At 37.5% G+C, this 144179-nt stretch overlaps 1 protein-coding gene across 1 annotated transcript; it reads left to right on the forward strand.

Moving 5' to 3' along the window:
* Positions 1–5357: 5357 nt before the first annotated feature.
* LOC131052818 (protein JINGUBANG-like) lies at positions 5358–104382 on the forward strand. The gene is made up of 3 exons (XM_059222119.1): positions 5358–5700; positions 102881–102936; positions 103057–104382. The coding sequence occupies exons 1-3, from the start codon at positions 5358–5360 to the stop codon at positions 104380–104382; spliced, it is 1725 nt and encodes a 574-aa protein (XP_059078102.1).
* The last annotated feature ends 39797 nt before the right edge of the window (positions 104383–144179 follow it).

The raw sequence follows: 144179 nt of genomic DNA on the forward strand, positions 1-144179 counted from the left end.
ATCGATTTCCTTGTGGATAATGTTATAACTAGATTTGGAGTCCCTGCAAAGTTAGTAATGGATAATGGTATGAGTTTTAGGTCTAAAGAGTTTGTTACATTCTGCACTAGTCATGGGATAATTATGTCCTACTCTTCACCTTATCATCCTCAAGGGAATGGACAAGCTGAATCTAGTAATAAAAGCCTCTTGAACATTATTAAGAAAATCTTAGAAGAGAACAAGAGGTCATGGGATCAAAAGTTGAAGTTAGCTTTATGGGCTCATAGAATTACTATCAAGAAGGCCATTGGAATGTCACCTTTTGAACTAGTTTATGGTACACAAGCTAGAGTGCCAGTAAACAATCTTCTTCCAGTGTATAAATTCTTGCAAGCTAAAGACATGGAGTTGTTTGAGCCTATGGAGGACTGAATGATTCAGATGGTGGAAGTGGAAGAAATCAGAACTTTAGCCCAACAGAGAAACTTGAAGATCCAATTGCAGTCTAAGTATCTATTTGATAAAAGGACATCATTGAGAAAGTTTCAAATCGGTGATGTTGTTCTTCAGTGGAATGCAAAAGGACGGGACAAGGGAAAGAATAAGAAGTTTGAGTCATTATGGATTGGCCCCTCTATGGTTTGTGATGTGAATGGAAAAGATTCATACTTTCTGAAGAATATAAATGATGAAGTACAAGAATTTCCAGTGCATGGACAATTCCTGAAGCATTACTTTTCTTGAAGTCCATGCACAATAGGTCCTTGTTTGTATATATTTGGGTCTATTTTAGTTGTTGTTTTTGGGCTTGTTTTTGGTCTATTTCTCCATAGTTTTTGAGTTCTTGTGTTGATCTTGTGATCAACCATCCCTAGTTAGAGCCGCTATTATCACTGTTTTAAAAATGGATTTTTTCAGTCCATAGATGGCTAAGTTTTTGAATTTTTTGTGTCTAGTATGCCCATGTTCTTTCAAGTTGTTTTGAATCCTAAGGGGTTCAGGGTTTAGGTTTCCATCATTTTAATATCTGGTTAAAACCCCTTCTAGTTGCAAATTTGGCGTTACTTTATTCACTTAAGTGATGGGTCCATTTATCATAAACATGTTCCCCCCTTGTCATTTACCTAGGCGGTCCCTTTTAAATATTTAATTTTTGTTCCCTTTTAATATGCCTTTTCTAATGTCCATTGGGCCTTATAAGCATCATGCAACTTTCTGTTGATCTGATGGCCCGTTTTGATTCATGACCAAAAAGTTCTCGAAAGTTAGCTTCCGCGAAGTAGTGAAAGGCAAAAGTAGACCCAACATATACATTTGGACTGAAGCTAAACACTGATCAAGTTTCATCTGATCGGACAAACAGTGTGGTTTCGTGAGATCAAGATGAATGTTTTTAACCTTCATGAAATGGGGAAAGGTTTTGGTGGGTCCCTGAGACAAGCGATCTTCTTTGGTTAAAGAATGATCGGGTTGGAAAGAGATCAATGGCTCACATTGATTCACGGTCGGGAGATGCATGAGTTATACCTTCAGTGAAATGGCAAAAAGGTGGCGGGTCCTACTAAAGGTGGCAGTGAATGTGGTAGGTCCAGCTGGCAATGACAAAGCAATGACGAGGTGCTTAGTTGGCAGTCTACAGTGGGCTCAAGAAAGGTTTCCGTAGAAAGGATTAAATAACGAGAAAGTTTTTGAGATCTAACAGCTAGCATGAATTTGTGAAGATAAGATTCTATCAGATTAACCTTCGTGAAGTGGCAAAAAGGCTGGTGGGCCTAGGAGATAGGTAGAGCATGAAGCTAAAGGCAGATCAGGTCTGTTTTGATCTAACAATTATCATAGTTTCGTGGCTACAAACCAAATGAAGAATAATGTTCATGCAGTCACGAAAGACAGGTGGAAATCACACGGAGGCATGACGTGGCATAACAGCTGCTGCTTTTTGTAGAGGTCAATAGTGATGTGTCAAGTGACAAGTGGTTTTAAAAGTAGGTGAGGGCCCGCCTAGGTGTAACCGATAGTTATGTGGGAATAATAAAGATAACACGTGGCAGATCAATGGTGGAACCCAATGTAGTTTCCAGGGCTAATGACCGACTACCGTGTGACATTTTTCAATAAGAGAAAAAGTAGGGTAAGTGATTCTTGGATAAAGGGCACACTTAAAAGGCATTCATCTCAAGATTGATCCAACGCTTCTCATTGTTTCGTGGCCCAAAGATGCCCACAGATTAACTTCTATGAAATGGCGAAAACTGTTAGCTATCAAGATGATGTGCGGTTAGTTAAAAGGATTGACGGTCCTGGTTAGAGCTAAAGACTGGGTGATTTTAGCATGATCTAATGGCTTGCACGGCTTCATGAAAGAAAAGTGTTCGAGGGTTAAACCCCGCGAAGTGGTGAAAAGGAGGTAGGGCCCAACACTAATGCAGTGAGATTAAGGAGAGAATAAAGACCAATCAAATTCCATCCAATCAGATGGGTAGCATGGCTTTGCTGGGTTAAAATGCATGTTGGTTACAGCCTGTGAAATAGTGAAAGGATATTTAGCTCGTCGCCAGATGAGGAAAGGTAAAAGGGTAAAGGCAGTGCAAGTTTTGTTTGATCTAGCAGTTGGCATGACTTTGCTAGATGAACATGCAAGGGTGTTATGCTCTGCAAAATGGTGAAGGAGTGAAGAGAAAAATACACAGACATGTTATGACCTGTTGGAGCAAAATTTTTGAATTCTTCTATGAATTCAATTCTGAAGGGACAACTGAAGCATGCGGTATTAATGTCATAGTTAAGAGCCTGATTAATATATATGGTCTCACATCAATTGAATGTAGGCATTATTTCGAACAGCTGATGTGAAAAGCCGAGTGTAGAGCAGATTTCTTCAAGCCAAGCACAGGTTTTCTTGTATTTTTGCCTATCAATTACTTGACAGTTTGTTTGAATTGGGGTTTTGTTCTGATATAGAATTGCTGTGGTTAGTAAGTAAGCTACTTTCATAGTGTTAATTGAGATGGCACCTAAAAGGGAGTTCTCAGGGAAATTTAATTACCATGAGAGGGAAATCTATGATGATTTCTTGGAGCAGTTAACCATGTCAACTAACGTGGCAGCTAAGGTTAAAGAGTTGGTGCCAAAAGCTCATCGCCTGAGAATAGGAGAAGGATTGTATGACAAAGGCAATTGGCTGAGAGACCCATAGATAGGATTGTCTGGGTTGGGTTTATTCAAGGTCGGATTCAGTATGAGACACTCCCTAGCCCCAATGAATAGTATTTGGGAGTTGGATGTAGGCAAATTGGTGGTCTCTAGAGTCTTCATGGATGTGGATCTCCTAACTCAGATTGCACACAACTATGACCCCATTACAAAGAGTGCTAGGGATATAAATGGAAAAAACCTCATTGAAATAAATGATGAGATGTTCAGAGATGTATTTGGGCTCAGTGAAGTGTCCAATTACTTGGAACCCATCAATTTTAAATCATTGGCTCGGGTTTACAATGCACAAAGGAATCATCTTAGGAATGGGCCTCTTAAAGAGTTCTTTGTTAAAGTAGGCAAATTAACTGTTGTGGGACCTAATACCATGTAGCCTTTCTCTTGAAATCTATTCACTCTTAGAGCCAAAGGATTATACTGGTCACTCTGCTAGATTTTGGGAGAGCATGCTGAAGCAAACATGCCAACTCATTACATGTTAATGATTGCTCAAATTTTAAATCCTTCTCTAGCAGTGACATTTGATTATGCCCCCTATATTACTGATGCCATCCATGAAGGCTTGATAGGGATTAAGAATGGAAAAGTGGAGAGGCCTTTTGGATGGTACTCCCTCCTCATGCACTTGTTTCTATTCAAGGGTGGTGATTACTTTGCAAATGGAATGGACCTAGTGAAAGAAAAGGATGGAGAGAAGATGCCAATTCAGTTATGGAGCATAGTGCTTTCATGGGATAGAGAAGATGCTAGCTACTTGAGGATTGATAAGTTCTTTGCATCCAAGATCATGACTCTTTTATGCTCAAAGAATCAAAGAGTCCCTAAAGCTCTTTTGGAGTTCCTTAGGCCAAAGGAATTTGCTGAAGGTATCAAAATTGTCCACAATTGGGGTGATATGTACTTATACCCTATTTCCATAGTTTTCAAAGTGTTTGGTTTCAGAGGTAATGCATTTTTGTTGCCATATTAAGTCCCACTAAAAGTAGGAATTGCAGAAGTCCTCAGGCAGACTGGAAGTGTGCAAGAGACAGAGCTAATAGGTAGAGGTAAAGGGACCATTTTCCCTACAATAACTATAGCACATCAGTTTGTAATAACTAAAGGGGTTTGGAAGTACTTTGAAGATTTCCTTCAACCCTACCATTTATCAACTGTAGTATCAAGGTGTTCCAACCCTGAAGGTTTCTTCAACGAAATGTTTAGAAAGACGGGAGTATGCAGAGGCAGACCTCAACAATTCCAATTCCTTGAAGACTTCATCAGGAATGAGTTCGATTTGGATGGGAAAGAGCTAAGAAAGGAAAAGTGGGTGGCCTACAATAAGGCCCTAGATTTTTTGCACCTAATTGACACCAGTTGTGACCCTTTGTCCAGTTTCCACCCCTTTGAAGAAAAGGCAAAATTCTTAATTCTTTGTTTTGAAGATGTAATGTAGACATTAAAAGAGAAGAGGGAGGCAGTGATTAAAAATAACTCTGAGAAGGCAAGATTAGTTTTAACTAGGTCTACATCTGCCAAAGCAATCCCTCCAGGTGAATATGTGCTACATAAAAGGTCCAAATACAATGTGCTAGTACCAACAACAGGGGAGCATTCTACTTCAAGACTCCCCAAAGTAGCAAAGGGTGGGAAAGGAAGTGCAATCTAATGAGCCCTTGTATTTCCCATCTCAATCCCCTTTTCATATAGGAGATGAACAGGCAGTAACTGAGCAATTGTTACAATTAGGTAGTCTTGGGGAGATAGCCTACACCTATGATGAAGTAGAAGAGGGAATGCCGGAAGAGCCCCTTAATGCTGAGATGAACATAACCACTAATGAGTTCAAAGGCCAAGAGCTGGATCCTGATATTAAACAAGCCAGTGAAGATTTCTTGGCTGATAGCAACTTTGTCACATCAAGAGATTTCATACAATTTGTGTGGAAGCAAAATATTGATCAGTTTAATGCTAGATGTGAGAAGAGGAAGAGTGAGCATTCCCACAAGGATCCAACTGTGGTGGAGGAAGAAATAAAGAAAGAAATGGTCACTGAGTTCAAGACCATCACTCTTGAGCAAGGAAGAGACATGGTAGCAAAGGCTGGTGTACTCATTCCCCCTAAATGGGATATAGCAGATGCCTTGGTTTTGGAGGCAGTAAGGAAGGACACCAAGCCTATGGAAGGAGTCACCTTGAGCAAGGATAACCCTGCCCTGGTCCTGTGGTCTCTTAAAAGAGATGAAAATAGAAACAAAAAGGACACCCGAAGGTCAAGCTACCTTGGAGGTATGATAGTGAAAAGAGTGCAAAGCACTGGGGTGGTGGAGGTTGCTAGCATAGTCTTAGAGACTGCAAAGTTCAGTGTTGCAGTGGCAAAGAAAGAAGCAAGGGAAAGGGCAGAGCTCCAAGCTAAGTTGGAGATAGTTTTAAAAGCTTACAACAATGCTAAGGAGGAAGTAATGAGTAAAGATAGCATCATTGCCAAGTTGAAAAGCCAGTTAGCAGGACAATACGATCAAGGTGATTCCTCAACCTTGATGATCACTTCTTTTCCTGCACGGCCTCCACCTACTAGCCCTATCATTGAATTCCCACCATCTCCAGCACCTTCTAGTTCTCAATTAGTAGAGATCACTTCCCATGAGTTGGAGAAGCTAAAACAAGCCCAAACCCTATTTGCAAAGAAATATGAAGAGAGAGTGAGGGCTACAATTTTGAGTTTTGCTGACACCATAGGGTCCTCATTAATATAGAACAACATGAGCAAAATTTTGGACATGTGGAATGAGCTAAATGGAGACAAGGCTATTCTAACTACTATTTTTGACAAGTGGAAACCTAGAGAGTAGGATCTAGAACTTATTTGTGTATCTTATGATGATGCAGGGACTGACCCCATTGTTAAATCCACTTGTGACATAACAAATGATCTAGCAAAGTTAGTAGAAGGAGTAGATAATGCAGATAGAAAGATCAACTTGTACAAGAAAGAATATACTGATCAATTATTTAGATTACTCCCAAGGGGTTTTGCCAGTCCAACTTAATTGAAGGAAAAACAAATATGGCTTAATGAATTAGAAGCTAACCTATCATTAAGAATAAAAGGAATGATTAATATAGATTATACTTTCTTATTTGTCAAAACAATTGAGGAGATAGAGAAAATCAAATCACATTATGGTTTTCTAAATTCAGAGGTCAACAAAATGAGAAACTCTTGGAAAAGATTAGCCAAGATGAAGGGAAAAGTGATAAACTTATTGTGGCCTGCTGATGATGTCTACCAGGAGTGGATAAGAAAGTAAATGGTGCTAGATGTAGAGCAGTTAGAAGAGGTTGCAACAAAACAACAAGCTGAGGAAGTCACGGATGCTAAAAAGGACTTATAACCGCTTCTTGGAAAAGGTTGTTGTTTGTAACAAACTTTCTTCTGAAAGGTCTGAAGCTTGTATGCATCCATGATATTATAAATGGATACCAGGACTTCTTTAAAATCGATTGCAAGAATTTGTAAGAAAACTCTGCAGAAATATATCTGGGATTTTCTAGTCTTATAGAGAATACTCTGAGTTTTCTAATACTATCTCAAAATTAATATCAATATACACAGACTATCAACTTTCAAGCCTAGATTTTGTGTTGTCTTCTGGTCTACTTGCAAATATTTACTTTTTTCAATATGAGTAATCTAGGGTTATTCATTTGAGTATGGATTGTAAGGCAATCTTAAATAAAGGCGTTTCTTATCTTTTTCTCCCTAGGAGAGAAATTAAATACGCATGAAGCATTTCTATCATTAAATTCCTTCTGGGAGATTTTGAATTTGATGAATGCATTTTAGTTTGATTAGGGTAAATTCTTATGTATGTCAGGCATATGTGGGGTTTTATAGAAGCCAAGGTGATGGGATGTGTGGAGATATTTGATTGTGGAAGTATTGTTTAAACTTATATGACTTTGTGGCCTGGATAAGGCACTGGTATCAATTGTGGTTACCTTTTACATATCTTGTAGGTAAATACTGAACATGAGTATAAGCTTTCTTTCTTTGTTTCAGTTAGTTTTGAGGTGATAAGATTCATTGGTTTTCGGACTGGTTTACTATGGATCTATCTTTTAAAAGTGTGAAGTCAATTCACATAAGGTATACCTACCTGAACTTTGGATAAGTTCGAAGTGTAGAAGGTTGTAAAACCCTACCATATGTTTCTCTGAAGTTTCCTTCTCTTTGATCTCTCTTTTGCAGACAAAGTTTATCATTTTATTATAAGGGTTTTTAAGGGGAATCAGATTTTTAGAGCAACAGTCCTATTTTCACATTTGCGCCTTCATTACGCCCATCTAGAGATCGTAAAATTTGCCAATTTTTGGGGGATAGCTTTAAAATCAATGTAATATCCATCCCTGAAAATTTTTTAAAAAGTTGGTTAGACCATGTGGGTTCCCACCACGGTCCTCAACTTTTTTCTCTAAATTTTGGGAGATTGATATGACTGTATTTAATAGCTTAAAACTAGATGATTGGCTGATTTTATTGGTTTTTTATCCCTCTAGAATTGGAAATACCTTCAAAATTCAACATTTCAAATTTTAAGATTTTTTTCAAAATTAAGAGGTATTTCCTTGGCCCTAATTTTGAAATTCCAATTTCCTATCATTTTTTGAAATTGTGTCATCCTCTTCCTCCAACAAAGTTCAAATTGTGTAATCATTATTTTCCTAAATTTTTAATTAACCAATTTTGTAATCTTTGTTCCATAATTCAAAATTCAAATTTTCCCTTGAGTGGATGAGTTTTACCACTATTAGTCATACCTATCCTATCCCCGTTAGTTGAAGCATTAGAATTAAGGCTTCCCAAGATTTAATTACCGAGGAGATGGAGCCTAATTTGGGTTTCTTTAATGAGGATCATGCTAATGTTTCCGGTTCTAATCATGTGCCTATTCACCCCATGGATGGATCCCATGATGAAGAAGAAGCTTTAAGTAGGATTTCTTTATATTAACTTTCTACATTGGACAATCAATTTGACAGCTTTCAACAATGGATGTCCATTAATTCAAGGTCTTAAGTGCATGCTTCAAAGTGATAAGAGTAGAATTGATATATTGTGTGGCATTGCACATATTGTTGATTATAACGTCATGCCTATCAAGAGTTGTGCTGAAACCCTAGGTTGATCACAACCTTCAACACAAGTCAATTATTTTATTCCTTTGACTAATCCTATGACTATTATTCCTAATTTCACATCTAACATCATGGCTACTTCAACTCAAAATTTCAGCCCGAAGTGGCAGAGGAGTGGGAGAATATAGCATCGAATCCTTCAAGGGAAGTAATATCGTGACAACCCACGAAGGTCAATATCTGGGAGGTCATTTGTTGCCCTCAAGAAGAAGCAGAGCCGGTGTGATGGGAGGATGATATTTCAACGTTCAATGCCCCCAAAAATCAAATCCTGTGTGATTCAGCTATGGAAGAGTAAAAAGATATCTCTGGTTCTCTATTTTTTGTTGCCTAGAATATGACCCAGTATCGATATATAAGGAAATCTGTTGGGAGCCGATATGGCTCATAAATTTTGACTATTTTTGAATAATTTTGTTATGTTGATATATAATATCAAATTATACATATCATAAAGATGTATATTTTGATATAAGAATTTGTTTTCTCAAATTTCTTTTCATGTACCGAATAATGATATTCAAAGAATTTTAATTTCTAATTTACAAAAAGATATCAAGGAAAAAGCTTCTTTTGTCTAATTTTACTTCCTTTCTGCAGTTGTACACAACACTCCACAATTATCAACTAGTTGTGAGTCAAATGGAGAAATCCACTCCTATGTCTTCGAGTGATAAGGGGAGAGTGTTCAAAAACCATTTACAAAGTTCAAACCAACAAAAATATTCATCAAGTTCAGTGATCCAATCAACAACAACCATATGAATGCTACAACAGGTTGCCTTCTATTTCTACTTTTTTCCAAAGAGAAGACAATTTACTTCCTGGAATGAATCTCTACATAGTATTATGTCTAAGTTATTGCATAGAAATGTTATCAAACTTCCTCCTATAAAACAAATTGATCCTTCTAAAATTTCATCTCCTTATTTTGATAACAATTCCTTTTGTCAATATCATAGTCAACCTGGTCATGATATTGAGAAATGTTTTTCATTGAAGAATAAGATTCAAGACTTGATTGATAATAATACTATATTTGTGTCAGGTGTGAATGATAAAGGGAATGAATCAGTAGCTCTTCCTACTCAAAATCTTAATATTTTCACTAATCCCTTGCCATCTTATACCTCTAATGTTATTTAGATTGTAACTAATTCTCTCTCCTCTGGAGAATTCACCTCTATGGCTCCAAACTTGGTTAATATGGTAGAAACACAAGATACACCTAAGGAACCTTGTATTATATTTTACCCTAGTGAGATCATTAGAGAACCTGATAACCCTTTATACATAGTTGCAAAGGTTAAGGATATCCCTTGTCGTAGGGACCTGATTTATCCCTCTTGCATGGTTAATGTCATAACTGAAGAGTATCTTTTCACTTTCTGATTGCACAAACCACTATATAATGTTTATAATATGATTGTAAAGTTATTTTATGGCTTCTCTTATCCTACCATTGGCTCTATCACCCTTCCTATTGAAGTTCATGCTAAATCCATGGATGTTGACTTTGTTATCATACCTTATTTTGGGCAATGTTGTGTGAAGTTGGGCTATCCTTGTCTATCTTCCATAAAGGCTATTGCTTCTCCAATCCACAAGTGTCTTAAATTTCCTCACAATGGAGAAATAAAAACCATGAACCATATCTTATTTTGTCCATCCGAAAGAAGCCCTGGTGTTCCTATTGATCTCTTTTGGGCTAAAAAATTTCAATGTCTTTAATCAAGGAGCGATGCTCTTTCTCAATCTTATAGAAAATGAAAGAACGATATTATCTTATCCTTAAGTAAACCTAGATCGCCAACACTTGAAATACCTATTATTCTTCAAGATGAGATTCTTCCCCTCACAGATAGAACTAATCTCCCTCCTATAGAAGATTGTCCACCTATCCCTATGGATGTGACTTTACCTTCTCTTAAGGATAACAAAAATATTCTTCCTAAGGTCAGACATATACCTCCTCCTCATGATAGTCCTGGTCTCCTTCCTACACCTAATATTCCTCCTTTCTATGGCACAGTTCCACCTCCTTCCTCTTATCGCGAGAAGAGGCCTGTTTCTCCTATTGTTCAACCAAAAAGACCTCAACCTAAACCTTCCACTATCGAGGATTGAAACGTTCCTACATTTTCAAGTAGTCCTCCTCCTTCTCAGCCTTCCACTAAGACTCGATGAATTCATTGTGCGAGAGAAAACCAATGAAGACGCCATGTTCAAGCTCGTGAAGCTATCCCTCAAAATACTCAATCTCCTCAGACTTTCACAATTGACATGATTCCCTTTTCTCCTAAGAAATATTTTCAACCTACATCTCCAAATCATAAGTTGCACAAAACATGTGATGGTTTTACTTATATTTGTGTTCTTGCTCCTCTTTCTCTAAACTTTGATGAAGAAATGGGTGAAAATGTTATTCATAATGGTAATACAACTCCTAATGCTTGTGACAATGAGTATGAGTATGTTGACATAAACAAGCATTTATCAGATGATTTTTCACAAACCCTAATCCTAGCTCCTAGAATAGAACAAAGTGACTTACAACATGAGCATATTCCTTGTTTGGATCTTGTGATAGATCCATCTATTGTGCTCAATGTTGCTCCTCTAGCATGTTTCTCGCCTTCCTGAAATAGCGATCAACAAGATCAGGAGGCTGATATCATGCTAGATTCATAATATTAGCACTATAGCTCTTTCTCTCTCCCCTTTCTTTCTCTTTTGTGACCATTCTTCTATGCATATCCTTGTTCTTCTATTGTTCCCTTAATGTCTACTTGGGAACAATGCAAAGCATTGAGATCTTTTCTTGGTCTCTTCCATGTGCACTCAAAAGACATCATCTCTTCCCTTTCTTCTAAGGTAGTGTCCTTTGGGGAATGAAGATTATTATATGCATATACATACATGATATACATGAGTTATCATATATAATATTGACCCCAAGGAAAGTGACACTACCTCATGTTTTGTGTTCATTATCCTTGGGTTTATTTCTTGATTGGGGGCTAAATCCTTGTGATAGTGTGCTCCCTTTCATCTCTCTCTCTTGGGTGTATCCTACCCTAAAGAAATCTCTCCTAATAAGGTGCAGGTGATCACTTTAATGTGGCGGCATATAATCCGCTCATACTTTCCTTCTTGTGATACTTAGAATTACTTAGTGAACTTTATTTTTCTTTGTAATCTTTTGTATCCTTGCTTTCATGACTCATAGTGAAGGGAACATTTCTACTTGCAATCATGGTTCTCCCCTTATTTATCTTCCCTTTTACTTTTTCAATCGAAGTTGTAAGATCCTAAGTCCACTGGGGGCTTGGCGCATCTTGTCTCCTTGATGTGGTAAAAGTATTTCAATATTGTTTCCTTTAACATTATCGGTAGTATTGGTGTGTGCTTATACTCCTGCTAAAGTGGGGGCTAAATGTAGTGTTATTAAATTATGATCCTAGAAATTTTTTATTGCATTAGGGTCCTCATGCATGCGAGTTTGAATACTCTATCCTAATCAGAGATTGAAGATTGCTCGGCTTGCAAAAACAACTTCTTCCTTGGCCTCTACATCACCTTGTCTACACTCTACCCAGGAGAAAGGGGACATCACACCATTGTCCCCCCTTGGACAGGGGCGTGGCACCCCTGTCCTTGCCCTATTTTGGGCCAAGACCATTCCTAGGGTTGCATTCTTGGCTGTGCATTGGGCGGGAAACTCCCCCGATGTCGATCCATGATGAAAATCAAATCCACTAACATGTATTTAAGGGGGGCATTCATCCTCTCATTTTCACAAAATTGGATAAGTTAAGGTTGGATAAGATTGTAGTAATCAAGCATTCAATTATTCTTTTCCAGTATTGAGCATTATCAAGTCTCTCTTCAAGGCTCGGTATTGCAATCAAGTCAAGGATTCAATTTACAATTCAGTCTTTCATTTAAATCTACTTGCAAGTACCTTCTTTCATTACTTGGTTAATTCCAAAACTGGGGTTTGACTGAAAGGAAAACCCCCAATCCCAACCCATTTTCCTCTCTTTTTGTGTGTAGGGTGCAGATGCATAACTTTACTTTTGGATTCGGGGTTCATTTGCAGAGGTGGAAAAACCCTTTTCATTTCACAGTTTTTTCAGAGAACCGTGTTCATTCCCACCATGGTCCTAGCAAATTTTCCTCAAATTCATAGGGAGACTTCGTCTCGACATTTTACTACTAGATCCGGGTCCACAACTTCATCCCACATTTTGATCTCAAGCTATAATCAGTTCTTTGTCACTTTTGCACTACATAATTTGTCAATTCCTTTCCATTTCAAAAAAGGAAGAGGGGATCAACTTAACATTCCCAATTCATTCAGAATTAAATCTACCATATTCATGTGGAGAGATTGAATGTAGTGAATTATCCTCTTCTCTTCCTAATGTAAGATGGTAAAACTTTCTTGAATTGTAATCAATAGAGAAACTCTCATCTCTCTTTGAGGGAAAGGGTAGTTTCCTTCTTGATCTATCATTCACCATTTTCCCATCATTACAAATATATTGGGTGACATCGAAGGGGAATGTGTTTTTGCATGGATTATTGTCAAGACCTCATAGGGAAGAAACCTCCCCTTGCACTCTATAATATCAAAAATATTGTCCCTTGTAATTAATGTGTGACAAATGGCACTTTTCCTCCATGTCATCAGAGGTCAAGATCCGCCATCTTGTCCTTTTGTCCACTTAGTTCATCCATGTCAGCATTGCCTGAAGCATTGTCAACTCTACTTACTTACCACCTTCGAGGATAGAGGTGGGGCACAGAGATGTCTGCATGGTGCTCTAGCATCCCATGAATCTGATAGAACATGGGTGGTCATTTGAGCATTATGCTTGTTCCCGGAAGGAAACATAATGCCTCTGCATGTGCCCACCAATGGCCGAATTCCTTCCTAGGCCTTTATCTTTCACTTTGGAGGCATTTTAGAGGGGTTCTTTGGAAATTTTGACAATATTATTTTAGGTTGAGCTTTTGGAGATGACTTTGCATAACATACTATAAACCCCACCATTGTTGCAACATTACCAAGCATTTCCAAGTATTTCAATATCTATTCATGATAGGGGAGTTATCTTAATCCTTTCTCTTGCATATTTATCACTTTTATTTCCAATTTCACATAGCATTGCTATTCTCTTTATCATTTATCTTTTAGTGGCTTTCTTGGGTTGTTCGTGGAGGTGGAAACACCAAAATGGGGGTTTGACTTTGGTAGGCTCCAAAACATAACCCCCAACATTTTCTCTCTTGCATGTGTATAGGCACAACTTCATGAAGAGAAGATTATCTTGTGAGAGGCTTCATAGCATGGACCGGTTGTGATATTTTCTTACTCTTTAGTATTTTCTTTGTTTTGTTTCATAATCTATGTTTTTCTTAAGTCTTAATATTATTTAATAAGTTCTATTAGCACGGCTAGAGCTTTCTGCTTCGACTTTACACTTTTTCCGTATAGGATGATAGCGCACCACGCTAGAGTCCTAGTTTCATGCACTTGTCCCAAGGATTGAGGCTTTGCAGAGCCATCCAGAGATGCCTCTCGAGTGTCTAACCCTTCCTGCCTAATTTTGTTATCCCATGGCTCATCTTAGCACCAATTCGTAGAGGTAATTGTAAGGACAATTTGTCCTTGAGGATTCGTCATCCTTGAGGTGAAAAATTCCCTCTATTACATTTTGGTGAACCTGACGTGAAACATGGTTATATTTACATTAATGTCTTTCTATTTCATTTAAGTTCTCTTAGTCTTTTAAATTTTCAAAAGTTCAAAAAAATTTTAAAAATAAAAAACAACAAAATTTTCATTTGCATTTAGTTTAAATTTCTACACTTTTATGTTTATCATTTAAAACCAACTTTATCATTTGGTGTCCCTATAGTGTCATCCTAAACATCATGTGCCTTGTCTATTAGATTTATGACTTAGACTGCAATAGGAGCCATAGTCAGGAGATCGTCTATGCAGATTTTCCCCCCTGATCATTACAATACTCCTCTACCCGGCACCATGCAGGGTGGGTAGTCATCCAATCCCAATGAGTTCTTGACCTCTCAGAGTCTGAAATATATTCAAACTAGGGGGCTTTCTCCTTCTAATTCTCAACCTAACTCTCCTGGGGGTTATACCCCATCCTGTCCTCTTGTGATCGATCATGATTTTGTGGTCACTGTGGACTTTGAAAAGATCACTATGTTGGAGCACAATTTGAGAGATTTTGAGGGTTTCTTGAATAGAGAGAATGTCCTCCCCCAAGTCAAGAATGTTGTAGGTACCTTGAGAGACATTCTAATCTTCGATAGGAGAGGCCTGGAGATATTGAGGGCTTTGTCCATGATTGTTAAAAACCATGTGCCCCTTGTAGATGCACCCCATGCAGACAATCAATATGATCCTTTTAGTTCCTAGGTTAGTGTTAGCATTTCGGGCCTAGGCATGCACATGGTGGACTCCACCATACCTAGTGTTAGTGTTTCACTTACTCTTTTGGGACACACATGCATGGCTATTAGCTTGACCTCCATCAATGCTCAGGTATCAATAATCATCACTAGCACTACATCTATCGGTAGCACTGGTCCTTGTGAAGGTTCTGGTGGTGGTGGTGGCAAATTTGGTCCACCTCCACCTCCTCCACCTTCTAATTCCATCTTGAATACAATCTTACAGAATATGGGGCAGTTGGAGTTGCAACTAACGAACTTAGCCTCTACCTCTAGTCAGCCATTTGTGCATGCATATTACAAGAAGAGTCCCCTTGACATTACCTTCCTGAATACTATCCTTCCAACTACTTCTAAGTTCTTGAAGTTTGATAGATTTAATGGTGATGGGGACCTGAATGTGCATATAGATTCCTTCATGACTATGTGTAGTGACTACCATAATCTAGATTTCTTCTTACTAAAATTATTCTTGCATTCCTTCAAGGGGAGAGCATTAGAATGGTACAACTTCTTTCCTAACCACTCTATTTGTACCTTTGATCATCTTATGGATCTTTTCCTTAAACACTTTTAGGAAAATATTGGTAGCCGAGTCACTATCGTTGACATTGTTCATTGTAAACAAAAGCCCAATGAAAAGATCACTGATTTTATTTTGAGATATCACGCTATCTCGACCAAGATCCCCTTTGCCCTGCTAGATAGCAGTCTACAGAGGATGTTTATCAACAATCTGTAGCTATTATTGAGGGAGAAACTATTCCTTAACCGATATCAGAACTTTGCTAACATTTTCTCTACTCTCACCGATTACTAGTACATTGTGTTACAGTTCAGAGATACTTCTTCCAAAACCGTCATAGTGGGTCCTTTACAGGTTTGACCATATATGGGTTCTAGAAGAATAAGGTCATTGCTAATATTGTAGCTATTCCTCTGATGGTTGCTATGCAATCCCTGCAACAAAATAGAGTTTTCACTAATCTAAATGACTCCTACTTGAGCATCATGCAACAATTGTTGAAAGACAAAGGTTATTACCCTTTCAAAAATGAACTATTGTCTGATAGTTGGCCTTATCTGCATTGGTATAATGGTTCAAATTTTTTTTATTATCATCATGTGCTTGGTCACAACATTGAGTGATGTTATCATCTTTGACATGTTGTCTAAGACCACATCGATAGTGGTGCAATAAAGGTAGATGCATAGAAACATAAATCAAACAATTTTGTTGATAAAACTAATAGTGGCTTGCAAATTTATATTGATCCATTCCCTCCACATTCAATAAACATCATTTTTTCATCAGATCCTTCTTAGGATGATGGTCCATATGTGAACATGGTTACCATGACCCCCATTAGCTCACTTTTGGTCCAGAAGGAGAAAGTATCTAATTTTTCCTTGTCATTTACCCCTCTAGATGCTCCATATTGTGGAGAGCATGCTCCTCTTTACATCCCTACCAAGTTGAATGGTCAAACTATCATAGGTGTGATGGTTGACCCATCTAGCAGAGTCGATGTTATTAGAGATGAGACTCTCTTTGTGAATGGTTGGCATAGACCAATGTATGATGAGTGTCATGCAACTTTGAGGAAATGTGATGGGGTCTCTATTCGCCCCTTGGGAAGATCACCTTGATGGTCCTTGTAGGACCTAAGGTGGTGTCCTCTGTGTTCATTATCATTCCCAAATCAAACCTCTTCTAAGTTAAGCTTGGAACTTGTAGGTTGATTACTATAGAAGAAGTCCCCTTAGTTGTGCACAAATGTCTCAAATTTCCCCATGAGGACACAATGCATGTCATCCAAGACACTAAATACCAACCCGTGGTTTCCATGGGGATTTTTCGTTGGACCACTTTCGGCCTGCTCCGATGGGACCCATGCCACCCTGTGGTGATTTAATGTACCATGCTTATTATCAGTATAGAATGAGGGACTCAACCCCTACATCGATGCAACCTAGTGTTTCATTGCCACTTTCTGAATCGACCTCTCCTCCATCATTCTAATCTTGGAGTGGGTAGTGGCTCATGTCCCCTCACCATTAGGGGTTTAGGCTAAGCCCTCTCCCTCAAATAGACCTCCGCATCCACCTGAGAGCACACATTCTCCAATGGTGTCTACTGTTCTGGCAACTGCACCCAACATACCCAAGGGAAAGGCACTCGTGTTGTCAAAGTGAGTAGCCCTCCCTCCCTTCGAGCTCTTGATCATGGCCAATATTCCTCGGCCCTCTCCTTATGTGAAAGGGAAGCGCTCCTCTCATATCCCTTCATCATAGCCTATGTTGGTGCCCTCTGCTTGTCTGGTTGTTCCTTAATAAAAATTAGGCCGAGCGCCCCTTGCTATAGATGTGGTACCTCTCCAAGATGCACCTCCTGTTTCCTCAGTTAGACTTCTCCCATCCTTGAAACAATTCTAGAGGCCTCTCCTATGGAACACAATGTTCTTGAATCCTTTCCGACTTCGGTTGGTGGTCCTTGCCTCTATCAAATTCAATGTGCATGTGAGTGTAAATGCTCTCGATGGGTCTGAGCTCGAGAGTGTGATGCTACCTTATAGTCTACTAGGATCGGTCCAACACCTAGCATTGTTGTTTTGGAGCCTATTTCCTTAATTTCTCCCATCTCTACACCTGTTTTAGTCTCACTTCCTACTACTTCAGAGAATTTTGATCAACCTCCCTCTTAATAGGTGCAGGTTTTCATTGGTCCTTCTTTTGAGCAGCCTCTTATCACTTCTTTTCCAAACTGACCGGCATGTAAAGCATTGAGAGGCGGGGTGAATCAGTGACACCAAAAACAATACTACTTTAAACACTAATCGATAGATATACTTAGCGAGATTGTTAAACACTATGCACGCTATCCAAAATGATATAAAAGCATCAACAATAAGTAAAACATCCACCATAACACAAGTGTTTATACATGGAAAACCCAAATGGGAAAAACCATGGTGAGGTGGGATTCACAAGTTAACTATCTGCAGTAATAGGTAACTGACCAGTTAAGGTCTACAATAATGCTCTGCTAGGAGCGAATCTTGTTAAACATCCCAAATCTTAGTTAAAAGTTATACCCTGTTAAAGGTAGTACCCTGTTAGGAGTAACCTCGGTAGAGGATTTCTGAATCCAAACTAATGGATTACCTTGTTAGAGGATTTGTACAATGAAGCTTGTTAGAGCTTACCTAGTTAGGGGAATTGATTGTTGCAGTGATTCAAAAACAACAGGTGGTGTGATCTAGTAATAGCACAACTTGCTTGAATAGATCCTCTTCTCTGCATTCAAAACTTCATTACCAACATACTCTGCAACTTAACACTTTTTCCTTTGCATCAAATCATCTCATATCATATCTACTTTTCTCATCATCATCATACAAAATAATTCATTGTGATGTCAATATATAGACATTTAGATATTTAGACATTTCATGTTGGCCTTGGAAATCATATCACAATTTCCTAGGTGTGGTGTATCTGGTCAAACAAACATAACTCATCACATAAATACCACCAAAATTTGTCAGTTAGCATAACTCATCATGACCTGTGATAACTCATCATACAATCAATGAATATCGGTTGGAGTTAACCATATCAACATATAAATTGTTTGTCCTTCCATGCTCTTGTGATAATCTCTACTATATCTTCAAGTTGATGTCAAGTCATTCTTGTATATATATATATATATATATATATATCAATTGTCTCCATGTATATACGGATTGCCACCATGTACCGGTTTGGTATAAACTTCTAGTATACTGGTTGCAATATAAATAACTTTGAAGTCACCAATAGACAATGTGATCATATGTGTGTGTATGTGTTTCATCAATGAAAACATATGAAGCTATTCATTACAATCATCATCAAGACAACAATCTCCTACTTTGGTATTGATGGCAACACTTAGAAAATTTTATAGCTATACAACTAAGTGTTCTTACAAAAATTTATATATATATATTACACATATATTTCTACTCCTACTCCCCCTTGCTTCATACAACACTACATACAAAATTTTCACAACACACATACATATTTCTACTCCCCCTTTGACAACAATGCCAAATTGAAAATAAAAATACATATATATATATATATATATATAGAGAGAGAGAGAGAGAGAGAGAGAAAAGTTTGTATCAAAATGTTTTACATACAAAAAAACTTGAAAATTTGAATCAAGATGTATACATTGAAATCCTTAGAAAAAAGTCACTAGAGTTATGCTTCAATTGAGGAAAATCATGTTCCCATGTCTCTAGCAAGTTCTCAATGATCTCAGTTGTGGTCATAATCTAAGTACAGAACTCTTCCATTGAATCAAGTGTAGATGTCTTTGGAGTAGCCAAAATTGCTTCTACATTGTTGTAGGCTCTTTGCAATATGTCCACTTGGGGTCTGAGCAGATTCTTCAACTCCTTCAGGGATGAGAGTCTTTTTTCCTTTTTAAAATTATATGTATCTAATATGTTTTGGAAATCATCCACAGATTTGCCAAAAGAAAAAATAGAATCTTGTAATGGAACATATGCATTGCATATCTTCTCTAGTTCTTTCTCTATTTTAGCTCACCTATTATTGATATCAGAATAAAAGAATGAAACATTAGAAGTAGATGCAATAATTTTGCCTCCAATTTCAATAGCTTTTCTTAATAAATCTTTATTGAGAGATAGAGAAATTCTTCCTATATCAATTTCTTTCATAAGCTTCTCTCCATGCTTCTTCATGTAGCTCTTCTCAGCATAAGTTTACGCTTCTTCTTCTAGGCACTTAAGTTGCTCGGATGCATTAGCAACCAGCTGAAAGCTTGCCAATAGGAGTTGACAAATGCCATGTAGTAGTTTCTGGTAGCAGACTTATTAGAATATCCACTGCATTTTGCATGGTTTCTGCTTCCATTCTCTCTTCTTTAAGTCTTTTCTTTTGTGCCCTAGATTGCATGAAAGTTGCAATCTTCATCAATTTTGATGCACTCATGTTATCAACAATTATAGGCCCTGTGATGCCTAATGAGTCATCATCATCTTCATCAGTCTGTTGTATGACTAATGAACTTACTAGTTTAGCAGATGTCTCCTTATTAATATTTTCTTGTTCCTTCTCCTTCTCTTGTTCAAAATTTTGTTTATTAACTTTGTCATCAGGTTCCTTATGACTGGCCTGTGAAACTAGTGGGAGTTGGGGTTTCATTGATTGTTCTTTGACTGGTGAAATATTCACTCTTTGTTGAGTTGTCGGTATCTCAACTATAGTAACCTGTGAATCTGTAAATGTCGGTGGTTGCATATCTAGTGTAGCAACATTTCTGGATAGATCAATTGCATCTTGAATATCATCAATTATGACTCATTGGGAGATAGTTACATCCTTCTTCTTGACAGGATAGAGAACATCATCTTGCACTGTTTCTTCCTCATCCATTTTTGGTAGGTCAACAGTATCTTGCTCATCCTTAGATGACTATATAATATTTTGCATTCATTGAATATTACGAGCAATCTGATGAGTCTCAATTTTAACATGTTGCACCTTTCCACTAAGTAGCTTTAGTCTTCTTGACTTGAAAGAAAATTGGGCTTTGTATTTATCAAGCAATACAATTAACTCATCCTTTGATAAATTAGAAACATATTGCACAAATATATCATCAAAAATTTCTTTTTCTTTCTTTATAGCTTCCTCCCATTTATTCAAAATAATAGTATATAAAGAATCACAAATATATTTTTCAAGATCATGTGGTAATTTATTGTAATGGTACAAATAACTGATTACCTTTTGAACAATTTGTTCCTTCTGATTTTCATCAAATGAATCAAAAGATCTTTGACATTATCAAATTTGTTTCTCCCTAATGTCTTTACCATTCTCTCAAAATTAGTCTTAGGCTTGTAAGTTAAGACATTAATAAGCACAATTGCCTTTGTCACTTCTTTCACTGGTTTAGCTGCTTTACCAGTTTCTTTCATTTTCTTTGTTTCCTCCTTAGTATTAGTGTCTTCAAATTCTGCTTGGAGAATCATTTTTCAACCTCTCTTCTTCGATTCAGGTTTCTTCTTTACATATACTTTAGGTTCCAATTCCTTTTTAGTTTGGACACTTTGTGTCACTCTAGTACTTTTTGTTACCAGGGGTGCTTGCTCAGCCTTCTTCCTCTTACCTTTACCAGTAATGGTTGGAACATTACTGGTCTCAGTTTTTGCAATTTTTTCTTCAACAGTACCCAGTCTTACCTTCTTTTTGTCCCCTAGAGATGCCAACAGGTTATTGGCATAACTGATCAATAAGTCATAATTGACTTCATAGCTCATGTCTTCCATTTCATCTTCTCTAGGCTCAATAGCTTCCATCAGACATAAATCAACGGTGACTGAAAATGATGTCCTTAGAAAAAGATTTCACCACATCCTTAGGTAGCCTTACCCTCATACTCATCTTCTTCTGAAATTCATTGAAATATTTATTCATTGCAACAGAGAAGGTGTTCCTCATAGCCTTAATGTTATTCTTAAACTTGGTAGTTACCGATAGTTCTTTAGACCATTCAAGATCACCAATTCCTGGTAGGAAATTCTGGAAATAAAAGAATAAACCAATCAACAACTGACAAAATTTAAACGTTTGACTGCTATCCTTCTTGATAGAATGAAGATTCAATATTAATTGGATCCTTATTGCCTCACATAGGTCATAATTAGCATTTTCACCTATTATTTTATAAACAGTATGCACTACTGCAGATGCTACACTTCTCATTCTACTAGAATAGAATATCCGGTAGCCTATAGCTATAGTTGCCAGTTTAACCACTGGGTCCTTAATGTTATTGATAGAAAAAGAATGCCCATCAGAGGTTGATGAGGTTAAAGTGTTTATTGTCTCTTTTGAAATTCGCCTCAGTTAGGTACTTCACCAGTTGAGAAAAAACCAATTACTACTTGAATAGCCTCCTTGGTTATAGTGTGTGTTCTTTCCAAATACATATTCTCCCCATGAACATGACTCAGAATAATTTGGATATATTCCTTTTCAAAATCTTCAAGAAAATAAGCTGCATTATGAAAACCTTTCTCATAAACCCTAATATACTTGGGTTGAATCTTTCCATTTTCATCGCAAAGGGATTTCAACTAAGAATAAATTGACAATGATCTTGTCTTCAATTTTATAGTCAATGTAGCTAGACAGATCTCCTTTCACTATGACTTCGTTAGGAACTTGAGATAAAGCATTATAAGACACAATTTATTATGATTTCACAACTTCCATAGGTTCTAGTGTGATCATCAATTTTTCTACTTGCTTAGACGATGATGCCATTTCAGATAAATTGGATTCGAAGTAGGATTTTCAAAGAAATACCTCAATTACATGCACTTCCTTGGTTACCAGTTGATTACTCAAGTGCACACCAGTTCAACCTTCACTAACCTTCATGTTATCACTGATTTAAAATGGGCTTTTCTTTTCCCATAATTGGCTATGGTTTTTTGAAATTTTGAGTAAGGCACATTTTCAAATGCTTTAGCTCTATTTTAGGCCTTAAGAGTTTAGGGTTTTTTGATTTTTAAATCACCCGATGTCTATTTAAAACCCTCTGGTTTCTATTCTTTTGTTACTTTATCCACTTAAGTAATGGGTCATGGGATCATAGGAAGTGTCCCCCCTTGTCGTTTGCCTAGGCGGTCATGTTAATTAATCGCAAAAAAATTCTGCCTTATGTGTATTCCTCCTAAAGTTGTCGGGCCCAGTAAGTAGTGTGCATCTCGCGGATGGATCTACGGCTTTTTCTATTTTGCTAGGCGAAGTTGCGCATAGTTTAAAACTAGCAAAGTTGCAAAAATGACATGGCATGCCAACTAGGTGGTCTAGCTGGTCAATGAGGGCGAGTAAAAGGGTGGCAAGCGACATAAGCTACAACAGTCAGCAAGTCAGGATTAAAGCTTAAAAGGTGGGTCCTAGAGGTGAGTCATGTTGCAGGTTAGGAGATAAAATGGTAGATACAGGTGTCAAAAATTAATTAGAGCCCAGTGCTTTCTCTTGGCAAATAAAAAAGCGACATGCTAGCTCTGAAGATGACTGTATGCTAGGTGTTCAAAGTGAGTTAGAGGGCCCACCCTTCCCAAAGCCTATTCAGATGGTTAATAGCCAATCAACTAAAAAATGATTTGACGACCCGTGCTATTTTGCAAGGGTAAGATGCTCATGCTTTATACCCTGCAAAATAGAAAAAGTGAATGAGGACCGTCCATGTGTCTTGATGGATGGTAATGTGTCCAAGGACACGTGGTCTTAGAAGAAAGCCATGGGCCCACCAAGGTGGAACCGGTAGTATAAGAGAAAGACACGTGGCCAGCGTTGAGTCGAATGCAAAAGGCATTTCAAGGCTAGTGGTTGAGTGCCATGTGGTAGCATGTAGCCAATAGAGAAGCGGGACTCTGCGTGGAGCCAAAGTTGTTAGTTAGTGTAACGGTCGATCAAGTTTCTTTTGATCGGATGGTCAACGCTATTTCGCAGGACCAAGCTGCCCGATAGTTATGCTTCGTGAAGTTGTGAAAGAGAAAAAAGAAAGACTTGTAGGAACGTTGTGACTCGTTGCAGTGAAAAATATGAATTCTCCTATGAATTCAATTTTGGAGGGACAACCGAAGTATGCAAAATCAATGTTGTAGTTAAGACCCTGGGTACAATATATGATTTCCCATCAACTAGATGAAGATATTCTTTTAAAGAATTATTGTAGAGGAGCAGATGCAGAGCTATCTTCTTTAGGTATAGTGCAAGTCAATTCAGCTGCAAAGCAGATTCCTTCGAGTTAAGAACAGGTTTTCTCGTACTCTTGTGTAGCAATTTCTGTGTGGTGTGTTTCAGATAAGATATTGACTCGTCATAGAAGTATCTAGGGGCGGTATTCATTTCTTACATTTTTTTTAAATGGCTCCTAAAAGAGAATTTTCTAGCAAAGTCAATTATTCAGAAAGAAGTATCTATGATGATTTTCTTGAACAATTGATGTTGTCAACTAATCAGGCATCGAAGGCAAAAGAATTAGTACCTAGAGCTCCCCGTTTGAAAATAGGAGAAGGACTGTATGACAAGGGTAACTAGTTGAGAGACCCATAGGTTGGATTGTCTAGGTTGGGGTTATTTAAGATTGGATTTGGAATGAGAAATTCTCCGGCCCCACAAAACAGTATTTGGGAATTAGATGTTGGGAAATTGGTAGTCCCAGGGGTATTTATGGACATAGATTTGTTGACCCAAATTGCACTCAACTATGATCCAGTCACAAGAAGCATTCTGGATATAAATGGAAAAACCCTTATTGAGATTAATGCTGAAGAATTCAGAAATGCTTTTGGGCTTGATGAGTTTACCAATTTTCTAGAGCCCATAAATTTCAAGTCATTAGCTCAAATTTATAGTGCACAGAGGAATCATCTCAAGAATGGGCCACTCAAGGAATTTTTTGTAAAGATAGGTGGGTTGATAGTTGTAGGACCCAACATAGAAGAGCCCTTTTCATTGAGTATGTTCACCCTTAGGGCCAAGGGAATGTATTGGGAACTTTGCCAAGTTTTGGGAGAAGATGCTGAAGCAAATATACCCAATCACTGCCTGTTAATGATTGCTCAGATTTTGAATCCTTCTCTTGCAATTACATTTGATTATGCCTCTTTCATTGCTAACGCTATCCATGGAGGGTTAACAAGAATAAAGAATGGAAAGGTGGATAGGCCTTTCAGATGGTACTCATTCCTGATGCATCTATTTCTTTTCAAAGGTGGTGATTACTTTGCTAGTGGATTGGACCTTGTCAAGGAGAAAGAAGGAGAAAAGATGTCAGTACAACTATGGAGTACTGTGTTGTCATGGGATAGGGAGGATGCCAGTTTCTTGAAGTTTGACAAATACTTTGAATTAAAGATCAGGACTCTCCTCTGCTCAGAGAACCCAAGAATCCCCAAGGTTCTTTTGGAATTCATAAGACCAAAAGAATTCATAGAAAACATTAAAATTGTTCACAATTGGGGTGACATTTATTTGTATCCAGTCTCGACAGTTTTCAGAGTGTTTGGTTTTAGAGGCACCCCATTCTTGCTACCTTACCAGGTCCCTCTCAAAGTGGGAATTGCAGAGATCCTTAGACAAATTGGTGGTGTGCAAGAGGCAGAACTGACAGGTAGGGGTAAAGGGACTATTTTCCCTACAGTTACCATAGCCCACCAATTTGTAATAACAAAAGGGGGTTGGAATTGCTTTGAGGATTTTCTCAAACCTTATCATTTGTCTACTGTAGTATCCAGCTGTGCTGATCTAGAAGACTTCTTCAATGACATGTTTAGAAAGAGAGCAGCATGCAGAGGTAGGCCCCATCAAATTCAGTTTCCTGAAGACCTCATCAAAAATGAGTTTGATCTAGATGAGTAGGAGCTGAGGAAAGAGAAATGGGTGGCTTATAAGAAAGCCTTGGATTTCGTGCATTAGTTTGATGGCAGCTATGACCCATTGTCTAGCTTTTTCCCTCTAGAGGAGAAAATAAAGTTTTTAATTATTTTCTTTGAGGATGTGATGCAGACCCTGAAGGAGAAGAGGGAAGTTGTAATCAAAGGCAACCATGAAAAGGCAAGAGTGGTCCTAAGTAGGTCAGCTTCCAGCAAAGCAATCCCTCCTGGTGATTATACACTACACAAGAAATCTACTTACAGTGTGTTGATGCCTACAATAGGGGAGCCCTCTTCCTCTAAAGGAAAGAGGAAGATACAAGATGTCATTGACATCCAAGAGAGCCCAAAGAAGCAAAGTGTAGGGAAAGAAGTACAATCAGATACAACTTTGTATTCTCCATCCCAATCCCCTATCCACATAGGAGATGAGCAAGTAGCAGCTGAACAACTCCTACAGTTAGGCAGTCTAGGGGAAATTGCCTACACTTATGATGAAGTGGAAGAAGGAATGCCAGAAGAACCCCTTGCTACTAAAATGGACATTACCACCACTGAACTCAAAGGCCAGGAGTGGGATCCTGAGATAAAGTAGCTAAGTAATGCCTTCTTGGCTGACAACAATTTTGTCACATCAAAAGCATTTATGCAGTTTATATGGAAATAGAACATAGATAAATACAATGCTAGATGTGAAAAGAGAAAGGGTGAGCAGCCTAATAAAGATCTAGCCCTGGTAGAAGAGGAAATAAAGCAAGAGATGATGGGAGAATTCAAAACCATCACCCCTGAGCAAGGGAGAGATATGGTGGCACAAGCTAGAGTGCTTATTTTACCCGAGTGGGATATAGCAGATGCCTTGGTACTAGACGTAGTGAGGAAGGAGACTAAACCCATGGAGGGAATTACTTTCAGTAAGGATAATTCTACACTCGTCATGTGGTCTCTCAAGAGAAATGAGAGTAAGAAAAGAAAAGATACCCTAGGGTCAAGTTACCTTGGTGGGATGATGGTGAAGAGAGTGCAAAGTATAGGGGTAGTGGAAGCTGCTAGCACTGTGCTAGAGTTTGCAAAATTTAGTGTTGTAGTAGCAGAAAAGGAAGCCAAAGAAAAAGAGATCCTCCAAGTCAAGTTGGAAACAATTTTGAAGGCCTATAATAGTGCTAAGGAGGAGGTAAGAGGTAAGGATAGCATCATTGCTAAGCTACAGAGCATGTTGACTAGACAATACCATCAAGGTGAGTCTTCAACACTGATGATCTCCTCTTCTCCTACAAGACCTCCACCTACTAGCCCTATCATTGAGTTTCCACCATCTGCAGCACCCACCAGCTCTCAAATGGTTGAGATTACTCCTCAAGAATTTTAAAATTTAAAACAGGCTCAGGCCTTATATGCAAAGAAGTATGAGGAGAGAGTAAAGGCTACAATTTCAAGTTTTGTAGATACAATGAATGCCTCATTGATATATAATAATGTAGGTAAAATTTTGGATATATGGAATGAGCTTAGGGGAGATAAGGCCATTTTGACACATATTTTTGACAAGTGGAGGCCTAGGGAGCAAGATTTAGAGTTTATATGTGCATCTTATGATGAAGTAGGGGCCAATCCTATCATTAAATCCACTTATGACATCACTAAAGATTTAGTACAATTAGCAGCAAAGGTGGATAATGTTGATAGGAAAGTTAATTTGTGCAAGAAGGAATATACTGATCAAGTTTTTTGAGTTGCTCCCAGGAGTTTTTGCTAGCCCGGATCAACTGAAGGATAAACAAATGTGGCTTAAGGAGATAGAAGCCAAACTGTCAGCAAGAATTAAAGGAATTATTGATCTAGATGATGCTTCTTTCTTTGTTATAACAATACAGGAGATAGAGAAAATTAGGGCACATTATAGTTTTCTCAATTCAGAAGTCAACAAAATGAGAAACTCCTGGAAAAGGTTGACCAAAGATAAGGCTAAAGTGATTAATTTCTTATGGCGGACCGATGATGTGTATAATGAGTGGACAACTAAATATGCCACCCATGATCTAGAACAGTTGGAGAGTGCCCCTGAAAAGGTAGAAGAAGTTACAACCGAATAGCCTGTTGAAGAAACTACAGAGGCCGAAAAGAGCTTGTAACTATTTTTGTGAAAAGCTTGTAACCTCTTTGTTTTGAAAGAAATGATTGTAACAAACTCTCCTCGAGAAGTCCGAAGCTTTGTGCATCCATGTTGTTATAAATGGATACTAGGACTAGAGGAAAAGGGGATCGTAAAGAATTGTAAGAAAATGCTACTGAAATTCATAGCTGAGCTTTTCTAAGTGTAATGGAGAAAATTCCAAAGTTTTTGTAATACTTCTTTGAAGAATAATATCAATATCCAGACCATTGGCTTTTGAGTAAACTTTGTGTTGTCTTCGAGTATTCCTGCAATTTGTTTACTGCTTTCATTCTGAATAATCTAGAGTTACTTTGTTTGAATGGGGTTGCAAGGCAATTTTTAGTAGATGTTATCACTAGCTTTTCTCTTTAGGAGGGAAATTAAAGATGCGGGGATCATTCCTACTGGTGAACTCTTTGTAGGGAACTTTGAATCTTGATGATCATGGTTTAATTTGACATGCATAAATTCTTATAAGTGTTAGGCACATATAAGGATTAATAGAAGTCAAGCCAATGGGATGTGTGAAGATATTTTGTTTTGGGGAGTATTGTCTGAATTTTAGATGACTCTGTGGCCTTGGATATGGCATTGGTATTGATTGAAGTTGTCTATTACATGTTTTGTTGGTCACAATACTGAATATGAGTATAATTTGCATTCTTCTGTTTCAGTTGGTTTCAAAGTGATTAAATCCACTGGTTTTCTGGACTGGTTTGCTGTAGGTTTATGTTTGAAAGTGTGAATTTAGTTCACAAAGGTATACCCACCTGGACTCTGAGCAAGTCCGAAGTGTAGAAGGTTTATTTAAACCTTGTCATATGTTGTCTTGAGAATTTCCTTATCTTTGATATCTCTTCTGCACCGAGTTTAATCATATTATATTAAGGATGATTAAAGAGAATCAGATTTTGAAGACAACAAAAGTGGCGACTCTATTGGGGATAGTCATAATAAAGATATAAATGCAGATCTACGTTGAGGCTTATAAAGAAAATTGTTGTGTGTTTGTGGATTAGACTGCTTGTTTTCATAATTCCCATAGTTTTGTGGGTGGCAACTCTGTTACTTTTGAACCAGTCCTTGTGAGATACAAATATTTCTAAAAAGGAAGACAAGAGAGATGCAAGGAGCAAAAAACATGAGATCATTCATGAAGAAAAATCGTCGTGAAACCATGCAAGAAGGTCTGCTATAATAGTCATGGAGAGGCCAGAAGAGATTTGTGTTGCATGAGCCATCAAATGCTGCTTGGGTGCAGAAAAAAAATAATACTGGTAAGATGCCTGATCGATCTGTTTATTCAAAGTCTAATTCATCTTCTAGAGATTTAGAACATGATATATTAGGTTTCCATTCGTGATTGTTTGGAAATATTGAGAATGCACCTATTTTAAATCAAGATTTATCTCATGTTAGTGTTTTTGCAAGAGATAGAACCAGTTCAAATGCAATTAGACACTCTGTTCCTAGGACAATTGATGGTAACATTAGTTTGATTGACATAGATCAAGTTAATGCATTAGACTCTAAATAAAACTTCCCTGATGAGGATAAAGTGTCTCAAGAGATTGAAGACTTAAATAGAAGGGTCCATCACTTAATCTCCCTAAGAGCCCAAAAGGAAGAAAATAAGGAGAAGGAAGTCAAAGCCAAATTGATGGAAAGTGATAGGCTCCTTAGACAGATAGCTGATCTTGAAGTACTTGATAAGGAGAAAGAAAAAAGTGAGGAGGAAGGCCCTGTGATTAGAGAGATTCTAATCCCCAAAACTAAACAAGCTTGTAAGTCAGTAGTCTTGCCAACTAGGGAAGTATTTAATGACTCCTAGCTTCCTAAAGCTAGTATGGATAAAGGAAAATAGAAATGGGCAAATGATGGAATAGAATCTAAAATTGTAGAAGAGATCTCTCATAAGCTCTTAGCACATGAGAGAGAAATGGAAAGGATGAGGAAAGAAAAGGAAGATCTCCAAATGGAATTAGAAAATGCTGAGTTAGAAGTAGTGAATCAAGAAGTAAATAGAAAGATTAATTACTTAAAGGCTCCCCCCATTACATTCCCATTAGAAGATCTTAGCAAGCCTAATTCTCAACATATTTCCCTTCCTCAGGCTAATACTCAACCTGCAGTACAAGCTAATATTGCCTCAGTAAGTCAAATCCCTTTGAATAAACAGCACACCCAAATACCTCAATCTCCAATCCCAAAAGTTAAAATTACCATGTGAAATAATAATGCTATTACCCCTTTTCAAAGAAGACCAATCAATTTAGAACAATATAGACAATTGTTCTTTGATGGGATCCCGGGATATCCAAATCATGTTCCCACTAAGTTAAGAGATAGACTCCATAAATTTGCTAGGAATAATGCAATTAGTGCTGAGGAACATCTGAAATATTTTAGGGATCTAATAAATGATTATGAGATAGTAGATGAAGATGTTATTATGAAATTGTTTGTTCAATCCCTAGTTGATGATGCAAGAGATTGGTACAAAGGTCTCTAGGTTAATAGCATAGGGTCCTGGGAAGATTTTAAAAATTGTTTTCAAGAGTAGTATGGTGACAAGACTAATGTGAGTTTCATGCTAAATGAATTCAACAATATTAGAAAATCTGAAAATGAAATGGTCACTGATTTCAATGCCAGATTCTAGAAGGCCATACATAGATTGTATCAAGTGATGAGGCTAGATTATAACATGTGTCTTAATACATATTACAATGCATTTGATTCCAAGATGGCCTATATTTTGAGGGATAATAACCCACATAACTTGAGAGATGCTTTTAGAATTGCCATAAATGTAGAAAGTAATAGAAAAGCATCTGGGAAGTTAGGAAGAAGGACAAATGGTAGATTATGGCAAGAAACCAAACAACAACCTAATAAAGTTGCTGAGGATGATAAGATAGAGAAATTGGTTACTGCTATGAAAGATTTGACTGCCAAGGTTAACAAAAATGATAAACCTCATTAGAACTGGCAAGATAGACCCCCTACATTGCATGATATGCCATATAATACCAATTAGAAAGATGGCAAGCCCCAAATTGAGAAGCCTAAAATTGCCCAAAGTCAAGACACTCTAGATCCCTTGAAAGGGAAAACTATTCACAATATAGAAAATACTCCTTGGTGTATTTCTTATGATGGACCACATTCTCCTCATCAGTGTGCAGTGGCTCGGGCTCTAGAAGAATCTATGAGACCAGAAGTAGAGCCTGACATTAATATGTTTGAAACCATCATAGAAAGTGATGAGGAATCTGTGCAAAGTGGATATAGTGATGTGCTGGATAATGAAAGGTTAGTGCAAGGATAGTTAACCTTAGATTGGCATCCTACATTGAATGTGGTAACAATTGAGGATGAAGAGGTTCATCTTAGGAGGCCTAGTGAGGAAGAAGTTAGAAACCTCACTAAAGCTGCAATTGCCAAAGCAAAACACAATTATAACTTGAGAAGCATTAAGAGAGATACTGATTAGGGTGAGTCGGGTTCTATGTTCGTAAAGGAGGTCACTAAGAAGGGGGCATCAAGTAGTGCTACCATTGTTCCCAAGGTTGGTCAAGAGAAAGAGGAACAAGTCTAAAGATGTACCCAAAGGCAAAAATGATAAAAATGTTGATGATGTACAAGGAGCAGCAACAGTGAAAAAGGCAAGCCAGTTCAAGACAGAAAGGGTTAGAACTAACACTAAAACATACAATAGTTCTACATTTGACATGGCCCAAGCTTTTACTCAAATGAAGGTCACTGTTCCCTTAGTAGAGTTACTAAAGATTAAAAAACATAAGGATGCAACTTTGTCTCTATTCTCTAGTATATCTGACAGTGACACAGTCTTACCCACTGGTTCAGCTAGAGTTAGAAAGGATCAAGAGTTCCAAACCCCTGAGGTTTATGTTGGAACCACTATTACTCAAGAGCCCTCATAGGTAGATCCCTTCTATGTTACCCTGTTAGTCAATAACCAGCTGATTAAAAACTGCATGATAGATTTAGGGGCTGCTCCTAATGTAATGCCTTATGGTGTTATGAAAGAATTAGGATTATCAGTAACCACTATGTATGGGAAGTGCTATGCCATGGATAACAGAGAAGTGCATGTGATAGGCACAATGAAAGATGTGGAAGTAAAAATAGCAACATTCCCTGAAGCCACTTACAAAATGGATATTATTGTTACTAACACTAAACCCCACTATGGTATGTTACTTTCCAGGCAATGGGCAACAAAACTAGGGGGAAATGTCCAACTAGACTTATCTTATGCCACTATTCCTATTAATGGTAATCAGGTCAAATTATACAAAGAGCCACGAGCTCCTAGGGTAATAGAAAATGTAGACCCTAGTATGCCTAGTTGTATGATTGATGTAGACCTAGATAACTTTAGACTTCAACTAGTTTTACCTCAATTGAAGAATACTGACCCTATTGTGATGGAGTTACAAGCACAACAGTATGGATTGTGGCAAATGTGTTTTGATGGAGCTTGCTCCAAGGAAGGATCAAGAGCAAGGGTTCTTTTTGTGTCTCCATCAGGTATAACTTTTAAGTATTCATTTTTATTGGCATTCCAGTGCACAAATAATACTACAGAATATGAAGCCTTGTTACTGGGACTTGAGGTTGCAAAAAGGCATGGAATCCAACTATTGAAAGTAATGGGGGATTCAGAATTGGTTGTCTCTCAAGTTAGATCTAAATATGCATCCAAGAATGATAGATTAAAGCAGTATAAGCATGTTGTTTGGGATGTTATTGAACATTTTGATGCATTTTCTATTAATTGGATAGAGTGAGCAAAGAATATTATGGCAGACTTCCTAGCTAATGTCGCTTTGAAAAATGATGATGCAACCCTAACTAGTATCTCCACTATGGAAATAAAATCTAGGCCTGCTATTCCTGACAATGTGTGCAATTGGCAAGTTTTTGCTGATGATAAAGACATTATTAGGTTTATTCAATGTGTTGACGATTATGATGGACAAAAGATTGATTGTAATGCATTGGTGGAAGTGGTAGACAATAGAGAGACAGTGTTTGGAAATGATGTGGTCCAGTTGGAAACTAATGAAATACCTAAAGGGTTGGTAGAGCTGGAGAGCATGTTCAGTTACAATGATAGTCACTTACGTCAACAATCTACCACCAAATTAGAAGAGTTGGAGGAGGTAAATTTGGGGACTGAGTCATCCCCTAAGTTAGTATATATTGGCAAAAAATTTCCTCCTCACATTAGGACTAACCTTATTAATTTATTGAAAAGGTATAAACATGTTTTTGCTTGGTCTTATGAAGACCTAAAGGCGTATAGACAAGATCTTTTTCAGCATGAAGTTCCTTTACTTCCAGATGCTTAGTCTTTTGGGGAAAAATAGAGACCTATTAACCCCTTATTAGAAGCTAAGATGCAGCAGGAGCTAACTAAATTAAGGGAAGCGGGGATTATCAAACCTATAAGGCATTCTTCATGGGTCTCCAATTTGGTCCCAGTAAGGAAGAAGAATGGGGACATCAGATTGTGTGTAGATTTTAGGAATTTAAATGTTGCTTCCTTGAAGGATAACTATTCATCCCCAAATATGGAAGCCATGCTACAGAGAGTGACAGGATGTGATCTTTTATCCATGATGGACAGTTTCTAAGGATATAATCAAGTGTTAGTAAAGAAGTCTAAACATTTTAAAACAGCCTTCACTACTCCATGGGGAACTTATGTTTATGTGAGAATGTCATTCAGATTAAAAAATGTTGGAGCTACATTTCAGAGAGCTATGGATGTAGCTTTTAAAGAATTCATTAACATCATCATGGTGGTTTATCAAGATGACCTAACTTGTTTCTCTAAGAAGGTGGATGATCATTGTGGACATCTGGAGAAGGTGTTCAATAAAGCCTTGGAATTTGGTGTATCAATAAATCCCAAGAAATGTCATTTTGGGGTCACTGAAGGAAAGCTATTGGGACACATAGTTTCCAATGAAGGGGTAAGGATAGACCTTGAAAGAATTGAAGCCATCAATAAGGTGTTTGAACCTAGAAATGTGAAAGCTATTCAATCTTTTTTAGGCAAAGTAAATTTTGTTAGGAGATGCATTGCAAACTTCGCAGAGATAGTGAAGCCTATTGTCAAGCTCCTCAAGAAGGATACCAAATTTTATTGGGATCAAGAAGCCTCAAAAGATTTTGCTGAGATTAAGAAGGCAATCCAGGAGGCACCAGTGTTGAAATCTCCTAATTATAGTAAGCCTTTTTCTCTATTTTCTTTTTCTTCATCTCATATGGTGGCTGCAGTATTACTACAAAAGAACAATGAGGGATATGAACATCCCATAGCCTTCTACAGTAAGTCTTTGTAGGTGGCAGAACTAAAATATGAGACCATGGAGAAACAAGCTTATGCTCTAGTTAAAGTCATTAAGGTTTTTAGGCCGTACTTAGTGAATGCAAATATCATTGCCTATGTCCCGCATGCGGCAGTTAAGGATATTTTGTCTCAGTCTAAGGTTACTGGGAAGAGATGTAGATGGATCAACAGAACTCAAGAATTCAACTTGGAGATAAAGATCACCAAATTGGTGAGAGGTTTAGGTTTGGCTAAGCTCATGACTGAGTCTAATCTCATGAATGTAGAAATACATAATGTTGAGGTTAGAGATGCTTCAGTCACTAGTATTGAGAGGCAACCCTGGTACATAGAGATAGTCCAAATTTTGAGAGGTGCTACATTCCCAGAAGAAATGACACATAATCATAAAAGAACTCTGAAACTCAAGTCCCAAAAATATGTGCTCATTCAGGGTAATCTTTTCTGGAGGAAAAGAGATGGAGAGCTACTAATGTGTTTGGATGAATTCCAAGCTAAACGAGTGTTGACTGAAATGCATAATGGAGTATGTGGAGGTCACTACTCTACTAAGACTACTGCTAGTAAGGTAATCTAGGCTAGATACTATTGGCCCACTCTATTTAAGGATACTCATGCATATGTTCAGAAATGTGACCCATGTCAGAAATTCTCATCCAAGCTGAAGTATGAAGGAGCCTTACCTTTAAATCCAGTCTCTGTAGAAGCTCCTTTTGTCTAGTGAGGCATTGATTTTATTGGAGAGATTATTGAGAAGTTAGGGAGATGTCATAGATGGATCATAGTGGCCACTAATTATTTCACCAAATGGATAGAAGCCATCCCTACAAGAAGAGCTACTAGTAAAGTTGTCATTGATTTCCTGATGGATAATGTTGTAACTAGATTTGGAACACCTGCAAGATTGGTGATGGATAATGCCATGTGTTTCAGATTAGAAAATTTTGTAGGCTTTTGTACCAGTCATGGAATACTCATGTCCTACTCTTCACCTTATTGATGAATACTAAGAGCGGGGGATGAATTAGTATGCCAAAAATCTTTGCACTAAAACACTTACACAGTCTAGAGATAAACTGATAAAGCAGTATGACAATCAAACTAGTTATCACACATACAAACCAAAATGGGAATAAACCATTCATCCACAAAAGCAATACAAACATAACACAAGATATTTGACGTGGAAACCCAACTGGGAAAAACCATGGTGAGATGGAACTCACAAGTCACTATCTGCAGAATAGAAACCAGACCGGTTAAGGTCTTACAATGTTCTTCACTAGAACAGATCCTATTAAGAATCTCAATCTGTGTTAGGAGATAAGTCCGATTAAAGACTACCTTGTTAAAGGATTTTAGATTCACATGTGTGAACCACCTTGTTAGAGGATTTTACAAAGGCTTTGAGGCCTACCCGGTTAAGGGCTACAAACTTGTCAAAGATGTGAGTAATCAACAAGTGTTTGATCTATCTACTAGCACAAACTGCTTGGTTAGATCCAGGATGCTCATAGCTAATGTATTCCAGCATTACTTCAGTCTTCTCTATCTCACTCTCAGTTACAACTTGATCTCCTCTCATAAGATCGCTCTACTCTTTCACCTTAAACCCTTGCTCAACATAAACCCTATTCGCAGCTCTTTCAACAACTTTTAAAACCCTAGACATGATGTCCTTTTAAAGGAATCTGATTTCATGTCGGTCCAATAGGATTACATTACAATTTCCTAGGTTCAATGAATCTAGACATACTCAGTAACATGACACAAGAATCACCGTCAATGTGTCGACACCATCAAACAATCGATGGATTGGTAACTCATCACAAAATGCCGGTTGGTAACTCATCACAGAGTGTTACCGGTTCATACAAAAATGTCAGTTGCCGGGTTGACAAAAATGAAGACTGGTAAGAATGTGTTGTGCCACTTTTCTTCCTCATACCGCTTGTGATCTGTGAACCGCTTGGAGTCAACATGCCACTTCAGACCAGGAAAACACATTCTGCAAAATCACTACTAGTCTAAAGACTAGAGTACAACATACCAGTTGGAACAAATACCGGTTGAGCATGAGCTCATACATATAAAGGGGATCTCCATACAAGTGTGTGTCCATCAATGATAATCACAACATAAAAATCAAAAATGCCAACAATCTCCCCCTTTGGCATTGATGGCAACACTTAGGAAAATAAAATTTTGACATCTAAGTGTTTTACAACAAAAACTTGCCACTAAGAAAATTGCTCCCCCTAAGCATATACACTATCCCTTAATCAAAAGAGTGTATAGAAATTTTGCATTCAAAGCATAATCATTAGAGCATATAGCATATATCACAGCATATATCAAAATTTCAAAAAATAGATACTTCTTCCTCTGATATACTTCTCCCCCTGATATATCAAAATTTTAGAATTTAAGACCATCAAAATTTTAATTAAAACCATGTACTTCTCCCCCTTTGCCAACAATGACAAAGTACCACTGCAAAAACCTATTTCCATATATATAAAAGAGTTTATGACAATAATGAATAATACTTGTCAAAAACCGCTTTGTAGTCCTACAAAAATTGTTTCATGGAGAGAGACCGGGACTCAAGTAGGGAGGTCACCACTTCCTTTTCTATCTGCATTTGTGATACCTGTTCCTCCATGGCATCTATTGCGCTTAGTTCTTGGGTGACTGTAAGTGCTTCTAGGTTCAGCTAGAATTTTTGAAGAATTTGCAGTCGTGGAAGTAATACCAGTTGAAGTTCTTGCAAATCCCTAGATCTTGTGCTGATCTCTTGCTCTATCTTGGCTGATTGGATCTAGAACCGGTGAATGGTTTGCCCATATGCTACAAAGGAGTCGTAAGGAGTCTTGAATGTGCTTAAGTAGGACTATAAGTCCATTTGAAGCCGTTTCTTCTTAGCTAGCACATCATCACAAAATAGATGAGGTTGACAGATTTTGCTGAGTAGCAAGTTTCCCTCATCCAAAGCACTCCTTATGTCCTTTTGATCCTTTGATAGTTCAGTCCTAAGCTCATTCAATTTCTTCACCAGAGCAACATTAAGAGCCTTTTGGTGCTCTTTCTTTACATTGGCCTCAACTGCTTCTTCTAGGCTCTGCACTTGATCATCCACTACCGTACATAGAAGTTTGAGTTGTGCTAGTGATGAATCAGTGTTAGGAAGATTAGTACCGGGGATTAAACCGGTGAGCGTGTCTCTAGCTACCTGAATGATTTCTTGTTCCTTTTTCCTGTGGATGATCTCAAGGCGCTCTTGAGCAACCTTGATGCTCTGCATAAGTTTCGACTCGCTTGCAGATTGGAGATTGATAGGACTAGAGAGATCAACTGATGAGGGTTGACTTTTGGTTGCCTTCGAAGTCTCCACCTAAGAGCTTTTTGCCGCTTCACGTTCCTTGGCTTCTTCAGCTTTCTTCTTTTCTGCTTCTCTTCTCTTCTCTTCTTCCTTGTCTTCTTCTACCTTTTTCTTCTCCTCTGCTCTTCCTTTTCTTCTTCTTCCCTCTTCTTCTTCTCTTCCTCTTCCTTTTTCTTTTCTTCCTCTTCCTTCTTCCTCTTCTCCTCTTCTTCCTTCTTCTTTTCTTCTTCTTCCTTCTTCCTCTTTTCTTCCTTGTCCTCTTCTTCTTTCTTTTTCCTTTCTTCTTCTTGCTTCTTTTTCTCTTCATCTTTTCTTTTCTCCTCTTCCTCTTTCTTTTTCTCTTCCTCCTTTCTCTATTTCTCATCTTCATCCTTCTTCTTTTTCTCTTCTTCTTTGTCTTTTGCCGCTTGTTGTGTGTCCACAACTTGTTCACCACCGTGATCGGCCTGTTGCCCCTGTTCAGTTCCCTAAGTGACATCTTTTGTATCCAGGGCATTGACATCTATGGTGTCAATTGGTTCCTCCACCAGGTTTCCTTCCTCATCAAAAACTTCATCCGGTTTGGAAATAACTGGTTCCTTTTCCACTTGGAGGTTGGCCATTCAAGCTTTGTGTGAACTAGTGGCATGGGCCATGTGTTGATGTGTATCCTTTTCTACATCATCAACTCTCCCTTCCAACAACCAGAGCCTTTTTTTCCTTGTGAAGAAGAGACCTTTATTTTGATCTAATACATCAAATAATTCTGAGTTTGAGAGTTCGAGGAAGTAATGTGCAAAAAATTTCTCCCTAATCTCTTGTTCCTTTTCAATGGCAATGTGCCATCTATTATCCAATGCTTTATACAATGAATCTGGTGTCTAAGATTTAATCTCTGATGGTGACCGGTCATTTCTACATAAATAAAGAATAATCTCTTGTAGTACTTCATCTTTTTCCTCACTATTGAAATCATCATAATAATCAATTAAATCATGAAGTAACTTTCTCCTGATATTCTTTTTTGTTCTTTGATAATGTGTCAAAGGCTTGTAAGAGGAGATATCTATATTTACCGATGCAGATGTTGCCAGTTCATTCTTCTTCACCTTCTTGGTCTATCTAGCCTTCTTTGGTTGTTCATTAGACTTAGGTTCTTCAGATTCCAGTTCATTTGCCTTAGTCTTTCTCTTTCTTTCGAAGACTTTTGTCGGTGTTGCCTCCGATTTCTTCTTTGCCAGTTACCACTTGGTCACTTTTGGAGTCTTAGTGGTAGCTGGTGCTGATGCTGCAGGTATTGCCTTAGCTTTCTTGGCTTCCAGTTCTTTTCCCTTCTTCACCGATGGTTCTTCAACTAGTGCGATCCTCTCCAAGTAGGTTCCGGTTTGCTTCGCCTTTGGATCAAGAGGCAAGGCAATAAGGGTTGAAGCATACCCTTATAGCATGTCATACATGACTTCATAGCCCATAGGCTCCACTTCCTCCATTCTAGGCTCAACAACCTCCATTAGACATTTGTCCACCTGAATAGTGAAACAGATGTCGTCTTCATACTTCTTCACTATGTCACCTGAGATTCGCATCCTCTAACTCATTTTTCTTCTAAACTCATCAAAGTATTTGTTCAAGATCTCAGGGTAGCCGGTTCCAATAGGTTGCACACTTTCCTTTATCTTCTTAGTTACCGATTGGTCAGGGGACCACTGGACATCTCCTACACTTGGAAAGTAGCCCTGGAAATAGAAAAACAATCCTACCAGTAGTTGTCCAAATTTAAATCTCATTGAATTGTCCTTTTTGATTGCCTTGAGATTTGACAGGAGTTGCCTTTCCATATCGGTGCATAAGTCAAATGATTTATCCTCTATAATCATCCGATAAGCGGCATTTACTGCTGCAGCAGATATAGGATTAATCCTGCTGGCTGAGAGTGTCCTGTAGCCTACCACCATGCAGACATATTTTACCAGTTCATCCTTGATAGAATTAACTGTCATACCTCATGAATCACTTGTCGAACTAGTGAGCTTGGTCATTTCCATTTTTCTTATTGTTCTCAGGGCTGGTACTTCCCCTATGCTGCAAAAATTGATGACTGCATGAATTGCCTCAGGCATGATATCATGTGTTCTCTCCAGGTACATCTTGTCACCATGGACTCCAATCAGGATGATTTTGATGTGATCCTCTATGAAATCTCTAGAAAATACACCGCATTATGGAGTTTCTTCTTCTATAAGATACTGAACTCCGGTTTGATCCTTTTATCCTTTCCGCAAAATAGACCTAATTGAGTATGAATGGCCAAGGACCCTATGTCTTCTATCTTGCAATCAATATAGTCAAAAATTGCTTCTTCGACTATGACTCTAGCTGGGACTTGTGACAAAGCATTATACTTGGACTTCCTCTGAATAAAATTTTCTGACTCAATGGATGTGCTTGAACTGGTATGAGATGCGGAAGCCATTGAAGAGTATTTCAAGAATACGAAAAATACCTTTCAAATGTGAATTTAGGGCTTCCTGATTCTGCTTTGCTTCACTCTTTGTTGGATGCAAAATCACTGCTTTGAGTTCTCCACTGTCGATTGCAAACTATATTTGAATCTCTTTCAAATCTCTCCAATTCCTCGAAATCTAAGCTCAAATCGCCTTCTCTTTGCTCTGCACTTGAAAACTTTTCTTCGCTCAAAAAATAGATACTGAGAAATGATTTGAAAATTGCATTTATACATGTCTCTCACCTACCATCATTAATGCTCCTATATTAGGGCATAAACCCTAATTTGCCTCTTTACTATTTTTGGTCTTCTGCCAAGTGATAGGTGTAGCATACCAGTTAAGGTCTTTTACTAGTGTTAACTCGGGTTTTGAAAGCATTTTTCTATTTGCTCCCCCTAAGCCTTTGAGGCTTAGTTTGCTAGTTCAGATATTTCCAAATTGGGTGCAGAAACCGGTTCCTCCTCCAATAATACTGGTTTCTTCTTCCATACTTTCTTCATGTCTTCTTGAACTATTTCAACATCTATTTCTCCTTCCTGAGTGACCGGTATATCATCAAATATACTTTTTCTGCTTCTATAGAATCTTGCAATGTGACTCAGTTTGTTGTAGTGATAGCAAACAAGTCCAAGTGCTCTCCAAGGTCCATTGTACATGTTTCCATTCTTCCTTCTGCATGTTATAATAGTGTGACCATGACCATGACAGATCATACAACTTTCTCTCCATCTGGTTGCCGCTTGATTACCACAGCTTCTTGACTGATGATTGAGGACATTAAACCGGTTGTGGTTCTGGTTCATAAAAGATTCAGGACCAATTCCTTTGGTCCTTTGAGGATATCTTCTAGTGTTATCCATTACAGACCTGCATTCAAATACTCTATGCCCAAACTTGTTGCATGCATAACAATGACCATTGAACTTATTGGATCTAGGTATATTGTTGATAAAATAAGAAAAATTATTGTAGGCTTTGCTCTTACACACATTGGCAGTGTGTCCTTCTTTAAGACAGTTAAAGCAAATAGGTTTGAATTTTTTCTTACCTTTTCCTTTGAGTGCCTATTTCTTCTTTGATGCTTCAGCATTTGTCCTTGAAGATTCTCCTTCCTCATGTTCAGAAAAACCAAGACCATTGGTGTTCTTTGCTGGTCTAGATGATTCAAGCTTTTGCTCTAGCCTGACTGTACTTTTGCCAAACTTAGCTAGCATTTCCTTTGTTTCAAAGACTTCTTTGGAAATAGCAGTGTTTGTCTCCATAAGACTTGCATTTTCTGAGATGGCAATGTTTAGTTCTCCTTGCATTTCTTCTTTCTCCATTCTGCTCTCATGAAGGCAAGCAGTTAGTGCACTAATCTCTTGTTTCAACTTGGAGATCTCATGATCTCTATCTTTTACCAGATCTTCAGCCTTTCTCCAGTTCTCAAGCTCTTGACTAAACTGAATAGTCAATCCTTCCAACTCCTTTCTCAGATTAGAATTTGAATCATTTAGCTTATTCACTTTAGCAATCATAGCTTCCATGTTAGCTTCATCTTCAGAACTACTTTCAGATCCATCAGCCTCTCTGCATGTTCTCTTCTTTTTGCTTGACATGCCTTATATTTGACCATAAGATCATCATAGGCTTGCTCAGACTTAGTGAGTCATTGAGTAAGTTCCCTCAATGTGTATTCTCCCATATCTCTTTCCAAGTGGTTAAACTTATAGAAAGGTTGGCTTTGATACCAATTGATGAATACTAAGAGGGGGGGGGGTGAATTAGTATGCCAAAAATCTTTGCACTAAAACACTTACACAGTCTAGAGATAAACCGGTAAAGCAGTCTGACAATCAAACCAGTTATCACACATACAAACCAAAATGTGAATAAACCATTCACCCACAAAAGCAATACAACCATAACATAAGATATTTGACGTGGAAACCCAACTGGGAAAAACCATGGTGAGATGGAACTCACAAGTCACTATCTGCAGAATAGAAACCAGACCGGTTAAGGTCTTACAATGTTCTTCACCAGAACAGATCCTGTTAAGAATCTCAATCTGTGTTAGGAGAGAAGTTTGATTAAATACTACCTTGTTAGAGGATTTTAGATTCACATGTGTGGACCACCTTGTTAGAGGATTTTACAAAGGCTTTGAGGCCTACCTAGTTAAGGGCTACAAACTTGTCAAAGATGTGAGTAATCAACAAGTGTTTGATCTATCTATTAGCACAAACTACTTGGTTAGATCCAGTATGCTCACAGCTAATGCATTCCAGCATTACTTCAGTCTTCTCTATCTCACTCTCAGTTACAACTCGATCTCCTCTCATAAGATTGCTCTACTCTTTCACCTTAAACCCTCGCTCAACATAAACCCTATTCGTAGCTCTTTCAACAACTTTTAAAACCCTAGACATGATGTCCTTTTAAAGGAATCTGATTTCATGTTGGTCCAATAGGATTACATTACAATTTCCTAGGTTTAGTGAATCTAGACATACTCAGTAACACGACACAATAATCACCATCAATGTGTCGGCACCATCAAACAATCAGTGGATTGGTAACTCATCACAAAATGTCAGTTGGTAACTCATCACAGAGTGTTGCTAGTTCATTGAAAAATGTCGGTTGCCGGTTTGACAAAAATGAAGACAGGTAAGAATGTGTTGTGCCCCTTTGCTTCCTCGTACCACTTGTGATCTGCGAACTGCTTGGGGTCGACATGCCGCTTCAGACTAGGAAAACACATTCTGCAAAATCACTACTAGTCTAAAGACTAGAGTACAACATACCAATTGGAACAAATACTGGTTGAGCATGAGCTCATACATATAAAGGGGATCTCAATACAAGTGTATGTCCATCAATGACAATCACAACATAAACATCAAAAATGCCAACAATCATCCTCAAGGGAATGGACAAGTAGAATCCAACAATAAAAGCTTGTTGACTATCATTAAGAAAATCCTAGAAGAGAATAAAAGGTCTTGGGATCAAAAATTGAAGTTAGCTCTGTGGGAAGATGGAATAATAGTTAAGAAATCCATTGGAATGTCACCTTTTGAAGTAGTCTATGTTGCTCAAGCCAAATTGCCAGTAAATAATCTTCTTCCAGTTTATAATTTTTTGCAAAGTGAGGACATGGAGATATCTGAAGTGATGGAAAATAGAATGATCCAAATTGTAGAAATGGAGGAGCTTAGAACTTCTGCCCATAAGAGAAATCAGAAGATCTAGTTGCAGTCAAAATATCTTTTTGATAAAAGGACATCACAAAGGAAGTTTCAAATTGATGACATGGTTCTTCAGTGAAATGCAAAATGATAGGATAAGGGAAAGCATAAGAAATTCGAATCACTGTGGATTGGCCCTTTTGTGATTTATGACTTAAATGGTAAGGATTCATATTTCTTGAAGAATATGAATGATGAAATATAGGAATTTCTAGTGCATGGACAATTCCTGAAGCATTATTTCTCTTAATGTCCATGCACGGTAGGTCCTTTGTTTGTAGATATTTTGTTCCTTTCCTATTTTTCTATTTTGGTTTGTGTTTTGGTCTGTTTCTCCAGAAGTTTCTGAGTCTTCTTGTGTTGACCTTGCGGTCAACCATCCCCAGCTAGAGCCACTATTATCACTAATTTAAAATGGGCTTTTCTTTTCCCATAATTGGCTATGGTTTTTTGAAATTTTGAGTAAGGCGCATTTTCAAATGCTTCAGCTCTATTTTAGGCCTTAAGGGTTTAGGGTTTTTTTATTTTTAAATTGCTTGATGTCTATTTAAAACCCTCTGGTTTCTATTCTTTCGTTACTTTATCCACTTAAGTAATGGGTCATGGGATCGTAGGAAGTGTCCCCCCTTGTCCTTTGCCTAGGCAGTCATGTCAATTAATCGCAAAAAATTTATGCCTTATGTGTATTCCTCCTAAAGTTGTTAGGCCCAGTAAGTAGTGTGCATCTCGCAGATGGATCTATGGCTTTTGCTATTTCGCTAGGTGAAGTTGCGCATAGTTTAAAACTAGCGAAGTTGCGAAAATGACATGGCATACCAACTAGGTGGTCTAGCTGGTCAATGAGAGCCAGTAAAAGGGTGACACGTGGCATAAGCTACAACAGTCAGCAAGTCGGGATTAAAGGTTAAAAGGTGGGTCCCAGAGGTGAGTCACATCGCAGGTTAGGAGATGACATGGTAGATATAGGTGTCAAGAATTAATTGGAGCCCAGTGCTTTCTCTCAGCAAATAAAAAAGTGACATGTCAGCTCTGAAGATGACTGTACGCTAGGTGTTCAAAGTGAGTCAGAGGGCCCACCCCTCCCGAAGCCTATTCAGATGGTTAAAAGCCAATCAACTAAAAAATGATCTAACGGCCCGTGCTATTTTGCAAGGGTAAGATGCTCATGCTTTATACCCTACAAAATAGCGAAAGTGAATGAGGACCATCCATGTGTCATGATGGATGGTAACGTGTCCAGGGACACGTGATCTTAGAAGAAGGTCATGGGCTCGCCAAGGTGGAACCGGTGGTATAAGAGAAAGACACGCGGCCAACATTGAGTCGAATGCGAAAGGCATTTCAAGGCCAGTGGTTGAGTGCCATGTGGTAGCATGTAGCCAATAGAGAAGCGAGACCTAGCATGGAACCAAGACTGTTAGTTAGTGTAACAATCGATCAAGTTTCTTTTGATCAGACGGTCGGCGCTATTTCGCAGGACCAAGCTGCCCGATAGTTATGCTTCGCGAAGTTGTGAAATAGAGAAAAGAAAGATTTCTAGGAATGTTGTGACCCGTTGGAGCTAAAAATAGAATTCTCCTATGAATTCAATTTTGAAGGGACGACCGAAGCATGCAGAATCAATGTTGTAGTTAAGACCCTGGGTACAATATATGATTTCCCATCAACCGGATGAAGATATCCTGTTAAATAATTATTGTAGAGGAGTGGATACAGAGCAATCTTCTTCAAGTATAGAGCAAGTCAATTTAGTTGCAAAGTAGATTCCTTCGAGTTAAGAATAGGTTTTCTCATACTCTTGTGTAGCAATTTCTATGTGGTGTGTTTCAGATAAGATATTGATTCATCATAGAAATATTTAGGGGCGGTGTTCAGTTCTTACATTTCTTTTTAATGGCTCCTAAAAGAGAATTTTCTGGCAAAGTCAATTATTCAGAAAGAAGTATCTGTGATGATTTTCTTGAATAGTTGACGTTGTCAACTAATCAGGCATCAAAGGCAAAACAATTAGTGCCTAGAGCTCCCTGTTTGAAAATAGGAGAAGGATTGTATGACAAGGGTAATTGGTTGAGAGACCCACAGGTTGGATTGTCTGGGTTGGGTTATTTAAGATTGGATTTGGAATGAGAAATTCTTTGGCCCTGCAAACCAGTATTTGGGAATTAGATGTTGGGAAATTGGTAGTCCCAGGGGTATTTATGGACATGGATTTGTTGACCCAAATTGCACTCAACTATGATCCAGTCACAAGAAGCATTCAGGATATAAATGCAAAAACCCTTATTGAGATTAATGCTGAAGAATTCAGAAATACTTTTGGGCTTAATGAGTTTACCAATTTTCTAGAGCCCATAAATTTCAAGTCATTAGCTCAAATTTATAGTGCATAGAGGAATCATCTCAGGAATGGGCCACTCAAGGATTTTTTTGTAAAGATAGGTAGGTTGATAGTTGTAGGACCCAACATAGAAGAGCCCTTTTTATTGAGTATGCTCACCTTTAGGGCTAAGGGAATGTATTGGGCACTTTGCCAAGTTTTGGGAGAAGATGTTGAAGCAAATATGCCCAATCACTACCTGTTAATGATTGGTCAGATTTTGAATCCTTCTCTTGCAATTACATTTGATTATGCTTCTTTCATTACTGATGCTATCCATGGAGGGTTAATAGGAATAAAGAATGCAAAGGTGGATAGGCCTTTCAGATGGTACTCACTCCTAATGCATCTATTTCTTTTCAAAGGTGGTGATTACTTTGCTAGTGGATTGGACCTTGTCAAGGAGAAAGAAGGAGAAAAGATGCTAGTACAACTATGGAGTATTGTGTTGTCATGGGATAGGGAGGATGCCAGTTTCTTCAAGTTTGACAAATACTTTGCATCCATTGTCAAGACTCTCCTCTACTCGAAGAACCCAAGAATCCCCAAGGTTCTTTTGGAATTCATAAGACCAAAAAAATTTGTAGAAAACATTAAAATTGTTCACAATTAGGGTGACATTTATTTGTATCCAGTCTTGACAGTTTTCAGAGTGTTTGGTTTTAGAGGCACCCCATTCTTTCTACCTTATCAGGTCCCTCTCAAAGTGGGAATTGCAGAGATCCTTAGACAAACTAGTGGTGTACAAGAGGCAGAACTGACAGGCAGGGGTAAAGGGACTATTTTCCCTACAGTTACCATAGCCCACCAATTTGTAATAACAAAAGGGGGTTGGAATTTCTTTGAGGATTTTCTCAAGCCTTATCATTTGTCTACTGCAGTATTCAAGTGTGCTGATCTAGAAAACTTCTTCAACAACATGTTTAGAAAGAGAGCAGCATGTAGAGGTAGGCCCCATCAAATTTAGTTTCCTGAAGACCTCATCAAAAATGAATTTGATCTAGATGAGAAAGAGCTAAGGAAAGAAAAATGGGTGGCTTATCAGAAAGCCTTGGATTTTGTGCATCAGTTTGATGCCAGCTATAACCCATTGTCTATCTTTTTCCCTCTGGAGGAGAAAAAAAAGTTTTTAATTGTTTGCTTTGAGGATGTGATGCAGACCCTGAAGGAGAAGAGGGAAGTTGTAATCAAAGGAAACCATGAAAAGGAAAGAGTGGTCCTAAGTAGGCCAGCTTCCAGCAAAGCAATCCCTCCTGGTGATTATACAGTGCACAAGAAATCTAGTTACAATGTGCTAATGCCTACAACAGGGGAGCCCTCTACCTCTAAAGGAAAGAGGAAGATACAAGATGTCATTGACATCCAAGAGAGTCCAAAGAAGCAAAGGGTAGGGAAAGAAGTACAATCAGATACACCTTTGTATTCTCCATCCCAATCCCCTATCCACATAGGAGATGAGCAAGCAACAGCTGAGCAACTCCTACAGTTAGGCAGTCTAGGGGAAATTGCCTACACTTATGATGAAGTGGAAGAAGGAATGCCAGAAGAACCCCTTGCTGCTGAAATGGACATTACCACCACTGAAGTCAAAGGATAGGAGTGGGATCCTGAGATAAAGTAGGCAAGTAATGCCTTCTTGGCTGACAACAATTTTGTCACATCAGAAGCATTTATGTAGTTTATATGGAAATAGAACATAGATAAATGCAATGCTAGATGTGAAAAGAGAAAGGGTGAGAAGCCAAATAAAGATCCAACCCTGGTAGAAGAGGAAATAAAGCAAGAGATGATGAAAGAATTCAAAACCATCACCCCAGAGTAAGGGAGAGATATGGTGGCACAAGCTGGAGTGCTTATTTTACCCGAGTGGGATATACTAGATGCCCTAGTACTAGACACAGTGAGGAAGGAGACTAAATCCATGGAGGGAATTACTTTCAGTAAGGATAATGCTGCACTCTTCATGTGGTCTCTCAAGAGAAATGAGAGTAAGAAAAGCAAAGATACCCCAGGGTCAAGTTACCTTGGTGGGATGATGGTGAAGAGAATGCAGAGTATAGGGGTAGTGGAAGCTACTAGCACTATGCTAGAGACTGCAAAATTTAGTGTTGCAGTAGCAGAAAAGGAAGCCAAAGAAAAAGAGATCCTCCAAGTCAAGTTGGAAATAATTTTAAAGGCCTATAACCGTGCTAAGGAGGAGGTAAGAGGTAAGGATAGCATCATTGCTAAGCTACAGAGCATGTTGACTAGACAATACCATCAATGTGAGTCTTCAACACTGATGATCTCCTCTTCTCCTACAATACCTCCACCTACTAGCCCTATCATTCAGTTTCCACCATCTCCAGCACCCACCAGCTCTCAAATGGTTGAGATTACTCCTCAAGAATTTGAAAATTTAAAACAGGCTTAGGCCTTATATGCAAAGAAGTATGAGGAGAGAGTATAGGCTACAATTTCTAGTTTTGCAGATACAATGAATGCCTCATTGATATATAATAATGTAGGTAAAATTTTGGATATATGGAATGAGCTCAGGGGAGATAAGGCCATTTTGACACTTATTTTTGACAAGTGGAGGCCTAGGGAGCAAGATTTAGAGTTTATATGTGCATCTTATGATGAAGTAGGGGCCAATCCTATCATTAAATCCACTTGTGACATCACTAAAGATTTAGTACAATTAGCAGCAGAGGTGGATAATGTTGATAGGAAAGTTAATTTGTGCAAGAAGGAATATACTGATCAAGTTTTTGAGTTGCTCCCAGGAGTTTTTGCTAGCCCGGATCAACTGAAGGATAAACAAATGTGGCTTAAGGAGATAGAAGCCAAACTGTCAGCAAGAATTAAAGGAATTATTGATCTAGATGATTCTTCTTTCTTTGTTATAACAATACAGGAGATAGAGAAAATTAAGGCACATTATAGTTTTCTCAATTCAGAAGTCAACAAAATGAGAAACTCCTAGAAAAGGTTGACCAAAGCTAAGGCTAAAGTGATTAATTTCTCATGGCGGACCGATGATGTGTATAATGAGTGGACAACTAAGTATGCCACCCATGATCCAGAATAGTTGGAGAGTGCCCCTGAAAAGGTAGAAGAAGTTACAACCGAACAACCTGTTGAAGAAACTATAGAGGCCGAAAAGAGCTTGTAATTGTTTTTGTGAAAAGCTTGTAACCTCTTTGTTTTGAAAGAAATGATTGCAACAAACTCTCCTCAAGAAGTCCGAAGCTTTGTGCATCCATGTTGTTATAAATGGATACTAGGACTAGAGGAAAAGGGGATCACAAAGAATTGTAAGAAAATGCTCCTAAAATTCATAGCTGAGCTTTTCTAAGTGTAATGGAGAAAATTCCAAAGTTTTTGTAGTACTTCTTTGAAGAATAATATCAATATCCAGACCATTGGCTTTTGAGTAAACTTTGTGTTGTCTTCATGTATTCCTACAATTTGTTTACTGCTTTCATTCTGAATAATCTAGGGTTACTTTGTTTGAATGGGGTTGCAAGGTAATTTTCAGTAGATGTGATCGCTAGCTTTTCTCTTTAGGAGTGAAATTAAAGATGCGGGGATCATTCCTACTGGTGAACTCTTTGTAGGGAACTTTGAATCTTGATGATCATGGTTTAATTTGATATGCATAAATTCTTATAAGTGTTAGGCACATATAAGGATTAATAGAAGTCGAGCCAATGGGATGTGTGAAGATATTTTTTTTTGGGGAGTATTGTCTGAATTTTAGATGACTCTGTGGCCTTGGATATGGCACTGTTATTGATTGAAGTTGTCTATTACATGTTTTGTTGGTCACAATACTAAATATGAGTATAATTTGCATTCTTTTGTTTCAGTTATTTTCAAGGTGATTAAATCCACTGGTTTTCTGGACTGGTTTGCTGTGGGTTTATGTTTGAAAGTGTGAATTTAGTTCACAAAGGTATACCCACCTAGACTCTGAGCAAGTCTGAAGTGTAGAAGGTTTATTTAAACCTTGTCATATGTTCTCTTGAGAATTTCCTTATATTTGATATCTCTTCTGCACCAAGTTTAATCATATTATATTAAGGATGATTAAAGAGAATCATATTTTGAAGACAACACTTCAAATTAGCTTTGATCACGCAAATCACAATATAACTTTGACTAAAATCAGCTAACAATCCTTTCTTTTCTCTACAAGTGCTCAAGAATTCTCTCTCGAATGCATTTAGGGTAAAAATAACAAAGTAAAACTCGCTTTAATCCTTTTTACCTATAGCATTAAATGTTCACTCGTTAGGGTTACAAACCCTAATGCACTGCTTAATGATGCATACAATATTGATAGATGTAAAACTGGTTGATAAACTTTTGAAAAACCAATTTACAAAAGTTATCAAAATTTCATGCATTCAGACTTTCTTACAACTTATCCTTTTCAAGGGGTCTGAAAGTAGATTTACCGCTATGCTCCCCTTAGCCTTGTTGAAAGGCTCAGTTCATCAATGCGGGATTCTCCATACTAGGTGTAGGATTAGATTCTTCTATAGATGTATCATCACTTTTCTTTTTCCATATTCAATTTATTTCTTCTCTATTTTCTTCAAAATTTACTTTCTGCTTGCCTTTCTAATCTTTAGAATGATTAACCGGTTTTGTACTTTCTAGATCTGCAAAACTTCGCCATGTGTCTCGGTTTGTGACAATGATAGCAGGCCATTCCAGATGATCTACAAGGTCCTGCATTGCCTCTTCTAGTTCTCCTTCTGCAATTCATAGCCACATGACCAAAATTGTTACAAATGGTGCAAATGACATTTGTTACCTTCTCCATCCCAAATGGACTTGTAGACACCTAAAATTGTCATGTCTAATTAAATAAATATCTTTATTTATTTAATTACTTTAGCCTAATTCTTCTATTAATTAAATAAATCTTTATTTATTTAATTAATTCATTTATCCTCTTCTAGCCTTATTTCTCATTTAAATAAATACATTTATTTATTTAAATTATCCTTTTTCTAAATTAAATAAATAGTCTTATTTATTTAATTCATCCCACTTCCTCTATTAATTAAATAAATCTTTATTTATTTAATTAATTCATTAACCTTTTCTACCCATGACACGTCATTCATCTCTTAATTCATACACTACCTACCCTCATTATTTTCTTATTTTCTCTACCTACCCTCTAATCATAGCCAACCATTTATCTTTTACACCGTAACCCCTACCGACTGGGAGCCTTCTATATTTACAAAGCTGAAAGTGTCACATGTATGGCCACACGAGCGGATGCCCTTACTAGCACCTTTTTGTTTTAGAAGCCAAAATCCTTCTAGTTGTTGGGGTAGGAGGTTGGACCTTTGGAGCGGCCCACACACATATGGTTCTTAGTAGAGATACAAAGTTCACCATGAGGAGTTTTCATGGGGACTGATGCTTGGCTGCCCCGAGAAGTGAGTGCCGAGGGTGGAGCTAGTGGGGTCAAGCATCTAAGTATCCGCTCTGAATAGCATAGCCTTGGGGGAAACTCCATGTGGGATCAACAACTATTGTCTTGGCCAACCATAAGAATTGTGCTTGACTTATTTTAAACATTCAAACATTCAAGACCAAACAACAAAACATTGTGTCTTTTGTGTCTTCAAGTATATGCAAAACAATTTTACATCAAACAAACACACTTTTCTTTTGAGTCATTTTGAGTCTAAACAGCTGCAAACATTGAGTCCTTATCAACATTGCATCCTCTTGTCACGGAAAATAGTCAAACATTTAGATTTGGTCACAACAAGTTACTCCATAGATTACAAAAATTGCACAAAGTTTTCAAAAATGCGTCTATGTCTGATAGAACCACGTCTGTGTCATATAACCACGTCTGTGAAGGGCAGAAATGTGTCTATGTTCTCTTGAGAAACATTGCACTTACAACATCTCAAAAATGCGTTTGTGTCTGACAAAACCACGTCTCTGTCATTTAAACGCGTCTGTGTCAGTTGAGTGCACCTGTGAAGTATATAGGCACGTCTATGTTTAGAATTGAAAACTTTCATAATCCAGCAAAGAAGGAATAGTCAGTTTCAACATTCTTGAGCTTCCTAGGTTATCTTTTCAAGTTTTCATCTAGAATTCAACCTGTCTTTGGGTCTCACAAAGTCCATCATTGCTTTACAACTTACATTACATTCACATTTGTCTAAACTTGAGTCAAAAGGTCACTTGCTTGTCCTCATCATACTTTGTCAATATACTACATACAACAACATTTTGCTAAGTGGTCCCTCATCAAGATCTATCACCTTTGGGTCTCATTTGGTCTTACTTAGAGTCAAGGTCAACTTACCTCATCAAGAGAAACTATCATCTCTTTGGAAGTCACACCTACTCTACTACATACATACTTGGTCTTACACTTTGGACATTGCAAGTACACCTCATATTCATTTACACTCCATCCAACTCTTGGTCTTCCATACTCTTTCCATTTTCATCTAGTCTCACACATCCTAGTAAATACCTAGTTCATGGTTGAAACCCATTCCCAAAAATCTAGGAGAGAAACTAAAAAGGCTCAAGATTCTGCAAACATGAGTTCCTATGAGTATGACAATGATATCTTTTTCAATTCTGATCATACTACATTACCTGACATGGATGCCTATAGAAACATTCCAAATGTTGAGAACATGGACACTACAAACAACAATGATACACACAATGACAATATGGACAACTTTTCAGTACATTCAGTAGAAGTGGAAGACACTAGTATGGATCCCCATTTCAATCGATTGGTTGAGGAAATAATGAAGAGAGATAGACAATACTTCTTACAAGTGATGGCACAAAGTGGAGCCAAGATCCCTAATGATTTTGACATGTCTCAAATAATGGAAAATTGACCTTTGCAACAACCTCACCTCAACATGGATCAAGGGAGACCTAATAGTGGAGGCAATAGAGGACCACATATGGTTCCTGAATCACCATCATCTTTGTTTCAAAAACCTAAAGTCCCACATACACATGGTAAAGCATATGATACTCACCTTCGCAGACCATTATGGAAGTCTTATGCAAAAAAATATGCTCAATCACATACCAATGCTAAGGATCAACCACCAAAGCAATTGGATATTCAAAGGCATGCTCAAAATTTGGACACAAGGAAACCCCGCATCAAATTTGGGGGCAACAGACTAGAACAAACTCATGACATGCCTATAGAGTATGGTATACATGGAAAAAGAAGATATTCAATTCCTCACCATGACTCTATACCGAGTGGTCCTTATATGCATACACAACATCATTATAGACCTCCTCCATATGAACATGTGTATGATCAATATCATCCATATATGCAACATGATCCTCTTCCACCTGGTGGTTCAAGCATGGGGTATGGTCCAAGAAGTTGGTCTCCACCCAAGAACAATTTGGAACAACAAATGAAGGACTTACAAAAGAAAATGGAGGACATAAATACACCGAAGCCAACTTACACAATGAGAGACATATGTCCCTATCCATTTGACAAAAGCACTCCAATGCCTCCATTTCCTACACACTTTGTGACACCTAAGTTTGATAAGTACAGAGGAAAAGGGGATCCTAAGGCACATATAAGACAATTTTTCATAGCTTGCATTGAGGTAGCAGCAAAAGAGACAAATTTGATGAGATTATTCCCACAAAGCTTAGGTGATCAAGCTATGGAATGGTTCTCCCAACTGCCACCTGGAATTAAGTCATGGGGTGACTTAGCAGAGACATTTATTCAACATTTCTCTTACAACATAGAGACAGACACATCAGTCACTACTTTGTGCAACACCAAACAAAAGGATGGAGAATCTTTTTCATCATTTTTACAAAGATGGAGAAATCTAGCCAGCAGATGCTCTTGTGAAATTCTACAAAAACAAATGGTAGAGATGTTCACCCAAAATGTTAACAAAGACACTAGTTATGACTTAAGAAAAGCTTGTTTGTCCACCTTCAAGGACATCATTGAAAAAGGCTTAGTGATAGAAAAGGTCCTAATTAAACAAGGCATCATCAAAATATTCAAAGAAAACAAAGATGACTTTAAAGGAAAAGATAAGCCAAGATTTTGGAATAAAAACAAGAACACAATCAATGATGGTGTTGTGGATGTCAGTACAGTACAACCCAAAATTATTTTTTCTGGATCAAGTTCTACAAACAATCAAGTGAATACTCAAACAACTTCAAAGTCATGAAGGAAGAGTTGGTATTTTGTATGAACTTAATTTTTTTAGCTTTGGCATTTGATGTCAAAGGGGGAGAGATATCTATGGAAAAAAACATTATCTTTTGAGGAGAGATAGAGATTAATCTTTGGATAAACACATGTTGCTCCCAGGGGGAGAAATTGTTGTCTAAAGGAGATTGTTGGTTTTTGGTATTTGGCATTTCTGTTTTGGCACTTTGATGGTTTTTCCATCTTGTGTTGCCATCAATGCCAAAGGGGGAGATTGTTGGTATTTTGGTATGATTTTGTCATTGATGTCAACACCTACTAAAATCAAGCACTTTGGAGATCCAACAACATTCACCGGCAAGCAAGTAACTATTGCACAGTTATTGGTTAATGGTTCACCGACAGGATATAATGTTCACTAGTACGTGGAATGATATGAAAGACACTTGGTAATGTCAAAGACATCATATGGACACTTTGTTTCGAAGAATTAATCATTGGTCTACTCATATTTGCATATTTTCTTTTACCGACAAATAGGTCCAGGCTATCTAGGGTTACACCGACAGGTTTATCTTTTCTAGATCAGCATGGCACGCTATGGAGATAATTTATTATTGTTGCAAATGCATTAAGACGACATGTTCAATCAATTATTGCATCGATATTATATTGTACGTAAAATGTTTTTATTGTAATATCTTGTAGAGCCGACCTACTAAAATTGGTCCTAGGCTATGGTATAAATATAAGATCTTATTTGTAAGATCAAGTGTGGAATGCAAAAAAAAGTTATGTGAAGGGATATGTGAGATTAAGTAGAGGTATACACGAAGACATGATTTGAAGGTGAAGTTAGCTTTTTGTAGAAGCATATCAGCATTACACCGGTACTAAATCAAGCATATGTAGATCCTATTTTGTGCAGTACATTCTTATTGGATTTAACCATCCAACTGTAGTCAGTGTGACTCCCATTTTGTGTTTGAGCAGTGAGCTCTAGGCTATTGGCCTTTCTGCATGTGTAGACCCCATTTATGTACACTTACTATCTACAGTAGTATCATCTGATTGTGGGTAAGGTTTCCCACTGTGGTTTTTCCCCTTATAGGGTTTCCATGTACAAAAATTGGTGTTATGTGTTGTGGATTGTTGGAATAATGATATATTTGTCATTAGTGAATACACTTAGTGAAAACACTTATTCGATTTTGAATGGCTACCGAGCTCATCACTCAGTCCACAGCCTATACCAAGCATTCAGTAAAGCTCACCGATTAAACAGTTCAAACCGAGCAGTAAGACTATCACCGAGCATATGAGACAAACAGCAGTTACCGAGAAGTCAGTTCTCACCGAGTCACCAGTGGTTACCGAGTGACACTATATCTACCGAGTCACCACAGCTACCAAGTTCCAAGCTACACTTCGGGACTAGTATGGACTGAGCTTCTACTCTTACCGAGAGCATGACGATGCCGAGTACTGTAGTGGACGCCGTGTATTAGAAGATCACCGAGCCAGCTTGAGGAACCGAGTATCTACCGACTCAGTAATATTTTGTTCACCTATGTAAGGCCGACTTAAGAATGAGTTTATGTTATTAATTTGTATGAGGCCAACTTTATGAAATGTAAATATAATTATGGACGGTATATATATGTGATGTATTATACCATCTGTTGTATGTATGTAAGATGTATGGATATGCAAAATTAGAAAGAGCAGAGCAGAAACTGCATTAAGGCAGCAGACCAGAACATTTTCGCAGAGTCAGTAAAGGAGCAGAATCGACATATCTATCTCAGAAGGAGATCAATACTCAAAGGATCTTATCAGCAATAAAGTTGTAAGTCAAGATCTACTATTTCATCCTAACAATTGAATCAGTTTGTAAATCCTTTTACCGGGTAGACTTAACAGTCTTTTGTAAATCTCTTAACCGAGTGCATACTTCATTGTATGTTTGTAAATCCTCTAACAAGGTGGACCTAGCAGTCCAAATTTGCTTCTAACAGGGCAGATCATCAGAAGTGATCATTGTAAGCCTTAACCGGCCAACTTTTACTGCAGTACCAAAGTTTTGTGGGTACCATCCCCACCCTAGTTTTACTTTCTATTTGGAAGGTTTCTGGGTCACCAAATCTTTGTGTTATGTGTTGTGAATGATTATATTTTCATGCATGCAGTAGATTAAAAGAATGAATGGTTTAATATATGCAAGTGCAGAAATGAATTAAAAGATTTAAGTGTTACTGATTCACCCCTCCCCTCTCAGTAACTTGGTTAGTCCTGAATATTTTCAACAATTGGTATCAGAGCATTGTGGTTCTCAGAGTAAAAGTTTGACAGCTTGAGAAAAGATCAAGACAATGGAGATATTCAGACTTGACAAAGCTATTGAGAATGAAAAGCTAGATCTGAAAATGGCCATAGCACAACTCAAAGAAGCAAGAGAACATCTTTCCCAATCCCTAAAAATAAGAAAGGAAATAGCAAAAGAAATAAATGATCATGAGTATGTTGAAACAAAAATTGAAGATCTCTTTCCTAGAAGTAGTTCAAATGAAGTAGATGAAGCAAACAATGCAATCAAAGAACTCCTAGAAAAAAATGGATTACTGCAAAAAGAAGTAAGGATGCTAAGAAGAGAATAGGAAATTCAGTCTGCAAGATTTTGTGAAATCCTGGAACAAAGGAATAAAATGCAAAATGAAATAGAAGGAAGAAACAATGAAATTGTACAGCATGAAGATCTCACCGAGCAACTCTCCAATGCAAATGAAGAGATCAGAATTCTCAAAGAACAGAATGAAAGTTTGAAAAATGAGCTAGATATTCAAAAGCAAGCAAATGAAAGGATGATGAAATCTCAAACAGACTTGGATCAATTAAATGAGCAAAATCTTCACAAACAAAAAGGTAAAGCTGGTCTTGGTTACAATGAAGAAGGTGAATCTTCCGAGCAAGGTAGCCAAAGAAATCAAAGACCTACATGCAATTACTGTGGTAAGATAGGTCACACATCAAACAAATGTTGGAGCAATGGAAAGACAAGATTCAAAGGCAAATGCTACAGCTGTAATCAGCATGGTCACAAGGCTAGTGAATGCAAGGAGAAACCAAAATTTGAAGGCAAATGTCACAAATGCAAGAAACAAGGTCACAAGGCATCAGAATGTAGAACAAAGACATTCACTCCAGCAGAACAAATTGTCAAAGCAATATTTGGTTGGGATTACAATACCTGGTGCAGATGTCATTATTGTGGAGAATATGGACACATTGGGATGAATTGTACAAGGCATCATCTAAGGAAGAAAGATACAACCATAAGATGTTATACATGCACTGAACTCAGACATATAGCCAAGAACTGCATGAACACAAAGAAGGTTGAAGATGAAAAGAAAGCTAAAGCTGACAACATTCAGAAACAGATGAGACAACAGTGGGTTCCTAAATCTACCAAGTAGGATAATTCAAGCAATGGTCTTGTCACTCAAGAATTGGGTGACCCCACCATTACAAATTAGATCCATTAAAGAAGATAAGGAACTGCATCTTCAAAGCTTTACCATAAGCAGTTCCAAAATACAAAAGCATAATCAATGAAATCAGTATTTCCGATACATACAGAAAAAGTCACTTACCGGGTTGAATGTTACCGAGCATGGTAAAACTGTAGACCTTACCGAGTTAGGTCAGACATAAGAACACCGAGTTAGGTCAGTCTTACCGAGCAATCGCTAAATTCATTAAGTCATCTCACCTACCCACTTATCAAGCATTAATGACAGAATTTTAATAAAAAGGGCAAAATCGACTTCATTCTTCACCGTGTTATTCAGCATTCGAAGAGCTTAGGTTTTCAAAGTGCTTAAGGAGATTTAAGATGAATTTGCAGCGAAGGATCTAAAAAGAACTCATTCCATTTAGCAATGACTTCCACTAGCACCACCAGCAGGAGCAAGGCGAAGAAGACTTCCAATATGTTAGTGAAAGGAGTTGAATGGACAGCGCCGAACTTCAAACTCGTTCCAGCGATCGCAGAATCACTCGACCCAAGTGGAGCACAGTCCAGAATCCCTTCCAAGGTACTTCTTATCAATGACATTCGTACTCATTTCAAATGCACTATTCAGGAGTTAGGGACTTTAGAAATGGACAATGCCCTAAGTCAGCTATGTGTTGACAAAACCCTAAAACCCGAGTATAGACATTTGGAAATCAAAGGTTTGACCCATATCCCACACCTACCAAGAAAATTTCAAGTGAAATGGATTAGGTATGTATTGAGCCGTGTACATGATGGGCAACTATGGTTAGATCAACCTATCTTAATAACAAAGAAGATGATTCATAGAATCACAGGTTTACCGATGTCAGACAAAGCAAAATCCACCAAAACCCTAGGTCGGGACGAACTGTAGGAGTTAACTCTTGCCAAGTGGGATGGCAGAGGATTGAAAATTAACAATGTATCTGATGTTGAACTTAAATTTGGTATTATTATCATTGCATATAAGCTGTATAGTTCCAGTAGGCTAAATAGTGTGGCATGTGAGGCAGTAGACCTTGCCTACAAGGTAGTAAAGAAGAACATAGATTTTGACCTAGCAGAGGTCTTACTAACACAATTCAACAAGAACATGGACAGTATAAGGACATCAAAGAATAATCCATGCAAATTTGGTTCTTTGTTGATTTGTATATTTTTCTATGTACAAAACTTTTTCCCTTCTAAAGGCACAGTAGTATGGAGGAAGGATACTCCAATTTTGTATCAGATAAATGAGTTTATAGCAGAAATAGGTCAGAATTTTGAGACAGTAATGGATAATTATTTTGAAGAATTTAAGGACAAAATGAACAACAGGTTCAGGATTCCTCCTAAGTTGGTAAAAGATTACAAGGATGATATATGCTTCATGGTAGACTATGATAAAGTTTACATCCAAGCAGCCATACCTCGAGTGGCATGGGTAAAACCATTGCCCTATGAAATTAACATAGATGAAGCAAGGGATATAATAGAAGCCCTGATAAATGAACCAGCCATTCCCAACACCCCTGCATTTGGCACTTATGATGAGGCCAAAGCCAGAATTGAGCTTGAAATCAAGCTTCCAAAGGCCATCACCAGTACCAAGAGAAAGGGAGCTAAAGAAACAGAAGAAACAGAAGAGGAATCAGAAGAGGAAGAAGAAACACCAAAGAAGAAAGGCAAAGTAGTAATCACCAAGCCCAAACCTAAAACTGCAGTATTCACAAGGAGAACCAGGAAAGGGCAGAAAGAAAGTAAAGTTGTATTCAGGAAACCCCCTCCTACCTTCGAAGAAAAATTGAAACAGTTGGAACAAGGATCTGGCATGTCTAACTTCAAGGCACTGAAGTATGAAAGTAGATCAGATGCAGAAAAGATGCAGATCAAGGAGCTTTTACTGAACAAAATGGGTAAATGGAAATATACCCCAGATGATATCAGTTCTCAAATTCCAAATGAGCTTCTAGTCAGGATTAGACCAAGATGGACTTCAGCAGTGCAAACTGTCAAAGACATTTATGCACAATCCTTAAAACAGTTGTTACCGAACCTGACATATAAAGAAGTAAAAGAGGCATTAAAGGAGAATGAACACCAAATGACACTTAGGTTTCATACCTTCTTAGTTCTCTCCAAGCAGATAGAAGCAATAGTAAATAATGCCACAATTGTGTGGAAAAGGATATATAATCTGCCAATGCCATCTGACCCCACGGTAACAATTGAGGGTGATAAAGATGATGAAGAGGATGAAGAGAAGAAGGAAGAAGAAGAAGCAGCTAAGGAAGAAGGTGACATGGTAATAATAGGTGATGAAGAAGGTGACACGGTGATAATAGGTGATGAAGAAGATGATCCTGAACAGGTAGCAGCAGAAGTCATTGCATCTCTTCCTCACTCACCTCAGAAAGGCGTTGCATCATCAGCTTCAGCCAGCAAGATTGTGAGCATAGTAGCTACATCTATTGCTCAATCCTTGCCAATCACCTCTCAGCTCCAGACCCCATCAGTTACCTCATCCACCGAGCTGCAGAGCATGTCATTATCTACTGGGATACAGAGTGTTGCCTCTACCAAACAACAAGTGACTTCTTCAGTCACTGAGATCACAACTTCTCCTGCAGCATGTATAGTAAGTTTTGCAACCTCTCCAGTTTTGACACATTCTTTAGCACAAATGATCACACCAATCAGCACTCCTGCATGTACATCAATTTTGGGAACAGTCGGTACATCCATGAGTCTTCCTCTAGTAAATCCCATTCCAGTTATAACAGCTACTCCAACCTTATCAACCATTGTAACTACATCAAAAGATAAGGAAGTAAGCACAGAAGTAATACAAAAGACACCTTTAAAACTTCTGCTTACCGGTAAGGCTATAGAGGATGATATAGATCTGGATAAAGAGATTGTCATTCCACAAATAGACCTCAATACTGCATCAATTGATGAAATGAGATTGATCAGCCAGTTGATAGAACAGAAAGCAAAACAAAAACAACTAAGAAGTGAGAGAGACAGGGAATTCAACATCACAAACAGTGCAAAGACCATTCTCACAGATGCCTTAGGTATAAAAGTTGATCCCTCTCAACACATTTTGCTAAAACTCGAAGAGGCTGTGAATAGATTCAATGAGGACTCATCAGGAGAAGAGAAACTGATAGAAAGAACCGAGAAGAAATTTGATAACAAGGTGCTTGAGCACATTGCTCAGCAGATAGCAATAAAACAAGTTGAATTGACCACTATTTTGGCCAAGTTAGAAAATTCTTTTAATAATGTAACTTCATTTTTTGCAAAGTTATGTGATGTTACCAAGTTCACAAAAGGAATCAGAGATCAACTGAAGAAAATTGATGATGATCTGAAAGCAAGTGCACAACAGTTGCAGCTTGACCCCAGCTCAAGCTCAACTCACCATTCAAACATCAGATTCCTATTAAATAAGCAATTAGAATTGCTCAGGGAAGATGCAAGGATCTAGTCTACATTGTTAGATATTCAGAATATGATCCTCCCTAACATGGATACAATGCAGAAACACATTACACATTCCAAAACATTGATCCATGATAACAATTTTTCAGTTGCAGAGCATGTAATTGAACTTTCAGCCAAAGTTCAAGTTGCATTGTCTATTTGCACAATTTTGCAAAAAAATTGGGATAAGACCTTGGTTCATATCAAACAAGTACACTCAGAGTTTATCTCACACTTTAATATTTCTATTTGAGTTATCTATTCTTTGGCATTATTGTCAAAAAGGGGGAGAATATGGAACATATTATTAGAGACAAAGGGAGAATGATCAAGGGAGAATGTAAATAACAATTGGTATAGAGATAAGTGTATAGAATCATATGTATATTCTATGGGGGAGTTATGTACAGTGAGATATACAGGTATATACAACAATCTACAATTGGTATCAATTTTGAAGAATCAACTCAGCATGATAGATTCATTTTTGTCTCATAAGTGTTTTTGTCACTAATGCCAAAGGGGGAGATTGTTGGAATAATGATATATTTGTCATTAGTGAATACACTTAGTGAAAACACTTATTCAATTTTGAATGGCTACCGAGCTCATCACTCAGTCCACAGCCTATACCGAGCATTCAGTAAAGCTCACCGATTAAACAGTTCAAACCGAGCAGTAAGACTGTCACAGAGCATATGAGACAAACAACAGTTACCGAGAAGTCAGTTCTCACCGAGTCACCAGTGGTTACCGAGTGACACTATATCTACCGAGTCACCACAGCTACCAAGTTCCAAGCTACACTTCGGGACTAGTATGGACCGAGCTTCTACTCTTACCGAGAGCATGATGATGCCGAGTACTGTAGTGGACGCCGTGTATCAGAAGATCACCGAGCCAGCTTGAGGAACCGAGTATCTACCGACTCAGTAATATTTTGTTCACCTATGTAAGGCCGACTTAAGAATGAGTTTATGTTATTAATTTGTATGAGGCCGACTTTATGAAATGTAAATATAATTATGGACGGTATATATATGTGATGTATTATACCATCTGTTGTATGTATGTAAGATGTATGGATATGCGAAATTAGAAAGAGCAGAGCAGAAACTGCATTAAGGCAGTAAACCAGAACATTTTCGCAGAGTCAGTAAAGGAGCAGAATCGACATATCTATCTCAGAAGGAGATCAATACTCAAAGGATCTTATCAGCAATAAAGTTGTAAGTCAAGATCTACTGTTTCATCCTAACAGTTGAATCAGTTTGTAAATCCTTTTACCGGGTAGACTTAACAGTCTTTTGTAAATCTCTTAACCGAGTGCATACTTCATTGTATGTTTGTAAATCCTCTAACAAGGTGGACCTAGCAGTCCAAATTTGCTTCTAACAGGGCAGATCATCAGAAGTGATCATTGTAAGCCTTAACCGGCCAACTTTTACTACAGTACCAAAGTTTTGTGGGTACCATCCCCACCCCAGTTTTACTTTCTATTTGGAAGGTTTCTGGGTCACCAAATCTTTGTGTTATGTGTTGTGAATGATTATATTTTCATGCATGCAGTAGATTAAAAGAATGAATGGTTTAATATATGCAAGTGCAGAAATGAATTAAAAGATTTAAGTGTTACTGATTCACCCCTCCCCTCTCAGTAACTTGGTTAGTCTTGAATATTTTCAACATGGATGACTTTATGTTTATGTTTCATGCATTAATACTTACCGGTATAGCAATTTACTGTTAACACTGTCTATCGGCACACTTGACTGGTTTACCAGTATTAAGCATTAAGTTGGTTAATTGATTTTTGGTTTGAATTTATTTGAGAACTAATTCACACCCCCCCCCTCTTAGTTGTCTCCAGGACCTAACAGGAAGTACACTCCATTGGGAGAACCACTTGAGTCCATTTTCAAAATGTTAGTGGAAAACAAGATAATCACAATTCCAGATTTTCCTCCATATGAGCCAAAGGTTAAACCAAATTGGTGGAATGATGATGAGTATTGTGAATTTCATAAGAGAAAAGGACATAAAATAAGAAATTGTCACCGACTGAAGAACAACATACAAGATCTTATTGATAGAGGTGACATTGAGATTGAAGGACACTCATCCAATCAAGAACATGAGATGTTTAAGCAACCAATCCCAAAGCATGACAAGGGAAAAGCTAAAGCCACAGATGACCAAACCAACTATACTAGAGCATCTTATAACTATGATTCAACTATCAATCACATTTCGATGGACAATCATGTCTCTACCATTATCATCAAGGACAAAACGCTTGAGAATTCTACCCAAAGACCCAAGATTGTCCTAAAAGGCATTGGATCTTCTTCCGAACCTACCTCTAAATGTAATGTTACAACTCACCAAGGTAAATTCACTTTGCAAGGTGCTCTAGCTAAAACACTGCTTCCTCATCAACCAAACCTGAGTATGACCTTGTAGAATAGTTAGGGAAGACACTCGCGCTTATCTCAATCCTTGAGCTCTTACGCATATCCCCCACACATAAAGCCATTCTTGACAAAATCTTGAGAGACACTTCTGTCCATACTGATCTGGACGTGGACCAGTTTCAAGCCATGGTGGGATATCTTTCCATTCCACACTCCCTTACATTCACAGAAGCTGACGACGCCTCCGTAAGTCAACCACATAATGCACCATTACACATTGAAGCCTTCATACACAAACATCAAATAAAATGAGTCCTAATAGATGGAGGAGTAGGTCAAAACATTTGTACATTGAGCACTATTCAACAATTGGGATATTCAGATAAAGCTGTGAATTCTACAAACAAAATTACCATCAAGGCATATGATGATGAAGAGCATTCATCCAAAGGCACCGTCACCTTGCCTCTCAGAGTTGGGCCAGTTACGAAGGATGTGGTTTGTCAAGTCCTAGACTTGGATCTCACATACAACATATTACTAGGAAGTCCTTGGATTCATGAAATGAGGGTAGTCCCATCTACATATCACCAATGCATTAAGTTTCCTCACAATGGAGTTGAAATAACAGTAAATGGTGATCCTAATCCATACATATACTACAATAACTTGAGACCGAAAACTGAGATGATCATTCCAAGTAATAGGGAAGTTGTCCCTTCTTCTGCATACATTGATCCTGAATCATTAAAACCTTCAACATCAAAACAAGGTGAGCTTAAAGGGAAATTTCAGGACAAGGGCATGGGTGAATACACTTTGAATAAAACCATATGCATACAACAAGTTATGAGTTCACCAAAAGAATATGGAAGACCACATCCTAATAAGAAGGTATCTATCATTATACTCAAATGGGACCCTACTATCTTTCAAAGATGGGGTGAACTGGAAGAAGAAGACTTACACAAAATGCTTTACAAAGACCTTGAAAATGATACACAAGATCACATCAGCATACCATGTGAAAAGTATGGCAAAGGATTCAAGATCCTAAAAAAATTTGGGTATGATGGCAAAAGACCTCTTGGCTTAAGAAAGGAAGGCATCATTAAACCTTTACAACCTGAATTGACATTAAAAAAGGAGCACTCGAAAGGACTTGGTTTCATGACTTCCAAGGTCCACACTCAAAAGACAAGAGAAGCATTACAAATCAAAGCTGCCAAAATTCAACAAGAGAATCACTATTCCATAGACTCCAATGAATGGGAATGGGATTCAGACAAATCCTCCAGTGACTATGAACTCACCGAGACATTCACAAAACTAGGTGAACCCATAGAAGAAGAGGAATTTTATAGAAAATTCAAAGTTGGTCAAGAAACAACCCCTGAGGATCCCACACAATCCTTGCCTCTAGGTTCTAGGTCGAAATCACAAAGAATGAGAACACCTGTCCCGGAATGCACTACTAGTGATGACCATTTGGATTCATTCACAATCGAGATAGATGAGGAGAGTGCCAATGATAGCCTCGATAACTACCTCGACATACCTGAATACAACTGCATCTTCACACTTAGCCCCGCTAACTTTGAAGACATCAAAGGCCTTCCCCTTGTTCACCACCAACTTATTAAATGGGACCATGAAGGACCTGGATAGTTTGACACATTCCAAAATGATGAAGCCTTTATTGGCTATCTAGGCATACGAGATGATCTTTCCCCTGGGGACCATAAGGCGAGATGCACTATAGAACTCAATAGCGTGGCATATTTTGGTGAGGGTGTCGGGCCTTCTAGTCACAAAAATATAAAAATAAAAACAAATCAAGGGTCTTATGGCGAAAACCACATGGTGGTGTTGTCTGACCCCAAAAAAGTTAAAAGAAAGGACGTATCTGAGGGCGAAAACCTCTCTAAGGCACCCGAAGATGGAAGGCTCGACATTCTCCCAGCATCATATGAGGAAAAGTCATCCACGTTGGTAGAGGAGACTATCAAAACAAACATTGGCACAGAAGAAGTTCCACACAACATATTCCTGGTTCAATCTTTGACAGAGACAGAAAGGTCAAAGTTCATAAGTTTCTTCACATAACGACAAATCAATTTTGCATGGTCATACGCTGATATGCCTGGATTGGATCCAGATTTGGTAATGCATCATTTGATAGTTAAACTGGGGGCAAAACTAGTGAAATAGAAATTAAGAAAGATGCATCCACAAGTGGCATTATTACTCAAGCCAGAGCTTGAGAAATTATTGGATGTCAGATTCATACGCCCAATTGATTATCCTAAATGGATCTCCAACTTAGTGCCTATTAGTAAACCAGATCGTAGCATCAGAATATGTACAAACTTCAGAGACATCAACAAGGCTTGTCCTAAGGATGACATCCCATTACCAAACATAGATTTGATTGTAGATCTCACAGCAGGTCATGAAATGCTATCTTTGATGGATGGATTTGGTGGTTATAATCAAATAAAAATCGCATTTGAGGATCAACACAAAACAACATTTACTTGTCCTTGGGGAACATTATGTTGGAATGTCATGCCCTTTGGGCTAAAAAAATGTAGGCGCTACATATCAAAGAGCCATGACTACTATCTTTCATGATTTCATGCACGTTACTGTGGAAGATTATGTTGATGACCTCTTGGGAAAGTCAATAGACAGAGATACACATTTGGACATACTTTCAATCATCTTTGATCGGTTGGAAAAATATAAAGTGAGATTAAACCCCAAGAAATGTGTCTTTGGAGTAACCTCCGGGAAGCTCTTGGGATTCATTGTCTCAAAAAGAGGAATCAAAGTCGATCTAGCAAAAATCAAGGCCATCCTAGAGATGCAACCACCAAGAAATATCAGTCAACTTCGATCTTGGCAGGGGAGACTCCAGTCCATACGAAGATTCATAGCACAAATGGTAGCTAAATGTAATCCTTTTCAACACTTGCTACATAAAAACATCAAATTCAAATGGGATGATAATTGTAAATAGGCTTTCCAGATACTTAAAGATTATCTTCTGAATCCTCCAGTTTTGATGCCACCAGTTCCAGATCAACCTCTATTACTATACATATCAGCTACTTCAACAGCACTGGGGGCACTCTTAGCACAACAGGCTGCTGAGGGTAAAGAAAAGGTAGTATACTACATCAATCGCACCTTGGTGGGATATGAGCTAAATTACACACCAATTGAGTGTGCATGTCTTGTTGTGGTATTTGCTTCATTGGAATTATGACATTACATGCTAACTCATAAAACTAAGTTAGTTGCAATGATCGATCCATTGAAATACCTTCTCAATAAAGCAACACTTACGGGGCGACTAGCCAAATGGGTGATGCTCCTGAGTGAATTTGACATCAAGTATGTGGACAAAAATGCAATAAAAGGACAAGCTATCATAGATCAGTTAGTAGATGCTCCCATGTTAGATGATGTTCCTCTAATTTCAAAATTTCCAAATGAATCTATTTTAATAGTGTCACATGCAAAGCCTTGGTAACTATACTTTGACGGCTCATACACATAGCATGGGGCAGGAGCTGGCATCCTCTTCATAACTCCTCAAGGGGATTCTATACCAAAATCATATCGATTATCATTCCCCTACACTAATAACATAGCTGAGTATGAAGCATTAACAACTGGATTACGGATTGTGGTTCAATGGAAGAACTAGGAACTTCATGTTTTTAGGGACTCTCAACTTGTAATTCATCAAGTAACTAATGCCTACCAAACAAAAGATGAGAAATTAATGCCTTACAAAAGAATGGTGGATGACCTAAAACAACATTGCATGAAAATAGACTTTGAGCAGATACCAAGAGAGCAGAATCGAGCTACAAATGCCATGGCTACAATTGCTTCACTAATCGATCTACCACAGAATGAGACCCGCTATGAGTTCTTGGTGGATAACCTTTTGGTTCCCTCATATGAAATCACTTCTACTAACATGATATGTATTGTTGGTCCTAAGTCCCAGTTATATGGTGCCATTTTCACATACCTTCGGGACAATGCCCTACCTCCTGACCTATCCAATAACCAATGTCACACTTTCATTCGCCAATCTTCTCGATACATCATTTTAGCTGATATCCTATACCGTCGAGGTCTAGATGACACTCTTCTTAGATGTTTAGAAGGGGATGAAGCTCATATTGCATTACGAGAAGCTCATGAAGGGATATGTGGTCCACATTCTAGTGGTCCTACCTTAGCCAAGAAACTCATTCAAACTGGATATTACTAGCCCAATATGGAAAAGACTCATATCAATTTGTCAAGAAATGTAAGCAATGTCAAATTCATGGAGACCTCATCCATGCGCCAGCACAAGAACTTCAACCAATTGCTACTCCTTGGCCCTTTTGTCAATGGGGACTCAATCTCATAGGCAAGATTCACCCTCCTTCCAATGGTCATAAATTCATTATCACTGCCACAGAGTATTTTGCAAAATGGATCGAAGTCATTCCTCTCATGCAAGTCACTGGAAAACAAATTGCTACATTCATTCTCAACTATATCATTTGTCGATACGGTATTCCTGTTTCCATCATCACTGATAACGGGCGTCCCTTAAAAAATCAGGATGTTTGTGAACTTTGTGGCCGCTTCCATATTACCCATCATTTTTCCACACCTTATTACCCCCAAGGTAATGGTCAAGCTGAGGTGTCTAATAAAACAATCTTTAAAATCTTCAAAAAGACAGTCGATGATGCTGGCCGTAATTGGCATATCCAACTTAATCCCGCACTGTGGGCCTACTGCACAAGCGTCCACACACCTATAGGAGCTACACCCTATTCACTTGTCTACAGTGCTAAATATATCTTGCCTATTGAGGTCAAGTTACCCTCTTTATGAGTCTCTTTGCAGAACATTATCAGTGATGAAGACTACAGGGTCTCTCGCTTACAAGAACTTGAACTATTGGATGAACGAAGACAAACTACTTTTAATCATCTCAAGGTTTATCAACAACGAATGAGTCACAGCTACAATCATAAAGTCAAGCCTCGCACATTTGAGGTAGGTGACTTAGTTCTTAGAGAAAATCCTAAAAATCATCAAGACAGAGAGAAGAAGGGCAAGTATGAACCGGACTAGCTTGGTCCTTACATCATCGGAACATCATATGGATCTGGTGCATATCAGATCTCAACCACAGAGGGTGAACCTTTGGATGATCCTATCAATAGCATGCACCTTCACAGGTTTTACACATAGCTCTTCAGAGTATCTCAATATCAAAAATACAAAAAAAGTCAAAAAAAAAAAAAAAGACAAAAAAAAATTGAAAAAAAAAACCGAGAAAAGCATTTTGTCCAACAGTGAAAACCACTTCGGTGGCGGCCTGGGCAAGTACCATGGTGAAAACTAGGTCACCAGTGCCATGTGTAGAGACAATGCTCCTCCCTCCTTCAGGATTCCATTTCATCCTTTCACTTTGCACACACTCGCAACCTATCCATTCATAATAAACTTACACATTCTCATCATGGCTCGTTCATAATAAAACCTCCCTTTTCACCTCTTTCCATCCATAATAAATCAGCTCCTATCTGTGGCTAAGGAAAATCCTACATCTAGTAATAGGTGTGGAACTAAGAGCATCGCCTGTTTTGAGGAGTACAGTTTCTTCCACTTTTTTTCAGTCTATCCGTGCGCAATCCGCAATAAAGTAACATTTGCATCACCAATCCACAATAAAGTTTGTTCTTCTTCACAATAAAGTATCAGTTTCATAGATTCAGTCAATTTCAGATGAGACACGACAACAATGGGCTTCAACAAATCAAATCTTTCAACAAACTCAGGCAACATTATGGTTCAGTGCTATCTATCCTTTTTGTGAAAGTAAACATTGTGACCACAATCAAATACGACTTATACAAGTGACAAGAGACACTAAACTTGAGGACTATAGTGGATTTTGGTGTCGAGTCTTGGTTTTATTTTGATTTTATCTTTTGGTGACATTTCTTTTAGATTTTCTAGGATGTCTCTAACTAGAGATTCTATCTCCAGGATGTCTTTGACTAGAAAGGCAAGGATGGGGTATTATCACCTATTTTTCTTTGTTGTATGTGGATTGTCTCATAGTAATGCTATGACTTGTCCAAGGATATGAGGACACTGAGAGTCTAGTGTGAACTGGGGCATTCCTTGTTTGTGATTGTCTTAGCTCCATGCAAATGGGTACAATGACTTTCTGGGTCGAACATATGCCTCGATTGTCATAACCTATTTTGCCATAATAAAGCTCAATGATGATAACGCATAAGAAACTCTTTCACTTTCATATCTTCTATCTTCCATCCCCCTTTCTTAATTGACTTTCCATCATCCTTCTCGAGTCCGTGTAGCCTGTTATCACATGACTGAGTATAATGACACACCAAAAATATTTGCATCACATGTAGTTTGCACCCGCATTACCACATATTAAGCATTTCATACATACATATAGATATCACAATTGCATCACATCCTGCACACAACACATGTTAGCACATCATACATTTTAATCATGTAAATAGTTATTTGCATTATCATATTCATTTGCATTTCATACATTCACATTTGCATCATGCATAACATATAAAACATAAAAGAACAAAAATATTGCATTCCATCATATACATATTTGCATCAATATCATAAGCATCACATAAAACAAACATCACATAGGTAAATATGCATATAGCTGCTGCAAAAGATGAATCATCTTATATATATATAATCATAAGTGTCATGAATACAATGATGTCAAAATCATATGGCTACAATCCGAAGGTGTCTACATCATCATAAAAAAATGGTACAAAACTGATACATAGGGACCCCTCTAAGGCTATGATGAACTCCCTCCCTCAGAGCCGCCTGGCCTCGATGGAGTCTAAGCCCAGGAAGGACCCGCCCCAAGATCATCTCTCCTGCCCCCTCTATCTGGTGGTGGTGGAGGACCCATGACCCCACCACTAGATGCCTGTCTCCTATGACTCCCTCCAGTGGTCATCACTGTCTGCGATGGTCTATGGAAGCTCCTCACCTGCTACTCTTGTGGCACTGCCCTATAGTATAGGTCTCGCCAATAACCTATCTCCTCCCCTGCCCGCAGAACATAGGTGTATCCAACCCCTATATCCTCTATCACCTGCCTCCTAGCCCTCAATGCTGTCTCAGCCTTAGTGTAACGTTGGATAGCCTGATCTCGCTTTGGCTCAGTGTTCCTGAGCTATCTCTTGAGTCAATCCCTCTCCCTCTCTAGCTCTTGGATCTTATCTGCCTGTCCCTGGCAGATCTCCCTTAGCTCTAATAGCTCATCCTCCTCCTCCTCGCCCCCCTATACCTATGGCTCTACCTATGGCTGCCTCTGTACTGGTAGTTGTACCTATGCCTGTACCTATGGCTGCTCATGTGGTTGCCCCTACTCCTGCCCCTGTACTTGTCCCTACACCTATCTGAGACCCTATGCTGCTCGCACTTGTAATGGCAACCCACCTCAGCCTCTCACCACCCGAGCCTATCTCTCCTCTCCACCCTCTCTCTGTGAAGCCACCCTCCTCTCTCTTACTACACCCCACCTCCTTGGTCAGCCTCTACCCCCACCATCTCCATCATCATCCTCATCCCCTCTACCATCTCCATCTATCAGCTCTCTTGGATCTTTCAGGCGTGGAAATGGATGCTCTGCCCAATATGCAGTATACTCTGCATCCATCCCTGCATCCTCTATCTTTGGCCATACATCCTAAGGCATGGGCACCATCTCTACCAGCTACATCACTGCCTGATCATATGATAACAATGGCCCAAAGTGTGTCTAATCCTTCACTATCTACGGATACATACCAGAACCCCATGGCATCCACTAGATCCTACCAAACTGCTTGCATACCCTATCTACCAACTGCCTCTCCAGTACATAGGGCATCTGCCCAATCAGATATCTCCTCTTGAAGGTGTATTGCAGATCTATTGCATCATCCTCCCACTTCTCACACTCTCGGTACGGCCTCCATACCACAGTGTCAATCTCATCAATGACCTTGTGCTAGTGCTCTAATCTCCTGATCCGCAGCTGAGATATAATCATATCATACAAGTGCACAAATTTGCATCCATGACCCTTGCCTCTGAAATGTATCGGTCGTGTCACTGGCAGAGGCTCATATGCCCACACCTATAGAAATGTAACTTCATAGCCCAATCCTATGGATCCATGGTAGATGAACTGATGGACCTCATAGTACAAATGTGCCACCACACACGGTCCCCAAGCATATCTGGTATGTTGTGTCACCAGTATCTCCAAGGTGCTCCCCCAACCCACAGCCAACCCTCATGTTGCCCTATCTGGACACAAAAACTCACTGATCACTCCTCCTAGCACTGGTGGTAGCACCAATCCTTGTCACTGTCATGGTGTCCTAGGCCACATGTCCTGCCCTCATCTCCAATCCCAGATCTCGGAACGCTCATCTCAGGGAATCCCTGTCTCCCTCTTGATCATAGGGTATCAACTCCCCATCAATCAGTATCCCTAGTATCTTGTATACATCCTCTAAAGTGACTGTCATCTCACCCATCGACAAATGGAATGTGCATGTCTCAGAATGTCATCTCTCAGCTAAAGCAGTTAGCAACCCCATGTTCGCCTGAAACTCAGGCACATACAGAATGAATCACAAACCCATAACCTCAATCGTGGCTCTATCCTCAAATGTCAGCTCTAGTCGTAACCTTTGAATCAATGGGAATCTCTCCCATGACTCCAGCATAGGTAGGTACTTCTATAGTCAAGCAAATAAACCTTGTCAGTTAAAGTGATATTCCCTATTTATCACAAAATGTTGGTTTTTATCCTAGTGCTTATGATATTCTATCCTAGTGGTACTCCCTATTCATCACAAAGTACTACATGTTTTGCACTCTCTGTTCATCACAAAGTGTTGCTTTTTATCCTAGTGGTACTCCCTGTTCATCACAAAGTACTATATGTTTTGCACTCCCCGTTCATCACAAAGTACTACGTGTTTTGCACTCCCTGTTCATCACAAAGTGCTGCTCATATTTTCACTCCCTATTCATCACAAAGTGCTTTTTTTTTTTTTAGTACTCCCTATTCATCACAAAGTACTATGTCTTGGTACTCACTGTTCATCACAAAGTGCCTCGATCTATCTTAACCTAGGGCCTCTACTTCAGTGTATCCTCTTGAGTAGTTTCCTAATTGGCAATGTATGTTCTATCACAGAATTGTCAATCCTAGCCTTGTTTGCTATTCTAGTCTTCCCTAGAGGACTTGCTTGAGTGTATCCTCTCAGTAGCTTATCTAATCAACAACGTATATTCATCACAAAACTATCATTTTTCCCTAGAAGACATAAATGCACATTTTTGACATAAACGCACTTACATACTGCATAAACACGCCTACTCTGCACAGACACACCTAAAATACACAGACATGCCTATGCTCTGCATAGATGCGCCTGCTCTGGATAGACATGCCCACATTACACAAACACGCCTGCACAATGCAGATGCGCTCGCACTTAACATAGACACTTTTTCCTGCACAAACGTGCCTAGCACAAACACAGAGATGTCTGGCTAACCTAGACACACCTAACACTAGCATAGGCATGCCTCGACATTTTTTGACATTGTTTGACATACCTAAAATGCATTTATTGCACTACCTAACATGCATTAATGACAACATTTATTGCAACAAAGTACAAGGAAGTTTTGTGGTACTTACCGGCACTCTTGCATCTGCTGGCCTCTGAAATCGGCAAACGTGATCAAATCTATGCACCAATGCCATCGCTGTTGACTACTACTACTCTATTCTCTCTCTACACTCTGATTTCTTGGATGTGTGGATGAAAATGAAGATGTATTCCCCTCGTGGTCTATTTTATAGACTACCCTAGCCCTAGCCCTTTCCCTTTGTTATCACTGTTTAAAGAATGGGTTTTCCTTTCCCATGAGTTGGCTAAATTTTTTATCTTTTGAATTAATCCTACTTTCAGTTGGTTCAGCTCTCCGTTAGGTCTTAGGGCTTTTAGGGTTTTAATTTCAAATTCTTCTTTTTCTTCACAAAATATTGAAAACCCCTAGTTTCTAATTCCTCGTTATTTTATCCACTTAAGTAATGGGTCTCAGATTCGTGAGAAGTGTCCCCCCTTGTCATTTGCCTAGGTTGTCTTGTGAATTAATTATAATTTTTATGCCTTATACCTTTTCTTCCTAATGTTCCAGGCCCGTTAAGTTGGGCACATCTTTCAGAAAAATCTATGGTTCTTGCTATTTCGAAAAGGTAAAGTGCTCGTGGTTTAAGACTCACGAAATGGCAAAAAAGTGGTGGGCCCGCAATGAAAAGGAATTGTGTTCAAAATGACTAAAAGGGTCACACTTAAAAGATGGTCATCTTAGATTTCATCCAATGGCTAGCGCTGTTTCGCAACCTGAACTTGCAGATAAAATACCTCTCGCGAAATGGTGAAATGATGGTGGGCTTGGAATGAAGAGGAATTGCTTAAAGGGTTTCACTTAAAGAATGATCATTTTCAATCTAATCCGATAGTTCACACTGTTTCGCAAGGCAAAATGGCTCATGGTATAAGACTCACGAAATGGTGAAATGATGTGGCATTCCAAGCGGATCGTTCGGCTAGTCTTAAAGGAAAGTAAGATGCTGGCATGTGGTAGAAAATGCAACAGTCAGCAAGGTGGGTCCAAGAGTTTCAAAGAAGGTGGGTCCCAGAAAAGAAAGATATCGTGGGATAAAAAGTATTCTGATAGATACATGTGGTGAAAGTAGAGAGGAACATAATGTTTTTCTCTCAGCAAATCAAAGTTTGACATGTCAGATTGAAAGATGACTAGATGCTAGGTGTTCAGAGTTAAGTCAGAGGGCCCACATTTGCAAGTAAAAGTTTGAAGTGTAAAAATCGATCATGTCTCATTTGATCAGACGACCCGCATTATTTTGTGAAGGTGAAGTGCTCGCATTTTAAGCCCTGCAAAATGGAGAAATGAAAATGGTGACAATACAGCAAGCTAACCGGTGAGCAAGTTAGATAAAGATCGATGGCCCGCACGGTTTCACAAATTGAAGATGCACAAATATTAGAGGCTGCGAAATGGTGAAAAGGTTTTTCATTCTTGAAGGCAAAGAGAACATGAAGTGTAAAGGTCGGTCAACTCTCATTTGATCTAACAGCTGGTGCTATTTCATGCTTGTAAGATCCCTGAAGGATATGCTCAGCGAAATGGAAAAAGTAAAGGAGATTCATCTTGATGCCAGGCTAAACGGTGACATGTACATGAGCACTTGGCTTCCATAGAGATTGAAGGTGCAAAGGTGTAATCAGTAGTTTTAAAAGGGGGTATAACATGCGGCTGACTCAGATTTAAACTTAATAAGTTTCCCAAGGCAAATGGTTAGGTGCCATGTGGTATCCGGTAACTAGAGGAGGAGTAGAGCAAGCAAGCCAGTATAAGAGTCTTCACTTAAAGGATGATCAAGAATCATTTGATCCAATGGTTGGCATTATTTCATAGCCTCAAGTTGAATGCAGATTAAGCTCTGCGAAATAACAAGAACCCATTAGCTGTCAGGTGAAGGCGCGGTTAGTGAAAAAGCTGACTGTCTAGGTGAAAGTTAAAGGCTGCACAGCTTGGGTCCCATCTAATGCCTAGTGTAGTTTTGCAAAGGTGAGGTGCTCACAGGATAAAACTTGCGAAATGGTGAAACGAAATAAGGCCCAGTGAAAAGGGTAAAAGTACTAAGCTAGTGTAAAGACCGATCAACTCTCATTTGATTGGACGGTCGACATTATTTCGTGAAGTAAAGTTGCCAAGAAATTAAGCTTTGTGAAAAAGCGAAAAGAGAAAATGCATAGGCGTTGTGACCCGTTGGAGCGAAAATTTTGAATTCTTTCATGAATTCAATTCTGAAGGGACGGCCAAGCATGTGGAATCAATGTCACAGTTAAGAGCTTGGCCGCCATATATGATCTCGTATCAATTAAACTGAGGTATCATTCTAAAGAGTACTTGATAAGAAGTAATTGCAGAGCGAACTTCTTCAGTTGCAAAGCTAATTCCTTCGAGTACAAGCAAGTTTTCCTATCCTCTTGTTCGGCCATCATTTTTTAACTGTGTGTTTTATTAAGGTTTTAATCTGTCATAGAACAATTGAAGGAGATTGTTAAATTGCTTGCTTGATTTTCTAAAAGAGATGGCACCTAAGAGGGAATTCTTAGGAAAGGTCAATTACCATGAGAGGGCCATTTGTGATGATTTCCTTGAATAGTTGACGTTGTCAACTAATGTGGCTTCCAAAATGAAAGAATTGGTGCCAAGAGCTTCTCACCTAAAAATAGGAGAGGGTTTATATGATAAGGGAAATTGGTTAAGAGACCCTCAAATAGGGATGTCTAGGATGGGATTATTCAAGATTGGATTCAGCATGAGAAATTCTCCAGCCCCTCAGAACAGTATATGGGAGTTGGATGTTGGAAAGTTGGTGGTTCCCGGGGTTTTCTTCGATGTAGATCTTCTAACTCAGATTGCATATAACTATGACCCAACTTCAAGATGTATTAAGGATATCAGTGAGAAGGCCCTCATTGTAATTTATAATGAAGAATTTAGGAATGCCTTTGGGTTAAATGAATACACTAATTTTCTAGAGCCTATTGATTTTAAATCACTAGCTCAGGTGTATAATGTGCAAAGAAACCACCTAAGAAATGGGCCTCTCAAAGAATTTTTTTTGAAGATAGGCGGGTTGACTATTGTGGGACCTAACACTAAAGAGCCCTTTTCTCTAAATTTGTTTACCCTTAGGGCTAAAGGATTATACTAGTCACTCTGCGAAATCCTAGGGGAAGATGTTGAAGCAAATATGCCTACTCACTACATGTTGATGGTTGCTCAGACTTTGAATCCTTCTGTGGCAATAACTTTTGATTATGCTTCTTTTATAACTGATGCTATCCATAATGGATTGATAGCGATCAAGAATGGGAAAGTAGATAGGCCCTTTGGGTGGTACTCCCTTCTTATGCATTTATTTTTATTCAAAGGTGGTGATTATTTTGCAAGTGGGATTCACCTTGTAAAAGAGAAGGATGGAGAAAAGATGCCAGTGCAATTATGGAGCACAATTCTATCATGGGATAGAGAAGATGCAAGTTTTCTAATGTTTGATAAATATTTTGCATCAAAAATTAGGACCCTTATCTATTCAGAAAACCCAAGAGTTCCTAAGGTGCTTTTGGAATTCATTAGGCCGCAAGAGTTTGCAGAGGACATCAAAATTGTCCACAATTGGGGGGATATTTACTTATACCCTATTTCCACAGTGTTCAGAATATATGGTTTCGTAGGTGTCCCATTTTTTTTACCTTATCAGGTCCCTCTTAAAGTCAAAATTGCAGAGATTCTTAGGCAGATTGGTGTTATGCAAGAGGTAGAATTGACTAGCAGAGGTAAGGGGACAATTTTCCCTACAATTACCGTGGCACACCAATTTGTGATAACAAAAGGAGGTTGGAAATGTTTTGAAGATTTCCTCTAGCCATATCATTTATCAACTATTGTCTGTTAGTGTGCTAACCCCAAAGATTTCTTCAATGGTATGTTTAGGAAGAGGGTTGTATGTAAAGCTAAACCCCATCAACCTCATCAGCAATGAGTTTGATCTAGATGAACAAGAGCTGAGAAAGGAAAAGTGGGTAGCCTATAAGAAGGCCTTAGACTTGGTGCACCAACTTGACGTAAGTTATGACCCTTTTTCTAGCTTTCAGCCCTTTGCAGAGAAGATGAAGTTCTTAATTATTAGTTTTGAGGAGGTGATGCAAGTACTAAAAGAAAAGAGGGAGGTTGTAATTAAAAATAATTTTGAGAAAGCAAGAGTGGTCCTGAGTAGGTCTGCATCTACTAGGCCAATCCCTCCTGGAAATTACATGCTACATAAGAAATCTAATTACAGTGTACTTATGCATGCTTCAGGGGAGCCCTTTATCTCTAAAGGTAAGAGGAAGATACATGATGTCATTGACATCCCTAGTAGCCCAAAGAAACAAAGAGTGGGAAAAGAGGTACAACCTGAAGAACCTTTGTACCCCCCATCTCAATCACCTATCCATATAGGAGATGAACAGGCAGTAGCTGAGCAACTATTGTAGTTAGGCAGTTTAGGGGAAATTTCCTACACTTATGATGAGGTAGAGGAAGGAATGCCAGAAGAGCCCTTAGCTGCTGAAATGGATATCACCATCAATGAATTCACAGGCCATGAATGGGATCCTGAGATCAAACAGGACAGTGAATATTTCTTGGCTGATCACAAATTTATCACATCAGAAGCATTTATACAATTTGTGTGGAAGCAGACCATTAACAAATACAATGCAAGGTGTAACAAAAGGAAGAGTGAGTAGCCTCATAAAGACTCAGCTACAGTTGAGGAAGAAATAAAGCAAAAAATGGTTGAAGAATTTAAGACCATTACTCCTCAGCAAGGAAGAGACATGGTGGCACAGGCTAGGGTACTCATTCTTCCAGAATGGGATATAGCAGATGCTCTAGTCCTAAAAGCAGTAAGAAAGGAGACTAAACCTATGGAGGGAGTCACTTTCAATAAAGACAATGCTGCATTAGTTATGTGGTCTCTGAAAAGAGATGAAAATAAGAAGAAATAGGACACCTCAATGTCAAGTTACCTTAGAGGGATGATGGTGAAGAGGGTCCAGACTATTGGGGTAGTGGAAGCTGCTAGCACTGTACTAGAAACTAAAAAAATTTGTGTTATAGTAGCAGAAAGGGAAGCTAAGGAAAAGGCAGATCTCTAGGTTAAATTGGAGATAGTTTTAAAAGCCTACACTAATGCCTAAGAAGAGGTAAGGAACAAAGATAGTATCATTGCTAAATTGCAGAAGCAACTAGTAGGACAATATCATCATGGTGAATCCTCAACATTGATGATCTCCTCTTCTCCTGTTAGACCTCCACCTACCAGCCCTATCATTGAGTTCCCACCATCTCCAGTGCCTTCTAGCTCCCAAATGATTGAGATTACTCCTCAAGAGTTAGAGAATTTAAGACAGGCTCAAGCCCTGTATGCAAAGAAGTATGAGGATAGAGTAAAGGCCATTGTCACTAGTTTTGCAGGTACCGTGAATGCCTCATTGCTATACAATAATGTAGGTAAAATTTTGGATATATGGAATGAGCTCAGGGGAGATAAGGCCATGTTGACACCTATTTTTGACAAATGGAGGCCTAGGGAGCAAGATTTAGTGTTTATGTGTGCATCTTATGATGAAGCAAGGGAAAATCCTATCATTAAATCCACTTGTGACATCACAAAAGATTTAGTACAATTAGCAGCAGGGGTGGATAATGTTGATAGGAAAGTTAACTTGTGCAAAAAGGAGTATGCTGATTAGGTTTTTGAGTTGCTCCTAGGAGTTTTTGCTAGCCCAGATCAACTGAAGGAAAAACAAATGTGGCTTAAGGAGGTAGAAGCCAAATGGTCAGCAAGAATTAAAGGAATTATTGATCTAGATGATGCTTCCTTCTTTGTTGTGACAATACAGGAGATAGAGAAAATTAAGTCACATTATGGTTTTCTCAATTCAGAAGTCAACAAGATGAGAAACTCCTAGAAAAGGTTGACCAAGGCCAAGGCTAAAGTGATTAATTTCTCGTGGCCAACCAATGATGTGTATGATGAGTGGACAACAAAATATGCCACCCATGATCTAGAACAATTAGAGAGTGCCCCTGAAAAGGTAGAAGAGGTTGCAATCGAACAGCCTGTTGAAGAAGCTGCAAAGGCTGCAAAGAACTTGTAACTATTTTTGTAAAAGACTTTGTAACTTCTTTTTTGGAAAGAAATGATTGTAACAAATTCTCCTCAGAAAGTCCAAAGCTTTGTGCATCCATATTGTTATAAATGGATATGAGGACTAGAGAGAGAGGGATCACAACGAATTGTAAGAAAACACTGCAGAAATTCATATCTGAGCTTTTCTAAGTGTAATGGAGGAAATTCCAAAGTTTTTGTACTACTTTCTTGAAAAATATATCAATATACAGACCATTGGCTTTTGAGTAAACTTTGTGTCGTCTTCAAATGTGTTTACAATTTGTTTACTTTTTTCATTTTGAATAATCCAGGGTTATTTTGTTTGAATGGGGTTGCAAGGCAATTTTCAGTAGATGTGTTCGCTAGCTTTTCTCTTTAGGAGGGAAATTAAAGATGTGGGGACCACTCCTACCAGTAAATTCTTTGGAGGGAAATTTGAATCTTGATGATCATGGTTTAATTTGATATGAATAAATTCTTATAAGTGTTAGGCATGTATAAGGATTAACAGAAGCCGAGGCAATGGGATGCATAAAGATATTTTGTTTCGGGAGTATTATCTAAATTTAGATGACTCTGTGACCTTGGATAAGGCACTGGTATTGATTGAAGTTGTTTATTACATGTTTTGTTGGTCATAATACTGAATATGAGTATAATTTGCATTCATTTGTTTCTATTGGTTTCATGGTGATTAAATCCACTAGTTTTCTGGACTGGTTTGCTGTGGGTTTATTTTTGAAAGTGTGAAGTTAATTCACAAAGGTATATCCACTTGGACTCTGAATAAGTCCAAAGTGTAGAAGGTTAAATCAAACCTTGTCATATGTTGTTCTAAGAATTTCTTTACCTTTGGTATCTCTTCTGCATAGAGTTCAATCATATTATATTAAGGATGTCAAAGAGAATTAGATTTTGAAGACAACAAAAGTGGCGACTCTGCTGGGGAGAATCACAATAAGGATCCAGACACAGATTTTTGTTGAAGCCTATAAATAATACCTATTGTGTGTTCATGGAATTAGACTGCTTGTTTTCATAATTCCCACAGGTTTGTGGGTGGCGACTCTGTTATTTTTTGAACCAGTCCTTGTGAGATACAAATATTTCTAAAAGGAAGACAAGCGGGATGCAAGGAGGGAAAAACACAAGAACATTCATGAAGAAGCATCTTCATGAAACCTTGCAAGAAGGTTTTCCAGAACAGTCATGAAGAGGCCAAAAGAGGTCAGTGCTTCATGAACCATCAAACGCTACCTAGGTGCAAAAGGGCAATAGTACTGGTAAGGCACTTGATCGCCCTGTATATGCAAAGTCTAATTCCTCAACTAGAGATTCTGAAAATGATGTATTAGGTTTCCATTCTAGATTGTTTAGAAATATAGATAATACTCATGCTTTGAATCAAGATTTATCACATGCAAGCTTTTCTGGGAGGGATAGGAATAGTTCAAATGCAATTAAACACTCTGTGCCTAGAATAGTGGATGGGAACATTAGCTTAATCGACATAGATCAAGTCAATATATCCAATTCAGAGGAAACATTCCCTGATGAAGATAAATTATCTCAAGAAATTGAGGATCTGAATAAAAGAGTTCACCATATAATTTCTCTAAGAGCCCAAAAGAAAGTGAATAGGGAGAAGGAAGTCAAAGCCAAATTAATGGAGAGAGATAGGCTTCTTAGACAGATAGCTGATCTTGAAGTACTTGCTAAGGAGAAAGAAAAGAGTGATTAGAGAGATTCTAATCCCCAAAACTAAACAAGCTTATAAGTCAATAGTTCAGCCAACCAGGGAAATATTTAGTGACTCTTAGCTTCCTAGAGCTAATATGGACAAAGGAAAACAAAAATGGGTAGATGATGGAATGGAATCTAAAGTTGTAGAAGAGATCTCTCATAAGCTTTTAGCACATGAGAGAGAAATGGAAAGAGTGAGGAAAGAAAAGGAAGATCTCCAAATGGAATTAGAAAAGGCTGAGTTAGAAGTAGCGAATCAAGAAGTAAAAAGAAAGATTAGCTACTTAAAGGCTCCCCCTATTACATTTCCATCAGAAGATCTTAGCAAGCCTAATCCTCAACACATTTCCCTTCCCCAAGCCAACACTCAACCTGTAGTACATGCTAATATTGCCTCAGTAGGTCAAATCCCTGTGAATAAACAATACACCCAAGTACCTCAATCTCCAATCCCAAAAGTTAAAATGACCATGGGAAGTAGTAATGCTATTACCCCTTTTCAAAGGAGACCAATAAATTTTGAACAATATAGACAATTGTTCTTTGATGGGATCCTGGGAAATCCCAATCATGTTCCTACTGAGTTAAGAGATAGACTCCATAAATTTGCTAGGAACAATGCAATTAGTGTTGAGGAACATCTGAAATCTTTTGGGGATCTAATAAACAATTATGAGATAGTAGATGAAGATGTTATTATGAAACTGTTTGTCTAATCCCTGGTTGATGATGCAAGAGATTGGTATAGAGGTCTCCCAGTTAATAGCATAGGGTCATGGGAAGACTTTAAAAATTGTTTTCAAGAGCAATATGGTGACAAGACTAATGTGAGCTTCATGCTCAATGAATTTAACAACATCAGAAAGTCAAAAAATGAAATGGACACTGATTTCAATGCGAGATTCCAGAAGGCCATGCACAGATTATATCAAGTGATGAGGTTAGATGACAACATGTGTCTTAATACATACTACAATGCATTTGATTCTAAGATGGCCTATATCTTGAGAGATAAGAATCCACATAACTTGAGAGATGCTTTTAAAATTGTCATAAATGTAGAAAGTAACAGAAAAGCATCTGGGAAGTTAGGAAGAAGGACAGATGGTAGATTATGGCAAGAAACAAAACAACAACCTAATAAAGTTGCTAAGGAGGATGATAAGATAGAGAAATTGGTTACTGCAATGAAGGATCTGACTGCTAAGGTTAGCAAAAATGATAAACCTCATTATAGATTGGCAAGATAGACCTCCTAGATTGCATGATATGCCATATAATACCAATTGGAAAGATGGCAAGCCCCAAATTGAGAAGCCCAAAATTGCCCAAAGTCAGGACACTCCAGACCCCTTGAAAGGGAAAACTATTCACAATATAGAAAATACTCCCTGGTGTATTGCTTGTGATGGATCACATTCTCCTCATCAATGTGCAGTGGCTCAGGCTCTTGAAGAATCTATGAGACCAGAAACAGAGCCTGACATCAATATGTTTGAAACAATCATAGAAAGTGATGAGAAATCTATGCAAAGTGGATATAGTGATGTGCTAGATAATGAAAGGTTAGCGCAAGGACAATTAACCTTAGATTGGCATCCTACATTAAATGTGGTAACAATTGAGGATGAAGAGGTTCATCTTAGGAGGCCTAGTGAGGAAGAAGTTAAAAATCTCACTAAAGCTACCATTGCCAAAGCAAAACACAATTATAACCTGAGAAGCACTAAGAGAGACACTGATCAGGGTGAGCTGGGTTCTATGTTCATAAAAGAGGTCACTCAAAAGGGGGCATCAAGTAGTGCTACCACTGTTCCTAAGGTTGGTTAAGAAAAAGGGGAACAAGTTAAAGATGTACCCAAAGGCACAAATGATAAAAATGTTGGTGATGTACAAGGAGCAGCAACAGTGAAAAAGGCAAGTTAGCTCAAGAGAGAAAGAGTCAGAGCTAACACTGAAATAAGAAATAGCTCCACATTCGACTTGGCTCAAGCTCTTACTCAAATGAAGGTCATGGTCCCCTTAGTAGAATTACTGAAGATTAAAAAATATAAGGATGCAACCTTGTCTTTATTTTCTAGTATATCTGATAGTGACACAGTCCTACCCACTAGTTCAGTTAGAAAAGGAAAAGAACCAAAGTTCCAAACCCCAGAGGTATATGTTGGAACCACTATTACTCAAGAGCCTTCATAGGTAGATCCTTTTTATGTTACTTTATTAGTAAACAACCATTAATAAAAAACTATATGATAGATTCAGGAGCTACTGCTAATGTAATGCCCTATGGTGTTATGAAAGAATTAGGACTGTCAGTAACTACTGTATATGGAAAATATTATGCTATGGATAACTGGGAAGTGCCTGTGATAGGCACAATGAAAGATGTTGAGGTAAAAATAGCCGCATTCCTTGATGCCACTTACAAAATGGATGTTATTGTTACTGACACTAAACCCCACTATGGTATGTTACTTTCCAGACAATGGGCAACAACAGTAGGTGGAAATGTTCAACTGGACTTATCCTATGCTACCATTCCAATTAATGGAAGTCAGGTTAAATTGTGCAAAGAGCCACGAGCTCCTAGGGTAATTGAAAATGTAGACCCTAGTATGCTCAATTGTATGATTGATAGAGATCTAGATAACTTTAGGCTTCAACCAATTTTACCTCAACTGAAGAATACTGACCCTATTGTGGTTGAATTACAAGTGCAACAATATGGATTGTGGTAGATGTACTTTGATGGAGCTTGCTCCAAAGAAGGATCTGGAGCAGGGGTTCTTTTTGTGTCCCCATCAAGTATAACTTTCAAGTATTCATTTTTGTTGGCCTTCCAATGCACAAATAATACTGCAGAATATGAAGCCCTGTTACTAGGACTTGAGGTTGCAAAAAGGCATGGAAACCAGCTGTTGAAAGTGATGGGGGATTCAGAATTGGTTGTCTCTCAGGTGAGATCTAAATATGAATCCAAGAATGATAGATTAAAGCAATATAAGCATACTGTTTGGGATGTAATTGAGCATTTTGATGCATTTTCTATTAATTCGATAGAGCGAGCAAAGAATATTATGGCAGATTTCCTAGCTAATGTTGCTTTGAAAAATGATGATGCAACACTAACTAGTATTTCCACTATGGAAATAAAATTTATGCCTGATATTCTTGATAATGTGTACAATTGGCAAGTTTTTGCTGATGATGAAGACATTCTTAGGTTCATCCAATGTGTTGATGATTATGATGGACAAAAGATTGATTGCAATGCATTGGTAGAGGTGATAGATAATAAGGAGACTGTGTTTGGAAATGATTTGGTCTAGTTGGAAACTAATGAAATACCTATAGGATTGGTAGAACTAAAGAGCATGTTTAGTTACAATGATAGTCACTTACATCAATAGTCTACCACCAAATTGGAAGAATTAGAGGAGGTAAATTTGGGGACTGAATCATCCCCTAAGTTAGTATATATTGGCAAAAAATTACGTTCTCATGTTAGAAATAATCTTATTAATTTATTGAGGAAATACAAACATGTTTTTGCTTGGTCTTATGAGGACCTAAAGGCGTATAGACAAGATCTTTTTCAGTGTGAAGTTCCTTTTCTTCTAGATGCTAAGCCTTTTAGACAAAAATAGAGACCTATTAATCCCTTATTAGAAGCTAAGATGCAGCAGGAGCTGACTAAATTAAGAGAAGGGGGGATTATCAGACCTATAAGACATTCTTCATGGGTCTCCAATTTGGTCCCAGTAAGGAAGAAGAATGGAGACATCAGATTATGTGTAGATTTTAGGAATTTAAATGTTGCTTCCTTGAAAGATAACTACTTATCCCCAAATATGGAAGCCATGCTACAGAGAGTGACAGGATGTGACCTTTTATCCATGATGGACGGTTTCTTAGGATATAATCAAGTGTTAGTGAAGGAATCTGAACAGTTTAAAACAACTTTCACTACTCCATGGGGAACATATGTTTATGTGAGAATTCCATTCGAACTAAAAAATGTTGGAGCTACATTTCAAAGACCCATGGACATAGCTTTCAAAGAATTCATTAACATCATCATGGTGGTTTATCAAGATGATCTAACTTGTTTCTCTAAGAAGGCTGATGATCATTGTGGATATCTGGAGAAGGTGTTCAATAACGCCTTGGAATTTGGTGTATCACTAAATCCCAAGAAATGTCATTTTGGGGTAACTGAGGGAAAGCTATTGGGACACATAGTTTCCAAGGAAGGGGTAAGGATAGACCCTAAAAGAATTGAAGCAATCAATAAGGTGTCTGAACCTAAAAATGTAAAAGGTATTCAATCTTTTTTAGGCAAAGTAAATTTTGTTAGGAGATTCATTGCAAACTTTGCAGAGATAGTGAAGCCTATTGTCAAGCTCTTCAAGAAGGATACCAAATTTTGTTGGGATCAAGAACCCTGAAAAGCTTTTGCTGAAATTAAGAAGGCAATCCAGGAAGCACCAATGTTGAAATCTCCTAATTACAGTAAGCCTTTTTCTCTGTTTTCCTTTGCTTCATATCATATAGTAGTAGTGGTATTGTTACAAAAGGATGAGGAAGGATATGAACATCCTATAGCCTTCTACAACAAGTCTTTGCAAGCAGCAGAACTGCACACCATGGAAAAACAAGCTTATGCTTAGGTCAAAGTTGTCAAAGCTTTTAGGCCATATTTGGTGAATGCAAATATCATTGCCTATGTCCCACATGTTGTAGTTAAAGATATTTTGTCCTAGTCTGAGGTTACAGGGAAAATATGCAGATGGATTAATAGAATTCAAGAATTTGACTTAGAGATAAAGATCACCAAATTGGTGAGAGGTCTAGGTTTGGCTAAGCTCATGACTGAGTCCAATCTTATGAATGTAGAGATACATAATGTCAAAGTTGGAGATGCTTTAGTCACTAGCATTGAGAGACAACCTTGGTACTCAGAAATAGTCCAATTTTTAAGAGGTGTTGCATTCTTAGAAGAAATGACATATAATCAGAAAAGAACTCTGAAACTTAAGTCCCAAAAGTATGTGCTTATTCAGGGTGATTTGTTCTGGAGAAAAAGAGATGGAGAGTTACTAATGTGTTTGGATGAATTTCAAGCCAAACAGGTGTTTACTGAAATGCATGATGGAGTATGTGGGGGTCATTATTCTGCCAAAACAACTACTAGTAAGATAATCCGAGCTGGATACTATTGGCCTACTTTATTCAAAGATGCCCATGCATATGTTCAGAAATGTGACCCATGTCAGAAGTTTTCATCCAAGCTGAAGTATGAAGGAGCCTTGCCCCTAAATCCAGTCTCTGTAGAAGCTCCTTTTGTTCAATGGGGCATTGAATTTATTGGAGAAATCATTGAGGTGTCAGGGAGAGGTCATAGATGGATCATAGTAGCCACTGACTACTTTACAAAATGGATAGAAGCTACTCCTACAAGAAGAGCTACAAGCAAGGTTTTTATTGATTTCCTGATGGACAATGTAATAACTAGGTTTGGAACGCCTACTAAATTGGTAATGGATAATGCCATGAGTTTCAGATCAAAAGAGTTTGTAGGATTTTGTACCAATCATGGAATACTCATGTCTTACTCTTCACCTTATCATCCTTAGGGGAATGGACAAGTAGAATCCAACAATAAAAGCCTTTTGAACATCATTAAGAAAATCTTGGAAGAGAATAAAAGATCTTGGGATCAAAAATTGAAGTTAGCTCTATGGGCAGATAGAATAACAGTGAAGAAATCCATTGGAATGTCACCTTTTGAACTAGTGTATGGTGCCCAAGCTAGATTGCTAGTAAACAATCTTCTTCCAGTTTATAAGTTTTTGCAAAATGAGGACATGGAAATATCTGAACCGATGGAGAATAGAATGATCCAAATTGTAGAGATGGAAGAGCTTAGAACTTCTGCCCATAAGAGAAATCAGAAGATCCAATTGCAGTCCAAATACCTTTTTGATAAGAGGACGTCACTAAGGAAGTTCCAAATTGATGACATGGTTCTTCAGTGGAATGCAAAAGGACAGGATAAGGGAAAGCACAAGAAATTTGAATCACTGTGGATTGGCCCTTTTGTGGTTTGTGACTTAAATGGTAAGGATTCATATTTTTTGAAGAATATGAATGATGAAATACAGGAATTTCCAGTGCATGGACAATTCCTGAAGCATTATTTCTCTTAATTTCCATGCACAGTAGGTCCTTTGTTTGTACATATTTTGTTTCTTTCTTGCTTTTCTGTTTGGGTCTGTGTTTTGGTCTATTTCTCTAGAGTTTCTGAGTTTTCTTGTGTTGACCTTGTGATCAACCATCCCCAGTCAGAGCCACTGTTATCACTATTTAAAGAATGGGTTTGCCTTTTCCATAAGTTAGTTAATTTTTTTATTTTTTGAATTAATCCTGCTTTCAGTTGGTTCAGCTCTTTGTTAGGTCTTAGGGCTTTTAGGGTTTTAATTTCAAATTCTCCTTTTGCTTCACAAAATATTGAAAACCCCTAGTTTCTAATTCCTCGTTACTTTATCCACTTAAGTAATGGGTCTCAGATTCGTGAGAAGTGTCCCCCCTTGTCATTTGCCTAGGATGTCTTGTGAATTAATTATAATTTTTATGCCTTATACCTTTTCTTCCTAATGTTCCAGGCCCATTAAGTTGGGTGCATCTTTCAGAAAAATCTATGGTTCTCACTATTTCACAAAGTTAAAGTGCTCGTGGTTTAAGACTCACGAAATGGTGAAAAAGAGGTGGGCCTGCAATGAAAAGGAATTGTGTTCAAAATGACTAAAAGGGTCACACTTAAAAGACGGTCATCTTAGATTTCATCCAACAGCTAGTGCTGTTTCATAGCCTGAACTTGCGGATAAAATACCTCTCATGAAATGGCGAAATGATGGTGGGCTCAGAATGAAGAGGAATTGCTTAAAGGGTTTCACTTAAAGAATGATAATTTTCAATCTAATCTGATGGTTCACGCTATTTCGCAAGGAAAAATGGCTTGTGGTTTAAGACTCGCGAAATGGCGATATGATGCAGCATTCCAAGCGGATGGTCTAGCTAGTCTTGAAGGCAAGTAAGATGATAGAGAGGAACCTAATGTTTTTCTCTTAGCAAATCAAAGATTGACATGTCAGCTTGAAAGATGACTAGATGCTGTGTGTTCAAAGTTAAGTCAGAGGGCCCACATTTGCAAGTAAAAGTTTGAAGTGTAAAGATCGATCAGGCCTCATTTGATTGGACGACCCGCGTTATTTCGTGAAGGTGAAGTGCTCGCATTTTAAGCCCTGCGAAATGGTGAAATGAAAATGGCGACAATATAGTAGGCTAACCGGTGAGCAAGTTAGATGAAGATTGACGGCCCACGTGGTTTCGTAAATTGAAGATGCATGAATATTAGAGGCTGCGAAATGGCAAAAAGGTTTTTTGTTCTTAAAGGCAAAGAGAACATGAAGTGTAAAGGTCGGTCAACTCTCATTTGATCTAATGGCTGGTGCTATTTTGCGCTTGTAAGATGCCTGAAGGATATGCACAGCGAAATGGTGAAACTAAAGGAGATTCATCTTGATGCCAGGCTAAACAGTGACATGTACATGAGCACGTGGCTTCCACAGAGATTGAAGGTGCCAAGGTGTAACTGATAGTTTTAAAAGGGGGTATAACATGCGGCTGACTCAGATTTAAACTTAATAAGTTTCCTAGGGAAAATGGTTAGGTGCCATGTGGTATCTGGTAACTAGAGGAGGAGCGGAGCAAGCAAGCCAATATAAGAGTCTTCACTCAAAGGATGATCAAGTATGGTTTGATTTGATGGTTAGCACTATTTCGTAGCCTAAAGTTGAATGTAGATTAAGATCTATGAAATAGCGAGAACCTGTTAGCTGTTAGGTGAAGGTGCAGTTAGTGAAAAACCTGACTGTCTAGGTGAAAGTTAAAGGCTGCACAGTTTGGGTCCCATCTGACGCCTAGCGTAGTTTTGCAAAGGTAAGGTGCTCAAGAGATAAAACTCACGAAATGACAAAACAAAATAAGGCCCAGTGAAAAGGGTAAAAGTACTAAGCTAGTGTAAAGACTGATCAACTCTCATTTGTTCAGACGACGGACGTTATTTCGTGAAGTAAAGTTGCCAAGAAATTAAGCTTTGCGAAATAGCGAAAAGAGAAAATGCATAGGCATTGTGACCCGTTGGAGTGAAAATTTTGAATTCTTTCATGAATTCAATTCTGAAGGGATGGCCAAGCATGTGGAATCAATGTCACAGTTAAGAGCCCAGCCGCCATATATGATCTCGTATCAATTAAACTGAGGTATCATTCTAAAGAGCACTTGTAAAGAAGCAGTAACAGAGTGGACTTCTTCAGTTGCAGAGCTAATTCCTTTGAGTACAAGCAGGTTTTTCTATACTCTTGTTTGGCCATCATTTTTTAACTATGTGTTTTATTAAGGTTTTAATCTGTCATAGAACAATTGAAGGAGATTGTTAAATTGCTTGCTTGATTTTCTAAAAGAGATAGTACCTAAGAGGGAATTCTCAGGAAAGGTCAATTACCACGAGAGGGCCATTTGTGATGATTTCCTTGAACAGTTGACGTTGTCAACTAATGTGGCTTCCAAAAAGAAAGAATTGGTGCCAAGAGCTTCTCGCCTGAAAATAGGAGAGGGTTTATATGATAAGGGAAATTGATTAAGAGACCCTCAAATAGGGATGTGTGGGTTGGGATTATTCAAGATTGGATTTAGTATGAGAAATTCTTTGGCCCCTCAGAATAGTATATGGGAGTTGGATGTTGGAAAGTTGGTGGTTCCCGGGGTTTTCTTCGATGTAGATCTTCTAACTCAGATTGCACATAACTATGACCCAACTTCAAGAAGTGTTAAGGATATCAGTGGGAAGACCCTCATTGAAATTAATAATGAGGAATTCAGGAATGCCTTTTGGTAAAATGAATACACTAATTTTCTGGAGCCTATTGATTTTAAATCACTAGCTCAGGTGTATAATGTGCAAAGAAACCACCTAAGAAATGGGCCTCTCAAAGAATTCTTTTTGAAGATAGGCGGGTTGATTGTTGTGGGACCTAACACTAAAGAGCCGTTTTCTCTAAATTTGTTTACCCTTAGGGCTAAAGGATTATACTGGTCACTCTGCGAAATCCTAGGGGAAGATGTTGAAGCAAATATGCCTACTCAGTACATGTTGATGGTTGCCCTGATTTTGAATCCTTTTGTGGCAATAACTTTTGATTATGCTTCTTTTATAATTGATGCTATCCATAATGGATTGATAGGGATCAAGAATGGGAAAGTAGATAGGCCCTTCAGGTGGTACTCCCTTCTTATGCATTTATTTTTATTCAAAGGTGGTGATTATTTTGCAAGTGGGATGGACCTTGTAAAAGAGAAGGATGAAGAAAAGATGCCAGTGCAATTATGGAGCACATTTCTGTCATGGGATAGAGAAGATGCAAGTTTTCTAATGTTTGATAAATATTTTGCATCAAAAATTAGGACCCTTATCTGTTCGGAAAACCCAAGAGTTCCTAAGGTGCTTTTGGAATTAATTAGGCCACAAGAGTTTGCAGAGGACATAAAAATTGTCCACAATTGGGGTGATATTTACTTATACCCTGTTTCCATAGTGTTCAGAATATATGGTTTCATAGGTGCCCCATTTTTGTTACCTTATCAGGTCCCTCTTAAAGTGGGAATTGCAGAGATTCTTAGGAAGATTGGTGCTATGCAAGAGGCAAAATTGACTGGCAGAGGTAAGGAGATAATTTTCCCTACAATTACCATGGCACACCAATTTGTGATAACCAAAGGAGGTTGGAAATGTTTTGAAGATTTCCTCTAGCCATATCATTTATCAACTATTGTCTCTCGGTGTGCTGACCCCAAAGATTTCTTCAATGGTATGTTTAGGAAGAGGGCTGTATGCAAAGCTAAGCCCCATCAATTTCAGTTCCCTGAAGACCTCATCAGGAATAAGTTTGATTTAGATTAACAAGAGCTGAGAAAGGAAAAGTGGGTAGCCTATAAGAAGGCCTTAGACTTGGTGCACCAACTTGACATAAGTTATGACCCTTTGTCTGGCTTTCACCCCTTTGCAGAGAAGATGAAGTTCTTAATTCTTAGTTTTTAGGAGCTGATGCAAGTACTAAAAGAAAAGATTGAGGTTGTATTTAAAAACAATCCTGAGAAAGAAACACTGATCCTAAGTAGGTCTGCATCTTCTAGGGCGATCCCTCCTGGTAATTACATGCTACATAAGAAATCTAATTTAAGTGTACTTATGCCTGCTTCAGGGGAACCCTCTACCTCTAAAGGTAAGAGGAAGATAAATGATGTCATTGACATCCCTAGTAGCCCAAAGAAACAAAGAGTGGGAAAAGAGGTACAACCTGAAGAACCTTTGTACTCCCCATCTCAATCTTCTGTCCATATAGGAGATGAATACGCAGCTGCTGAGCAACTATTGCAGTTAGGCAATTTAGGGGAAATTGCCTACACTTATGATGAGGTAGAGGAAGGAATGCTAGAAGAGCCCTTAGCTACTGAAATGGATATCACCATCAATGAATTCAAAGACCATGAATGGGATCCTAAGATCAAATAGGCTAGTGAAGATTTCTTGGCTGATGACAAATTTATCACATCAGAAGCATTTATACAATTTGTGTGGAAGCAGAGCATTGACAAATACAATGCAAGGTGTAACAAAAGGAAGAGTGAGCAGCCTCATAAAGACCCAGCTGTAGTTGAGGAAGAAATACAGAAAGAAATGGTTGAAGAATTTAAGACCATTACTCCTTAGCAAGGAAGAGACATGGTGGCACAGGCTGGGGTACTCATTCTCCCCGAATGGGATATAGCAGATGCTCTAGTCCTGGAAGTAGTAAGAAATGAGACTAAACGTATGAAGGGAGTCACTTTCAATAAAGACAATGTTGCATTAGTTATGTGGTCTCTGGAAAGAGATGAAAATAAGAAGAAAAAGGACACCTCAATGTCAAGTTACCTTAGAGGGATGATGGTGAAGAGGGTGCAGACTATTGGGGTAGTGGAAGCTGCTAGCACTGTACTAGAAACTACAAAATTTAGTGTTACAGTAGAGGAAAGGGAAGCCAAGTAAAAGGCAGATATCCAGGTTAAATTGGAGACAGTTTTAAAATCCTACACTAATTCCCAAGAAGAGGTAAGGAACATAGATAGTATCATTGCTAAATTGCAGAAGCAACTAGCAGGACAGTATCATCATGGTGAATCCTCAACACTGATGATCTCCTCTTCTCTTGCTAGACCTCCACCTACCAGCCCTATCATTGAGTTCCCATCGTCTCCAGCACCTTCTAGCTCCCAAATGATTGAGATTACTCCTCAAGAGTTAGAGAATTTAAGATAGGCTCAAGCCCTATATGCAAAGAAGTATGAGGATAGAGTAAAGGCCGCTGCCACTAGTTTTGCAATTACCGTGAATGCCTCATTGCTATACAATAATGTAGGTAAAATTTTGGATATATGGAATGAGCTTAGAGGAGATAAGGCCATGTTGACACCTATTTTTGACAAATGGAGGCCTAGGGAGCAAGATTTAGAGTTTATGTGTGCATCTTATGATGAAGCAAGGGCCAATCCTATCATTAAATCCACTTGTGACATCACCAAAGATTTAGTACAATTAGCAGTAGGGGTGGATAATGTTGATAGGAAAGTTAACTTGTGCAAAAAGGAGTATGTTGATCAGGTTTTTGAGTTGCTCCTAGGAGTTTTTGCTAGCCCAGATCAACTGAAGGACAAACAAATGTGGCTTAAGGAGGTAGAAGCCAAACAGTCAGCAAGAATTAAAGGAATTATTTATCTAGATGATGCTTCCTTCTTTGTTGTGACAATACAGGAGATAGAGAAAATTAAGTCACATTATGGTTTTCTCAATTTAGAAGTCAACAAGATGAGAAACTCCTGGAAAAGGTTGACCAAGGCCAAGGCTAAAGTGATTAATTTCTCATGGCCAACCGATGATGTGTATGATGAGTGGAAAACAAAATATGCCACCCATGATCTAGAACAGTTAGAGAGCACCCCTGAAAAGGTAGAAGAGGTTGTGCAACCAAACAGCCTGTTGAAGAAGCTGTGGAGACCGCAAAGAACTTGTAACTGTTTTTGTAAAAGGCTTTGTAACTTCTTTTTTGGAAAGAAATCACTGTAACAAATTCTCCTCGGAAAGTCTGAAGCTTTGTGCATCCATATTGTTATAAATGGATACCAGGACTAGAGAGAGAGGGATCGCAAAGAATTGTAAGAAAACGCTGCAGAAATTCATATCTAAGCTTTTCTAAGTGTAATGGAGGAAATTCCAAAGTTTTTGTACTACTTTCTTGAAAAATATATCAATATACAGACCATTGGCTTTTGAGTAAACTTTGTGTCGTCCTCAAATGTGTTTACAATTTGTTTACTATTTTCATTTTGAATAATCTAGGGTTATTTTGTTTGAATGGGGTTGCAAGGCAATTTTCAGCAGATGTGTTCGTTGGCTTTTCTCTTTAGGAGGGAAATTAAAGATGCGGAGATCACTCCTACCAGTAAATTCTTTGGAGGGAACTTTGAATCTTGATGATCATAGTTTAATTTGATATGCATAAATTCTTATAAGTGTTAGGCATGTATAAGGATTAACAGAAGCCGAGCCAATGGGATGCATAAAGATATTTTGTTTGGGGAGTATTATCTAAATTTAGATGACTCTATGACCTTGGATAAGGCACTGGTATTGATTGAAGTTGTTTATTACATGTTTTTTTTGTCACAATACTGAATATGAGTATAATTTGCATTCATTTGTTTCAATTGGTTTCATGGTGATTAAATCCACTGGTTTTCTGGACTGGTTTGCTGTGGGTTTATTTTTGAAAGTGTGAAGTTAATTCACAAAGGTATACCCACCTGGACTCTGAATAAGTCCGAAGTGTAGAAGGTTAAATCAAACCTTGTCATATGTTGTCCTAAGAATTTCTTTACCTTTGGTATCTCTTCTGCATAGAGTTCAATCATATTATATTAAGGATGTCAAAGAGAATCAGATTTTGAAGACAACACCCTCGTTTCCTGAGTCAGTCTTCTTTATCCCGTGACTCTGTCACTCTATCCTATCCGGTCAGTCCATTCTAGCCTTTCTTTCTTATCGAAAGATTGTCTGCGATCTTTCCAGACATTTTCATCCAATCTCTCGAGGGGGCATATCATTCCCATCTTGGGGCAACTTTGTATCAGTCCATATTATCTTCTTTGAAACAACGCAACAAGCTGCATTGTCTCAAAGAGGGGCAAAATGTAGACACCTAAAATTGTCATGTCTAATTAAATAAATATCTTTATTTATATAATTACTTTAGCCTAATTCTTCTATTAATTAAATAAATCTTTATTTATTTAATTCATTCATTTATGCTCTTCTAGCCTTATTTGTCATTTAAATAAATACATTTATATATTTAGATTATCCTTTTTCTAAATTAAATAAATACTCTTATTTATTTAATTGATCCCACTTGCTCTATTAATTAAATAAACCTTTGTTTGTTTAATTAATTCATTAGCCTTTTCTACCCATGACACATGTCATTCATCTCTTAATTCATACACTACCTACCCTCTCATTATTTTCTTATTTTCTCTACCTACCCTCTAATCATAGCCGACCATTTATCTTTTACACCTCTCAATCTTATCCCTCCATTTCATATATTGTCTTCTATATAAGAGGATACTTCCTTCATTATCAAACCTGAATCAATCTATGCATCCTGATCGATTGACTACACTCTTTCATATGCAATCAAGCCTACTTGCAACCACACTTCCGTTCTTTGTTGAGCTCTTGTGCACATATAAAATCTGAGAGCAAATATATCAAGCAAGATCAATGGAGATAGGAAGAATGGAGGTCAAAACCCTATTGGACATGTTATGGTATAATCTTTGTGATTTCATTTGATTTCCATTGTCTTAGGTAATCTTCATATGTTATGGTGGATCTTTGTTGTTGTTAGGCTAGGGTTTTGTGATTGAATTCATTTAGCTTTTCAATATTGTTGTTATCCATTTTCACCGTATACAGGACTAAATCGGTTGACTTAGGATCTTCGCCAGTTCATGTTACCCCGGTTATCATAGTTTCTCATCTAGTTGCCATTAGGTCTTGGATTCATGTGAGATATTGTATTATTTGCTCCATATCTACATTCAACTGATCTTTGTCCATACATTTTGTATGTGAAATAATGGCCTTCAAATCTCTTGGACATATACCTAGTATTTGTATTGTAGCTTGCATTACCATTGGGTTTGTTTCTACATACATTTGCAGTATGACCATATTTATGACAAACAAAGCAAACAAGTTTAAAAACCTTCTTACCAGTAGGCTTTTTAGCCTTAGCAGCAGTTTTGTCCTTATGAATGTTGCTCTTTGTACCAAAAGATTCACCTTTCTTAGATGTGTTAAAACCAAGTCCAGAAGTATCACCTTTCATCCTTTGTGATTGAATTTTCTCATTTAGCAAGCTAGAAGTTTTGTTGAACTTTTCCAGTTTCCCATTGGCTTTAGTGAGTTGTCTCATAAGATCTTCATTATGTTTGGATAGAGTCTCTCTCATAGATGATGTTGATTCAAGATCTAGTTGTAAGGCCTCTTTTTCCTCTTTCTCTACATGCTAATGCTCATGCAAAGTAGAATTATCTCATTTGATCTTGGCAATCTCATGATCTTTTTCTTTGATGAGATCTTCAGCTGCCCTCTTGGCTTCAAGTTCCTGACTCATGCGGATAGTTAATCTTTCTAGCTCTCTCCTCAGATTAAGCTTTTCAATGTTTAGTTTTTCAACTTCCTTAGCTAAAGCATCAATATTGGCCCAATCTAAAGAACTATTATCAGATATTTCTAACAGTTGTTTAGTTAGCTCTCTCCTTTTGAATTGAGAAGCTTTCAATATGACCCTTAGGGTTTCATGCTCATCTCTACTAGCTTCAAGCTCTCTAGCCAACTCAGAGTAGCTCATATCCCCCATGGTGGATTTAGGGTTTCCTTCCAAGCGATTAAGCTTTAAATAAGTTAGGATCTGATACCAATTGATGGACTTGTAAAGCATTCAAAGGGGGGTGAATCAGTGACACAAAAAACAATACTACTTTAAACATTGATCGATATATACTTAGCAAGATTGTTAAACACTCTGCACGCTATCCAAAATGATATAAAAGCATCAAGAATAAGTAAAACATCCACCATAACACAAGTGTTTATACGTGGAAAACACAAATGGGAAAAACCACAGTGAGATAGGACTCACAAGTTAACTATCTGCAGCAATAGGTACCTGCACAAGTTAACTATCTGCAGTAATAGGTAACTAGCCGGTTAAGGTCTACAATAATGTTCTGCAAGGAGCGAATCCTATTAAAGATCCCAAAGCTTAGTTAAAAGCTATACCCTCATAAAGGTAGTACCCTATTAGGAGTAACCTCGGTAGAGGATTTCTGAATCTAAACTAATGGATCACCTTGTTAGAGGATTTGTACAATGAAGCTTGTTAGAGCTTACCCGGTTAGGGGATTTGACTATTGCAGTGATTAGACAACAACAGGTGGTGTGATCTAGTAGTAGCACAACTTGCTTGAATAGATCCTCTTCTGCACATTCAAAACTTCATTACCAACATACTTTGCAACTTAACACTTTTTCCTTCACATCAAATCATCTCATATCATATCTCCTTTTCTCATCATCATCATATGAAATAGTTCATTGTGATGTCAAATATAGACATTTCATGTCGGCCTTAGAAATCATATCACAATTTCCTAGGTGCAGTGTATCTGGTCAAACAATCCTCACAAAAATACAGCCAAAATTTGTTGATTAGGGTAACTCTTCACAATCGGTGATAACTCATCACACAATCAATGAATGTCAATTGGAACAACAATACTAGTTGGAGTTAACCATATCAACATATAAACTATTTGTCCTTCCATTCTCTTCTGATAATATTTGTTGGATCTTCAGGTTAATGTCGAGTCATTCTTATATATCCATATATATCAGTTGACTCCATGTATATACCTGTTGTCACCATGTATCAATTTGGTATAAACTTCTAGTATACCAGTTTCAATATAAATACCTTTGAAGTCACACCAGTAGACAATGTGATCATATGTGTGTGTATGTGTTTCATCAATGACAACATATGAAGTTATTCATGACAATCATCATCAAGCCAACACAAACATGCCTCCCTTTTCCAGTCCCCTTAACATGACACATACATAGGTGGTGCCTAGTGCGGCTTTGTCTACCCCTCATGCTTCACCACTGCTCTAGCATCTGAATTTTCCTAGGGTCCTTCAGCCTACTATAGTTGATAGGAGGCAGGACACTCCTATCATGTGTAAATGCAAGTTTGAGCAGGGCCTTGTCCTAGAGTTTTGACGATGTAAGTCTTCATAGGTATGTTCCTCATCCCTTCGTTTCCCTGTCTCAGTGTCTGCTGGTTTGCCTATTTTTGTTTGTGTAATTGACAAGGCTAGTCTTTTCCTAAGTATCTCACTGCCCCTCTTCTAGAGGCTGACAGTCCTTTTCTTGTTTCATCTTCCACAACTGAATCACCTGCTTCCTTCATAGAAGCTTGCATGTTCAAATCCTTGGAGAATATCCTGACCTTGTCTACAATGTTCACACGATCGTTGACCCTTGCCTCCTTCGAGCCTATAGATGACAATGTCACTGTCGCTTCATCTCTTGCTCTAATTATTGGTGAGGCACCCATTGTGGCCCTTGCAATAGCCCCTCTCTAAGCTCACCCTCCTTCTCTGTATGACCTAGATTGGGAGGATGAAGCTCTTCTTGAGGATGACAATCTCCTGTAGTATGATCATTAGAAATTTTATCCTTCATCTACATCCACTTACATGTGTGTGTAATCATGTTTCCCTGTGCTTGTTTTAACTGTTTCTTCCCTCCAGGAGGACCTAGGTCACTCCACAGGTACTTGAATATGGGAGGTTGACTTTTTTTATCCATTGTTCTCTCCTAAAGGACCCGAGTTCCTCTGTTGGTGCTCGGATGGAGGGGATTTTATGTCATACACATTTCTCTATTTGTATACCTCTTTCTATTTGTCGTATATGGATTTTTGACATTCAGGAATGATGCAAAGAGTTGGAGGCATTCTTTGCCTTCTTTCATGTTGACCCAAATTTTTTTCCTCTTTGTCTTCATGTGCTCTTCTTTAGATCCAATAAATTTGGCAGGTATGATGATGCACCCATCTCGTAGTGATACTCTATACCTTTTTGACACTGTTATGGTTTCTGACGCCAAACTATCGGATCCCCATGTCCTTTTGCCTTACATTTTTTGATGTTGTGGACATTTATGTGTCACTATCTATTGGTGCCATCCCACGAAAACATCTCATTATGTAGACATACCAAAACTCCTCTTCTCCTTAGAATGGCATGCCTTCCATGCATATCATTCTAAGGGAAGGCCATCATACCTTCATTTTATCTTTTAGTTCTTGTATTAGTTTCCTTTGCCAAGTTTCTTTTTCATATTTGCCTAGGTCAGGACCAAACCACTTGACCTTTTTCCTTACCAATATAGACTAGGTGGGGGCAAGACCACTTGATATTTTCAGAATATTGCCTACATGGGGGTCGAACCATCCTTGATTTATATCTCTCCTGTTTGCCTTGGTAGGGGCCAATCTACTACTTACCAGATTTATCTTCCCTATCGCGTGGCTATCTAGCGTGTCGCTACCTATGCCAGCAACATTTATCTTTATCTACCCAATGGAATGGCTATCTAGTGTGTCGCTACCCATGCTAGAAAAAATCTATCTATCATTTTGCCTTATCATATGGTTATCCATACCAGCATATCATCTCTCCCTATCGTATGGCTATCTAGAATTACACATCTTGCTACCCATACCTGCGTATCTTATACCAATAGTGGCTACTTATCTCATATCTTTCTGTAGCTAGGGGCTTTCCTCCAAAGAAAGGTTTGTTTCTATTACGATATCTTATCCTTTATCTTATCATCCATCACGCTAGTCTGCAACTGGTGTGTTTGAGATGTACCAAATAGAAACATCTATACCAAGTCTCAATGTCATCCTGTTGGGGGAAACCTCATTCGATCAATGAGAGTCTTCCTCCCTATCGTTACTATTTTTTTTCTATATCTTTCTCTACTTTAGCTTGGCATCCCTCGGCAAGGGTATATTCACTAAAGTGGGCGCAAAATGTAATATCAAAAATATTGTCCCTTGTAAGTAATGTGACAAATAGTGTTTTTCCTCCATGTCATCGGAGGTCAAGATCCGCCATCTTGTCCTTTTGTTCACTTAGGCCATCCATGTCAGCCCTTACCGAAGTGTTATCAACTCTATCGACCTTTCACCTTCGAAGAAACAAGCACGTCATGGAGACATCTGTGTGGTGTGCTAGCACACCGCAAATCTAACAGTACACAAGTGGTTGTTTAAGAATTACGTCTACACCTAGAAGGAATAATAACGCCTCTGCATGCACCCACTGATGCCTGAATTCCTTCCTAAGCCTTTATCTTTCACTTTGGAGGCATTTTAAAGGGATTCTTTGGCAAGTTTGATAATATTATTGTAGGTTGAGCTTTTGGAGACCACTTTCGATAGCATACTATCAACACCACCATTGTTGCAGCATTACCAAGAATTCCAAGCACACCATTCCAAGCATTTCCAAGTATTACAATCTCCATTTGTGATAGGGGAGCTATCTTAATCCTTTCTCTTGCATATCTATCACTTTTATTTGCAATTTCACGAAGGAATCATAACACTTTGCATGCACCCATTGATGCCCGAATTCCTTCCTAGCCCTTTATCTTTCACTTTGGAGGCATTTTAGAGGGATTCTTTGGAAAGTTTGACAATATTCTTGTAGGTTGAGCTTTTGGAGACCACTTTGTATAGCATAATATCAACACCACCATTGTTGCAACATTACCAAGCATTTCAAGCACACCATTCCAAGCATTTCCAAGTATTCCAATTTCTGTTCGTGATAGGGGAGTTATCTTAATCCTTTCTCTTGCATATTTATCACTTTTATTTCAAATTTCAGGTAACATTGCTATTATTTTTATCATTTATCTTTCTCGTGGCTTTCTTGGGTTGTTCATGGAGGTGGAAACACAAAAACGGGGGTCTAACTTAGGCAGGCTCCAAAACATAACCCCCAACATTTTCTCTCTTGCATGTGTGTAGACACAGCTTTGTGAAGAGGAGAATATCTTGCGAGAGGCTTCATAGCTTGGACCAATTATGAGATTTTCTTACTCTTTTGTATTGTCTTTATTTTGTTTCATAATATGTGTTTTGCATAAGTCTCAATATTACTTAGTTGTTTTATAAGTTTTGTCAGCATGTCTAGAGCTTTCTGCTCGGACTCTACACTATGTATGTACAAGACAATAGCCTGTCGCATTGGAGTCCCAGTTCTGTGCACTTGTCCCAAGGACCAAGGCTCCGCGGAGCCGTCCAGAGACACCTCTCGGGTGTCTGACACTTCTTGCCTAATTTTGTTATCCCCTGGCTCATCTTAGCCTCATTTCACAGAGGTAATTGGAAGGACAATTTGTCCTTGAAGATTCATCATAATTGAGGTGACAAATTCCCTCCATTATACACTCATGTATTCTAGGGTGTATCAACATTATTGTAAAGTTGAAACACCTTTTTCTCTAACATGTTTCACATTTTTCAGAAGTTTGAATTATTAGTGATGGTTGACATTTAATATTGGAGGTAATTTGGATGAGTAAAAGATGTGATTGTTTCCATTTGTGAAATTCTATTTATAGTTTGCAATAATAAAGGAATATATGTAAAGATACAATTAACCATTGAGGGTGTATGTTGTGTAATACATGAAGGTTTTCCACTAGTTTACCATTTGAATTTGTAATTTTTTATTTATATCTAATAATATATTCATTATTGTATTGAATTTTTCATTGTATTGTTGTCAATGAAAATCATTGAAAAAAATATATGAATGCTACATGTATATTAGGTTTTGTATAGAAAGAAGGCAACAAAGAAGACCAAAAAAAAGGTAGAACATAAGTAGAGTGAGATTGTGACTAGAGAACAAGGATTATAATGTGAAGTTCAATCCTAGGAGAGATAATAACATGGTATAATGGTGTTCAATATATAATGTGTAATTTGAGGTTTTATTGTAGGCTAGTTTGTATTCGAATTGTTATAGTAAGGTGTAGTTAAGTGATAGTAATCTGCCATGTAAGATGGCCTATTGCAACAAGGTGAGAAGTTGTAATCATGTTGATAATCATGCAATCATGAATCATTAAGAATGTGTTATTTATTCCTCATTATTTACCTATATTAAGTGTATTTTTATGTTAGTTTGCATGGCTTGATAGTTGTTCATTGAAACCATTGACCCTAACTCTATTAGAATGACATGTGGTTGTGTAATTAATAGAAACAATGATGCTTAATATTAATAAGGAGAAAACATAATAAGTTTGGTTGATGTCTATGCTTATCAATATTTGAAACCTATTTTAAATGAGTTGTGAGACAATTTCTAAATGTCACACAACTTTTCAAGTAAAACCTCACACAAATATAATTTATTAATTGAATAATTCAACACATTAATTTGTAATATAAAGATAATTATCTTAATATTTTTTTTTTGTTCATAATTAAAAAAATAAAACTGCATAAGCTCACGCAATCTCCATTGATCTTAAGTTTGATCTTGGATTCGACTTCGAGACCTAGAAATATAATCTGATGCACCTCAGAAGCAGACTGCTTACATCCGAAAGACTCGTCGTCTTAATTCGTAACTTGCCCCAAATAGGGACTAGACTGTGTGGCATTTAAAAAATATTGGATAGACCATATATAGCTCCTTTTGGTACATCTTCAAAATAAAGGATCTAGAAGAATATTTAAGGCTTCATTTACAGCTAGATTATTAGCCTCAGGTCAACGTTGTTCGTCATATACGGAACCTGTAATTATTTTTCACTACATAGTATGAAACCATTTGGAAATACATTAAATCGAATGTTAAAAACGAGTATCTGATATGTTAATCCCCGCCTCCCAAGGCTCCCTCTTATTGTACTCAAATTGCAAGCAGAATTAAAAGTGAAAAGAACACAATTAATTTCTTTGAAGCTGAAGAATTAGTTGAAGTATTAAAGAGTTTGAAGGCATGTGTAATCCCGCATGCAGTTACTTGTAAGATTCTTCATATCTCCACGAAGATGGCAGATTTTCATAAAGAAAGCACAAAGTTAATTGAGTGGCTTTACGTCCCACGCCTTTTTGTTCTGGACAATTCGCTGCCTTCCAATGGATAAGACCCAACTCACAGGTACCAGATCATCATAAATGGTGATATCAATGCATAATTAATTCCCTTGCTTATGTCAAAATATTTAGCAAGTGCCCTCAAATGGAAACTCCAGGCTTAAATTTTATCGATGTATAGCCATTTTAAAAGTTTTCAAGGATGAAATATTACTCTATATATATATAATCAAGTTTTTTCGAACCGTCAAAAGTTATACTACATGTATTGTGTTGATAATTGAATCCAACAAATTATCGTCACCATTTAAAATAATTAGTAGAGGGCGAATTAGGAGTTTTAAGGGAAGGATGGGAATGGCAGGGGAAGAGTATTCCATACATAATTTTGTATATCTTAAGTTCTTAATCTGTATAATCTTGTATGACCAATAAAGTTGCATAATTGATCTAATTATTAACTTTTTTCCAAGAACTACTATTAATCGACTAGATAATGTTTTAACAAATTTTCAAATAACAAAATCCAATGAACATAATTGAAACATAGACTAAAACTGAGCATAAGTTGTAAATCCTCCATAAAACCATCTGAAAAAAAGATTCAGAAAATAGTTTGTCAGAAAAAAAAAGAGTGGAACTTAAATATTTCTTTTTCATAAGTAGAAAAAGAGGGTAGCTAACGAAACATTGATGAGGAAGTTAATAGCTGTATAAATGCTCATTTATAGAGATTAACTACACCCCACGTTCATTTGCATTGCCAAAGAGTAAGGCAAACCATAGAGTAAGACAAACCATCCCAATAGAAACTTTATAAAGAGAAGCTATTGTAGGTTGGAGAGAATAAGACAGATTGTTAAAAATTAGTCGCCAAGACTCTTATTCTGTTGTGCAACCACTCCAGTCTGCAGAACAGTTGAAGCCTCAATCAAGATTACCATCTCTGTCTAAGAACATTTCTATGGAGGACACCTGTTTTGTCCACGAAGCCGTGCAGCCCAGGATGAGCACAGTTTCAGAATGCAGTATATATTCTTCTACCGGCGGCTCTCCTGTAGCTGTTTCGCCTTGGAACGAAATCCAATCAAATGTCTATCCTACTGAGTTGATGCTCAACTCTCAGCAAAAGCGACCCCTTTCTAACTCTCCTCCTGATGACTTGATGCTTGATTCTCAGCAAAACCGTGCATTAATCAACTATAGGTGCATCTCCTCAATGTATAGACACGGCGGCAATATCTTATCACTGGCGGCAGGAAATGGGCTTCTGTACACCGGGTCTGAGAGCAAGAATATCAGAGTCTGGACATACCCGGTGCTCAAGGAATACAGCCGGTTTAAATCGGGCAGTGGGTCTGTGAATGCCATTTTGGTGGCCCGGGACAAGATCTTCAGCGCGCACAACGACCTCAAAATTCGCGTATGGCGTCGTTCAAGCTCGAAACCGAGCGTTCACAAGAGGCAGGCCACGCTCCCCACGTTGAAAGACACCCTCCACGGTTATATGCCCGGAAATAAAATGCAGGGTCGTCATTTGAACGTGATTTCTTCTCTCGCGTATGATGCGGCTAAAGACGTTTTGTACTCGGCATCGTGGGATAAAACTGTGAAGGTCTGGAGAATGTCTGATCTCAAGTGCGTGGAGACCATTGTTGCACACGACGAGGCTGTTAATGCGCTCGCCATCGCCCCGAACGGGTTGCTTTACAGCGGGTCAGATGACTGCACTGTGAAAATGTGGGAAAGTGGGTCGTGCTTGGGAGGGCGCACAAGGCTTATGATGATTAGAAGACTCCATATGCAGGTCTCACCCGTGAAGGCGCTGGTTTTGAGTGCAGACGGAAACACTCTGTACGCCGGGTTGTCGGACGGGGGAATTACAGTATGGGAGAAGAGGGAGCAAGTAATGCAGTATTCCTGCTTTCTTCGAGGCCACCGACACGCGGCTCTTTGCCTCTCTGCTGTGGGAAATAATTTGCTTTTTAGTGGATCTACAGATGGTACAATTCGGGTTTGGAAGAGGGAGATAAAGCCTCTGTTCTCTTGTCTCGCTGTTCTTCAGGGCCAAGGAGACCCTGTGAAATGCATCGCTACCATTAGAGAGGATGCCCATAAGTGGCTTGTTTTTAGCGGTAGTCATGATGGAGCAGTAATGGTGTGGCGCGTAAGAATCAACATGGTTGCGCCTGTTGATGATGGGCATGATTATTTTCGAATCTATAAGGCTTAGGGGTTTTAGGTCCTGTTTTCTAGAACTGAATTAGCTTGGATTGGACATGTTTCTGTTAGGTCTAGTACTGCTGTAATTGTGGGGAATTGTAAGTTTATTAGGAGATCTTAGTTCGATTGTCCATTGTATAATGCAAAATAATATAAAATTATTGTATTTATTTTTAAATGAAGATAAATGTTGAATTAAAAGTTTTAGAAGATTTTGAGTTGAGATTAATAGTATTTATTGTAATGATTTTTAATTAATATAATATTATTTATATATTTGTCATTTACAGTCTTTTCAGTCTTCATTTCTTATTTTGGCTCTCTCTAAATCTTATGTTGACATTTTGGTTAATATTGGTATTTTGAATTCTTCTATTGTTTCTCTAGTTGTTGTTTGCCAAACTAAATCTACTTTTAACAAAATGGATTCTTCTAGTGCTTTTCCAAGTGTTGTTTGCCAAACTAAATCTACTTCAGACAAAATAATGGTTTTTTCTAAGGTTCATGTTGGAATTAAGGATTCTACTACTATTTTTTTTAAGAAAGTTATTATCCTATATTATATTGTTATATCTCACTGTATTTATGTTGTCCCGCCTTCTTTTGTGATTTCCTTAATTAGGGATGTTAAAGAGGTCTCACCATCCCCTTCACCTAGATTTTTGTGTGTTGAAGACAAATCTGGTCTAACAATAGTACAAAGAAGGAAGAAAGATGTAAAGTTGGCTAAGATTGTTTCTAATTTTGTTAAGTGTTAACTTCAGTTGCCTCTTGGATCGCTTAATTGTTTCCTTTGTAACAGAGTTTTGGCTTTTTCAAAACCCCACTTAATTTAATAAAAAACATATTTGTCATTCAAGAAACCTATGTAATGGATATTGAAAGATAACATTTTTTACATGATTGTAATTATTAAATATTTTATTTTTTATTTTTAAGGGCATTGTAAAGGATTGGTCTTGGACAAGAGGTATTGAAAGTCAATCCCATTTTCAATTAGTTGATGATACTACATTAATAGGGGCTACTCATATAAAAAAGACAATCAACTTCAAGAAAGTAAATTAGATATTACATTAGGACAACAAATCAATGACATTAAATCTAATATATTTTTTTCTAACATTCCCTTTAATATCTAACAAAGAATTGTTCACATTCTTCATTTCAAAATAAGGAATAGATTATTTTTTAATTTTTTGAGGATTCCTCTAACTTCTAATTTCCTTAAAAGAGATCAATGGAAAAGAATTTTGCATAGGCTTCATATGAAGATTACTCATTGGACATTTCAATGATTAACATTTGCTAGAAGATAAACTCTCTTAAAATATTTCCTCCCGTGCTTTATATTATAGGTTTATGGTTTTTTTTTCTCCAAAATGATTTCTTAAATATTTTAATTCACTTTCTTGGAAATTTCTTCGGATAGAAAATTTAGACTCCATAAAATGGAATTTATTCAATTAGAATAAAATTTATACTATAAAATCAAATGATGGCCTTGATCTAAGGATATCTACTTGTAATTCTCATGTGTTAGCTACTAAATTATATTGGAAGTGGTGTAAGTACCCAAATCAATTACGGATAAGAATTCTTAATTTAGAATATTTATGAATTACTAGTGAGTATGTTGCTAGAATAGTTTTACTAGAATAAAGGTTATATTCTCTAGTATACTATACAGATAGCATCATCATTCGTAAAACAATATTTATTTTAGTTTATTAAAAAAGAATAAATCTCTAATAGAGCTTCATTACCCTCTCCTTTCAACCTTCCCTCTACTTCAACCCTAAGTGAAATCATACATGTGGTAGAATAGTGTAACTTGACGATTTTAAGACTTCTAATTAATTGGGAAAATCATGGATATATCATTGGAAGGATTCCATTTCTCAACCTCAAGCTATATCTCTAGTAATTTCATCTTTCTTTTGTTCAAGAAAATAGACCATGTAGCTCTTGAATAACCAAATGTGCTTGCTTGATGAAATGATGCTGGCTACTCTTGGCTATCACTATAATGAATAGAAGTAAGTTAGAAATAAAAAAATTCGTTGATGGAGAACAAAAAATAATATTTTTTTTTGGATATCAAGTTAGAATAAATGTTTCACCTGGGACAATATCATAAAGATAGGATTTTGTGGTCCCTCTAAATGTGTTTTATGTTAATATTTTTATTTGGATATCAAGTTAGAATAGATGTCTCACCCGGGACAATAACATAAAGATGGAATTTCTTGGCCCCTCTAAATGTGTTTTGTGTGGCATTAATGAAAAAAGAATGTCATAGTTTATTTAAATTCTCTTTCTCAAAATTGTTGGTCATATTCCTAATACTATCAAAGTAAGAATCCCTAAGAAGGTTAACATGATTGGTAAATGTTCTCCACCCCCTTTAAGTTTCTTCAAAATTAGTATTGATGGCTTATTAAGGGGTAATATAAGGGTACCGGAATTGGAGGAATAGGTCATGATAATCAAGTTTGGTATATTTATTTTTAATATTTATATGGGAAACTTTACTAATAATCACATGGAAGATCATGCTCTTTCTTTTTCCTGGCCTAAACCTAATTCTTATGGTGGTACTTTTTAATAAAGTAATATTACTTCATGGCTTTTAGGATTTCATGTTAGCGAATCTTGTATTTTTCTCCTAATTTTGATTCTATTTCTTTTCTCCATATTCCTAAGGAATATAATAGTTTGTCTAATTAGAGAGGATGACCATCTTCTTTTTAGCAGTAACCATTATGGAGTAGGAATGGTGTTGCATGTAAGAATTAACATGGTTGCACCTACCAATGATGCACAAGATTATTTTTTACTATATAACGATTGAGTATTTTAAAGATCATTTTCTTTTTTCAACCAAGTTAGGTTGATGTAAATATTTCAATTAGGCCTAGTCCTACAATAATTGTGTAGAATTGTAAGTTTATTAGGAGACCTTAGTTCTATTGCCCATTGTATAATGATGAAATAAAATAAAATTATTTTATTTAATTAATCTAAATGATATCAAACTATCTAATTAATGTACTATTCCAACATATGATTAGAATAGAAATATATTTTTGAGTTGTTATCAATAGGGAGAAGATTTATTGTAGTTTTGTGTTTTATATATTAATAGATGGTGGAATTAAATAAATAAGAATTATAATTTTGTGAATAAAAGAGTTAATAATAGGTTTATATTATACCCATAGTCTATTTTAGACTATTATTTTGTTTTCAATAGAATATATTATGAATTTTTTAAAACTTTGATAAAATAAAAAGATAGATATGTTGATCTTTATCTTAAAAATGCGAAGTAGTAGCAATATAATTTAAATTTATCTCATCTTCAAATACTTATAAATAAATGAGTTGTCTACTTCACAAGATTTATGTTATTTAGTGGTAAATGGTTAGATAGAGTCTTTGAATACATAACTTATTTATAGTTGAGATAAAGCGTAAAGATAAGCTAAAGTAAATTAGGAAGAAAGATTCAAAATCTCTCTTTATTATTTAACATGTTATATATCAATATTTTTTTTCAAAAAATATATCTACAGCACGGAATGCGGAGGAATCTGAAGATGCAGATGGTGACAGTCATGCGAACCTCCCTCTATGCTCCTTACCTTTCCTTGGTGGTGTCTCGGGTGTGTCTTCTTCGTTTGAGCCTAAGTATTATGCTATTTTGTGGGGCTCTGTCTGTAGTAAGAGATATGCGATGGACGCGGTGTTTGGGTCTGCCTCTATGATGTGGCGTACTAGTGTTGTGTTGCTTCTGAGGGCCGATGTTTGTGATTTCTATGCCTAGGACCTGATCTCATGGTATGGAGTCTACCTTGTTGTTGCTCCTTCTAATGGGTGGTGTGGTTTTGGTGTGCAGTGTTTTTCTATGCTTGAGGCTTTTTGTGTGGAGGAAGGCTTGGATGATATGGAGGTTACGGTGGTTGAATTCTCTATTATGTATGTTGTGTGTTCCCTCTAGGTGGTTTGGGATCTAGGGGGCTGTCGAGGTGTAGGCTTTTCTCTTTTTTTCTTGGTTTCCCCTCTCCCCTTGGGAATGATTCTGGATATGATGAGGGTCTTTGTGAGGGAGATGTTTGTGTTCCCCCAAGGGTTTTTTTCCTGAGCTTCCTCTCAACAACTTCATGTGCTTATCTTGTGCTATTTTTATCTTAAGGTTGCTCTTCATTTTCTCTATTCTGGGAAGTCCTCCTATAGAGGTGGAGGGGATTTTTCTTTGCTGGTCCATGACTATGATGTGTGGGCTTCTGAGCTGATATCCTCCTAACCTATCGAAGGTGGCCCTTTCTCCTATAGAGGCACAGATTTGGTGGTTGGGAGCGGTTGGTTTTCAGCTTGTTGTGAGAGAGTTTCCAGGGCTGATGATCCATATTATTTCTTATCCTATTGAGGTGGAAAGATGGTGTGAGAAGGCCTTTTAGGTGAGGTTGTTGCTTGAGCTTCTAGTTGAGGCTACCTGTCATTACTTTCTTGTGGGTCTTCATGGTAAGGTCTGGACTTTTTTATCCCTTCTTTCCAAACATTTTGGGGGTTTGATGGAGTCTTCCAAACCCTCCTTGTGTATGTCTTGAACATTAGGGGAGCCTTTCAAAATCCCCACACGTGCTTTTAGGTTTTTTTCTTTTCCGTGTGTGTTGGTCGTGGGAGCCTTGTTTTTCCCACTACCAAGATGGATGCTAGTAATTTTAAAGGGCCCAGTCTGGTCAGTTGTGGTTTTTGGTTAAGGGTTAGTTGTGCTATTAGCAAGTTGAAAAATTTGTTATAGGTTAAGGGAGCGTGGGAAAACCCTCTTTTGTTAGTTTTGGGAGCCAGTTTAAAACCCATGATGAACATTAGGATAGCCTTTCAAAACCCCATTACTCCAGATTGCGATTATATTTTGATCTATTGTAATCTGGTGTTGTTGAAGGTGATGGGTGCCTAGATGTACACCCATGAAAAAATGTGTACATTAAGGGAGCCTTATAAAGCCCTTGTTTATGTGTTAGGGATGATTTTATGTCTAGTTTGTGGTGGCTGCTGGTATGTTGATGTTCTTTTCTTTTAGCAGCGTTGTATTGTGGGTTCCAGATCCTGGTAAAATCTTAGGGTTTGGAGTCCCTTCAAAACCTATGGGGTTTTGGGTCCCCTCAAAACCTGTTGTATGATATTTTTGGTCCCCTCAAAACCTATTTACCCTTAATAAAAAACATAAGAATGGAAGGTGTTTTATAATGCTTTTCAAAGAATATAAAAAAGTAAAAACCATCAAATTTCAAAGTTTTATGATATATTTTTAAATTATATTCATGAGATATTTTTAAATGTATGGAAGATGATTTTACTCAAATGATAAATTTAGTAAATCAAATAAAATATTATGAAAAAAATAAATAGTTCGAAAGATTATTGAATTCCCTTCAATTTCTACCTCCATGTCTTAATCTTAGTATGATTGATATTAAGAATTAAAGATTTTAGCTTTATTATCAATAAATAACTCATAAGATCCTTCTAATTTCTATCTTCATGCCTTGATCCTAGTATGGTTGATGTTAATAATTGAAGGTTTTATCTTTATTAACAATAAATAGTTTATAGGATCTATTCAAAATCATAAGGAAAGAATGAATAGACTCACTAAAAAATTTGAACAAAATTTTTCAAATATAAATATTTAAAAAATAAGGAAAATGGACTAAAAGAGATATTCAATAAAGGAACATAGAGGATTTGAGGAAGAGAACATGCATGTAGAGAAAATAATAGCGAACAAGGAAATAACTAAAATAATTATGATAGAGAAAGATGTAGTAGAAATGATTGAAGAGGTAATAAGAAACATGAAAAATCATTATTAGTGGGAGTAACATCTGAGGAATCAACTTTCCTCTAGTCTTGAATTCATTTTTTGATCCCTATGGAGCGCAAGAAGTGGGAGAAGAGAGAAGAGTGGCATTTGAGTTCAGGGCAAGGCGGGAAACCCTGCAATGGACATGCAAACCAGGGGGAGAATGGAAAGGACGATTCTCGGGACTGTCTGGATTCTTCTGAGCCAAGTGGAAAGGACTCGATGGATGGGGACCCACAAGCAGGCGACAAGCCCATCTATCTTGATGGAAAAAATGATGATTCACGTGCTGAAGACACTCCTATGCAGGAATCTGTTCAAAGAGACAATGGTCAATCTTGAACTTCTCTATTCGGTGTCAAACCAAGTGGAAAGTCCTCGCTCCCCCTCATTCATAATATATCAGACCTAGAAAAGGGAAGATTCTCTATTGAAATCCCAGACCCTGTTAATGATCATAACATTAACGTTATGGCAATGACACTGGTTGGGAAATTTTTGGGCCCTAGGCCAAATATTGATATTGTCAAGGCTTTTGCTAAATGCAAATTGACACTTAAAGGTCAAGTCAAGATCACTGTTATGTCCAAAGGGGTGTTCTCTTTGGCCTTCTCTTGCAAGGAAGATATGCCAAGAGTGCTCTGTGATGGCCCTTGGTTGATCAGTAGAGCAATGCTAGCTCCTATCTCGGCTAGACTATCGGGCCTTTCCTTAGAATTATGGGTGGAAGATGTGTTTAAATGAATTGCTAGCTATTTCAGTGAACTCCTCTCTATGGACCCCATAACAACGGCTAGAAGAAGACTTACCTTTGCCAAGATCTGCGTCGGAGTTAGGCAAGGCACAAATATGCCCTTATCTATTGAAATCAACTCTAGATTGGGAAAGTGGAACCAACCTTTGGAATATGAAAGTGTCCCTTTCTCTTGCTTTCATTGCAAAAAAGTGGGACATACAGCAAGGAAATGCCCTCTTCAGGCTTCCAAAGAAAAAGAAAAGAAATAAAAGACATTGCAATGGAAAGCAAAAAACCTTGTTAAGCAACTCGAGGGCTCCAAAAAAGAGAAAAGAATCGAAGAGACCCAGAGTGTCATCACCCCTGACATGATAGAGAAACAAATAGATGTTAATGCGGAAAACCCAAAAATACCTTTGATTGATAAAAGTAAACTGGATCAAACAGGTAAAGATAATAGAGAACAACAAGATACCAATCAGGAGGATCAAAGAAGTGATAACCTGGAAGCAGATTCGAATCACATTATAGAAAACACTAGCAGAGACAACCTCAGTAGCAATTTTGAAGAAGCCCAAAAGTGTTTGATCCTTGGAGGAATCTCATTGTCGGGGTCACCACAATTTGTAGAGATGGTACAATCCACCTTTCAGCAATCACCAATGACCTCACTGCTTAATGCTAAGTGGGCTAAGGTTGATAATGTTGACTAGAAGATAACCATTCAAGAGGAAGACTGCAATACAAATGAAGTTGCACAGTGAAAGAGAGGGAGTAAAAAAGGGTCTAAATCTACCCCTCAGGCTAATTCAGTCAAGACAAGAAACCGAACCAAAGCTGACATAGGTTTCAACCCTTCTCCTCCTGGAAGAAAAAAAGAATGCTAGATCAGAGATCAAGAGGCAACCAAGAATATAGCAGATGGTACTCAAATGACCATCCATGAGGTATGTTCCTTAGTTAAAAAATAAAAATAATTTCATGGAATATACATGGACTTAATAGCCCACATAAACAGGATGTTCTTAGAAATTTAGTTAGAGAACATAAACCCGACATTGTAATTATCCAAGAAACTAAAATGACTAAAGAGAAAGTTGAAAAGATTAAGCTTTTTAAGGATGGGGAAGTTGTCAGTGGAAGCTCTGATGGTGCTTCTTGGGGCATAGCTATTTTCTGGAACATAAGGTGGGTTCTGGGAAGCTGGTCAAGCAGATAGCAATCTGGCTTTTATTAGGTTTCATCATATTGGGGATGATACCTCTTTACTTCTAACCAATATTTATGCCCCTAATAATAGATTTGGTAGAAGAAAATTTTAGAAAAAGTTGCAAGCTATTAGGGTCCATTACAAGGATGATATGTGGATTGTTATGGGGGATTTCAACACCTCCCTCTGCAAAAATGAGAAATTTGGAGGTATCCCCTCACAACTAGAAAGTAGAATTGATCTTTTGAACTTTATCAACAACCAGGGTCTGCATGATATTGAGCTCCGTGGAGCCAAATTTACTTGGACGAACAAAAGGATGGGAGATGATCTCATTCAAGTCAAACTTGATAGAGCCCTCATTTTTAACAAGTGGTTTAACCATTATCAATGCTCCCTCTCAGCTATCTCTAGAATAGGTTATGACCATTTCCCTATGATTTTTGTTGCTGATAACACCAGTGTTAAAAGAAATTTCCTGTTCAAATTTGAAAGGATGTGGCTTGATCACCCCAACCTTGTGCAAGGCATTGAGAAGTGGTGGTCTATTGATGTCAAAGGTACCGCTATGTATAGAATTGGCAAAAAAATAATAAATGTGAAGGACAATATTAAAAAATGGAATAAGGAGGTTTTCAGAGATCTGTTTGCTGCCAAGACCAAAACCCAGCCAGAACTCAAGGAAATGCATAATAAAATCCAAATGAGTAGATACAATGAAGTCTCAATCAGCGAGGAAAATGAAGTGCTAGTGAAGTACCACAAGATTATCAGAAGAGAGGAATAATTCTAGAAACAAAGGTCTAGATCCCTATGGCTTAAAGTTGGGGATAGAAATACTAGATTCTTTCATCCGACCGCAATGAAACACAAGGCTGCTAATAGAATCTTGAAGCTAAAAATTGGGAGAACTGAAATGAGGAAGGATGATGAGATTGGGAAGGAAGCCATGAACTTCTTTACTTCACTTCTTTCAGTGGACTCTAGTCTAGATGGTTAGTCTCAGAGTGCCATCCTTGAAAATATCCCTTCTACTATTAGTGAGGATCAAAACAAGGCCTTGGTGGCCATCCCTTCTGAGGAGGAAGTTAAAAAGGCCATCTTTTCTTTTGATGAGAATAAAGCCTTGGGCCTAGATGGATTTATGTTATTCTTCTTTCAAACCTTTTGGGACATCCTCAAAGATGATGTTGTTAAAGGTGTGCAAGAGTTCTTTGGGGCTAGAATGATCTTAAAGGAACTTAATGCTACCTTCTTGGTTCTTATACCCAAATGCCCAAGGGTAGACTCTATGGATAAGTTCCAACCAATAATCTTATGCAACTATTTCTATAAAATCATCTCTAAGGTGGTTACTAGCAAGCTGCTAAGGATTCTTCTTCTGATCATATCACCCCAACAAAGTGGATTTGTTCCTGGTAGACAAATCCTTGACTCTATCATTTCTATCCATGAAAATATTCATTTGCTGGTGGATTTAAAAAAGAAAGGATTTCTTATGAAGCTGGATTTGTCTAAAGCCTATGACCATGTGGAGGGAGTTTCTTGGGTAAGGTTCTTGGTGCTTTTGGTTTTGGAGTGAGGTTTATTAAGTTGATTGACCAACTCATCTCGACCCCTTCTGTTTTTGTCATTGTCAATGGGGTGCCCTCCACATTCTTCAAAACTTCTAGGGGTATTAGGCAGAGGGATCCTATATCCCCTATACTCTTCATCATTTTGGCTGAATGTTTGGGTAGATTTACCACCAACTCTATTTCTTTGGGGATCCTCTGTGGTATTTCGACCTCTGCAGGTTTTAGAGCATGCACTCACCAAAAATTTGTTGATGATACCATTTTAATGGGATCATCCACTATCAAAGAAGCATCCAATTTGAAGAATCTTCTCAATAATTATAGTATGGAAATGGGTCAAACCATCAATTGGGAGAAAAGCTATGTTTTCTTCTTCAATACCCTAGAGGACAGACAAATCAGAATGGACCATATCCTTGGATGCCAAATTGGTAAGCCTCTTACTATCTACCTTGGCCTTCCCTTGGGATTGAAACCCTTGGAGCTATTCTGGAATAGTCTTGTTGATAGATTCAACAGAAATTTGGCTAGCTGGAAAGCGACCCTTCTCAGTCAAGATGGAAAATTCCAGCTCTTAAAATATTCCCTCCAAAGTCTTCCAGTGTATTCATTAAGCCTTCTAAAAAATTCCTGGCAAATTTTCTGATACTATTAAGAAAATTCAGAAAGCCTTCCTGTGGTCAGGGGTGGAGGAGAAGAAGAAAATGGCTCTCATAGCCTGGGAAAATGTGTGTAAACCCAAAAGGAAAGGGGGTCTGGGTTTAAGGAATATTAGAACTTTGAACAACACTCTTTTGGCCAAACAAATTTGCAGAACTTATCAGGGAACAGGAGAATGGAATGATATCTGGAAGGCTAATTACTTAAGGAAAGTTCCCACCATTGAGGATTTCCTAGTCTCAGATTAGATACCAAGCGATTCTTTCATTTGGAATAGTGTTATCCAGGCTAAAGGTATTGCTAGTCTCGGCAATGTCTAGGCCATAGGTGATGGCAGGAAGGTGGACTTTTGGGATGATGCTTGGATTGGTGGAGCCCCTCTTAATAAGAAGGCTTCTCATATGCTCACTTAGAAGTGTAAGGAGAAGATAGGGACCAAAGTGGTTGAATATTGGAAAGATCAAAAGTAGGTGGACCTCAGATCTAATGATACCAAACTCAAGTAGGTAAATTTAATGATCAACCATGTTGTCTTAAATACTAGAAGTGAAGACCACATGGTGTGGTGTGAGACTTTGTTAGGGACTTATTCGGTCTCTTCTTTTGTCCTTTAATGGTGCAATCCCAAGATCCTACTCCTTGCTGGGCCAAGGCTTGGTATCCAGGTTTGATTCCTAAAATCAATATTTTCTTGTGGATCCTCTTGCAAAATAAGATTCTAACTAATAATAATTTGAGAAAGAGGGGCTTTTGTTTCCCTAATATATGCTATCTCTATCTTAATAATGAGGAATCTGTGGTCCACATTTTTTTACATTGTCCTTATTCCACTCCTATTTGGGGGATGCTTTTCCAATTGTGGGGGTTGAATTGGGTTTTCCCAAAGGAGATGCGGGATTGTTTTAGAAGTTGGCATTATTCAACCAATAACATCACCATAAGAATTCTATGGAAGTTCTCTTTTTCTCATATCCTAGGGGGGATATGGAAAGAGAGAAATAATAGAATATTCTGGAATGAGATTAACACATCTAAAGTGGTGTGGGTCAAGATAAAAAATAACTGTGTTGAGAATGTGATGGCCAGGGGGGTGCACTGTTCTAGCAATAAGGAGGAATTTGATGTTCTCAAAATATGGAATATCTTAGCCTTTTTGGGCTCTAACATCAACCAAATCAATAGAAGTTTGTGTTGCTGGTCCTTTCCCACCAATGATTGGTTTAAGGCCAACTTTGATGGGGTGGCGAAAAGAAATCTAGGACCTGCTGGTTCCGGTGGTGTCATCTGAAATGGGGTTGGCTTTTGCATTGGGCGGTGGCCTATCCCTTAGGTATTCAGACCAATCATATGGTAGAAGCTATGGGCACCCTTCAATTTATTAAATTGTCTTCTAATTTAGGGGTCAAAATTCTATGATTGGAAGGCGACTCTAAAAATATTATTAATTGCCTTCTCAGGAATCATCAACCTTCGTGGACTATCAAGAACATCATTGAGTCCGCCAAGGAGTTGCTTAAGGGGTTTAAAAAATGCCACATCTCCTATGTTTACAGAGAGGCTAATCGAAGCGCTAACTGGGCAGCCAATTAGGTGGTACGGAGTGAGATAATTATTACCTGGAATGGTTAAGGGAAGCTACTGTGTGCGGCACATGATATCCTAACTTATGAAAGATTGCATGGTAAGCAAGGTAAGATTTGAAATTATTTCTTGAGGTGTAAGGAGATGTTGTGGCAGCAAGAGCTGGTTCTAGAGGCAGCCGAGAAGGAGGTACAATAATCAATGTAGGTTAACTTCACATGCTTTATGGGCATTTTTATCCCTCTTCAATAATAGCATCAAAAATTCCTATAGAATTCGAGCGGGTTATCATAGAATGTCTGTTGTGAAGAAAGGAATCAGGTGTGAATCACAAACTATTGACATCAATAGCATCATGGGTGGAAAATGAAAGAGAACGAAGGCTACCACCAGTGAGAAATGGAAGAGTCATACACAAGTTTGTGAAATCCTTCAAGCTGCCAAGATGATGAATTTCATCGAAAATATGCAGGACAAATGACTCGAAATTACGAGAATGTTCAAGAAGGGCTAGAACAAAGGAACATTAACCATTGGAAATAGGAAGGTCAAGGTGATTGAAACTATGATTGTAGAGGAAATGGGTCTTTCGATGGAGGGTACCAAGTTTTACAGGGACAAAAATATTTGAGACGCTGCCGTGAAGAAATTTCTGAAGAATGAGGAGGAGAAGGCTAGATTGGTGAAGGGAAGCCATACCTACTTCTCACCAAAGGTAATTAAATTAATTTGGCGAAGGGTGTTACTTGCTATAATGGAATTTATCATGCTTGATGGAAGATACACTAGGGTTTATAGCTACCACTTTGTCTTACTTAATCATTTTAGGTATATAGATAAAAAAAAATTGCCATTTTATCTTTTTTGTGCCCTTAATGCGGGGATCAAGGATGCCATATCCAACCCCAATATCAACCTTGCAATGCACGAAGGGTTGATGGTGATTTTGTATAATTACATCAAGAACACGTCTGTCCAAATGAATATAGTTGAGAACCCTGAATCAAACGAGGATTTTGAAGACTTTAATGATAAGGAAGGCAAAGGCTATGAAATGGAAGCTGAGACAGAGGATGACCTCCAAATTGTTGGGTCAAGCAGAAAAAATAGAAAAACAGAGAAGGGGAAACGGAACAAAGGGTCTGCCAAAATGAAACATAGAGGGGAGGATGAGGATAGTGCATATGAGGAGGAGTATGGGACGAACAATGACATGGATACTGGAAGTGAGGAGGTCCAAACCCTTGTGAGCCAGAAGCAAAAAAAGAAGACTCCTAAAAATAAGGAGGTGGGCACTAAGGATTGGTCGCCGCTCATGACTGAGTCAAAGGATAAGGGCCTGATGGGGAGGATATGTCCACTAAAGAAGCTCAGAGCTCTGATGTTAGAGAGGTTGGTCTGAAAGTTAATCTTGATACCATTGATGATAAGAACCAGGAACAACATCACCTAGATATTGATCTTTTCATCAATAATGGCATGGATAACTTCAAACAGGTGCTCCTCAGGATGCATAAGGAAATTGCAGGCATTAAAACCAAGCAAGCCCAGGAAGCAGGGAAAATCGAGACCTTACAAGATTTAGGCTTGGGGAAGTTCAACTCCCTCCCTGATTGCCTCAGCGAGCTCACCAAAGCTATTGGTAACGTTGAGGAGATTATCAACGCTAATCACAATAGCTTTCTTAGCCTGGAAAACAAAGCAGGTGCCACTGAAAAGAGACTTGATGGAGTTGATAGAACACTCAAAAAAATAGGTGAGAAAAGCCATAAGATTCTTAAGGCTGCCTCGACTAGCATGAAGGCCCTCCTCAGTAAGCTGGAGAACTACCAAGGGGATAAGGCGATGGCAGGCATTATTGAGGTTAAGGAGGACACCCCAGATGATAAGGATACATGTCTTGGGAGAAGAACAAGAGTGAGAGCTAAAAAGATGCAAAGCCACAACAAGGATATCAAGCATATAAAGCAGGCAGCTAACAATATAGAATAGCTGGAGCTGGAAGCGATGGGAATGCTTCAGAAATTAACCTAATCCTGGATTTCTAACTGTCTTTTTTGGTCTTTGATTTGTTGTCTTTTGTCACTTGTTTGCTGGTGTTTTGTTCGTCAATTGTCTTTCCTCAGTTTGTTGTCTTTTTGTTTTGTTGCGCTTTAATGTAAATATTTTGATCTTCTAGTTGTAATAGGTTTTAGGGGCCCATCAAAACCTGTTTTCCCATATTAAAAAACATGAAAAATCACAAGTGCATTGTTATTACTATAAAAAAAGAATAGTCTCAATAAATCTGAGTGTGAGATAAATAATAACTTTAAAATTACAATAAGAATAAAATAAGTTATTTTTGTATTTAATATAAAATAAGTCTCTAATTTAAGCATATGAATTGTGGATAGTATTTGTAATAGTTATAGGGAATAATTTTTGTTTAAATTGAATGAAGTTATTAAAAATTGAGTTCAAATTTGAGATGGAAAAGAGGTTGAAGTTGTGGATGAAGAAATAGTTATATTTAGAACAAAATATGATAAGTTATGACTAATTTATGATATTTTTCATAAACTTGCATATATTTTTTAGCATCAAATTATATATATGTGAGTAAGAGTGATAAAATATTTTTTAAAAATAATATACTACAAAATAAAATATTCCCTCTTAGAATAGAATATGTAATTAAACTTGTAAATCATGTTTTCATGGGTCAATCTTTATCATAACACATGGCATATGGATACCTAATTTTTTTAGTGATAAAATTACTTTATTAGAAGTAATTGATGAAAGGTTTTCCACTTTTAAATGAGATTGATATATTTTATGAGGGATGCACTATTAATAAATAATATTGAGATAGTTCAAAGTAGACCTTTTTCCTTAACAAATGTGACTATTTTCTTATTTTTGTTAATGATTGTAGTAAAAAAGTGAGATCTATATCATTGGAGAAAAAATAAATTCTTTTATTATATTTTACTAATTCAAAATTTATGTCTATAATGAATAAATTATATACCAAATAGAGGGGAGGGATTAACTTCAAATGGATTTTAATTTTTTTGGAAAAAATATTTCAAAGGAAATTAATTACAAGTAATGCCCTAGAAAATGGGTAGTAAAATATAAGAACATACAATTATAGTTATGGCTAGAAGCATCTTCAAAACTAAGGGTCTATCACATGTATTTTTGGCTAAAGTATTAACCACATCAATTTACTTGTTAAATAGATTTCTTTAAAAAATTTGAGAAATATGTTGAATTCTATGAGGCATGGAGTGGAAGAAATACCATTAATACTCCCATTAATATTTTTGTTTGCATTTCTTATGTTTATATATGTAAATATAAAATATAAAAAATTAGATGATAATAGTTAAAATATATTTTCACTTGTTATGATAAGGGTACCAAGGATTACAAGTCATATAATCCAATAGCATACTACTTGATTGTCAACTATAATATAATACATTTTAAAATTGAGACATAACAATAGAATGAAAACTTACATGAAAGACCAAAAAAAACGTAGATAGAACAAAATAGTCTATCTTATTCTATTAGCCCAACTAGAAACCCGAATTATATTACATTTATCCTATTAGTCCAATACCTTCTTTATCAGGTCCTTCAAGATTAATTCATCCAAGAAGGTAAAAACTCTTATAGAATTTAATGAATGAACTACTAGTCTTATTCACTTAAAATATTTTCTTTGTTATCTCATATTCAATTTGAACCTATAATTTTTCAATATGCAATTAAACATGAAGTTTTGCTAAAATTCATGAATGAAGAAGTCCCTTCCACTAAAAGGAATGAAACATGGGAATTGGTAGATCTTCTACTATAAAATAAGGTTATCGTATAAAATGGATATAAAAAACCAAATGTAAAGATAATAGATCCATTGAACAATATAAAGAAACAATATAAAGAAATACCATTAATGCAAAACTATTATCACAACACTAGATATAGATTATAATAGAACTTATGCTTTGATTTTTAGATACTATAATGATTATTTTCATTTGTAACACAATTTAAGTGGAAAATTTATCAATTTGAAATGTAAAACTATTTTTTTAATGATTTTTTTAATTAATAAGTATTTAAAGAATAACTACTAGATTATGAAATTGTAAGGGAAAGACAAAACATTTAAAAGTTGGAAAAAGATTTTTGCAAACTCAAGAAATCACTAAGAGCTTTGTACAACAAAATATATAGATATTTTTCAAATAATAATTTTAGGGGAGTGAAATCACACTTTATGTTGAATTAAGTGGTATCATTATGGATTTACTTATCATCTATCAACATTGATAAATTAATTTATATAGGAAATATAAAAAGTTTCTTAAAATATTTTAATAATATCATAAATCATAAATTCAAAATGATAGTTTTATGTTTGTTGTATTATATTTTCGGATGGAAGTAAAGCAATGAATGTTGACATATTTATCTCAAAAGAAAAATATGAAATTGATTTACTTGATAAATAAATAATAATAACTAAAAACCAATAAACATGCCTTTGAATATGACTGTATAGTTAGTCAATAATGATGTTTTATTAAAAAAGTATTTGCAACAATATATAGGAGTTTGACTACCAATCTTATGTATCTTACTTCAACTAGACCAAACACCACATCTATTGTAAGTTTGATTTGGGATTATGCAAAATGATAGTGAAATTTGTTTCTAGGTAGTAGAAAAAATTCTTAGGTATGTTCAAGGAACAAATAATTTTGAAATTTTGTATACATCAACAAATAATTTTAGATCAGTTGGATGAACAAATAGTGATTGGGTAGGAACTATTGATGATTGAAAGAGTACTTTAAGACATACATTTAATTTGGGTCTAGGGGTAATCTCTCGATCTTTTAAAAATAAATAAACTCTATTTTTTCATTAGTAGAAACTGACTATATTGTAACAACATCAACCTCTAAGTATGAAATAAAATGGTTGCAAAGTATGTTTTTTTATTAGAGTAAAATAGGTTTTGAAGGGACCTTGAAACTCTTTACAAAAAAACACAACTAGCACCAAGAGAGAACCAAATGCAAACCAACAACTGGTCAATAGCAAAACAAAAGGGTGAACAAACCCAAAAACCTACTAAAGATTCTTTTTAGTTTTTGAAGCTTATGCATTCTTGTGAATCAAACCTTCATTGGTGTTAAGAACATCATGGAAAATATGGGCTTGATCATTCTTACCTTTATCATGGTTGCATGTTCTAGTGAAGGGGCTAAGAACATGTCCTATACCCATGCCTTGTTGACTCGTAATAACACTCTTCATACCATCCTCCACAGAAGTAGAAGGGGAGTCAAAATTACCCTTATAAAAACCTTTAAGGGTCTTCCCCTTATCATTGTTGATTTTCAAATACCATCAGAGCTATTATGCATAACAAATCTACTCACAACTACAACACCCTAAGCTTATCATGAGTCTTACCAATGGTCTCTTCAAGAAACTTGATCTTTTCCTCATTATCCAACTTCATAGTTTTTACATCCTTGGCCATATTTTGGATAATAATAATAATTTTATCTTCATTTTGTTAGGTCCCGGAGACAACTGAGAGAGGGGGGGGGGTGATGTAGCCAGTTAAAACATAACCAATATACCATGGAATAATTAGAAATAACACAAGTCTAGATAAAATTATCTTCATTATTCTTCTGCAACTTCAACCATTCTACCATTACAATGAAAAAACCCCTATTTTAAACAATCACAACAAATTTCCCTTTTAAGCAGATTTTTACAAAATTTGAAAATTGTCATTTAAGGAAATTTTCAAATCTATCCCAAAAATCACAAAATCTTCTAGAAATCTAAAAAAAAATTCCTACGACACAAAAAAACAACTTTCTAATCTCAAATATATTACGAGCTCAAAATTAACTAAAACACCAACTTTCTAAAAAACCACAAAAAAGAGTAGAAGCCAATTTTGAGGCCTTAGATGAAGGAATTTGGCCTTGAAAATTTGAAGTTACGACCCCGCAAAGTCCCTACATCAGGGGGGTGAATCAGTTGTCAAATAAATTCAAACCAAAAACAACTTAACCAACCTTAATGCTTAATACCAGTCAACCAAACTTAATGTCGGTAGACAGTTTATTAGTTAATTGCAGTACCGGTAAAAATTAATGCATGAAACAGAAAGACAATAACATCCACAACACATAAAACCAATATTTGTTTGTGGAAACTCTGTAGGGGGAAAAACCACAGTGGGAAACCTTACCCACAATTAGATGATACTACTGCAGATAGTATGTGTATACAAATGGGGTTTACACATGCAGAAAGGCTAGGCACCTAGAGCTCATTGCTCAAACACAAATAGGAGTCACACTGACTACAATTGGATGGTTAAATCCAATAATGATTTACTACTCAAAATAGCATCTTCATATGCTGGATTCAGTACTGGTTCAGTTCTGATATGTCTTCACAGAAACCTTCCTTCAACCTTCAAATGATGTCTGCATGTATAGCTCTGCTTATATTCGCATATATCGAATTACAATCCTTCTCACATTCGCATATCGACCTTACAAATAAGATCTTACATATATACCAAAGCCTAAGACCAATTGAGTAGGTTGGCTCTACAAAAGATATTACAATAAAAGAATTTCACAAGTAAAACAATAACCGATGCAATATCTGATTCAACATGTCGGCTTAATGCATTTACAACAATATTAAATCATCTTCATAGCATGTTGTACTGATCTGAAATAGATAAGCCTATCGGTGCTTATCCTGGACGTATTTGCTGGTAACAACAAATATGCAAACATGAATATACCAATCAATAAATCTTAAAGATGAAGTGTCCAAACAATGTCTTCAACATAACTATGTATTTTTCATGTCATTCCAAGTGCCGGTGAACAATTTATCTTGTTGGTGTACCAGATACCGGTGACTGTGCATAAGTCACTTGCTTTTCGGTGAACATTGCCAATTCTCCAAGTGCCAGAGTTGATAAGTGTTAATAGGTGTTGACATCAATGACAAAACCATATCAACATATCCAAAATACCAACAATCTCCCCCTTTGGCATTGATGGCAACACAAGATGGAAAAACCATCAAAGTGCAAAAACAAAAATGCCAAATACCAAAAACTAACAATCTCCCAAAAAGAGATCAAAACCAGAAATCAAAATTCAGGTACCAAGAGTAATCAATCTCTCCCAAAATAACATTCTCTCCCCCTAGGAGTAACATGTGTTTTTCCATATCAATCTCTCCACCTTTGACATCAAATGCCAAAGCAATACAAAAACTAGGTTCAAATACAAAATACCAACTTATTCAGTATACCAACTACTCCCCCTGAGAAGTAGCTCTCCTCATCAAGGCCAAAATAAAAGATTTCTCTGTTAGTTCTATCAGTTGATGACAAACATCAACTGTCTAAGTCTCTACCGGTGGGGGTATGACCCCAAGCTGATCTCTAAGATATTCAAAAGTCTCCTTAGGCAAAGGCTTAGTGAAAATATCTGCAATCTTCTCTTTAGTATTTACATAAACTAGTTTTACTTCTTTTGCTTCAACATTCTCCTTTAGAAAATTTAGTTTTATAGAAACATGTTTATTTTTAGAATGTAGTATGAGATTCTTAGATATATCAATTGCTACAGTGCTATCACAATAGATAGTTATAGGTTCCTTGCATTTTACTTTTATGTCCTTCAACATTTGCTTAAGCCATAATACCTGTGTACAGTTAGTTGTTGCTGCAACACATTCTGATTCTGTTGTTGATAAAGATGTGCAACCTTGTTTCTTACTCAACCAAGAAATTAATCTTCTTCCAAGAAAAAATGCTCCGTCGGTGGTTCTTTTTCTGTTAAAAATATCTCCTACCCAATTTGCATCTGTGTATGCACATAATATAAATTTTTCATCTCTAGGATACCATAGGCCAAGATTTCTAGTGTCGTGTAAGTACCGGAAAATCCTTTTTACTGCTGATTCCTGATTTTCTTTAGGATTACTCTGAAATCTTGAAAGAATACATACTGCATTCATACTATCAGGTCTTGTTTGTGTCAAATACAGTAAACCTGCTATCATAGATTTGTACCTAGTTGAATTAACGGGTGTAGATTCATCCCTTAGTGATAATTTGTCATTTCTAGTCATAGGTGTGCTTACAGGGTTAAGAGTTTTCCATGCCAAATTTCTTTAGTAACTCCTTCAAGTACTTAGATTGACTCAAGAATATACCTTTATCAGTCTATGAAATTTGTAATCCTAAAAAGAATTTTATCTCTCCAATCATAGAGATTTCAAATTCTTGCTGCATTTTAATAGAAAAGTCTTTGCATAATCCATCTTCTCCTTCAAAGATTATATCATCAACAAAAACTTCTATAACCAAGATGTCATCATTAGTCACTTTATAGTATAAATTGTTGTTAGCATTACCTTTAGAAAAACCAATCTTCAAAAGATATTTATCCAATCTAACATACCAAGCTCTTAGAGCTTGCTTCAACCCATACAAAGCTTTCCTTAACCTGCAAACAATATCTTCGTTATCTGTCAAAGAAAATCCATCAGGTTGCTCAATGTAAACTTCTTCTTCAAGATCTCCATTCAGAAATGCACATTTAATATCCATTTGATATAATTTGTAGTTCTTGTGTGCTGCAAAAGCTAAGAATAATCTAACTGCCTCAATTCTTGCTACTGGTGCAAAGGTTTCATTGTAATCAATTCCTTCTTTCTGTGAATATCCCTTACACACTAGTCTTTCTTTTATTTTTATTACCATACCATCTTCATTAAGTTTGTTTCTAAATACCCATTTTGTTCCAATTACATTTTTGTCTTTAGGCCAGGGAACTAATGTCCATGTGTTATGATAACTTAATGATGAACTAATAGTACCAAACCAGTACTAAGAGGGGGGGTGAATCAGTACAGACAAAAACACAATCCTAAACTGGTTTGTCAGCAGAAACTGTGCTTTGGCAGACAAACAGTAACACCGGTCTTAAACAGAGTACAACCAGCAAAACCCAGAATTAATGACACAAGCATAAACTAGTTGACACTTATCTTTTCATACAATCTAATACTTCATTTCCATTTCACCCTAGTGAATGAACAAGTAATCTATCATCAAAGATATATAAACAGCTAGATCAACATGATTAACCTTTAGACACAAATCATTTAAACCATCACATGAATAACACCACACATGACACACAGATTTTTCACATGGAAACCCAACTGGGAAAAACCAGGGTGGGGATGAATACCCAAAAGTTATTTTTGAACTCTTTAGAAGTCCACTCTGTTAGGAGCCTTTTCTGGTTAAAGACTGATACAATAGGTTCTGTTAGGAACTGGTCCTATTAGGGATCACCTAGTTAAGGGATGGCTAGAATACCCAGTTAAGGGTTAAACCCTATTAAAGGTTACCTTGTTAGAGGATTTCAAGAACTCAATGGTTTGAGTCACCCTATTAAAGGATTTACAGTACACCAGTTAAAGCTACCTTGTTAAGGGATTTCACAACTGTTGAAGTGGTTAGAGATCAATAGGTATTACAATGATCTGGTAACAACACTCAATGCCAATGAAGATCTGCTTTAGCTCCTCTTCACCTTCTGCACTTACACTCTGCAAGTATCACTTCTCTTCTTTGGTGTGGAAAAAATCATGTATCTCTTCTCTTGGATACACACACACAACTTTTTCCAACGACCTCCAAAAGAAACACAACATCGACCTTATAGGAAATAGATAGGTCGGTAGCATAAACCCTAAACCCTAAACCTGTTAGGTTAAGCAATTCAAATGTTTCAATCCTGACCGTTGAGCATATTGCATTAAATGCAATAGTATTGAACCAATCTCAAGACATTCTCCATCATTCATTTTCCACTGATTTCATGGTGGCTGATAACCCATCATGTGTTATCACCATTTACAGACTTCGCACATTCCTGAGGTAGATAGGTACAATCTCCTTCATGCAAGATCCTTCACGTGCACAAGGCTAACGTGGCAACATGATCTATTCTTCATTACAATGCTAACTCATCACACAAAGTCACCAGCTGAGTCACATAGGCTTGAAGTACTTCAACCGGAAACCTTGAAGTTGAGACTACCAATTGGTAGTCATACAAAGGTTCCATGTACCGGTTCCCATAACCACATGCCAGTTTACCTTGAACAAACATACCGCTTCACTTTGGCACATATACCATTTCACAATGTTATACGGGTTCTTGGTAACATACCGGTTCTCTCTTCTTTAGCATATTGACATCAATGACAACATACAATGTCATCATGTCCTCATACTAGTTCACATAATGCCAACAATCTCCCCCTTTGGCATTGATGGCAATATACAAAGATATCTCTCTGCCTCACATCTTCTCCTTGAATTTTTACAGATATCTTCTTTGCTTCACTTCTTCTCCCCCTTTGACAACAATGCCAAAGTGGAGGCACAAGCTTCCCTGTTCCATTATGTTGCTCCCCCTGAGGAGTAGCATCCTTCAACACATCAATCCTGAAGAAAAATTTGACTATGCAATACTTGACTGATGTGGAGCATATACCTTTAGTTTACCTCTTGAAGGGGAAGCACCCCTAATTCACCTCTTAAGTACATAAATGTAACCTTTGGGAGAGGATTGGTGAATATGCCTGCTAACTACTCCTTACTGGAAACATGTTCCAATGCAATCTCTTTGTTCTGAACCTTTTCCCTCAAGAAATGATACTTAAGCTCAAAGTGCTTGGTTCTAGAATGTAAAACCAAATTCTTGGAGATGTTAATTACACTAGTATTATCACAAAATATACTTACCGGTTCAAATACAAGAACTTTGAAGCCATTTAATACATGCTTCATCCAAATTGTCTAAGTGCAGTTCATGAAAGTTGTAACATACTCTGCTTCCATTGTAGACTGAGAGATACAACTCTTCTTGTTACTCATCCATGAGACCAATCTACCACCAAGAAAGAATGCACCACTAGTTGTGCTCTTCTGGTCATCCACATTACCTACCCAATAAGCATCTGTGAATACTTTCAAGTTGAAATCCTTGCTATATGGATACCACAATCCATAATCAATAGTTCCCTTCAGATACCTAAGAATCCGCTTGACTGCAACCAAGTGGGATTCTCTTGGACTTTTCTGGAACCTTGCAGTAATGCCAACTGGATGTGCAATATCTAGTCTGTTATGCACTACATAATGTAACTTACCAATCATTGATCGGTATTCCTTCTCATCAACCAATGCTGAATCATCCTCTTTGGATAGTTTAGAACCGGTCACCATCGGTGTACCAACCGGTTTTCTATCTTCCATGCCAAAGGTCTTCAACACCTATTTGACATACTTGGACTGAGTGATAAAGATTCCATCTTTCATCTGTTGAATCTGTAGTCCAATGAAGAACTTAATCTCCCCTATGAGTGACATCTCAAACTCTTTCTTCATCTCATCTGCAAACTTATGACTCATCTTGTCATTTCCACCAAAGATAATGTCATCAACAAATACCTCATAGATCAAGATCTGATCTCCTTTAGACTTCAAGTAGATATTGCTATCTTCACTTGTTCTCTCAAATCCAATCTTCACAAGATGGGAGTGTAGGCCTTCATGCCATGCTCTAGGTGCCTTCTTTAGACCATATAAGGTTTTATGTAGCCTACACACCATGTCACTGTCTTCAGATAGGTCAAACCCATGTGGTTGCTCTATATACACCTCCTCTTCAAGTACACCATTTAGGAATGTAGATTTTACATCCATTTGATATACTTTGAATCCTTTAAAAGCTGCATATGCAAGAAGCATATGAACTCCTTCCAATCTGGCTACAGGAGAAAAGGTTTCTCCATAGTCTTCTCCTTCTTCTTGGGCATAACCTTTACATACCAGTCTGGCTTTGTTTCTAATCACTGTGCCATCCTCATTCAGCTTATTTCTGAAAACCCATTTGGTACCAATGACATTTTTATGCTCCGGTCTGAGTACCAAAGACCATGTACCATTTCTCTCTATCTGGTCAAGTTCCTCTTCCATTGCCTTGAACCAGTCTTCATCTTTATGTGCCTCTTTGAATGATTTAGGTTCAAATTGAGAGATCATACATGAGTTTTCTCTGACCTTTCTTCTTGTAAGTATTCCTACATCCATATCTCCTATGATCTTCTTAGGATCATGATTCAGCTTGACATACCAAGGAATGGTCTTGATAGATTCCTCTTTCTTTTCTTCTTCATCCTCATCTCCATCAGTATCAGCATGTACATCTATCGGTGTAGGAACACTATTACTAGTACTTGGTTGACTGGCAACCAGTTCCCAGAAGGTTACAACCAGTTCATTTACCACTTTCTCATTGCCGGTTTCCTCAGTTTTCTCAGAGGTTTCATCAACTCTTACATTGATGCTTTCCATAATTCTCTGAGTCCTATTATTGAAACACTTGAGAGCTTTGCTCTTGGTGGAATACCCTAGGGATATTCCCTCATCGCATTTTGCATCAAATTTTCTCTGGTGTTCGCTCCTCTTGATGTAACATTTGCTACCAAACACTCTAAAGTAGCTAACCACGGGTGTCTTACTGGTCCAATACTCATAAGGAGTTTTATCCTTACCTTTCTTGATGAGTACCCAGTTCATTATGTAGACTGCAGTGCTCACTACTTCTCTCCAAAAGTTGTGAGCTACCTTTCCTTGAATCAGCATTGTTCTTGTTACTTCAACCACAGTCCGATTATTCCTCTTTGCTAGGCCATTCTGTTGTGGAGTCCAGGGGGCAGACAGTTGCCTCTTGATGCCATGTCCTTCACAGTATTTGTTGAATTCACGAAAAGTGAATTCCCCTCCTTGATCAGTTTTCAGGCACTTGATCCTTTTACCGCTTTCCTTCTCCACTAATGCTCTGAAAGCTTTGAACTTTGCAAAAGCTTTAGACTTATCTTCCAAGAATGTGACCCACATCATTCTTGAGAAGACATCAATGGGAATCATGAAGTACCTATCACGTTGCACACTCCTAGTTTTCATAGGACCACACAAATTAGTATGCACAAGATCAAGCAAATTGTCAATACTGAAAGGTTTACCTTTAAAGGTTGAGGAAGACATTTTCCCCAGTTGACACTCTCTGTACAAGGTATTTTCTGGTTTTCTCAGCACCGGCAACCCTCTAACTGCCTTGATCTTACTAGCCTTCACAATGTTATCAGTTTACATGGAAGAGTCTCCTATGCCATATCCAGCTATCATCAAATTTAGCCATAAGACATGTACTTATATTTGCATTCAGCTGAAATAGATTACCTTTGGTCTGCATACCGGTGGCCACTAATTCACCATTCTTTCCTTTGATTCTGTACACTCCATTCTTGAATTCCAGAGTGAGACTGCTATCATTCAGCTGGGAACACTCAGAAGGTTGTGTCTTAGACCATCAACCCAATACACATTGTCAGCACTACTCTTTCCATTTAGAGAGATGGACCCTCTACCTTTGACCATACATGGTGCATCATTACCAAAGCAAACCACACCACCATCATACTCTTCCAAGGATAGAAAGTTGCTCTAGTCACCAGTCATATGGTGAGAATAGCCACTGTTAATATCCACTCATTGGAATTATCAAAGCAGGAGACAAGAGCCTTCTTGTCTAACACATCTTCCTTGACAGCAAAAAACATAATATCTTCGTTTTCTTCATCTTTTGACTCCTCATCTATGACACCTTCATCATCTTTGACAAAATAGTTTCTCCGGTTTCCTCCTTTGAATTTCTTGAACCTTTCCGATTTGTCCTTGTTGTCACCATTAGGACAGTTTACAGCAATATGTCCTATTTGGTTACAAGAAAAGCATTTCAAAGGGAGCTTACCTCTGTATTTACTGGTTCCTTTAGGAAGTTTCCTGACAAGAAGAGCTTCAAATGCCATTAGAATCTCCTCATCATCCATTTCTCTGCTCTGTCTTGGTTCACCACTAGTACTAGCTTCTTTTCCTTTTCTAGATGATACAGCAGAAGCTTTAAAGGTTGATTCAGTCTTTTGAATACTGCCATCAAAAATATTTAGCTCATAGGCTCTCAACTTTGCAATGATGGAGTCTAGAGATACCTTAGTCTTGTCTATTGATCTCAACTCCTGAATAGCAACAACCCTTATTACATAGACCGGTAATAAGGATCTCAGGACTTTTCTTACCATAGTGGAATCTTCCATTTTACCACCCGCACTCTTGATATCTCCGACAACAATTTTGATTCTTATTCCATACTGTTGAATGGTCTCACCTTCAACCATCTGCATGTCTTCAAACTTCCCTCTAAGGCTTTCTTCCTTATCTTGTTTTACATGCTCATCACCGCCATAGATATTTTCAAGAGTATCCGAAACTTCTTTGGAATTTACTTTATCTTGGACATCGATAAACTCAATGTCAGATAAACTACTAATTAGGGCTTCCATGACTTGCCCATTCTTCTGCATCTCTCTCTTTTGGTCATCAGTGAGAGTACCGGTAGGGGAAACATAAGCATTCTCAACATAGCTTCAGTGTTAAGCACCCATTCTTTTGATGTATATCTTCATTCTGTCTTTCCATATACTGAAATTATCTTTGTTGAAATTTGCACCTTCCCTCTTCATCATTAGACTGGGATCTTTTCCTCAACCGGTTAAGCTTATAGCACAAAGGACCTGGAGGACGCTCTGATACTAATTGATAACATAATGATGAATGGATAGTACCAAACCGGTACTGAGAGGGGGGTGAATCAGTATAGACAAAAACTCAATCCTAAACCGGTTTGTCATCAAACACTATGCTTTGGCAGACAAACAGTAACATCGGTCTTAAATAGAGTACAACTGGCAAAACCCAGAATAACTGAGACAAGCATAAACTGGTTGATACTTATCTTTTCATACAATCTAATACTTCATTTCCATTTCACCCTAGTGAATGAATAGGTAATCTATCATCAAAGATATATAAATAGCTAGATCAACATGATTAACCTTCAGACACAAATCATTTAAACCATCACATGAATGACACCACACATGACACACAGATTTTTCACATGGAAACCCAATTGGGAAAAACCACGGTGGGGATGAATACTCACAAGCTATTTTTTAACTCTTTAGAAGTCCACTCTGTTAGGAGCCTTGTCCGGTTAAAGATTGATACAATAGGTTCTGTTAGGAACTGGTCCTATTAGGGATCACCCGGTTAAGGGATGGCCAGAATACCTGTTTAAGGGTTAAACCCTGTTAAAGGTTACCTTGTTAGAGGATTTCAAGAACTCAATGGTTTGAGTCACCCTTTTAAGGGATTTACAGTAAGTCGATTAAAGCTACCCTGTTAAGGGATTTCCCAACTATTGAAGTGGTTAGAGATCAACAGGTATTACAATGATCTGGTAACAACACTCAATGCCAATGAAGATCTGCTTTAGCTCCTCTTCACCTTTTGCACTTACACTCTATAGGTATCACTTCTCTTTTTTGGTCTGGCAAGAATCACACATCTCTTCTCTTGGATATACACACACAACTTTTGCCAACAACCTCATAAAGAAACACAACATCGACCTTATAGGAAATAGATAGGGTGGTAGCATAAACCCTAAACCCTAAACCTGTTAGGTTAAGCAATTCAAACGGTTCAATCCTGACCATTGAGCATATTGCATTAAATGCAACAGTCTTGAACCAATCTCAAGACATTATCCATCATTCGTTTTCCACCAATTTCATGGTGGCTGATAACCATCACACGTTATCACCATTTACGAACTTTGCACATTCCCAAGGTAGATAGGAACAATCTCCTACATGCAAGATCCTTCACATGCACAAGGCTGACATGGCAACACGATCTATTCTTTGTTACAATGATAACTCATCACACAAAGTCACCAGTTGAGTCACACAGGCTTGAATTACTTCAATCGGAAATCCTGAAGTTGAGACTACCAATCGGTAGTCATACAAAGCTTCCATGTACCAGTTCCCATAACCGCATGTCAGTTTACCTGGAACAAACATATCGCTTCACTTTGGCACATATACCGGTTCACAATGTTAGACCGGTTCTTGGTAACATACCGGTTCTCTCTTCTTCAACATATTCACATCAATGACAACATACAATGTCATCATGTCCTCATACCGGTTCACATAATGCCAACATGTTATTCTTTTCAATTTGTTCTAATTCTTCTTCCATAGCTTTAATCCAGTGTTTATCTTCCTATGCCTCATTAATTGATGTTGGTTCAATTTGAGAATTAAGACATACCTCTTCATTTTCTAGTCTTTCTCTTGTCATAACTCCCCTATATTTGTTCCCAATTATCTAATTTTCAAAGTGTTTTAATCTTACATACTGGGGTGTCTTTGTTTGCTGCAGTTCTTCAGTTACAGTGGAATTTTTAGATGATACCAGTGTAACTCAATCTTTATTCTGTACTAGTGGGTTCAATGTAGGTTCATTTGTCAGTATCTCTATTGCTGGTTTAGAGTCTATATACCTTGAAGTTATTCTAAACTGTTCATCAATTTTCACATTTGTACTCTCAACAATTTTCTGCAATCTCTTGTTAAAACATCTATCTACCTTTCTCTTAGATGAATAACCAAGAAATATTCCTTCATCACTTCTAGGATCAAATTTGCCAGTATACTCATCTCTTCTAATATAGCATTTACTTCCAAATATTCTAAAATATTTAAGAGTAGGAGTAATACCAAACCATAGTTCATGAGGGGTCTTACTAGTTTCACCTTTGATATGAACTTTGTTGAATGTGTAGACTGTTGTGCTTACTATCTCTCTCCAATATATATGCAGTAGATTTGCTTCTGATAACATACTTCTAGCAACATCCAAAATAGTTCTATTTTTCCTTTCTACAACTCCATTCTGTTGTGGTGTCCGGGGTGCTGATAACTATCTTCTGATTCCATTTACTTCACAGAATGTATTAAATTGCTTAGATGTGAATTCACCTCCTTGATCTGATCTCAAACATTTGATTTTCTTACCAGATTCATTTTCTACCATCACCTTGAATAGCTTGAATTTCCCAAGTGCTTCTGATTTTTCTCTGAGAAAAGTAACCCAACACATTCTAGAATAGTCATCAATGATTAGCATGAAATATCTATCACATTGTAAGCTTTTAGTTCTAGTTGGACCACATAAATCAGTATGAATTAAGCCAAGAGCATTATTGGATTTTTCTGGAATACTTTTAAAAGATGCTCTCACTTGTTTTCCAAATTGACATTCTTTACATATCGGATTGTGAGGCTTAACAATCTTATGTAAATCTCTAACTGCTTTAGTTGTACTGATTTTCACATTGCATTCAATGTTTACATGACAAAGTCTCTTATGCCATAGCCAACTTTCATCAATATGTGAAATCAAGCATGTCTTTTCATTGTTATTTAAATTAAAGATATTACCTCTAGTTTGATTACCGGTTGCAATTTCTAAACCAATTCTGTTCATAATTTTGCATTTCCCATTCTTGAATTGTAATTGAAATCCTTTTTCAACTAATTGACTAATACTCAAAAGATTATGCTTTAAACCTTTAACATAGTAAACATTATCGATATTATTCTTACCATCAAGAGATAGTACCTTTTCCTTTGATCAAACAAGCTTTATCACCAGTCATGTGATGTGAACATCCTGAATCAATGATCCATTCATCCTCAACTTCAACTTTAGCTACCAGGGCCTACTCTACCGATTAAACAACAGGTGTTAGTTGATCTTCTATTATAGCAACAAAAACCCATCCATTGTCTATCGGATCCTCATCAGAATCATCAGTGACTCCCTCATCAGCAAGATAACAAGATTTGTCTTTATTCTTCTTAAATTTGTATCTCTGATATTCAGGGTTAGGCTTGTATGTTCTTCTAGCTTCTTCTCTCAATCTTGCATGTCTATCAGGTCATCTTGAAGCGATGTGACCAATCTTATTACAGTTAAAACATTTAAAGGGTGCTTTACCTTCATACTTACTTCCAACTGGACCTTTAGGCATTTTCCTTGCAAATAGTGCTTCAAGTTCTTCAGGTTCTTTATTTTCTCTCCTGCTTTCTTCAAGTTCTCTTGCATAAAAGGCTTTCCAATCAGATTTTTCAAATGATGATGTAGATGATGTTGATGCCTTAAAAGCTAAATTTGTCTTTATAGTAGCAACAGGACCAAATTCCTCAATTTCAAAAGCTGAAAGTTTTCCAATCAATGTGTCCCTAGTTACTGATGTATTAGGCATTGTTCTTAACTCATTTATAGTAGTAACTTTCATTTTGTATGCCGGTGGCAATCCTCTTAAAACTTTTGAAACAATTTCATCTTCACTTAAGGTTCCTCCACAACATTTAATACCCAAAATAATTTCATTTACTCTTTCTATAAAAGCAGAAATCCTTTCATCTTCTTCCATTTTCAGATTTTCATACCTGACTCAGAAGCTTTCAAGTTTTGCAATTTTGACTATGGAATCTCCTTCATTCAATGTTTCCAAATGGTCCCAAGTAGCTTTAGCAGTAGATCTATTAGATAATCCCATAATTTTGTGATCTGATAATGCGCTCAAAAGTGCTTCCCTTGCTTTGCAACCATTTTCCTCATCTTTAGCCAAGTTAGTTGGATTAGATTGACTTTGAGTAGGAGCAGTATAGTCATTCTTTGTGACATCCCAGATGTCCTTTCCATGCAATTCAGATGTGTCTCCATCTTGATCTTCCATATGCCATAGTTGGTTCTATCAAGTTTAGGACTATCCTTCCTGAAATAGTTAGAAGACATTGGATCTCCTCAAGCTGTTAAACATCTACAAAAAGAGGACTAGCCTCTGATACCAATTGTTAGGTCTCGGAGACAACTGAGAGAGGGGGGGCGTGAATCAGTTTTCAAATAAATTCAAACCAAAAAAAACTTAACCAACTTTAATGCTTAATACCGGTAAACCAAACTTAATGCCGGTAGATAGTTTATCAGTTAATTGCAGTACCGGTAAAGATCAATGCATGAAATAGAAAGACAATAACATCCACAACACATAACACCAATATTTGTCCATGGAAACCCTGTAAGGGGAAAAACCACGGTGGGAAACCTTACCCACAATTAGATGATACTACTACAGATAGTATGTATATAGAAATGGGGTCCGCACATGCAGAAAGGCCAAGCGCCTAGAGCTCACTACTCAAACACAAATAGGAGTCACACTGACTACAATTGGATGGTTAAATCCAATAATGATGTACTGCTCAAAATAGCATCTTTATATGCTAGATTCAATATCGGTTCAGTTTTGATATGTCTTCATAGAAACCTTCCTTCAACCTTCAAATGATGTCTACGTGTATAGCTTTGCTTATATTCGCATATTGATCTTACAAATAAGATCTTACATATATACCAAAGCCTAAGACCAATTGAGTAGGTTGGCTCTACAAAAGATATTACAATAAAACAATTTACAAGTAAAACAATAACCGATGCAATATCTGATTCAACATGTCATCTTAATGCATTTAGAATAATATTAAATCATCTCCATAGTGTGGCGTGCTGATCTAAAATAGATAAGCCTGTCGATGCTTATCCTGGACCTATTTCCTGGTAACAACAAATATGCAAACACGAATATACCAATGAACAAATCTTCAAGACAAAGTGTCCAAAAGATGTCTTCAACATAACCAGGTATTTTCCATGTCATTCCAAGTGCAGATGAACAATATATCCTATCGGTGTACTAGATACTGGTGACTGTGCATAAGTCACTTACTTGCCAGTGAACATTGCCAATTCTCCAAGTGCCAGAGTTGATAAGTGTTAATAGGTGTTTACATCAATGACAAAACCATATCAACATATCCAAAATACCAACACATTTTCCATAGAAGGGGTCATGTTCAAACTATACTATCCTAATTCCACTTTGTCATTAAGGGTATTAACCCTATCCTTAAGCTGGTTGATCTCAAACACCATCCATTTTAAAAGGTTGCTTAGTCCTTTTGTCACATCCTTGGACACCACCAACATATACCCTATTCTAGTGGCATAGGAACCCTTATCCATTCTCTTGGGGGTGTCTTTCTAAGCTCAAATAGGGATATTAATTTGGATTTACATCCCCCATGGGTCCACAACAGACAGGGATGTTGACCTCGTAACCTACATCCTAATCCATTTTCTTTTTGACATTCCCACTTAAATTCTCTAGAGTCTTCTTGACATTGGGGGAACTAGATGTCCTCTTGTCCCCAAATAAAGAATGAGACAAATTGGGGCCTATTTTCTTCTTTTCTTTCACCTTTTTGTACTTTGAAGATTTAGAAGATTCCCCCACCTAAAATTTACCCTTCTTAGTAGAGCCTAGGGTTAGGGAATCCGAGATAAACTCCACGAAGGGCGCATAATCAAAGTCTTCTTTATTTATTGCATACCCATGGGGCCACTTGGGGGTGGAAATATCCTTCTTAGGATGTTTAGAATTACCAATATGGTGGCACAAATGGAATATCCTCAAAGAGTAAGTAAAAAAATTAGAGAAATGTTAGCAAACATTATAAGAAAACTCAATTATGCGATTAGAACAAGCCGAATTAATTTGAATAGACAAAGTTTTAGTGTCATCCATAATTAGGAGAATGAGGCCTTCATGGAGAACTAGGGAATTGGTGTTCTTTCTGTGAGCATTAATCTCATGGCTAGGAGAAAAAACAAGATAAAAGAGAAAATGCATCCATCTATCATGCCTAAAATGATTTAAAATCATGAAATGATAGCTAAATAGGCTTGTAAAGAAGCCATCAAGGGTTAAGTAGTTGTAAAATTTCTTTCCCTCCACCAACATTCCAATCATTTCAGCAATAAGGTCTTCATTAAATGAGATTTCAACCTTATACACACAAAAAATCCCATTCCCCCACCCCTCCAAAAAAGAATTGGTTAATAGAGGATCGTGGCCATGGAGTTTCTCCAAGGACTGATACCTCTTGCCAAAATTTTACCCCAAACAAGTTATTTGTTTAACCACTTTTAATAAGAGGTGGGCTCCACCCTATTTCAGACTAGAAAAAACCTCAGGCCAAGAAAACTTGAAAATAAATATCCTACCTTTTTGATTCTATAATTGGAATGGACATCTCATCCTTCTTATTTGCACGAACCAAGTGTAATCAATCATCATTACAAAGAAAGTCACCCATTAGCACAATCAAATATCATCGGTAATGGGATTCTTAATTTTCATGGGGATGCGATCATAAGTCTCCCACCATAAAATATGGCATTGCTTGACACCAACATTAGCAAATCCATTAACAATGGTGTAGGAGCACCTAGCTTTCTTGATGAATTTTCACAATTTTGGAGTGAATGAACCTCAATTGGATTAACGAGTGAATAAAGGACTATTGGTAGGTCCAAAAGTGTGTTTTAAGGTTATTTTTAGTTTGATTTTCTCTAGTGTTAACTTGTTTTCTCATTTTTGGCCAATGTGCCTTTGTAAGCCTAAAATGGCATCATTTAGAAAAATTGGGTAAAACTCCTTGTAAGGCCTCATAATGATTTTGGAAATGTTGGTTTGATGTTAGGAAACCATCCTAGGGGGTTTAGAGTGTGTAGATATATATCAGTTTCAAAAATGCATGGTGGAGCAAAAGTTGTCATGTTTGCTTGACAGCTTTCTGCAACAATGTGAGCAATTTTTTAAAAATGATCAAATCGGTGGTTAGAGAACTGATGGGTTGTTGGTTGTGAGTGAATAGGAATATATAAGTCTTTTAAAATCATTGTAAAATGTTTGGAAGATCAAAAGTGTAAAATTTTGAACAACAATTTGAGGCACTTTCCAGATTTTGCATTAAAACTTGTTAAATTGCTTATAGTAGTCCGAACTAGATGGATTGATTTTGGTATTGTTATTTCATGGTAGTTTAGGATTAATTTTTGTGGTTCTTTATAATTACTTGTGCTCCTTCATTATGTATGTTTAGTGGTGTGTTTAAAATCTTTCCTGATTACACTTCTCTCGGCCTGAGCAAAGGGCTTAAGACCCTAAAAATGGCTCCAACTTGAATTCCCATTGTGTTTTCTCAATGGTATTTGCGATACAAGTAATGGAGTCTATGTATAGTGTAAAAATTCTCATTTTTGTTTCCTGGAAGTTGCATTGGAGTACTTTACTATCATGTCCTAGGCGAGCTCTGACATAGTCCGACTAGGGAACACGACTGCTATTTTCACTATTGCTTGCAGGGATGATCAAATGTGATTGAGCCAACTGATTTTCATGGAAGATGGTTTTCTAGTAGAGTCTCAGTGTGAGTATGGAAGTGTGACAGAGCGTGGAGATCAGTAAACCCTATTGGAGAAAGCTCATAAACCTTAAACCCTTGAAAAGTGCCAGTTTGGGGATCGTAACTGTACGGATGTATCAGACCATCTAACCTCCTGAATATTAAATAATGTCCAAATGGGTATCCAAATAACAAAATATTTAAGGAGGTCCTTTGGAATTTATTTGAGAAAATGAGCAAAAACCGTGAAGGTAGGGCTAAAAGTGGCTCATAGGGCTGCTAGGCCTTGAAAATAGGAACTTATGAAAGTGATAAAGAAATGAAGGGAAACAAGATACAAAACCACATGGTAGGAGGTTTTAAACCATATCAGACTCCTCTTAGTCCCCTACAAGTGGAGGTTAAAGGATTTGACATCTTGATGGTTGAACTTACTCTAGTGAGTTCTAGCCTTGATCTTGAGTAACTAGAGAAAACTAGTTGGTAGAGAGTTTTCCAAAAGAGTTTAGGTGTTGGAATTGATTAAAAAGAAGAGAAGAGCACAAAAAAACATGGAAGCCCACAATAACACCTCTTTCTAACCTAAAAACCAAATTGTAACTCTTTTGTGAGAACCTCCCTATTAAAGTGGTATCAGAGCAAGTTAAGATTTGGGAAGAAACTATTGATGTCGGAGACTGAGTTAGTGGGTGAAAATAGTCTCAGGATGGTCACCAATGGCGAGTTAGTTGCAAGTGTAGAAGACCAAGAGGAAGAGAATAGACTCCTTAAGGAAAATTTGCAACGATTGGAGAACAAACTAGGTGAACTAGAAGACAAAACCAAGAAGATGACTATTAAAATCAGTGAAGAAAAGGGTAAAGAAGTGGTAGAAGAGGATGGCACACCTGAACCAGATCCTATTTTTCCTAAAGAACCTTTCCTTAGAGCCATAAAAGCCTTAGGAGGTAAGTCCCTAGAAGGAGTGTCACTTTTTTGTGGAAAAATGGAACCAAAAGTGGTTATGGAGTGGATTGAAGGGTTAGAGAATCACTTTGAATGTGATGGAATTAGTGAAGCACAAAAGGTGAAGGTAGCCAAATATAGATTGAGAGGAAAAACCTTGACTTGGTGGAATTTCATCCAAGAGAAGAGACAAAAGGAGGGTAAGAACCCAATTGCCACTTGGAAAGGAATGCTAGCCAAGGTTAGAGAAGTCTATATCCCCAAAGAATATGAAATTAAATTACACAAGAGGGGACAAAATTTGAGACAAAGAGAACTAGTTGTGAGTAGCTACACTGAAGAATTTCAGAAGTTGTGCTTGAGATCCAAGGTGGTAGAAGATGAAAACATCAAGGTTGCTAGGTACTTGAATGGTTTGTAGTGGAATATCCAAGAAGAACTAAGTTTGTTCTATCCTAGTATTGTCCACAAGTCCTATCAATTCGCACTCAAGGTGGAAGAGAAGAATAAAAAGAAACAAGAGCAAAGCAATAGAGGAAGATGTAGGGGAAGAGATGGCAGAGGTAATAGAGGTAGCTATGGTGGGAGAGGTGTAGACCAAAGATCCCAAGGGGCATCCAAGTTGGTAGAGAAAAGTGGGGATTCCAATAGCAAGAGAAGACACAGAGGAAGGGGATCTAGCAACTCTAATAGAGGAAGGTCTAGTGGATCAAGAAGAGAGTCATATTTCTTCACAATGAAGTCCTACAATTGTCATCAACTTCAACACTCGACCTATTGATGCCTTGAGAATTATTCTTCATCCCAAGGAGGTGAAAGGAGAGTAAGTTATATTCAAGAAGATGCAGCAAATGTGAAGACATCAGAAGTAAGCTTAGATTTTGATGCTCGAAAGAATCTCATGATAAGAAGAGTTTTGATCAAAGAACTTGTAAAGGAGGAACCTAATCAAAGAAGATCCTTTTTTGGGATAAAGTGCAAGATCATGGGTAAAGTGTGTAGAGTGGTGGTGGATTCGGGATCCACTAATAACATAGTGTCAAAAGAAGTAGTAAGCAAACTCAAACTACAAAGAATCCCACATAGTGATCCTTATAGGGTTACTTGGCTCAACAAGGGGTAGCATGTTTTGGTGAAGGAGGAAACTTGAGTGGAGTTCACCATAGGATGCTACAAAGACAATATTTTGTGTGATATATTTCCAATGGATGCATTGTACCTACTCCTAGGTAGGCCTTGGCAATTTGATAGGAAAGCAATACACCATGGAGAAAAGAATTCCTATACCTTTCAAAAAGATGGAGTTACCTATAAAATTCAATCCATAGGGGATCAAGAAGAGAGAAGATCTAAAGGTTCCAATGTGCTATTAGTTGGTGAGAAGGAGTTCATAAACACTCTCAAAGGAGAAGGAGTTGCGTTTGCACTTGTTGTGAAACCAAAAGAGGAAAAGAAGGACAAGAAGGTTTGTATTCTTGTTGAAGTGCAGAATATATTCAATCAGTTCAAGGAGATCATAATTGATGGAACACCTGCTACCTTTCCTCCTCAATGAGCCATAAGTCGTTAGATTGACTTCATACCCGGAGCCTCATTGCCTAATAAAGCAGCCTACAAAATGACACCGGAGGAGAATAAAAAAGTGGCTAAGCAAATCCAAGAACTTTTGGACAATGGTCTAATAAGAAAGAGAATCATCCCATGTGCATTTCCCACCATTTTGGCACCAAAGAAGGGAGGTATTCGGAGGCTTTGTACTGATTCAAAAGCCATCAACTGGATTACAATTAGGAATACGTTTCCTATTCCAAGAATTGAAGATTTGATGGATTGTTTAGGGGGTGCTAAGTGTTTTACCAAGATAGACCTCAAGAGTGGCTACCACCAAATCAAAATCGAGGGAGATGAGTGGAAGACAACATTCAAAAATATAGAAGGTCTTTATGAATGGCTTGTTATGCCATTTGGACTCACAAATGCTCTAGCACATTCATGAGACTCATGAATAAAGTACTCAAGGATTACATTGGTAAATTTGTTGTTGTTTATCTAGATGAAATCTTGATTTTTAGTAAGCTTAAAGAAGAACATCTTAGGCATATAGAGATTGTATTGAAGCAATTATGTGATGAGAAACTAACTATCAATTTGGAGAAATGTGAGTTCATGAAAAAAAAGAGTTGGTATATCTTGGGTTTGTAATCTTAAGTGGTGATTTGAAGATGGATACCTCAAAGGTGGATGCCATAATCAGCTGGCCTACACCTAAAATATCAAGTGAGGTGAGGAGTTTTCATGGTTTGACATAGTTTTATAGGAAGTTCATCAGGGGGTTCAATGAGATATGTGCACCTATGCTTGATACAATCAAAGGAGGTGCAAAGACTAAGTTTTAATAGACAAAAGAGGCACAAAATGACACTGGAGGAGAAAACAATGGTGGCTACCTAACATGTCCTTGTTCTTCCAAGATTTGACAAAATCTTCACCATAGAATGTGATGCAAGCAACATAGCGGTTGGAGTAGTCCTCGATCAAGACAATAGACCGGTTGCATTTTTTAGTGAAAAGCTCAATGAAGCCAAGAAAAGGTATTCTTCCTATGATTTGGAATTATATGTACTTGTTCAATCACTTAGGAAATGGAGGTATTACTTATTACCAAAAGAATTTGTGGTTTATACTGATAACCAAGCACTTAGTTTCCTCAAATCCCAAGAAAAGTCAAATCATAGGCATATCAAATGGGTAGAGTACTTGTGATCTTATACTTTTACCATTAAGCATAAGAAAGGTAAATGTAATAAGGTTGTTGATGCATTAAGTAGAAGGTTGCTAACAGTTCAAGAAGTGCATCTCAAAAGCATTAGAGTTGATAGTTTCAAAGGGCTATATAAAGATGATGAAGATTTTGCTGCCATCTACAAGGTTTGCCAAGAGTTTAGGAATCATTTTCATAGTGAATATGCATATTTTACCTTGAAAGATGGTCTTCTATTTAAAGGAGGACAACTCTGTGTGCCAAGAGGCTCCATGAGAGATAACATGATGCAAGAGAGGCACAATGATTTCTTAAGTGGTCATTTTAGGTTGAATAAAACTTTGGAACTTGTTCAAAGATTCTACTATTGGCCAAAAATGCAAAGGGATATCAGAAAGTATATTGAGCAATGTCTTGTTTGAAAAAGGGCAAAGGGAACCTCTTCTAATGTTGGACTCTATCAGCCATTACCTATCCCAAACTGCCCATGGGAGTGTGTAAGTATGGATTTTGTAGTTGGTTTACCCAAGACCAAATCTGGATTTGATAACATCTATGTTGTGGTAAATAGATTTAGTAAAATGGTCCATTTCATTCCATGTAAAGTGACTCATGATGCTATCCATATTGCTCATTTTTTTTTCAAGGAAGTCATTAGGATTTATGGTTTACCAATCAGTATAGTGTCAGATACAGATACCAAATTCATTGGTCATTTTTGGAAAACTTTGTGACAGAGATTGGGTACTAACTTGTCTTTTAGCTCAGCATACCATCCCCAAATGGATGGCCGAACAAAGGTGGTAAATAGGACACTTGGGAACCTTCTCAGATGTTTGACAAAAGAGTATGGAAAATCTTGGGATCAGATAATCCAACCAGCTGAATTTTCTTACAATGACAGTGTGAATAGATCAACCGGTAAGAGTCCTTTTGAAGTAGTTTATGGGATTCATCCAAGAGGTGTGCTGGAGATTAGAGACATTGGAAGTATGGAGAAAAAGATTGGACATTTTTTTGACATGGCTTAGTCTATGAAATAGATTCATGAGGAAGTTAGGCACGCTTTACAAGAAAACTCTCAAAGAATCAAGGACAAAGTGGATGAAAAAAGAAAGAATGTACAGTTTGTTGTTGGTGACTTGGTAATGGTTCACTTGAGAAAAGAAATGATTCAAAAAGGTGTCCCTAGCAAGATTCAAATAAGGAGGATTTTACCTTGTAAGGTCTTGGCTAAGCATGGGCAAAATGCTTACAAAATTGATCTACCTGGGGACATAGCCTTGTCTCCTATTTTTAATGTTACAAACTTGGTGCAATAAAAAGGCACAATTCTAGAGGAATGCAGAAGAGTCTCATATGTCTCTCAATCACTTTTATACCTACCTTTCCCACCTCCAACCATGCTACAAGTCGAGAAGGTGTTGGATACAAGAATCCTCAAGAAAACTAGGCATACCGCCTATATGGAGCATTTGGTTAAATGGCAGCATCTTCCAGAATCTAAGGCCACTTGGGTACCTGAAGTATACTTTCCAAATTTTTTAATTTCCCTCTCTTTGTTTCCTAAAGGAGTCACTTGACTTCTTTCTCATTGGGGGAGTATGGTGCAGGAGCACCTAGATTTCTTGATGAATTTTCACAATTTTGGAGTGAATGATCCTCAATTGGATTAATGAGTGAATAAAGGACTATTAGTAGGTCCAAAAGTGTGTTTTAAGGTTATTTGTAGTTTTATTGTCTCTAGTGTTAACTTGTTTTCTCATTTTTGGCCAATGTGCCTTTGTAAGCCTAAAATGGTATCATTTAGCAAAATTGGGTAAAACTCCTTGTAAGGCCTCATAAAGCTTTTGGAAATGTTGGTTTGATGTTAGGGAACCATCCTAGGGGCTGAGATTGTGTAGATATGTATAAGTTTCAAAAATGCATGGTAGAGCAAAAGTTGTCATGTTTGCTTGACAACTTTTTGCAACAATGTGAGCAATTTTTGAAAAATGATCAAATCGGTGGTTAGAGAACCGA

This window comes from Cryptomeria japonica, chromosome 6 (assembly GCF_030272615.1).
Source record: "Cryptomeria japonica chromosome 6, Sugi_1.0, whole genome shotgun sequence".
Classification (NCBI taxonomy): domain Eukaryota; kingdom Viridiplantae; phylum Streptophyta; class Pinopsida; order Cupressales; family Cupressaceae; genus Cryptomeria; species Cryptomeria japonica.

Excerpts from the sequence above, each read along its gene's own strand:
- LOC131052818 (XM_059222119.1), top strand. The coding sequence starts at position 5,358 with ATGGAAGGAGTCACCTTGAGCAAGGATAACCCTGCCCTGGTCCTGTGG. Across the intron at positions 5,701-102,880 it reads AGCAGGACAATACGATCAAG|AGATTAACTACACCCCACGT; the intron begins GTGATTCCTCAA and ends GCTCATTTATAG. Across the intron at positions 102,937-103,056 it reads AGAGTAAGGCAAACCATAGA|TCTGCAGAACAGTTGAAGCC; the intron begins GTAAGACAAACC and ends CAACCACTCCAG.